The sequence below is a fragment of the Neolamprologus brichardi genome, chromosome 15 (assembly GCF_056152115.1).
Source record: "Neolamprologus brichardi isolate AB-2024 chromosome 15, ASM5615211v1, whole genome shotgun sequence".
NCBI classification, from domain to species: domain Eukaryota; kingdom Metazoa; phylum Chordata; class Actinopteri; order Cichliformes; family Cichlidae; genus Neolamprologus; species Neolamprologus brichardi.
In genome coordinates this window covers 20,923,892-21,056,296 of record NC_142118.1, presented here as the reverse complement: position 1 = coordinate 21,056,296, position 132,405 = coordinate 20,923,892, and the positions used below count along the sequence as shown (strand labels likewise).

At 37.4% G+C, this 132,405-nt stretch overlaps 9 protein-coding genes and 2 long non-coding RNA genes across 22 annotated transcripts; 2 read left to right on the top strand and 9 right to left on the bottom strand.

Annotated features, from left to right (window-relative positions):
• Positions 1 to 421: 421 nt before the first annotated feature.
• Positions 422 to 32,481, bottom strand: LOC102789398 (uncharacterized). 9 transcript variants are annotated; one of them, XM_087852309.1, is made up of 34 exons: positions 31,982 to 32,481; positions 24,341 to 24,553; positions 22,496 to 22,537; positions 21,129 to 21,254; positions 21,014 to 21,040; positions 20,383 to 20,442; positions 20,002 to 20,028; positions 18,395 to 18,691; positions 17,243 to 18,349; positions 16,961 to 17,089; positions 15,954 to 16,157; positions 15,810 to 15,872; positions 13,703 to 13,741; positions 13,355 to 13,414; positions 13,179 to 13,247; positions 13,031 to 13,066; positions 12,854 to 12,901; positions 12,652 to 12,705; positions 12,504 to 12,551; positions 12,125 to 12,406; positions 11,691 to 11,738; positions 11,565 to 11,603; positions 11,351 to 11,383; positions 11,131 to 11,178; positions 10,991 to 11,041; positions 10,843 to 10,890; positions 10,633 to 10,680; positions 10,482 to 10,526; positions 10,228 to 10,338; positions 10,119 to 10,154; positions 8,634 to 8,678; positions 8,513 to 8,539; positions 5,409 to 5,453; positions 422 to 4,952 (listed from the first exon to the last, which is right to left on the bottom strand). In XM_087852309.1, exons 1-34 carry the CDS (start codon positions 31,998 to 32,000, stop codon positions 4,801 to 4,803), a joined length of 3,726 nt encoding a protein of 1,241 aa, XP_087708435.1. In that variant the 5' UTR covers positions 32,001 to 32,481; the 3' UTR covers positions 422 to 4,800. The 9 variants fall into 9 exon arrangements, with proteins under 9 accessions (XP_087708435.1, XP_087708434.1, XP_087708436.1 ...); XM_087852315.1 differs by lacking the exon at positions 422 to 4,952 and adding an exon at positions 7,179 to 7,211; XM_087852308.1 differs by having other exon boundaries at positions 17,243 to 18,691.
• Positions 32,482 to 33,371: 890 nt separating this feature from the next.
• LOC148098475 (uncharacterized) lies at positions 33,372 to 36,569 on the bottom strand. The gene is made up of 6 exons (XM_087852318.1): positions 36,417 to 36,569; positions 36,166 to 36,185; positions 35,216 to 35,407; positions 34,822 to 35,024; positions 34,674 to 34,701; positions 33,372 to 33,870 (listed from the first exon to the last, which is right to left on the bottom strand). The coding sequence occupies exons 2-6, from the start codon at positions 36,179 to 36,181 to the stop codon at positions 33,758 to 33,760; spliced, it is 552 nt and encodes a 183-aa protein (XP_087708444.1). The 5' UTR covers positions 36,182 to 36,185; positions 36,417 to 36,569; the 3' UTR covers positions 33,372 to 33,757.
• Positions 36,570 to 41,198: 4,629 nt separating this feature from the next.
• On the bottom strand, positions 41,199 to 47,179 carry LOC102794145 (uncharacterized). Of its 2 annotated transcripts, XM_035908885.2 has the most exons (8): positions 47,107 to 47,143; positions 46,897 to 46,916; positions 45,846 to 46,037; positions 45,144 to 45,398; positions 43,367 to 43,402; positions 42,941 to 42,970; positions 42,096 to 42,131; positions 41,199 to 41,758 (listed from the first exon to the last, which is right to left on the bottom strand). In XM_035908885.2, exons 2-8 carry the CDS (start codon positions 46,910 to 46,912, stop codon positions 41,652 to 41,654), a joined length of 672 nt encoding a protein of 223 aa, XP_035764778.1. In that variant the 5' UTR covers positions 46,913 to 46,916; positions 47,107 to 47,143; the 3' UTR covers positions 41,199 to 41,651. The 2 variants fall into 2 exon arrangements, with proteins under 2 accessions (XP_035764778.1, XP_087708300.1); XM_087852174.1 differs by lacking the exon at positions 46,897 to 46,916 and having other exon boundaries at positions 47,107 to 47,179.
• A 9,827-nt stretch (positions 47,180 to 57,006) lies between these two features.
• On the bottom strand, positions 57,007 to 59,499 carry LOC148098474 (uncharacterized). Of its 3 annotated transcripts, XM_087852233.1 has the most exons (6): positions 59,372 to 59,499; positions 59,091 to 59,113; positions 58,401 to 58,592; positions 57,787 to 57,989; positions 57,656 to 57,668; positions 57,147 to 57,295 (listed from the first exon to the last, which is right to left on the bottom strand). In XM_087852233.1, the coding sequence occupies exons 1-6, from the start codon at positions 59,401 to 59,403 to the stop codon at positions 57,252 to 57,254; spliced, it is 507 nt and encodes a 168-aa protein (XP_087708359.1). In that variant the 5' UTR covers positions 59,404 to 59,499; the 3' UTR covers positions 57,147 to 57,251. The 3 variants fall into 3 exon arrangements, with proteins under 3 accessions (XP_087708357.1, XP_087708359.1, XP_087708358.1); XM_087852231.1 differs by lacking the exon at positions 57,656 to 57,668 and having other exon boundaries at positions 57,007 to 57,295; XM_087852232.1 differs by lacking the exon at positions 57,147 to 57,295 and having other exon boundaries at positions 57,609 to 57,668.
• Positions 59,500 to 59,531: 32 nt separating this feature from the next.
• LOC148098473 (uncharacterized) lies at positions 59,532 to 63,617 on the bottom strand. The gene is made up of 6 exons (XM_087852040.1): positions 63,544 to 63,617; positions 63,284 to 63,303; positions 62,002 to 62,196; positions 61,523 to 61,728; positions 61,415 to 61,442; positions 59,532 to 61,100 (listed from the first exon to the last, which is right to left on the bottom strand). Exons 1-6 carry the CDS (start codon positions 63,576 to 63,578, stop codon positions 61,024 to 61,026), a joined length of 561 nt encoding a protein of 186 aa, XP_087708166.1. The 5' UTR covers positions 63,579 to 63,617; the 3' UTR covers positions 59,532 to 61,023.
• Positions 63,618 to 65,184: 1,567 nt separating this feature from the next.
• Positions 65,185 to 67,697, bottom strand: LOC118454391 (uncharacterized). The gene is made up of 5 exons (XM_087852067.1): positions 67,674 to 67,697; positions 66,790 to 66,911; positions 66,268 to 66,470; positions 66,146 to 66,170; positions 65,185 to 65,811 (listed from the first exon to the last, which is right to left on the bottom strand). The coding sequence occupies exons 2-5, from the start codon at positions 66,794 to 66,796 to the stop codon at positions 65,711 to 65,713; spliced, it is 336 nt and encodes a 111-aa protein (XP_087708193.1). The 5' UTR covers positions 66,797 to 66,911; positions 67,674 to 67,697; the 3' UTR covers positions 65,185 to 65,710.
• Positions 67,698 to 68,795: 1,098 nt separating this feature from the next.
• On the bottom strand, positions 68,796 to 72,853 carry LOC148098472 (uncharacterized). Its single transcript, XM_087852163.1, has 5 exons — positions 72,784 to 72,853; positions 70,863 to 71,054; positions 70,278 to 70,474; positions 70,107 to 70,137; positions 68,796 to 68,997 (listed from the first exon to the last, which is right to left on the bottom strand). The coding sequence occupies exons 1-5, from the start codon at positions 72,797 to 72,799 to the stop codon at positions 68,918 to 68,920; spliced, it is 516 nt and encodes a 171-aa protein (XP_087708289.1). The 5' UTR covers positions 72,800 to 72,853; the 3' UTR covers positions 68,796 to 68,917.
• Positions 72,854 to 77,569: 4,716 nt separating this feature from the next.
• On the top strand, positions 77,570 to 84,378 carry LOC148098471 (uncharacterized). Its single transcript, XR_015720714.1, has 3 exons — positions 77,570 to 77,823; positions 82,949 to 82,977; positions 83,609 to 84,378. It is a non-coding gene; the product is annotated as an uncharacterized LOC148098471 (long non-coding RNA).
• A 7,890-nt stretch (positions 84,379 to 92,268) lies between these two features.
• On the top strand, positions 92,269 to 110,769 carry znf512 (zinc finger protein 512). Its single transcript, XM_006793535.3, has 16 exons — positions 92,269 to 92,537; positions 95,658 to 95,790; positions 95,884 to 95,942; positions 96,139 to 96,197; positions 99,642 to 100,216; positions 100,431 to 100,520; positions 101,253 to 101,357; positions 101,741 to 101,865; positions 102,274 to 102,360; positions 102,468 to 102,566; positions 102,673 to 102,840; positions 103,035 to 103,232; positions 103,309 to 103,410; positions 104,129 to 104,191; positions 104,587 to 104,685; positions 104,997 to 110,769. The coding sequence occupies exons 2-16, from the start codon at positions 95,691 to 95,693 to the stop codon at positions 105,759 to 105,761; spliced, it is 2,694 nt and encodes an 897-aa protein (XP_006793598.2). The 5' UTR covers positions 92,269 to 92,537; positions 95,658 to 95,690; the 3' UTR covers positions 105,762 to 110,769.
• A 3,731-nt stretch (positions 110,770 to 114,500) lies between these two features.
• Positions 114,501 to 117,747, bottom strand: LOC148098470 (uncharacterized). The gene is made up of 4 exons (XM_087852487.1): positions 117,687 to 117,747; positions 117,114 to 117,449; positions 114,641 to 114,736; positions 114,501 to 114,553 (listed from the first exon to the last, which is right to left on the bottom strand). Exons 1-4 carry the CDS (start codon positions 117,745 to 117,747, stop codon positions 114,501 to 114,503), a joined length of 546 nt encoding a protein of 181 aa, XP_087708613.1.
• A 3,160-nt stretch (positions 117,748 to 120,907) lies between these two features.
• LOC102796071 (uncharacterized) lies at positions 120,908 to 121,630 on the bottom strand. The gene is made up of 4 exons (XR_437004.2): positions 121,608 to 121,630; positions 121,355 to 121,411; positions 121,133 to 121,201; positions 120,908 to 121,027 (listed from the first exon to the last, which is right to left on the bottom strand). It is a non-coding gene; the product is annotated as an uncharacterized LOC102796071 (long non-coding RNA).
• Positions 121,631 to 132,405: the final 10,775 nt, after the last annotated feature.

The following is a 132,405-nucleotide window of genomic DNA, read 5'->3' as shown; positions in this document are numbered from 1 at the left end:
CTACTAATTTTTTAGATCACTTTTCACTGAGCCTTGTTCCACTTTCATTTCTAATTCCCAGTCAGTGTGTATAAATAACCCTTTCTTTTCCAGACTTTATCAGCTTTAAACTAACTTTAAACTCAGAAAATAAAAAGATTTATCATGTACTTAGAACTCACAGAACACATTAACACTGTGCTTCTTAGCAGGAATAATTAATATGTAAGCAGAGGTGGTTTAGTGCTTGTTATTTATTTATTGATAGGATGGAGACTATGAGTTGTTGTAGGGTTGGATACACCCTACAACAACTAAATACATCACAGCCCATCAGTATAACAGTGTTTCTTTCTATACGAATTATTCCATATATAGCAAAGAGAGAGAGAGAGAGAGAGGGAGAGAGACAAAGAGAGAGAGAGAGATGCCCCCTCATGGATATCTTCAAAAGTTTATTCAGGTTTTGACACAAAAACTGCATAGTGGTAAAAGTTTCCTACATAAGCACAGCAGACTTAGTGTTGTCCCTCCAATGATATTATAGCTTGAAATGTCAGTTATGACACTTAACTGGCTTCTGGAAAGTGACCGAGTGAATTAAACACATCTGCTTTATAGGACATGCAGCAGGTAGTTCATACTTTCTCTTAATGAAACATCATTTTCATACATCTTTGATAAAGCACAAAAAAACATCTTTAATTTAAAACAGTTTTTTGACCAAACGTGTTAACTAATTTATTATTATCTTTGAGAACTAATGGAGTGACAAGTTTCATGATGATAAGAAATTAACTATTATCTACAGTATTTGTACAGCACCAGAGTGACTGCTTTTTGTGACACTGCAGTCTTACTTGTGTGTTACAAAAAAGCAGCCTTGAATTTAAATAAATGACATTATCATGCAGAAAATATTACAATTTGTTAACAAAATATATCCTTCCAAAACAAAACAACCTCAAACTGTATGTTGTGGAATTAGACTTTTTTAAAGAGTGTTAAACTGCACTCCAATGCCAGATGAAGCATCTACAAGAAACCCAACTATTTTTTATTCTGCTTGGAGATCGCAGATCAATTACATTAGATTGTCTGTGGTTTCAGATAACTACAAGCCAATAAAAGAATGAAAGACAAATATGACAGCAACACATCATAGTGAAATACAGTGAAGCAAAAGTGTAAGTGTTGCACTACAGCTTTTCAGAAAAAAAAACATGCATAAGATCAAGCAGATCACTTGCTTTTAACAACACCATCCAAACGCATGTACTTAAAACATAATCAGGGATGTAGAGTAGTCAAGTTGAACTCAGCCTTACACATGTAGGCTCACTTGAATATGTATGAAGAACCTGGAGTTACATTAGATAGAGCTCTGATGTTTTTGTGTGTTCCTTCTGGTTTGTTTTCTTGTATGAGATCACGATTTAGCTCACGTTAAATTACAGTTAATAACACTTTAAAACATAATTACAGCACATAGCCACAGTTTATGCTGTAATTACTGTTCATTTTATATGTTTTGACGACCTTCAGAACACTGAGGCACAAGCAGACTACTGCTGAAATGCCCTTCTGGAATATGATTAATCAAAACACCAGTAAAAACCACATTTTAAGGTAATAACTTACTCCAACAAACACTTACAACACCTACAGTCAATTGCAGCAGTACATGATGTCAGATCTCATTAGGCTTCCTTACCACTTCAGGACTGCTGAACTCACCCCTGGAGGGTAATACTGAAACCTCAGGGATACACTTCACTTCGGACTTGTTTATAAAATGAGAGTTTACAAAAAACCTTACATTCAATGTTCTGTTAAACTCAGGAATAAAGAAAAATGAAATGAAATAAACTATATAAAAACAAACGAAAAGTCCAGAAACCAAAATTATGGACTTTCACCTAAAAGGGGCAGGACCTTCCTTAATGTTGCAACACACTAGTTTTAGTCAAAATGGCCACTGTGCAATCTTTGGCAACAAATTATTGGCAAAACAAGTGATGAAAGTTTTCAGTTCATATCAGTAACCATCACTTTATTTAGAACTAACTCTTAAAAAAGAACAAAAAAAAAAAAATTCTAATTATGTTATAAAACTGAAGTATGACTCTTTTTAGTTTGCAAAATTTAAACAGAAGTTTTCAAGTAACTTTTCTAAACTCACCTCTAAATTCAATGTCACCAAATACAGTTTAAGGCTTTTAAAAAAAAGAAAAAGTTACAATACAGTTAGGAATAGTAGGTACAATGGTGAGTCGGCCCTGCGGTTGATATCTCATAGCCAAGAGGTCTGAAAATAATTTGCATTAAATTGTATAATCTGTGCTGCATCATTAAAAGTGCATTTTAATGAAAGGTAACAATTTCACAGTTTAAAAAAGTATGAATATATATTGAGTCCTTTTTTATCCCCAAGGTTTACTTTGGGTTAATAGAGAGTCTGATATCAATATGGTGCATTGAGTCATTTTGGTAGAAACTCTGTAACTACACTCAAGGACAGCAGAAATGTTCTGCTGCATAGTTTGGCATATTAGCTAGATGACTAGCTAGCAAGCTAGCATAGGGAAATATCTGAATCAGTCCACGACAACAAGTAACACGAAGGTCAAAGCATCTTAACTGCTTTAAATGTGGATTATGAGGGGAACGATGGAAAACTTTCACCCCTCTAAGAGGTCCCTGGCCCTCATAAGTTTAAGAACCTCTGGTTGAGCCCCACTTCACTGCCATACCACAAAAAAAACTCTTTTTAATAATTGATGTAGCTCAATCCACAGGGTCATAATATGGTAAAAATGCAACAATATGTCAAAAGCATTTTTAAAACATGGACTAGCTATTAAAAACTAGTAGATTCGTCTGTCTTTAGGAACTCACTCTGTTAAAAGGTGAATGTGACAGCACAATATGGGCGAGGGTGGGTCATATCCCAGGATTAAGCCCAGCGTCAAAACACCTTTTTTGGTTCTTTGCATCAAGTTTTCATTCAGTAAGACGGCAACAGCAATCACTGGTGATGCTCAGCAACAGTTTGGCAGTGTCAACAAGGCAGCCATGTTGCTATAAGGCACAAAACCAGAGCTATGAATGACTGAGGTAAAAAGAAATATGACAAGATCAGACTTAATAAATAAGCTGATGATTAACACAAATGACATTCATTCAGTGTAGCAGACATCACAGTGTCTCATGAGTTGGTCACATCAAAGTTGTCCCTGCCTCTGAACACGATGAGTTAAAGGAGCTGATACTTGTAAGTAATTAGAGGTCATCTGTGATAAAACACATAATTACAAGACATTTACTATCCAGGAATTGCACTTCATTTTTAAGATAAAAACACAGCATTGCAATCTTGGGCTTTAAAAGAAAAACAAATCAAAAAAAGGTTTTCTGAATTTATTACACCTAATGAGGCGCCACAAAAACATTTTGCTGCATACTCATTTCCTTTATGGCCAATAAACCACCACCGGGAAGCCCATAGTCCCACATATAAGCTGCTTCAAGTTACACAGAGAACCTAGACTAATTAATAATTATTGTATATACACAAGAAAATGTTTTTTTTTTAATTATATCCCCTTTTTCTTACTTAGCTATATGTTTCATTTAAATATGTTTCTTAATTGGATCCAAATTTAATTTTGGAGCTTCGATATGTGCAATGAGACTGCATTGCATTATTGAGTTTGTATTCATAGAGATATACAAATCTTTTCAGCACCTCTTGAATGTTAGAAAATATCTATTTTTTCAGATTCTTCTATATTTTATTCATCTACTGTGTCATTTCTGGTTACCCTAGTATCTCCAAAACACCACTTTGATTGGAGTCAGTTAAAGTTAAAATGTGGCATGTAACATATTGAAACGAACCTCTACAAAAACAAACAAAAAAAAAACATTAGCAGTGAAAGGTAAATGGCCAACAGTTTCATGCTAGATGTGTTCTTAATATGTCAAGAAATATGTGTCCATTAATCACAGCATGCGCATACGATTGATGTCCGTGACAGGGATGCTGCTCGGATCAATGTGGGAGCTCCTGGGATTTGACCCTCCAACATTTGGATTCTGTTCTATTGCAGATGCAGCAAAGCAGCAGAAACAAACACGGGGCATGGTTACAGCAACTGAAAATGCAGTTATTTCTATAGAAAAATGGAAGAAATACTGTTCAAATAAATCTTATTTTGTGAAATGTATTTGCATGGGTTTGATACCATTACATATAACAATTCAATGTAATATATTTTCCTGTTGCAAATAATCGTAGACTTTGAAAATAAACCATTCAAAGCTGTTTAAGACAATAAAAGCTTGTCTTAATAGAGTATAAGTGTTTGCTTGGATATAAACGAAACTGCCTTAAATTAAATAAATTACTGTTAAATCTGATAACGGGCATCATAGAAAGAGCAACACAAAAGTCAGCTTTTTATAATACATCCTAAGTTGTGACCCATTTATCCCATTCTAAATTAAAAACATGCATTATGTACATTATAAATACTATTTATAATTAAAAGAATATTCACAAGATGGCATTTTTCTTACTGAACATAGGCATAGTAGAGCAGCATAAGCAGAGGGTAAAATGGGCAATATTAACAGCAACCCCAGGAGCTCAACCACTAAAAGAATATTTCAATAAATTAAAGACAAAGTAAGTCTGTCCACTTTTTTCTCTTTCTGTGATCATCCTCTTAATGTAAAGCTAGGACAGATTCAAACACCTCCCCCTGCTGGATGGAAAGATGCAGTGCTGTCAGATATAAAGAGAGGCTTCAGGTGGTCCTACTGCCCAGACGCCCTGGCTGCTCTCTGCTGCTCCAACATGGCTCTGAGTGCAGGAGACATCATGGTGGGGGACATGGCTGGAGTGAAAGGTCGTAAAGGGTACTGGGCATTTTTGCCAGGGACATAAACGCACTGAAAGAATCTCTGTCCTGTGAAGACAAGATGAGATGGAAAGAGGTTGCTTACAATAAGATCTGTGGATAGATTTGTACTGTGCAATTATACGATTACATGGTGTGTTCAAACCACACATAAAGCAAAGTTTCCAGACCAGAAATAGAGGCCAAGCTGTCATCACTGTTCGTGGGCACTATATGATTTAAGTTCACTCTTATATAGGGACAGAACCAAAAAAAGACTAACTGGTAAACTCCTAAAATCTGTTCTGGCGTTAGCACTAAGGCGTTAACATTTCTGGGTTACAAAATGGTCCAAAAAAACCCACTGATGTGATGCACAAGTTCACTTCACAATGGGTTTGAACACAGCCTTAGCCGTCTTGATTAGAAACACCCACACCCACCTATATCCTTCTCCATATACAAATATTAATATCGGCCACTGTCAATGAAATAAGAACCTGAATAAATTTCACCAAGTCTTACCAGGTCTTTTCTTTTCTGTAATATTTTCTTCTTTCTTGGGATCTTCTGCATGCAATAAAAATAAAACTTAATGAGAATATGAGATTGTGCTTCACACTGAGAGAGAAAGAAAACAGAGGATAAGTTTCTACATGCATGAAAAAAGAGAAAGGATAAAGACAGGCTGGGTTTCACTCTTTAAACACAGTGATGTTCTTTTGCTTGTTTCTGCTGCTTCAGTCTCTTGTTAAAGTCAAACTAAAATTAAAATTTAGTTGGAAAAGCGACCACTTATCGCCACTTGTCATTTGCAAATAAAAATACATTTAAATGTAATTTTTTCTGCAACAACCACATCACCCTGCATAATTGTTTAAACCTAATAAAAGCCACTCAGCAGGTGTTGAAATAACACGCCTCAAGAGTGGTGCTCAACAAAGAGTAGCCTTGTTGCTGCTGAGTGTTGTAAAGGGAAAGCACCTTCTCATTCCCAGGATACCAAACACTGCTGTCCGCAACAAACCACTGGCCTCTCCATAATCTATAGAGAGACTAGTCTGTCACCTGAATAGCCATTGATGGGCAATTGTAAAGCAACCATTGATGTTACATGTAACTAGATATGCAGCATGTGCAGGTTTAATTTTGTGATGAGGCTTTTCATAAACCTAACCAAAAGGAGTTTAGTGACTCAAACAAAGCAAAATAAAAAAGTGACTGAAGAGTAAGTAAATCATCAACTAAAAAACAAATAAAACAAATGTGATGGAAACCAAAGTTTATTGGCTGACGTACATCAGAGTTGTAGCTCTCTAAAAGGGGACCATTAACAGCATTTAACACCCTATAATAAGAATGAATTGCAGCAAGCTACACAGTAAACACATATATCAACATTGTATGTAGTTCATAGTGAACCACAGAACTTACAGACTGAAATCTCTTAGAAATGTGACGTGAAAGTCACCACTCAGAGACAGTGCACAGAAATAAAAACATTTGGCAAAGGCAAGTCTATGAATACCTGGAAGGATATTTAACTCACATTTTGTTTACTCATGTTGTTGCTTTAATTGCTATTTATAAGGTTGTTTTTCTTCTTGCTTTACTGTTAGTTGATGTTTGCATTAGAGTATCATGACTTTGTTAAGTTGTATAGTTATATTTAGCTTAAACGTAACAATGTGTACGTGCATTTCCCTGCTAAATAAAATATAAGTAACTTAAATCAAATGAAATTAAATCCTCCAAAAGAGGTTGATTTCTTTTGGAATTCAGTCATGCATAAAACAAACCATACAACACAAATACCGGCTAGTATTGTCTGTATAAAACGATTCTGGTTTGCTTCTTTTAAGTGAAATAAAGAAACCAAAATCAAAGTAAACCTCTGAACTTCAGTCTGAACCAAAGAAACCAAACTACTTTTCATCACACCTGAAGAAACAGGCACTGCTGTGTCAGATGGTAGCAAAGTGTGAAGTTAAACAGGGCAGTGGGGGAGTGTTTGTAATCCACTGGATGATTCAATAGGAACGGAACACTAATAACCCAATTTAATGGGTTTTGGTTCATGGATTTAATCAATCCAGCTAAGTATAAAATTGTTGCCATATTCATCAAAGGCCATAATCTCTTTTAATAATTCAAGGCGGCTCAAAAGGCTTGTAATCTTGTCCCAATCAGCTCATCTCATTAAATTCTAATCACTTGTGATCCTAATGTCATTAAAGCCATCGTCCTTTCATACTGAATTATCCATTGGAAAGATGGTGAAAATTTACAGAATACCTCAGGCCTTACAGGAAGCTGTTTTCTCATTTTCTATTGACAACAAGCATATAATACACAACATGAATGACAGAAAACAAAACGATTCATAGCACCACTGTGTTTCTTCAAAATGTTTATCCAGTAATTCAAGAAGCTTTATCAGTTCAGCTAACTTCATATACTGTAGCTTACACTGATGCTTAAATTTAAAGGCATTATGAGGAAAACAATTCTGAGAGTTAATTTATACATTTGTCGATTTAGCTGTTGATCAGGATTGTGTGAGTGCATGTGCTGATGTACAGACTCTTTTTGTGAAGGGACAGCTTATTCTAATTTCTATCACCCTCCTGAACATTATCATGGCTGCATTATGCAAAATAGCTCCCAACAATCTTTGCTGCCAACAATAAAATTAGCAATCTAAACTCATTCTGCCAGATATGGCAACATGTTTTAGGTATCATCGTATGAGGGAAAAATATGCATATAGTAAAACAAGGAATTGAGATTGAAATACACTCCTGCTCCTTTTACCCAGAATTTCAAAAGTATACTGAAGAACAAAATGCTTTGATAGTAGAAAGCATTTTTCTAGTCTTTTATTTTTGTCTGCATTATTTTATTGTCACCAACCCCTGACATATAACCATGTCTGCCTCTTCCTTACGAGAAGAGAAAAAGCAAAATCCCTGATGCATTCAGTCAGATTGACAAGCAAGATGACAGAGAGGACGGTGTTTACATTGCAGAAGTATTCATATTATTTTGTGCCTAGATGATGATAACTATCTGCCAGCTTTGAAAGAGCGCAGCTTCACATTTAGAACAAGCACAGCAAGGTCAGTATGGCTGATGAGGAGGACAATGGTGTCGATGCTACAGCTCCAAAACCACAATGTCTAGATTTTACCAAAAACTGTCAGTGTGAGGGAAATAAACAAGCTCGGCCCCTCTGAACAATATGATAAACTAAAACCAAAAACTAATTCTAAAGAACTCAAAAGTCTTAATTCCCACTAATGCTGTAACATAACAGATGACTTTTTTTTTATTTGAAATACAACTGGATTCTAACAAGTTAACTTTAAATGTATCCCAATACTGACTATCAGGAAATGTTACTGATGTCAGATACCTTACTAGCTCAGAGGTCGTATCAGTAACCAAAAGAGAACCAGGAATGTTTAAGTCTTTAATCAGCAGCACTGATAAAGCCTCTTGAATGAAGCACACTCCATTGAAATTAAACTTCTGGAAACACAAATAATTCTAATAAGTGTCAATACTCTCTATGGAGACTAGAGATTATTTACCGTGCATATAGAAAACTTTCATGCTCGAGTACTTACCAGTTTTTGATGCTTGTTTCTCTTTTTCTAAAATTTGCAAGGGGAGAAAGGAGCAGCTGAGCCTTGTGAAATATACACAGCACTCATTAGATTCACTTCTAATTCGGCTCTAAAGCCATACCTTGAGTCTCTTTGACAGATTTCTTTTCAGCCTTCTCTGCTTGGCCTGTGAGAGGAGAGACAGCCCTATTACAGCCTGCCAAATAACTCTCTGTAATTGTGGTGTAAATTCAATATTCTTGCAATATTATTCCCTTCTCGGTGTAATACAGCTTGACATGTCTCTAATTAGAACTTTATCATGCATAAAACAGCCCATTTTATTCACATAATCTGCATCTCAGAAAGGGGCGATTTTCCCTGAAAAATGCCAGTAGAGAACATGAGCATGTTTCAAACACATCTAATTTACTGTAGATGATTTTACAAGAGTACAAACATACTGTATACGCTTGCACCTTCTCTTCCTGTGTTTCACTTGATCAGTTTAGCTTCTGAGAAACATGGATGGACGTGAATACTAACAGTGAATGTGAACATTAGACTCTTTCAGAATGAGGCATGACTTCATTTCCATCCTCTAATTAAAATACATTTTTCAGGGGTGTTTTACTCTCAGCATGAATTCCACCATAGTTAATTTGCCTTCCAATTTATCAAAAGAGTATACATTCAGACTGGCTATAAGACTTTGTGGTTCAAATTTAAAGAACACAACTTTTACAGAGCTGAAAATAAAGGAAAGAAAGACAGCTTGTTAGATTTTCCTGTTTTTAACAAGGTAACAAAGATGGCTTGAAACAGCTGAGAGCTACTTCAAGGATTTTTGTATGTATCTCAGTGGTCTCCAGAGACTAAAAGATGAAGCCTGCTGGCTTTTCAAATCCACTGTTTTTGTGGAACCAACAGTTTTGTGAAACCAAAAGGTCAAAGCCCTACGTTTTCCACTAATTTTGGAAATGCTTCAAGAAAAGCACAAGGTAGACATATTTGTTTCTGAGAGCTGTCTCTTTTAGATCATCAGTTCAACTGAATGTTAATAAGAGCACCAAATACAAGCAACAATCATCTCAAGAAAATTACATTATTTATTTATTCATAAACATAAACTAAAAAATGTTTTGTTTTGTTGTTTTTTTTTATCAGAAGGACAAGTTTGCCCAGTTCTTTATTCTGTGGCTAAATAACTGCAACTCTAATAATGATAAATAATCTAGTCTTAGCTGAATATACACAATGTGTTCTGTCATTCTGGCAGATTATGCACTAGCATTAGGACACTGGTACAGTGCAGTGCTAATATCGTACTCCAAGAAATAACAATCATATTTTAGACAGTTGTGAAGTTTACATCTGGAGATCAGAGTTGGCGGTGTAGTAAATCTGACCTGTAATGTTGAGTATTGAAAATTAATTTAAATTTGGGAGAGAGGGAGAAGGGATAGAAATGTTGTGCAGTCCCACAAGTGGGACACCTGGTCACTACTGGCATGTTAGCATACTAATGGGTTAAAAGGACTATTGTGCAGTCTCAAAGTGCTACCAGCATGCTGTAAATAAGCTAAGCTTTGGGGAAAATTATTGCCACATTAAAATATAAACTTACTTTTCTTTGCTGCCAATAATTTTGATCTTGTCTTGGCTACAAAAACAAAAAAATAGTAAAGTTTTAGGAAAGCTAGATATTTTGGGGCCCTCATGAAAGAAACACAGACCTGGTTCAGATCTGGCAGGTTTCTCCTCGTGGGCCTCAGAGGTTACATTTGCCCTCCTGCCAATGTCAAGTCTCGGTCTCAGTCTGAGTGGCTGTGGACGTGGTTCTGGATCTGTTTGATAGGAATTTGAACCGAACCAAATCATCTTAATAAACAGAAATTATAATGCAGGGCTAAAGTTGATGATTAAAAACAGATCTTCATCCGAGAAGAAAATCTAATTTTCGTGAACTCATGCATGGTCTGACTTTTACCTGTCTTAGCTGTCGATGCCTTCACTTTGCTCCTGATAGGTGCCACTTTTGAGGGGAGCAGAAACAATTAGTTCCCAATCATCTTTCATGTCAGTGACATGAAAGATGATTGGCTTTATGCAGATTAATGAATGTCAGTGAGTGCCGTCACCTGTCTTTTCAGAGGCTGATTTCCTCTTCTGTCGTTCAGCCGCAGGCTCTAACGTAATGAGGAAAAACTCATGATTAGCAGACTGAATAATTTGTTTTCTCAGTCAACTATTAACTTCTACTTCACATGAAAGAGAAATGTGTTGGACTGCATTTGATTTTTTTTAAATATTACAAATTTGACGAGATCCTAACGTCTAATCATGTTTACCTTTCTTAGGAGCTGCAGCAGTTTTTGTTTTATGTTTTGCAGATGGATCTATGCAAACAAATTGGAACAAAATACAACAGAATTAAATATATAATGTTTAATTTTCATCATTTATATGTCTTAATAACAACAATAAAGGATATTTTACCTTTTTTTGCCCCTGCATGAATTCTGATTTTCTCTTTTTTAGCAGCTGCCACTGAAGTAACAAACACATAATAAGAACATTACACTTTTAAAGGCAATCAAAATGCATTAGAAAGTATAGATCCATAGATACCAGATCACCTTTCTTTGCAGTGTCTGCTTTGGTTTTGTCTTTCAAAACAGCAGCATCTAGTATTGAAAACATACATGAATTTATGGTATCCGAATCTTGGAAAAAGGTTTAAGTATATATGAATATTTACAACAAAGCACAGCTATAATTACTGTGTGTATCACTTCTAACAATGTGAAGTGTGTACCAGTGGAAACACCAAATTATCCAGCTGTATACATGAATTACCTTTCTTTGTTTTCCCTTTGGCTGCTCCTGGCTCTGAGGGGATAATTGCAGTGAAATGCCCATGCCAAGTTAATTTTCTTTAATTAATGCATTCATATAGCACACAGTGCCATTGTACATCACTGTTATGTGCTGCAGCTGTCGTTTGTTACAGTGAATATTCTAGTTAGCTGGCAGATTAAGTGTTTAGTGGATGTGGAGAGCGCTACAGTACCTTTGTCTGAATCAGCAGCCTTTGTTGTTGTTTGTTTTGCTGAAAATGACAAGACATTAATTGCTATCACTGATGTAACTGTGATAAACATAACTTTCCACAAGAGCTTAACTTCTTAGTTTGTACCTTTCTTTGTGGAGACAGCAATCACGTCCTCCTCAGCAGCCTCTGGTTCTTAAAGGGGAAACAGTTGTAGGTTTACTTTGTAGCATAATTTGAATTATATTAAAGTTTCACAGAAAAATGTAAGATTTTCAGGATAGTGTGTTTTTTTTCAAGTGAAATGTATTTATGCTTTTATGTATTCATTTTTTTACACACCTTATTCAAAATATTTACTTATCAACAACTCTATCACACTATATTTTTAAGCCTCATTGATTTATTTGATCAGAGTTTTGTGATTTTCCTCCCAAACCTGCGGAAGGTGAGTAGAAAAAAATCTGTATATTTAAATATTTTTAAATGAATACCTGGAAAACAAGTAAGAACAAGAAAACAGGAACAAGAAACAACCATTTCAAAAGAAGAAAGAAAATAAATAGACATATCCTTCTCACCTTGAACCGGAGCATCAGCAGGCTCAGCTTCAACAGCTGGAGTCGGGACCTCAGGTTGGGCAGGAGCTTTTACTTCTTCTGCAGCTTCTGGCTGTACAGGCTGGAGTGGCTGAACTGGATCTGGTGGAGGCGGCATCACAGGCTGAAGTGGTGGCTGATATGGTTGATACTGTGCGTACAGTGGATGCATTGGTGGTGGCGGAGGCTGTTGCTGATAAATGCCCTGTGTCTGTGGGGCTCCAGGATGGACAGGGTGGGCGGTCAGTACAGGAGCAGAGGAAGCTGAAAACAAAAACAAATACGCCTTTAACCTTACAGCAGAAGTCATTGAGCAACGGTGATTTAACAGTGACTGCAAATAGTACCAAAAAGTAAATACCTGACATGGTAGGAGGAGGGTAAGGATTGTCTGTGACTATGTGATGAACTGCAAGATAAAAAGCCAACTTTAAGCTGGTGCACAGTAAAGTCTTTAATTCACCCTATACGACAACATTTCAGTGCACTGTGGAGATCCTTGTGCTTACCATACCATCCAGGTGGGGATGGGCAATAAACTGGTGCAGGTCTACAAGGCCCAACTGCAAAACATCAGTGCACATTTGCATTATTTATATAATCCAAAGCAACAGTTTACTGGAATAATACACAAACAAAGTCATATTCTTATTTTTATATTTTGGTATAAATGTTCTTTTAAATCAGGAGAAAAATATGAATGTTTTATACCTTCTTGTCCAGAGTCTGTGACCTGTTCTTGCTTTTTGGTCTTTGTCTCTGTGAATAAACAAGGTCACATTAAAAAAAAACAAACAGCAGTTTTATAAATACACTAACATAATTTGCTTTACTTTTGTGATACAGTGATCATGAATATGACATATTTGTGGGGAAGTAATTGCTTACTTGTTTTGGAAGCCTTGGGTTTATCTACTTTCTTGGCTTTTTAGAATTGAAAAAGGTACAAATATTTAAATCCGTAACGTATATGTGAAAAAGTAATTCTCTCCTGATTAACATTGAGACTAGTTTATGTAGTATTAAATCTTAGTACCTTTCAGAAAAGGAGGAAATCTTCGGATCTTTGCGATTTTCGGAGGCAGACCGACCATTCTGGGAAGAGCTGATTACGACATGACTGTGTTTATTACAATATCACAATAAAGGGAAACAATAATAAGCACATTATTTTAAAGATCAAATTCATATAAACATAACAATCAGTGCTACCTGTCTTTTTGGGCTTTTCAGCTGTCTTTAGAGTCTTTACAGTCCTCACAGTTTCCCGATCTTAAAATGAACATAAGGGATAAAAAAAAGCAAATTGATAAATTATCTCTGAATCAAAAAGCTTAATTAAAGTTACAACTTCATATCCAAGTGATGCAAATTATTCTAATTTTACAGGGTGAGATAATATTGTTCCCTGAATTATTCCCCTGTAGAGCTTATGGGAGGTTACTGTGAAACATAATAATGACTTAAACTTTGTCTCTTGGGAGTTTTGCAGGTAACGTCAGTGAGTATATCTAAATAAATAAATAAATAAGAACTTTTTATTTGTTTTTTTACCATTACCTTTTCTCCTTCTCACAGCAGAAACTCTCTTGGGAGCATCTGAAAATATAAACAAAGCTAAAGCTACAAACTGGAGGAGGAACACAGAGGCTTGTGAAGAGTTATGTACTTATGACACTGCATACAGCACACAACATGATGCATATCTGCATACATACTAGTACAGGTTTATGTTCCAGCATAATCGACATTTATAAACTACAGTTTAAAAATGTCGATTAAAGTGGAAGAATCAAACAAAAATGAGTATAATGTCTAACCTTTATTAAAATGCTTTTTTTGTATTGTTTAAATGACACAATGCAATAAGATGCGATATTATCATCACACCCTCCATCTAAATAATGTATTATTTATACAGTAGAGTTGTTTTTATGCACCTGACTGTGAGGTAAGAAAAACAAAGAGACTCCAGCTCAAATCTCATATGGGATCACTTTTAAGTTTCACATTGAGTTACTTTTTTTTATTTTCTTTGTCACACAAGGCTTTAAAAGCAAAAACAATCCACTTGGTTGATACACAGAGACTTAAATACATGATCTAAATGTTAAACATGTTTGGGTTCCAAGTTACACCCAGTTTCTTATGAGCACCATCACATATTCTACATTCTCTCTGTTGCACCATCTTTACATTAAAATTTAACTAGAGCTTGCACAAGGAACATATTTAGTTTTTATTGTGTGGCGAACAGTGATGGTGCATTATAATGCAATATGCTCTATAAATCCTCAACAGAAAAAAAACAAGCGTTTCACGTGTGTTGAATATGAACACTGAAATGATACATGGGATTCTTTCTGCTTTTAAGACTAAAAAATACAAAAAAACCCTCATAGTTTTGATTCTGTATGCATCTGAAACAGTTAGAAAACTCAATTTGTTTTTTTGGTGTCAAATTACTGAATGAAGTCTAGATACAATCCTGGTTTACCTCTACTTTTCTAAAGCTCAATGAGGATAAAACTGAGATCCTCCTTAATGGCACCAAATCCAACCTTTTGAAGGCAAACCATTTCTCACTCACCATCGATAACTGCACAGTTTTCCCTTCTCCTCAGGTTAAGAGCCTTGGTGTCATCCTAGACAGTTCACTTTCCTATAAATCTCACATCAATAATCTCACCCGTTCTGCCTACTTCCATCTACGTAACATTAACAGATTGCTTCCTTCTCTTTCCACCCAGTCTACGTCCATTCTTGTCCACAGTCTTGTTACCTCCCGTATTGACTACTGCAATTCTCTTCTGCATGGTCTCCCCCAAAAATCCCTCCGTAAGCTTCAACTGGTTCAGAACTCTGCTGCTCGCATAATCACCAGAACCCCCTCCTACCAGCACATCACCCCTGTTCTTCAGGAACTTCACTGGCTCCCTGTGAAATTCTGGATAATATTCAAACTTCTTCTGCTCACCTTCAAGGCCATTCATAACCTCGCTCCTCCTTACCTTTCTGACCTGTTAACCACTACCTGTTCTGCCCGTTCACTTCGTTCTTCTTCTTCTATCAGCTTGCTGTACCTTCCTTCTGCCTCACCACCATGGGAAGCAGAGCTTTCAGCTGCTCTGCTCCCAGAAATAAGAAACACTGGTTCTCTCCCACAGTTTAAATCCCAACTCAAAACTCATCTGTTCAAATCTGCATATTCACTGTGAATCCACTGTTTGTTAATTTTATCTTGTGCTTTTTTTATTGTTCTTATTCTGCCATTGTTTTACTAAGTGTTTTATCCTATTGTAAAGTGTCCTTGGGTGACTTGAAAGGTGCTCATAAATAAAATTGATTATTATTATTATTATTATTATTATTATTAATAATAATAATAATAATAATAATAATAATGTAATGGCATAAGATAAAACATGTGCTAAATGTTTTCCCACCAGGTTTTTTTTTAATCTATTGCCATATACTGTTATTAGATAATACAGTTTCCACCTCATTAAAATAGCTTATTTTATATGAAATACACTTCATCATTGATTTCACTTAAAAACCTTAGGTACTTTAAAAAAAACAGTACTTTAAATTTAACCACACAGTCTTTTACTGACACTGTGTTATAAGAAAAATGTACAGCAGACATTATGAAACCATCACAGACCTTTTGCCTTAGCAGTCTTAGTGGGAGACTCTTTGGCCTTTGCAGAGTGCATACAGGGACATACTGGAATCACAAAGCATAAAATTAATGTTACCCTGACAAACAAATATGACAAAGCATTTATAATTCTCCTCAGGTTCTGACCTGTGGGTTCTGTCTTTGGCGCTGCCTCCTCTGGTCCAGGAACAGGTTTGAACACATCCACTGATGCTTTCTCATCCTCATCTTCGTCTTCATCATACTCCTCTTTCTTGTCTTCTTGTTCATCTACAGATTTCTCAGGTTTAGAAACTGGCTCTTCATCTTTGCCCTCATCCTTCTCCTCCGGAGCTGCAGGCCGGGTGGTGCCTGTAAAAGCAGAAAGTGGCTCTATCATAGAATCATGTCACACAACAAGGAAAAAACAAAAGGATTTGAGGTTTTCTACTCTGTTAAGGGCAACAAAGCAATTAAAGAAATTTGAGCAGGATAGACTCTTGACTTTCAGGAACAATATGTGTGATGAAATAAAATAAGCTACAACTTACCACCTTCTACAGAGATTCCAATGACATTTCAGTGTTTTTGGTAAGCTGTAAATTGGCCTCTCAATCTTTCCACTCTTGCATATTTTTTAAGGAAGACAAGCACTGATAGTGTTGCCTGATTAGGGCAGAAATAAATGTACAACGGTAAAACATTTAAATAAAATAGATGCTTTTTACTGCCTACAAAAGGTATACTATTAACAATATTTTTTAGAGGTAATTGCAAAAGAATTTGAAAAATTAATGAACAAAACTTCTTATAAATTTACTAGCCATATAACCTCAGTATGCCACACATAGCTTTAATGCTTTTGAATCCAGTTTATCTGATGTTTCTCTAAGTTTGACTGACCTGTAGGTGGCAGTGCGAAGTCACAGATTTCACAGTCACACATGACATACTGCCCACTCTTTAATAAATATGTTGTTGTTGCTTATTATTTGTCTTATTTGCATATCCTATAATAAGATGCTACCTCTTTAAATTATTATTATTAGTGTTGCCTTCTATTCCTACTATCAGGAATACATATATTTCGGTTTCATTGCACATTAACAGGTTTTAGAAACAATACTGAATACATTTATGAATCCTTTGCACCACAACAGCTGTTTGATACAAACCTGTTTCTTTTGTTTCTGCGTCTTCAGTCTTCCCTTTATCTTCAGCCTCTTCGAGCTCATTCCCGTCTTCATGGTCTTCATCAGTCTTTGCTGCCTCCTCCTGGACGGTTAATGTTCCTGCAGCAGCAGCTGTAAAAACACAGAACACAATATACTATGACAACTGTGTATTTAAAGCATGAAATATGAAAAATCACCTTTCTTGTGCTGCTTCTAGCTCATTTTTGTCCATCCTTCTTGTGTTTATAAGAACTAAATGTAAAAAATAAAGTTGTACAATACCTGCCATCAAGATTTCACTAACACCATCATCTTCTTCATCTTCATCCTCGTCTTCTTCATCCTCCTCATCTAAAGAGCTTGTATCAACATCCTGATCATCAGTTGTGTCATAAGAGTCACTCAGGATTGTTTCTCCAGTGGAGTCCTCATCCGTTTCAAAGGAAATGTCATCCTCATCATCTTCATCACCTAAGACTCCGCTGTCTGTGCTCGTAAAGGGAGGAATGCCAGCTTCCTCCTCCTCTTCCTCTTTGTCATCATCAGGGATGCCCTCTTCAGTGACATCAGGTATGTCTTGAGCATCTTTGTGTTTAAGGTCTTCAAGGATATCTTTGTCAAAGTCCAGGTCAAGGTCATCATCTTTAAGGTCTTCTTCATCATCTTCATCATCTTCATCATCTGCAAAGTGTTCGGAGGATGCAACAGAGATGTCCTCGTCTGATTGGTCCAGCTCCTCCTCATCTTCCTCCTTGTCTGTGTCTTCTACAGCTTTTATGTCTTCTTCCAAGTCTTCATCTTCAGCAGGAAGAGGAGAAAGATCTTCTTCATCTTCATCTTCTTCCTCTGCCAGTTTGTGATCAATATCTTCCTCATCCTCACTACCAGCTACAATAGGAGGAAGATCCAGGTCATCGCTAGTGTCTTCTGCAATGACATCATCACTATCAGTAACACCCTCAGCTAGTCTATCATCTTCATCATCTTCTTCATCATCCTCCAGCTCGTCCTCCCCCTCTTCCTCTTCACTGGAAAGAAGTTGATCGTCACTGGTTTCATCTTCATCCTGTTCTTCTTTGTCTTTTTCATCATCTTCATCGGGTAAAGTTACCTCTTCGTCACTGTCTGTCACCCCAACAGGAACATCGGACTCAGAATCAGGAGATACAGCCGACTCTTCATCCTCAGAAGTGGAAATGGGTTCAGGAGAAACTTCATCATCCTCCTCCTCCTCTTCCTCATCCTCCAGTTCTTCGCCTTCCTGCTCTTCATCTCCTTTGGCCTCTTCCTCCTCCCCCTCCTCCTCTTCTTCATGCTCCAGTTCTTCGCCTTCCTCCTCTTCCTCATCCTCCAGTTCTTCGCCTTCCTGCTCTTCGTCTCCTTTGGCCTCTTCCTCCTCCCCCTCCTCCTCTTCTTCATGCTCCAGTTCTTCGCCTTCCTCCTCCCCCTCCTCCCCCAATTCCTCCTCCTCCTCATCTACTTCTTCTTCCTCCTCATATTCCTCCTCTTCATCATATTCATCTCCATACTCCTCATCATACTCCTCCTCTTCCTCATATTCATCTCCATACTCCTCCTCCTCTTCCTCATATTCCTCTTCTTCCTCCTCCTCTTCGTCCTCCCCAGCCTCCTCTCCTTCATCTCCTTCTTCTTCCTCTGCCTCTCCCTCCCCCGCTTCATCCTCCAGAACTTCAGTCATTGGTGGTTGCTTTTGTGTTTGCATTCCTATGACTATAAAAAATAAAACGGGTTATTCAAATTAAGAGAGCAGTAAAAAGTAAAAATCCTGCAGTTTCTCTTTGAATAATATTGTATTAACACAAAAATGGTAAAATTCAAGTGTCACACTTATCAGTGTGAGCCATTGGGATGCTAGATTTTCAATACACATTACTATGGATTCATGATAACTATGACGTTGCTATACTGACAAAAAGTGATGATGGTTAAAATTAGTCTATTAAAATAGCAATAATAAAAGTAGAAATAATTAAAATGAGTCAATAATAATAATAATAATAATAATTTTGTAAAAGTCAGTGATATATTAATTTTGTACACAAACTATCTTAAAGCCTAAGCAACTATTGTTATTGTTTTGTATATTTTCATTAGTTTTTATTTTTTCATTTACGTTTTGTTAGAGTTTGCTTGTTTCAGTGTTATTATTTGAAATTGTTTAGGTTTAGCTGATTTTTTATTTGTTTATTTACAATCTGATTGTTTATGATCATTACAAAATGGGGGTTCTTGGTCAGGTGCAAAATTGAAATTCAGAATAGCTATTACAACACTTTCTCTCTATTTTTTTCACAGCACATTTGACTTGTGTTTTTTTTCGAAGGCATTTTTAAAAATTCAGTTTTTTTAAATATATTTTCACACTAAGTTTTAGTTTTCAGTCTGGATTTAGTTAAGCAACTTCAGTGACTTCAATCAGGCTAGCCTGTAAGTCAAGGCACAGGTAAATTAGCGCACCCATGAGCGCACCTCAGCGAAGTGGCTACATTGTGTTAGCTCAAATGCTCAAAGGCCAAAAAAAGCTGGAGGAGCAGCACTAAAGGCAGGCTATAAATCGTGTCTCCACTGCCTCACTTAACAAGGTAACACTGGCCAAACTGCTGCTGCATGAATGAATCAGACTAATTTAGCCAGTTTGTTGTGGTTAGTGACTCACTCCACATGTGAGAGAATTTATTTCAGCAACAGAAAATTGAATAGGCAGTGACCTTACACAGTCATAGAGTTTAAATAAGCTAAGGCTGCAGTTGTTGCTGAAAGAGAAGAATAAGTCTGTAAGAAAACGTCCGTAACCGTAAATGTAGTGCAGATGGTTCACTGCCTCATATGCATGGTTTGGCACAGTTCTTGTTTTTTTAATCATGTTTATTGCTATAGTAAAGGCATGGAGTAAAATTACACTGAAAACGGGGATTAAGGAGAACCTAATATCGGTGATAGGCGTGATAAGTATTCCATTAATATAAATGAAGTATTTAGCAGTATAATTGGCAACAAAGTAAAACATGAGAGTTACAGACCTTTAGTTCGTGATGGTAGAAATTCTCCTGCAGCACAGAAAAAAATGATATATGTAATTAAAGAATTTAAAAACCAAATGTTTCACTCTTAGTACAATTAGTATACCAATTCACAGACACATTTAGTGGAAATTAAGAAGCTCAGTTGTGGCAATTAGCATCAGTTGGTTGCAAGTTAGATGCAAACAATCCTACAATCAGCAGAGCTGCTTGAATCAGTGCAACTAAAAAAAAGAGAGAAGTCAGATTCTGCTTTTAGTTGACTATTATGATTTTCTTTTGTTTCCATCATTAGTCTGTTATTAGGTGTGAGAACTGAACTTATCATTATTTCATTAAGTTTCATAAGAACATTCTCAGAAATGTATTAATATTGAATACCTTCTGTTTTCTTACTTTTCACCTCCACTTCATCATCCACATCATCCAACCAACTTGAATCTTTGAGATGGTTCATAGATATAGTCAACTTGGATATAACACCATTTCAGCAAACAAGATTCTGTCCCTGCTGGCATCTTTATTCAGGCATGTCTACGAATACCTTCCAACAAACTTTCTATAAACTTAAATAATTCAGTAAACTATGTCTGTAAAGTATGAAGCTTACGCAATGACATCTGTTGTATCTTCTATTAATACAACAAATCAAAACTTCTAGAAAAAAAATCTATTTTTTTTTTTCAGAGACACATTAAAAAAAACTTGCAGTACATGTGTTGTTCATTGTAATGAAACACATTAGTCAAAGCAGTAGCATGCCCCCAGAAACTGCCATTTCAAAGTTTTGATTTTTCATGCGTAATGACAGTTGAAATTACTTTTCCTGGAGGGGGTTTATGTTGGTAGAAGTCCACTTAAACCCCCAGAGAATATATAATGCAGAGAACAACACATGTAAAGCAGCACAGTGAAAAAGAAGTCCAAAAAGCAGCAAGCAAGGCTGTTCAAATTCTGCAGCTGGATGATTATTTAAATGGGATATGCACTCAAAAGCAGAATTAGTACAAACCTTTTTTTCTGACTGCATATAGAGTTCCTGGAGAAGAAGAGAGAAAAGTGAAAACTAGCATATCATCAGATAAATTGCAGTGACAGAATTTGAATACGTTCATAAAGTCATGAACCTTCATCGTCGTCTGGAGCAATTAAGTTGGCAGCAAAATTCACTATTCCTGTGATTATGTTTGATGATTCGTCCACGGCATCGTTTACCGCCTTCATGGGGTCTGAGCTGATCTTGCTGAGGCCTCCTGATGGAGCATGAACAAACAAAAAGATGTTTTAGTTACTCGTGAAGTTTGACTGAAGCTGTTCACCTGCTTGTTTTTGTACCAAGCCCAACAATTAAGAGTTCCTCAACTCTTATTGTCACATTTCCTCAATGCAGACAAAGCTATCATTCCTCTAGAGGAAATGAGAAAGCATGACGTTCAAACTGGGATGGAGCAACAGGAGCTTAACTTGAAAGGCAGAAATCTGCATTTCAGGAGTTTTTCAATCTTCAATTATAAAGAACAGTAACCGACATTCCAGTTTAAACATCACAAAGGGCTGCAAATATAGAGCATATTGCTGTGCAAAAAGCATTTAAAATTCATATTGACTGTCTTTCATCAAGTTGGTGTTCATAGTTTTAAAAATCAGGATAACAAGTTTGTTTTTCTTTTCATATTTAAATATTTTTGTTTATCTTTGTTTGAACATCTTTATTTGAATCTGACATTGAATCTGCACATTAGAACTTGTGCAATAAATTCCTTCAAACTGAATTCAATTAAACTCAAAAGACTAGTATTTTCTGACTTGTTTGCAAGACAATTTGATGAAAGAGGGACCTGCATTCCAAGTGGAAATACAACCAAAACATTGTTCATGTTGGAATTACCTAGATGAGCCTTAACAGATTTTGTTTACCTTGAAATAAAACAGAATTTATACCAAGTAAAGCTAAAATATGCACTGGGAAAAAGGAAAAACAGAAATGCAGTGGAACACAGTTTGGTTTAAAATCTGAAGATTTCAGGAGAACTTGAGTTTCTTACTCTGTAGACAGAGAACACTGATGCTTGCAGTAAATAAATCAAGCATACCTGAATTTCAAATATTCAAAAGAATTTTTTGAAACAGAAAATGAGTTACTTTTACAAATATTCAAAAAAAAAATTTGAATAATAACAAAACAAATACCACCTAAGAAACCAAGCAGGAATTAGTCCACTTCATTTATAGAACCTCTTCTAACTATAAACTACTCTTAACATGACTGAACACCTAGAAAACAGACAGAATCAAGCATGAATGCAGTAATAGACAAAAGGCAGCCTTTAGCCTAATTTAGCATCCCTCTACAGGTCCAACATGGCTGTAAAGGACTTTCTAACATTGACGGCTAACATTACCAGTCAATGTTAGGGAGTTAGTAGCTGTTTTTATTAGTGCCCTTAGAAGAAGTATCTGTTCTGACGATTTGGTAGCAGATATGGTGCCTTGCCTCTACGCCCTGAATCCTTAAAAACCCTCCTGGGTGGGTGACCTGGTTGGATGAAAAACACAGTGGCAATAAGTAAAGAATTTAAGTACAGTGATGAAGCAAAGGAAAACGAAGATAAAAGTAAATGGAGAAAAGAAAGTGAAAGGAAAGGAAGGGTCGTGAAAGCTGAAATATTTGTGTTGCCATTAAGGTTATTTTAAACTATACTAAAACAAAAAACTGAAAACTGAATGAATTAAATAAAATTCAAGTAAAGGCATTGGAGTAGAAATAAAAATAAATAAAAAAACTATACAGAATTTTTTTTATATCACTTTTCACTGTAAAATTGTCAGTGCCACAATTTTAAGTTGAATTGAGAATTAAAAACATAATTGATTAACAATACTGTGAAGTGGGGAAATTGGTTTGGTACTACTACTGCTATCCCAGATTCTTTTGTGTATGAGCGTTGGGTTAGAACGCAGCTTAAATTAATAGATTTCCAAGCATTGCTTTTTAATATAGTGATGACAAAATGACCCAGTGCTTGTTATTTGGTGGTGTTACTGTTACATATGAACATATGAAGAAATTAAACTAGCAAGCTTCATACCAGTTGTTCATAGTTGCAGACATCTGACAGTGTGTGGTAAGTAAATGCATTCAAATAAAATCAGAGTTAAAAAAATGCTTCAAACAACAGAAGTATCGGAAAACTGGGAAACGACTTTATCAGCATAATCTTTTGTCCTTCCCATGGAAGCTCATTCACTCATAGCTGTATGAAGGTTCATGAGATTTTACAAATGATAAACACTGAAGGCATGTCCAACCAGATTAACAACATATTCACACACCTTGAGGTACATGTTGTTGCTATTATTATACTAGCCTCATCTTTGGTTTAAGATGCCAAAGATTGTTTGTGTAAATATGAAATGAGCTTCATCTCACGATAAACCTTATGACCTGTTGAAGAAAAAAGTTGAATAATAAACAATAAATGCAAATATAAATTGCAATAAAAACTTTGACCTAGTGCAGATAAGGCACCCAGGTACTGTTGGGTTCTTTTTTTTAATGAGGCAAGACGAATAAACTCAAAGTATAAGTTTTCAAAATTTACAAAGCAGTTAAAACCACATGCCAACCAGACAAAGGGCATCACACCAAAACAGTAAACACTTTTATTATGAGACACATGAACAGAACATTAACATGATTAGTTAAAAAGTTGGGGAGTAGCTGTAGTTTAGACTTGGCTTTTCCCTTATTTGGGACTTGGTCTGGCTCTCGGCTCATCTTACATCTCCTGGATTGGAGAGCTCCCTGTAATGAGAAGAACTACAACGCTGCCCTACCTGCACACACAGACACCAGAATTTATGACCTCCAGTACTTTTCTAGACCAAGCTTGTGTTGTGTGGGTATGCCATCATCTTTCAACACTCAACTCTATATTGGCAACAAAACATAATGTATAATAACAGATGAAACATAAATGTATGAAAAAAATGAGGTAATTGTGAAATACAAAATAATGAGGTATATTTGCATTAAAGTTAAAAAGTAAATTATTCACAGTATACTGGTTCTCAGGGTGTTGCTTAATTATTTGTTATTAGTTATTTGGCACAGCATACTATAGGTTTTCCTATTATTTCCTATTATTTCCTTAATTTGCTCATATACTGCTTAGAAATTTCCCTCTTTATCACTCCAAAGTGAATACAGTTATTGCAGCTGCTTTGGTCAAACCAGTCCCATTTGGTTGTTCATTGATTGACTTCCTGCATTAGCAAGTTTACCCTCAAAATATCATTTTCAACTCCACAGGAAACTGAAAGGCTGCTGATACTGTACCTGAAATGGTCTTGTAGTCCATTAGATCAAACATAATGACGAACACACAAGACCAAGTAATGATAAGAGCCAGAACCAAGATCCAGGCCAGCGGGGAGCTGAAAGTAGAGTAAAAGTCATCTGTAAAGGATTTCTTCAACACCCGCATAGGTGGTGCCCCAGCGTCTCCGTTCTTGTGATCGAGGACCATGGTTGTAGTGGTCGATGTTCGTGCTAATGAACAAAATATCAGAAACTTTGGTTAGTAAAATATGCACAGCACCTTTTTCATTTTTTATCCCTAATATTCTAAGAAAATTAGTAAAATCAGAAGCTATGAAATCAAAACCCATTGCTTTATTTAAATACACATTACAAAAACTCTTCACTAGGAGCTACTGTTGGTGCAGTTACAGCCTGGTTTGCCACTTATAGCAGAGGTGAGCAGTAAAAAAGTACAAATACTTTGTTACTGTACTTCAGGTTTAAACTATTTGAGGGAAATTTATTTTTCTTAGCATGTACATCTTCAAAGATCAAAGCAATGTAAGCCTATATAAAGGAAACAATGATGCACAAAACAGTCTGACTGGCTGAAATGGCATGGGAGCCTGGTTTCTCCAGCTTCCTCCCACAGTCCCAAGCTTTTTGTTTGCAAGTTTAACAAGCAATTCTAATTTGGCCAAAGGTCTGAATGTGAGATTGAATGGTTGCCTCTGTGTGTTGGCCAGCCATAGAGCAAAGTGTTCATGGTTTACCTTGGCTGTCCCCTAGGAAGGTTTGGATTTGCTCCGGTCCTGTACAATTCAGATATGAGTGGGAAAAAAGTCATCCTGGATGTTGATACTGATGTGGAGTGGGTAATGTGTTAGAAATAAAAGAATGCCATCTTGTTTGATCTAAATTGTCAAACTACAGAATGCTGACTTTAAAAAACCTCCTGAAAAACCAAAGTTTTAAAAAAATGATATGGCAGGCTAGTCCATTTTGACGAAATTTCGGTGCAGCAACACAAATCAGTACTGAGTAGACGTATGCCTAACACATGCTTCTATATGTTTCTGACAATGTCAGAGCATGCACCTAATAAGATGATGTATGGTGTCCTGGAGGATCTCTCAGATCTGAACCAGGGTATTACTGAGCTCCTAGACAGGCTGAGGTGCAACATGGTGGCATCAGATGGACTAAAACATAATGTCCCACAGGTGTTCTCTTGGATTTAGGTCAGGCAAGCATGGGGGCCAGTGCCTATGCTAGGCACTTTCTGCATAGTCTTGCCACATTAGGCCGGGCGTTACTGTGCATCAGGAGAACCCGTTGCATGAGCATTGAATGTTACAGTGGTGATACCTAATGGCAATCAGGGTGCTGTTGCCTGTGAAGGTCTGTTTGTCCCTTGATATCCTGACGATAGCTCACTAGAGGACATTGGGCCTTCAGGCCACCCTCATAAAGTCTGTTTCACACCAGTGATCTGCTGGGTGTCATTTTGTAGCACTGGCAGTGCTCATCCTATTTCTCTTTGTACAAAAGAGCAGATACCAGTCCTGCTGCTGGGTTAAGGACCTTCAACGACCCCATTTAGCTCTCCTAGAGTAACTGCCTGTCTCCTGGAATCTCCTCCATGTACTTGAGACAGAGCTGGAAGACAAACCAAACTTTCTGGCAATGGCATGTATTGACATGTCATCCTGGAGGAGCTATGCAACCTCTGTAGGGTCTAGGTATCAGCTCATGTGACCAGTGGGGACACTGACCCTTGCAAAACTAGTAAAAAATTATTCCTGTTTTGGGGTTGTCTCATTGTTGCCCCTTATGCACACCTGTAGGCATTTTTATTGACACCTAATCAGCTTAAACTGATCAACTGACCACATCAATATGCCAAGAAATTGGACTGACTTGGTTCTATACTCTGATTAAAGAGTGTTCATTTAAATGTTTTGAGCACTGTATAAAATAAACTAACTAGCCTTAGTTTCTTATTATTCAACCACAGTTTGTGTTAGTTAGTGTTAATGTTTAAATTCAGATTGGTCTTTCTTCCTATGACAGCTGAGATAGGCTACAGCTCCCATGTCATCCTCAAGTGGAAAGTGGAAAGAAAGTGGATGAATGATTGATGGATAGTTTTAGTCTATCCTGTAAACGAGCAGTTACCATTCATGCCCATATGGTTTATTTAGACTCACTAACCAAGTGTTGTTAGTGTAGATTTCTTAATCTGGATTTTTGTGTGTTTTCATTTATGTTTTTTCTAATGTATTGTTTTGCTTGGGCTCTGCTTCATACAACAGTTCAGCATAAAGAGTTTGCTTTGTCTCATAACACCAGTCACCATCCAGTTGTTCATATTTCTGTGGGTGTATTAAGCTTAGACCACCTGTTGACTCTCTTCAGCTCAGTGTTGGCAGCTACTGTGGGATACTCTGTTACTGCTGACTCAAACAGCTTAGCAGGACTCTAAACACACATAGAGCAATTAGGTTAGAGGGAGGTGTGTGTGTGTGTGTGTGTGTGTGTTTGATTTTTACTGGTCTTTTCAAAACATGAATAACAAGTTGTGGAGCCTGTTGTGAGATGACTGTAATGACACCATTGAGTTGTTGTAGTTTAAACTGTGAGTAAATGTTCTCTAAAATGTCAATGGACGTATTTTATAGCAGTCATTTGATATGAAATAGTAGATAAACACAGGTGTTAATACTTGCATCACTTAATTTTCTCTATCCAGGATTTTTCAACTTTCTCTCTGCTCACAAAGTTTTCAGTCAGCACTAAAGAGCAGCCATCAACATTATAATAGAGTTCTATTTTTAATCTATTCCATAATTGCCCATTTATATGTTTAAGTCTAACCAACATTTTTCTTTATCAAGAAATCGCAAAATAGCTTACACGCGCGCACACACGCACACACACACACACACACACACACACAAGTGCCTGTTCAAAGCCAGGAAAACCCCTGCCACCTGTAATATTAATAACCAGTGATACAGAACCTTCAGAAATACTGCCTGTGCTATGAAACATGTCTACATCTTTGTTTTTCAAATAATATTTCTTTATGTTTTTTTAACAGCTTTTACTTTGTCCTGGGTATGTCAGTCTATCCACACGCCTAGTTGAAAGAATATGGACAATTAGTGACCACACTACAATCAAACTGGGCACTCAGAAATGGGATAGATATCTTAATAGCGCTAGATATATTTGATCACAAATTATGTAGTTTAGAGGTTGATGTAGTGTCTTGTAGCAATATTTCAAAGTTCACAGACTAATAATAGAAATTACTCTGTTACAGAACTTTAACCTGCTTTATACTTTTTTCTGTAGCAAAGGAAACAACTAACTGAATATGGCCTACATTAGGCCATGATAATTTCAGAAATCTTTACAAAGTTAGAATTTTTGGTGTAAATCTGCACTTATAGCTGCCCAAAGTCTTCAACTGATACACAGGCTTCTGACTGGCTATACTGTAGGTGTATTGACAGTAGTAATTCTTTGAGAGCCTTCCTTCTTTTTTCAGGCTTTTATGGATAGATTTGACCATGCACTGCAGTTCACTGATGATGTCTAGTTCAGCACTGTGGTCCAAATCCAACTTATAAACAATTAATCATGAATTTGACAAGAGATCCCAGTGTACTTGTACTTCTATTTTGTCTATCTTTTATTTTCTATCTATCTTTTTAAACAGTTTCATGTATTCATTTTACCAGTCTGTGAGCTCCTATTTTAACAAAACCCTCAATGCAGACATTGTAACACATGCGAGACAATAAATACCATTTTTGGAATTTAGTACTGGAAATAAAAACATTAATAGCATGTGAATATGTCCTTCCCCTTTGGACTTGATATTTTCCTTGACCACTGTTTTCAAAACTCAACTCTAAATGGTGTGACCATCCATCCATGTATGATTCCTCCTTTTATGGCTGACCTGCCTCCATGCTGTGGATGACATTTCTGCCATTGCTCTCACAGGGTATCCATGACAGCTAAGCTCAGAGCAGTCATTAGGAGCTAGTGGAGCCAGAATGCAGGGAAGTGTTGTCATAACATTTCAGTAATGAGTGCACAGAACTGAACTAAACGCAGCAGAGACCTTTTAACATCCGGATGGTTGAGCCAGATAAGTGTTATAAATCAGGTTAGAAATTTGATTCCAACATAACCTACAACAATAGGTGTCAAATTCTCAATATTACAACAGAGAAAGCAAACAGGTTGTTTGCATGGTTTACAGACTCTATTATTTGTAATCTTTATGTGGAAAATAACAGTATACTAGTATACAAGTATACTAAACAACTGGAATTCTTTCCACCCAGTGGTTTCTAATTTTACTGAAAGTGACAGAGAGACTACTTCTCCGCTTTGCCTCACAGCCATCACATTAATTCCCCAACTATGAAGCATCTCCACAGCAAGTTCTTTGTAAACTCTTCTGACTGAAACTGAAAGAAGCATTGTTGCACCTGAGTATGTTATATTTCAATACAAATATTTTCTTTTTTCATTTCTAAATGCTTAGCTGTTCCAGTCTTTCACACATACAGGTCTTCTTAGTCTTGTAAGAAGCACCATCCGGTCGTTAAGTGATGACGTGACGAATCCTACTTCCGGGCCTAAAGTGTCTGCGTTTAATATGGCTTATGTGTTGTTAACATGTTTAATGTTATGTATTTTCTTCTATTTAATCTCAAAAAGCTCCTAAAACAGTCAGTGATCACTGTTGACCTCCCTCGGCTTTTATTACCGCTAATCATTTATTTAAGCTCAGTTTTTAAAACCTTAGGATGTAACTACAGTCCAGCCCATGCAGCAGTATATGAATGACTAACCTCGTATTGTGGATGGATTATCTCAGTTGTTCTCCTGGCTGAAGTTTGGTCCTTTTACAGCATCCTGCCATGGGATTACATTTGTTCCTGACCACCGAGAACACTCACGTTAACTTTTATCGAGTGGAAAAAAAAGTTAGCTTGTTTATATTATGCTAACATAGCTGTGTCGCTAGCAGTCACGTAGCACATCATTATATACCAGCTAGCCAAACTTCAGTAACCCTACAAACGTCACTGCTGTTTAGTTTTCTGTCTTCATTTATGTTGGAAGTGATAACAGAGCTGTACATTTTAATTTGTTTCCAAAACCCCGCAGTCAGGACATGCTATATTGTATTTAGATAGAAGCTAGCGAGCTAACTTCCTGCTAACTTCTAACTCCGTTAAATGTCATAAATTCCATTTTTATGGATGCCTGGATGTTAAACTCAATTGTTACACCTGGTAGAGCAGAACGCTGATCATTTTATTAAAGATGAAAGACTTTAGACATTTTTTCAACTCTCAGTAACGCCATAGTGATTGTTTGATATATGGACCTGCAGCAGAGTTTAGGCCCAGACACAGCTAGTGACATCAGACTTAACGACCGGATTCCAAAGGGGAATGTAACTAAGCCTTTTTCCATAATTAATTTTCTTCTGAAAAAGAAAAATAATTATAAGATAACTGGCTGTCTTGACAGAGGCATTTAAATTAGGAAATAATCTTATTATTCCTAATATCATTGGTAATAATTACATCATGATGGCTTAGATATTAGGAATAATCTAGCCATCAATTTTCTTCTCCTTAACTTGCAGTGGGGAAAGAGACTGAACTATCATAGGTCAAGAGGCAAGGTACACCCTTGACAGGATGACACTCTTTCACTTGGATAACACATCGACACAGACCCATTCACGCTCACATGGCCAGTTAAGAATCACCTATTAACTTAAAGTGCATGTCTTTGGACGGTGAGAGAAAGCCAGAGTACACAGAGGGAACCCACAGGGGCAACATGCAAATTCCTATAATCAGGAATAAGAACATTAAAAAAAAAAGTGTGGACACTAAGAAACTGAATTTTAATGCATGAATGTTTGTTCATTATTATTGGAAGTATTAGTTTGACAAATAAATACTAATGTTTCCTGAAGCTTTTAGCATATGTAAAAGGCTTTCATTGGCACTTGTCATGTTCATCTACATCCACTAATTAACATCATAAAATGTGACTGACTATTGGAGAAAAGCATAAGTGGACCATAAAATTATAGTTTTGTTTTTTCCAACATAATTCTTAACGTGAAGATAATCAGCTCTTTATACTGTCATTTCAACTGTCATTTCAATAACAATAATCATCTCATTAGCATAAGTAAAGGGTCTGTACACCCACACAGCAGCTTTTAGCTGATTAGCTGCTTTTCTTTGTGGTTTAAGGCTGAGAGCAAAACAAAAAAAAAAGGCTGAGAGCAAACATACATATGTATGGTTGTCCTACTGTACTCTGTCAAAATCTCCTCTTTGAAAAAGGCCTTTCATAGAGCTGCAAAGGTTAGCCCTGCCAAAAAAATTGCATATTATTTGTCTAACATTTGATGTTTTTTGTCTTCCTATCTGTGGGTGGTCTTTTGTAATTGCCGAATACCCAGAGGAATCATCTACCGTACAATGACATTTTTTTTGTTTTTTCCCACAACATCACGATCCCAGAGCACTCAGCAACATCGGATGCTATATTTGTAAATGTGCTTCCTTACATAGGATATATTAGAAAATCATATTTTATCCTATCAAGACTGAGAGTCCACTTACTCATACAAATCACTTTCTTGCATACAGACAAATGTCTGTGGCAGTGATTGGCTTACTGTGCCCACAGTTTTCACTGGGACAGTGTATTATTTTTTCCCAAGAATTTCACAATGTAAGTTCAGTCAACATAGAATACTGAATGGACTTCAAAGTATGGATTTGGATAGTCGTTTCATAAGCATAAAGTATTACTGTTGGCCTGATTTACTATTAAGTTGAAACATTTAACATCAATTTATCTTTGATGACTCAAATGACTTAGTTTATTTACTTAAAATCTTCAGTGGGGAAATGAACTGCTGCTAATAGCTGCTATTTAGCTGCTAATGATGGACAAGAGCTAAATAATATGGTTTTTACTTCATTTTCAATTCTGTGTCTGTTTTGAATTGAGTAGCTGTGGTACCATCTTTTGTCAACTAAAACAATGAAGCATTTTAAATTGCCCAAACAAACTGCACCAGATTAGAGCCCATGACTGACTCCTTTTCCATCACAGTGTTGCTGAGGCTCATTGGAACTGTAGTATTTAGACCCAGCTGTCACGCTACAGTGACAAGGAATGGTTTTGAAGTAATTAAAACTAGTGGGCATCTTATGAACTTGACGGTGCACAAATGCCAAATGTCTGTTCAAAGATCCTCTTGTCATCTCATTTTCTTTATCCCAGGCAAAAACATGTAAAATGGTGTCACAACATCAGCTGATATGCAACAGCAGGAACAGTGTTGATGCTGACTGATCCTATACTGCACAGTCGGTGTCATGGGAATCTGAAGCTGCATTACAAATAGCAGATACATGATAGCAGAATATTTTTAGATACTTCTAATCATAAAATTCTCCTACACACCACTCAGCACAACATCACAATGTCTGTGTGCAAAACACACGTACAGTGCCCCGCAGAATTTCATATAAAATGATAAGAGGCATATTTTAGGCAAGAAGTTGTTGAAATGAAATTCAAAGAGTAACCAAGGTGATACTTTACCTTCAGCTGCTTCGGTCATGGTTTCAAAATAAATATTCTGTTACAAAACTTAAATCCTTTATGGAGATTTTGTTGCCATGAAAACAAATACTTGTGGTAAATCCTTGGATCGTCTGCACAATTTAATCCCAGTGTTTAATTCCAGTCCAGCAACATCATCCAAAAGGTTTGTGATATATGAGAATATGAAAAAATTAAACCAGTGACCACCACCAGAAACCCTACACCCCTTTGTCTATTCTCAGGATTTAATCCTGCACTATATTTCCAGGCATCAGAAAGTTTTAATGGGTCTTCGTTTGGAAGAAAGTCTTGAAAGCTGACTTCTGTCCCAGTGGATCAGGCTGGGGAGACAGGCAGAGACCAAGTTAACGTGGCCCGTGTCTTTGCCCTTTGCCTGCTTAGGGCTGGGATTGTAGATAGAGCAGCTTGTCCCCCCACCCACACCTCCACTGGCTCAGACAGAATTAGACCGAGCACAGGGACTGACGGATGATGGAAGGGAAAGAGAGAAAAGAGACTAGGAGCGAGAGCTTCAATGTAACTTTATCCCACCAGCCTATGTTGCCGTTGGAGTCACATGGTCATAGTATGGATAGTGCTTTCACATGTGTTAAAACAATATGTAATTGTATCATAAACTCCCAAATCTGCGTATTTGTATTTTCAAAGTATTCAGTTGCAAACTTTCAAAGTCTGAATTCAAATTTTTACTATTGCGTTCATAGTGTGTTTTCAATTTCTAAGCCTAAGGCCCTGAGTTATTCTTAGATCGGCTCACGTCAACTGGTATTCTGCTTTGCCTTTTTAGGCCAGAGGCGTGACCTTAACACCCCATCCCCTTTCCTTCCTTCCAGCCCCCGCCCTCATGATACCAAATCCTGCTCATTCAGACCTCCACTGCTCAGAGCAGAGCTGTCATGAAGTGGAAAGAAAGAAAACAAAGATCAGAAGAGCTGAATTGCTGGTAATATTTTACACCAGGTTACATGCAAGTTGCCAGTTGTCAGAGGACTCGAGTACAAGTCAGCTTAAGATTCCTCAATAAAGTAGTAGAAGTTGGTGATCAAAGTCACAATACTCACTCTCTCCAAGAATTGTATGCCTTTTCCTTGTGTCTACATGAGTAATTGTACTACCTTTGAAAAACCTCGGTGGTTTTTATTGTTGGATTGTATAGCTACTCAGAAACTTTTAAAAGCTAGAATTAAATAAAATTAATAGTAATGAGAAGAAAGTTTATTAGTACTTACTAAAAAAAACAATGAAAATGCATGTTAAAATACACATGGTAATAGTAAGTTAATAGTTAGAACTTTGGTTGTAAACTTTGGTACAGAAAAATGTGAAAATTATTTTCTTTCAATATTTTCCACAAAGACATCTTCTTAAAACCTAGACACAATATGCAATACACAGCATTTGGACATCATTTTTAAAAGTAATCTGGCTATTAGAAGATTTTAAAATAAGATAAATCCAACCTTACATGACACTATACAATATATTACATAGTGTCATTATTTATTTAACAAAGTAAGCCAAAATTCAAAATAGAAACAAATCGTTCCTATGGTAAGAAAGTTATTTACAATTGGAAAATATCAAAGACAGTTGGTCTTTCCAAACAATTCTTTAAAAAACAACACCCGTTGCTGATTACATAGCTCATATCTCTTATCCTTCCAAGAAAAAAATATATTGGTAAATTGATACTGATATTAGATTTTTTTGTTGGGGTTTTTTGGTTTTGTTGGGGCACATTAATGGCACACCTCAAGGTCCTTTCTTCTTTTGCATTTCCACACTGACTGCCACGATAACCACAATGATCACCACTGCTATAGAAAAACCAATAATGAGCCATATTGTGGTAGGTTTCCTCCAATCTGAAAAACAAAAAAGAAAAACGAGGGTAAGAAGTTATATTTGATCATTTGCAATTCAAAGCGTGTTGTCACATATCAGTGCATATGTTTCCAGCCGGGGGGCTGGAGGCTATGAATGCACACATGGGGAGAGCATCAAACGCCACACAGAAATGCCCCAGTGACCAGTGGATTCAAATCCAGGAGCCTGTTGCTGTGAGGCAACAATGCTAACCACTGGGCCAATGTGTTGCCGTATAGTAAACTGGCATCAAAGTAATTTTTTTATACAGGAATAAATCAGTTTCACAATACACTGGAACCCTGACTTACGAATACCCCATTTCACGAAAAATTCAAGTTACGAAGGCACTGAACGGCAATATTTTTGCCTGTGTTACGGCAAAATGCCCGAGTAACGAAATCTGCTGGCTCTGATTGGCTGAGCCTACAATGTCCACAATGCCTTCCGAATCATGTGACAACCTCTTGGCTTCCGTACTTGCGCTTCGCTGTTCCACTTGAACGACGTATTGTTGTTCTAGTTAGCATTTAGCCTATAGCCTATCGCTCAGCATCGCCTCACTCAAAACCTGCGATGGGTGCTTCGACTTACGAAAATTTTCGACTTACGAAAGACCCTCGGGAACAAATTAATTTCTTAAGTCGGGGTTCCACTGTACTAAATTACATGAAAAATTATGTGATTTTTGTTTTCAGATAGCACAAAGATGCACTTTAGCTCTAAAACAAACTAATCAAACTTTTCTTTTGAAAATACGGACTTATTAGGGAAGCTGAATGAACGTAAGAGTCTCACGTACAATTTTGGAAGCCTTGCAATGATGAGGTCTGGAAGAAAGAAAGAAAAAAAAAACAAATAAGGAGCAATACCTTTATTGAAAATACCAAACCACATACATCAGTTATTGCATGTATGCCCATTAATAAATCAGTAAGTGAAATCCTTACCTGGTGATTTGGAGATCTAAGAGTTCTCCGGATGTCATTCCACATGGTATTATTGAGGTCACAGTCAAGCAGTTGGTCCTCATAAAACAGACAATCCACAGTCAAATGCACATTTGAGTTGTTCACCTGACTCCGGCTTTTAGCTACAACATGTTGTGGATTGTAGGTGTGATGCATCACCACCAGAATTGCACGTTTACCCACTATAAACAAAGACACAACATGATCAGATGATTCAGGAAAAGAGATTAAATAAATGGGCTGGGTTACTAGATCTTGAACTCATGCTGTAGTACATAAACACCACATGTGGTTCTTGGCCTGTATCCTACATGTGGCCCTGTATATAAATCACTTAAATTATTTATAAAAAGTCACTTTTATTTTTCCTTACATGGTATTTTGTCGAGGGCCTCAGCGATGTCTGTCCCAACTCGTGAAACCACAGGACAGAAAATCACACAGTAGTCACTTTCTTGTGTAGACGTTTCCTCAGTTTGGCCAATGTCCCTAAGCTTCTGAACAATTGAACGATGAGCGCCATTTGTTCTTCCGGCCAAAATGACACGGAAAACTTTCCACAACCCTAAAGATAGATTTAACAATATATATTTTAGTTATTTCTGAAACTGAAGACAAAACACCAAAGCTTTTCTTTTTTGTTTCTTTTGAAGTCACCATACTTAATTAATATACAACTGATTTCATATATACAGCAAATGCAGCTTGATCATGACACTGAGTGAATCAGTGTTATTTTCATTTGAGGCTAAACTAATAGATATAAATTACGGATGCCTTGTGAGCCATTCAAAATTATCAAGTAGCTTTCTGTGTAGAAATGACTACAGCCAATGGAAGCCAAGGAAATAATCATAACTTACTATCTCTGAAGAGAAAAGACTGAACATTTGACCTAGATGTTTCATTTAACCTGTTGGGTAAGTGCACAAGAATCTGAACTATCAATGGGAAAGTTAGCATTACAACAGAAAGTAAAACTAAGTTAAAAAAGTCTGGGTTTTCTTTCTTGTCTCACCCTATGCATTAAATAAATATCTGACCTATTGCAACATTTCCTTCATCACTAATGGAAGCTTTATTTGATTATAATTAGTTTTTTACTCTATAAGCTGATTGTAAACCAGCTATCCCAGGCAAATTTTGTATTGATCTTATACTAGCCTTGCTTTAACAAGTAAGAAAGAAGTCAGTGTTACTTATCTGACAAGATATATCTTAGGATGACTGATATGGGTGACTTGAAATTATTACTCATTCAATAAGTAAATGCAGCTTATTCACCTTAATATTGACATATTTAATGGAAAATTATTCTCTCACCATTTCCCTGGTCCATGTCTCTGAGGAAGGATAAAGAATTAGAAAACAAACTTTAGTTGAAATTAACTAAATCCAATATAGCCAAATAGCAGGAGGTGCAGATCCATTAACTGAATGCATTATACATTTTCTTTACTAAAAGCTGTGCAACTTTTACTGGCCTAGAAGACAAACTTTAAAAATAGATTACGGGTGTAACTTGTATTACTCTGATGCAAGACATTTACATTTTGCAGACTAAAGTTACTTACATGCAGATTACAATTTCTTGACTTGTTTTGAAACAGAAATTCCTTCCCAACAGAAAAAAAGAACTCTAGTGTCTCCCCGTGCAATGAAGTGCTGTCAGTTGTTCTTTGAGAATTAACTTGTTCACCAGTTGAAAACAAAACTGGACAGGCAGGTAAAAGAATGTTAACGTCAGTGTGACTCAATAGACTAAAAGGATATGCAACTACAGGTGGTGATGAGACGGCCTCAATGTGGCCAATCCCTTTTACGGTGTACATTTTAGGACATCGTCAGGTCTCAGGAAAAAAGTTGTCAGGTCTCAGTCTCACATGAAAAAATGTCAGGTCTCAGACTCACATGAAAAAATGTCAGGTATCAGACTCACATGAAAAAATGTCAGGTATCAGACTCACATGAAAAAATGTCAGGTCTCAGTCTCACATGAAAAAATGTCAGGTCTCAGACTCACATGAAAAAATGTCAGGTATCAGACTCACATGAAAAAATGTCAGGTCTCAGTCTCAGATGGAGGCTGCCATCTTGCAAATTTGGAGTAGTGACTTGAGGTGGAGCGACTGTGTAACGCTCCCGCCCACACACCCGCTGGACATGACCGCAAACACGCCCCCCTGCTCAAGTTTTTTTTGCTGGTTTACCGCGACTGACGACTCGTTTAATTAAGGTAAATACAGCCATGTCACTGTTATAAAAAAAGACACACAGTTTATCATCTTATAGTTCTAAAATCACTCTGTTGTTAATTCGTTTGCTAGATTAGCCGCTAGCATACGCACTGTGTTGGAGGCTTGTTGCTAGCTAGTTAGCGATGCTACACACCTGCTACTCTAATAGTCTGTGTTATCGAAGCATTCAGCACTACTTAGGTTTTGTTATACATTTTTAGACAACGATGAGATCATCTGCACACTCTACAGAAGCCCAGAGTTACTGTTAATATCAAAAATATAATACTGTCCTTTGAGATTTTAACATAAGACTGTGAGTGTAATTGATCTAAAACTGTTTAAATCTCTACATCCTGGTAACATGGAGACTTTAAAAACATCAGCAGAAGGTTTCAGTAGTGTAGTCTAATTTGTTCTTTTCATTTAATAATAGAGTCCATATTATATCAACAGCTACATTCACCCTGGAGAGAAACTAGTGAGGGAGACCATCAGGACCAAGCTGGGTTTCCTGGGTCCAGAGGTTTGGAGAAACTTCTTCCCTTTCTTTCATCACAGCTGTCCTGTGCCAGAAGTTCTGTTGACCCACTCAAAAAGGCATCATTTAAGAAACAACAGGAAGACTGAAGCTCATCGCATTGATCAAGCAGGACTCATGATCTTCAACAGCAGCTCCCTCACAGGGAAATCTTCAGCACTCCTCCATAGGCCCACCCCAGGAGATGGATAAACCCAGCATTTCATGAACACTGTGATGAGACCTTTGCTTTGTGTAATGTTATAAATACTCGGATACTCCCCAAAGGCTCCAGACTTTTATATAAATATATTATATTCAGTCCTGTAGAAAGTTATATATTTAAAAATATATGATCCTCTCTGGTTACTCTGGTATGAATAACTCTGAATCACTTTATGGTAAATAACACACTATCTGCAAAAAACAGTGAATGAATTCCAGATGACAAGTTTGTAGTTCAACATACAAGTGATAACCTTTGACCTTCATCAGGTTTTATTTAATTGTGTTAGACAAAATCTCATATGCTCTTCATGCAGCTGAGTACATCAAGTGTTTAAAACGGAAGCTGTGCAGGTCTGAGATACAAACTGAGGTCCTGTTAATGCTGATATATAGTGACACAGTTACATGGGTGATTAATCCTTTTGTTTTTTTGTCTTTAACTTTATCAATAAAGCTGCAGCCTTCACTACAGCACATGTGGTACTCTAACCTTTGTACTGTTTTCATCAGTTCATTTTACAGTTAACATGTGAACATGTTGGATGATCTGTCTGCTGTCACTCGATGGGGCTGAGGTCTGAATCTGAGGGCAGCTCCTGTAATCACAAAGACAACAGAACCATCAAACTCAGATATCAATTTTATCCCTCAAAATTGAAATAAAGCTGATTCTTCTGTCCTCACACACTCAGGTTCTGAAGTTCTTCTCTTACATTTTTTTCAGTATTACAGTACACTATAGTACTTTAATCCATAGTTCCTGATTAACGAGGAGTTACTGAAGTACAAGCTTTTAAAAAAAATTGTTACTGTCTTTACAGATGTGGCAAGAGACTGAAAACATGCCGTTGTTTGCACATATTTAATATTCAGCTCTGCACAGGAGCTGAAGCAGGGTGCAGCCTGTTGCTTTTACAGTATAATACTTGTAATAAAAGTACAGTAACAGTAATTAGTGACTGAGCAGCCCGGGGCGTTTCTCTTGATTTCTTTAGTAAATTCATTCACCTGCACAGATTAGCTAAACGAACCCTGACATCTTAGCTAGCTTGATCTCAGGACCTAGCTAAGGACGGTAGTTACGGAGTAGCTTACAAACACATTTAATTTACCGAAACAGTGCAGCGGGGCCTCGGGTCCTTCTGTCGGGTAGTCCAGTTTACTGAAGAACACCTCAGGCTGTCAGGTTAAAACACTCCGTCGTGTTTTCAAAGTGTGAACGCTGGCCCTCCTCTCAGAGCCTACGCTCTAGCTGCTATTCCCGAACAGAGATACGCAAGTTTCTCCGTGACTGCAGCTGTCACTACACACATTGGTGGGACGTGACAACAGCGCCACCTGCAGGAAGATTTTCTCTCTGTCTGATAGCTCGTGTTCTGAGACCTGACATTTTTTCGTGTGAGTCTGAGACCTGACATTTTTTCGTGTGAGACTGATACCTGACATTTTTTCATGTGAGTCTGAGACCTCACATTTTTTCATGTGAGTCTGAGACCTGACATTTTTTTCATGTGAAACTGAGACCTGACATTTTTTCATGTGAAACTGAGACCTGACATTTTTTCGTGTGAGACTGAGACCTGACAACTTTTTTCCTGAGACCTGACGACGTCCTAAAATGTACACCGTACATGTGACACTACTCAGCCAATCAGGTCATTTCTGCACATGATAACGAGAAGCTGACAGAAGAAGTTAGAGAGAGAACAGACTGGTTAAAGCTTTATTTCATTTGCCTTCCTATGTAGGCCTATGCTACATTAGTTTAATGCTGGTCACAATGGTGGAATTTCAAGGGCCAAATATTTTCTGAGGTGGTGCTCATTGTGAAACATTTCAGAACCACTTGTGTGAAACGATTTCCCTAACTCTTCCTAAGCCATTGTTAAAATAAACGGATTAAATAAATAAAATAAAATCTTGTCAAAAAAGTAATGAGTAATATCTGGTATTTGAAAGATCATCTCTGTGTAAATGAATATGAACATTATGCTATAAATGTTGTAGACTTTTGGATTGTTTGTTAAAAGTTTACTACAGCCTGTGAAAACTGTGAAGCAGTGATTGTGCTATAGATAACATTTGGAAGCTCCACCAGTCTGTGCACTGGTCCATGACTGGAAATTTGTTGTTGAGTTAAATCAAGGTGCGCCTTTTTGCCTTACTGTATAGGTATAATTTATTATTATTATTATTATTATTATTATTATTATTATTATTATTATTATTATTATAAAAATAACTACAACCATTAGAATTACTAGTTATTGTTAGATTTGATTAATTATTTACTCTTTAACCTGTGAAACAACTATATAAACCATTTTTATATAAGGCAGCTATGAATGACTATGAGGCTATTTTTGAACATTTAACACACTAAAATGAATGTAGCAGGTATGGTCGGCAGTTATTATCTCCTCTGTCTATTAGTGAATTATCTATTACCTTTCCTGTCTACTTTAAGCTGACATGTGAGCAGCACACGGTATTTGTTTGCATTTCTGGTGAATTGCACTCAAAATACAATATTCACATGTCTTTTAGATTTATCCTGAGTCTCCACAGACTCGTCATATAACTGTGAAATTTTAACTTAATCAAATGCTAGTTGCTACCTCTGTCTGTCTACTGTATGATTCTGTCAGGTATGAATAGTGATTACAAATTGTTATTGTAACCTCTTTTCTTACCTTTTGACTCCTCAATGTCACTGAACAATGATAAAGAATGAGGCGTTAACCTTTACTCCAAATTATCATGTGGGTCATTATCAGCAGGGATTTCGAGGAACATCTTTGGTTTTAGACTTGAAGAAGCTTCTCGAATGAGAGGTGAAACATCATCAAGAAACTTAAAGAAGTTGCTTTTCTTTCCAAGCTCCTTAGATTACCATGGCCTGTATGACTGAGAACATTGAGAAATGTTCAAATAATTATAAAAAGTTAATGGTGAACTGGACTTTACGCAGAAGCAGAGCATAAAGTGTTTTACGAGCCAGGTGTTCCATGCAGGTGATATGGCCAATGATCAGACAAAACAAAACTGAATGAAAAAGATTAAAGATTAAAAGAGCTCTTAATATGGCTCTTGTTTTCTTTCTTTTCAGAAAGTTAAATTGCATAAAGTTGAACCACACACTGATATGCTCCTTTAAGTTCACTTCTCAATATTTATTAAAAAAAAAAAAAAAAAAACGGTCGGGGGCGGGGCAACTCCTTTAATGACAGTTTCTGGTTTTATTGTGTTCCACACAATGAGTGTGTAAATATTAATTCAAGATTTGAAGCGAAAATAGAATTCTAGAGAAAGAATTAATGAACTGAAAAGAAGCACAAAAACCTGTAAACTTGAACTATATCTACTTGTTGAAATGTGTTACAGCTGTAACGTCTAACCCTAAATCAGAAACAGTTTTTAATGTCACTTAATAAAGAATGTCTTTGAATTCAGTATGAACAAAAGCAACAAATGACACCAAGATATCCTCTCAATAAATTTGTTATTTTAAGTTATATAAGCATTACTGCAATAACTGGGAAAGAAATGGTTCTGTTTTCTTATAGCTCACTTTTCAGTCTTGACTTGACATCTGGACATGTGAGTAAAGCAACATTTCATCTTTAGCATGCTACAGTACCAATGATCAAAAGATTCATCCCTAAAACATCTATACCAGCTTTCATAACTATAATACATAGCTAACACATCTTTAATGATTACAAAGGCATGATATATTACATATATTTTGTTTTATATACAGTATCAAGAAAACATACTGTGAAATTGTTAAATTATTGCTTTTGGATTTTGTTTTGCAGTCCTCATTTCCCACTTTTATTTCTCTTCCATATTTTGGAGCTGAATGACGTCACAACTGTCATCAGCAAAGGAACAATCAATCCAGCAATCTGTACCAGAGGATTCAAGCCTAAAATTAAGAAAAATAAAGACAAAAAGAGTAATAAGCCACAGTGGACCATACTTATGGTAGAGAGAGTTTCTGAGACACATTCTGTGTGAGACACATAAATCATCCATATGTCTGCAGTAGCTGGTTTCCGAAAACTGAAAGTACTAAGTACTTTTTCAAGTTCAACTGACTCAAGTGACCTGTAAGACTAGTTCTGAGTAGAGTGACATTTGTGTTTGCTCATCACTACATTCTGATTACATTGTAAACAGGCTGAGTGATTTCTCCAGAACATGTTATTATATGTTTTAGGATACACCACCAACAAAGCTAAAACTTATACAGTGATACTTACAAGGTCTGATTTTTTTCCAGATGGGGCTACCTAAACCTAAAAGTAAAATGAAAAAAGAAGAGTAACTCGTCTATTATTTTTACCACTCACACACAAATGACAGAATGTAGGTAAATAAAGGTTTAGACATAGTCATGTATGCTTTCCTTTATCTCTTTTTTATCAATTCATGAACAAAATAGATATAAACACTAGTACAATATTAAATAACCTCATTATTTAGAGGGAGAAACCAAAGTGATAAAAAAATATTCTTTTTATTTTGGTGAAATACCATGGACAACCAACATCTAGATGTTATTCTACCCCAGAAGGTTGATTCTGTTCATCTGGACATTTCTGGGCAATGTTTTTCAGTGGGAAAAACATTTCATCACCCATCCAAGTGACTTCTTCAGTCTCCGCTCACTGCTGGTTTCCCCAACTTTATAAACAGTACATTCACACGATGACTGCAAATGTGCTGTTTATAGGGTTGGGGAATCAACCTTTTGGGATTTACTTACCAGGATGGTTGAGCATACATCAAGAAATTCTATTCTACCATGCTAGCTTATGTGTGAATTAGACTTGCACAGAAATTTACATTGTAACTGGAAAGTCATTTTAATTCAGTTCCGTCACCTTCCACACAACCTGATGTGCACATCCGCAAAAATGTTACTACACTTCAGGTTGATGCAGTTGGCAATGTCTTAAATGGTGTGGAAAGTTGCAGCATACAGGCTTTCCGGTTATGCTGTGACTTAGGACACATTGGGATATTTGTTCTAAAAACTGTACCTTTATGAAGATAAAAGATGAAGACATGAATAAGGATAAAAATTATTAATAATTATACTTACACACGAATATATTCCAGATACTGGAGCAACCTAAAACACAAAAAAATGATGTTAAGGTAATGCTAACACAGTTAATACTTACAAAGTTCAAATATGTTTCAGGCAGGGCTACCTAAACAAATAGAAACAGAGCAATAAGTTGTCTGGTATATTTTGCTACTGAAACACAAGTCGTAAGATAATTATACCATTGTCATATGTGTTTTTTTTTTCTTTTTGCTCGTTTGTTTTGTTTTTATTTTATTTCAACCCAGTGGATGCAACAGAAATATTGAGCATTATCTATATTACAATCTTATAGAACATAACAAGAGATATTTGCTCTTAACACTGTATATTAGAACATAGAATTACTTATTTATATTTTTTATGTTTTAGTATGAAATATGTTAAAAATAAGATTAAAAAAAATACAGTCATACTTACAAAGTCCAAATATTTTCCAGATGAAGAAACCTAAAACTGAATTAAACAAAATTGTGCTCATTAAATAAATCTTTGATCAAAGTCATATACGCCTTTCTTTTACTTTTTTTCATCATTGAATAAACATATTATTTAGAGGGAGAAACCAAAGTGATAACAACCAAAAAATCATGGAAGAACAACATCTAGACCTTATACTACCATGCTAACTTATGTATGATCTAGACTTCTGCAGGAAATTTACATTGTAACTAGCGATGTTACCAGAATGGCCTTTTAACCCTTTGCCGTCACCTTCCACATAACCTGATGTGCATATTCCAAGAAATGTTACTGTACGTCAGCTCGATGCAGTCGGCAACAACTTGAATGGGATGGAAGCATGGGCTTAAAAGGGCTTTCTGGTTATGTTGTGAGTTAGGACACATTGGGATATATCTAAAAGCTGTACCTTTATAATATATTAACCTAAAACACCAACAAATGATGTTTTAGGAAACAACTAAAAAATTAACAAAAACTAGTACAGTCATACTTGCAAAGTCCAAATATTTTTCAGATGAAGCTACCTAAACCTCAAATAGGGGAAAAAGAGAGCATTAATTTGTACAGTATCTTTTACTACTCAAACACAACTGATATGCCTTACGCATAGGTACTTTTAATTACACCATGGCTAGACATTACTTAGATTTTCATTAAAGTAGCTCATTTATGATACAAACCATTGGAAATGACCAGAACCATCTTTCAATATGAAGACACACAAAGGAGTTTTGACTAGTTAGGCTATGTTTTTCAGTTTGGTGTTTATTTTGCACAGAGCACTGCAAGAGACATTGAAAAAGAAATGAAAAAAAGATATACTATTGGGAGATGGCGAGAAAACTTTTTTCTCCAGGTCAGAGTATGCCTTGCGGTGAGTGTGTCACCTCTTCAGATGTCTCTCACTTATATAAAAACTGTGTTTACTGCAAAGCACTGATTTAATGTCTTCATATTAGGTCAATCTCAAAATAAAAATGTATGAATCTCTCCCACGGGTGTGTCCCTTTCATCACTGTGGTTGTTTTCAAGGTCTCAGTACTGACGTGGAAGAGCAAGGACTAAAATGAAAAATTGTTTAGTTGTAAGTAAGCTATTAAGACTCGACTGTGTTTGTTTTCCTCCGAAACAATAAGTTCCGTTGGAGCAGCCTTTCAATGCATCTCTCTGTCTCTCGCTAGCAAAGTTGACCCCGACACGAACCCGACGTATTAGCCAGAGATACCTTTACTACGGTTTGGAGCCATGGACTTGTTTTATATACGAGATCGCTGCAAAAAGTGCAGCCTTACCTAATGTCCACCCTACTGTTACTCATTTTACATTAAGATTTAAAAGTCTAGTTGGTATTGGTATGGCAAGTAAGCTTCAGTAATAGTAATAAATCACACAGCAATAGTACATTCATGTAGTTGTAAAAAACATGATAATATATTAAGTAATCCAAAGCATTCAGAATACGTTACTCTCATTGAGCAACGTAACAGAATACGTTACAAAATACGTTTTGGGGCATGTATTCTGTAATCTGTTGTGGAATACATTTTAAAAGTAACCTTCCCAACACTGTGTGCCAGAAAATATTGGAGTTTTTTCTTTTGTTTGTTTGTTTTTTTAAATAATGTGACCATACCATGAGAAATAAGGAACTTTAAATTTGGTGGTCATCAAGAAAACACAAAGATGAATATTCAGATATATCAGATAGATAAAGGTATTATATCATACTTACAGAAACTTGGGATGTGTTGCCACAAAGAGATCAAGTTGTGAATTAAGCCTGGAACTGGGAATTCAGAACCAAAAAATCTTTTGATGTCACCCGACATGGTATCATTGAGGTTGCAACTGAGGAGGTGGCCTTCAAAAAACAGACAGTCCACTGTTAGGTGGACATTTGGGTTGTTCACCTGCCTCCGGCTTTCAGCTACAACATGGTGAGGATCAAAGGTGTGATGCATCACCACCAGTATTACTGGTTTGCCAGCTGTAAGTGAAGAGACAACAGGATCAAATGATTCAGAAACAAGAGTTTGGTCTTTTTGCCTGCACGTTAAATGTAGCCTTTCTGTTTACTTCCAATTTTGTATTTTATATTTATTTCCCACTTTACAGGCCAAATATTCTAAGTGAACGTAGCATGAGGCCATAATCACTAAAATCACTAAAAGGAGTAATGATAACCAAAACAACATATCAAAAGTAGGACAAATTAGGGGGTGCAATTAATGTGCTAAACAAAACAACACTTGGCAAATTGCAATTGTTGTTAGTTATTAAACTTGCATTCTGTAAATTACCATGATATTCACATCTACAATGAGTGTATACAAATTTCACTTTCATCTTCACCCTACAGCAATAACTTCAATCAAAACTCAATGTGTCATGCATGCATGTATTATTTAGCATTTAGTTATTTAACATTTCTTACGAGTTATGTTGTGCAGGGCCTCGCCAATGTCTGTTCCAACTCGTGAAACAACAGGACAGAAGACTAGAAGGTAGTCACATTCTGCTGCAGAGGTCACGTCTGTTTGTCCAATACTTTTGAGCATTTGAACAACTGGAAAATGGGCCCCATTTGTTTTTCCTGCTTCCCACACAAAGAATTTTTTCCATGACTCTAAAATGAAACAAAAAGAAAAATTGGATCCTTGTTTAGATGTAACATAATTTTTAATGAGTTAATGTGTATCAACCATATAAACAGTGCTTAACAGTGCTAATCTAAATCCAGATATTTTAAAGAAGAACCAGATTGAATTCATGTGGCTATATTCCTGTCTTCCCTATCAAAGAGCAGGGCAAAGGGCAGGGCACACCCTGGACACGTCCCCAGTGTGTACACGTAGAGACAGGCAACCATCTGCACTCACACCTATAGGCAATTTAGAGTTAACGATTAACGTATCCCGACTAACTGCATGCCTTTGGACTGTGGGAGGAAGCTGGAGTACCGAGAGAGAACCCACGCAAACACGGGGAGAAAGACCCCAGCCAGGAGTCAAACTCAGGACCTTCTTGCTGTGAGGCAACAGTTCCAGAGTGTGCCACAGTGCTGGACATAGTGAAAATCAAAATTTAAAATTAAAGTGGGATAATTCTATTTTTTTTTATACCATCATTAGAATTTACTGTGAGTATCGTTGGTTTCCATTAATTTCTTGTTTAGCTGCAAACTGAAGCCTCCCCCAGACCACCTGTGGCTAAAAAATGCTTGCAACTTTATATCATTTCAAGTGTAATTATTAAATAAAGCTTATTGTCTTTAATAGTGAAATATCTGACAACTTTAATTTTGAAAAGTAAAACTTAAAAAGTCTTGATGCATGCTCAATCATCCAGGTAAGTAAATCTCCAAAAGTTATTTCTGTTCATCAGGACGTAGCATTTTCAGTGGGGGAAAAACGCTACGTCCAGATGAACAGAATCAACTTTTGGAGATAAAACTTAAAAATTCAAAAGCACCATATTTTCCTCACCATGTCTTTGTACCATGTCTCTGAGGGGGGAGAAGAGAAAGGAGCGTTTAGTCAAAACAACAATGAATAATCATGGTCAGCAGTTTCACTTTCTGTTCACTTTTTAAAAAGCTAGGCTAATATTGGCCTAGAGAATATGTATATGTCTGGGCCTGCTAGAGCTGTGAAGTTCACAGCTTCACATGGAAAGATTTTGAGAAATTCACTTACACAATAGCTTGAGTATACAGTCTCTGGTATATCCTTCGAACACTGAAAAGGGAGTGAAGTCCTTCCCTGTCAGTGAAGCACTTTCATTTTCGATTTTAAAGTAACTGCCCAAACAGGAACGTTAACTCTTTCAGTGTTTGAAAAAAATAAGATCAGAACACAGCAGTAGTGGAAGTGGGTTAACAGAGTGTAAAACTGTAGAATAAATAAATGGGTCAGGTGAGAATTTAAAGGAAAAGCAATATAAACTGTAAAAAGGTTATGCTGGACTGTAGACAAGTTTTATTGTCCCTTGCCATTATTTTCCAAGTGTTTAGAAAGAGGAAACTCATGCTTCAAAAATATGCTATCAAAAATAGATCCCCTCCTTTGGTGTTTTGATTGCTGTGGCAGGGAAAACTGTAAAACATACTGGTCCAGTTGTGTTTAAGTCTGATAACTGTGCATCATAAGATATGATAATATAAATAAGATAACCTTTATTAGTCCAACACGTGGGAAATTTGATTTGTTACAGCAGAAAGTGGACAGTGTAAAGTTACATAGCAAAAATTTGAAAAAAACACTGGAATAAGATAAGATGATAAGAATAAGAATAAGATACTGTACACAATAAAATAAAAATAAAATACTATATACAACTGATTTGTATTCATCACAGATAATTTAAATATAATTAATAAAATTGCACAAAACAGCATCCTTACTTTCTGAGCTGTTATTTAAAACTTACTAACCTGTTCAACTAAACCTAAATCTTAACCAGAACATTATATCATACAGCAATACACAGAGGAAATGCTTTGCTTAAGAAGAAGCAAAAAGAGGAAATATAGCCACATGTTGAACTTTAAAAAACGTTAATCTCATAGCACCTATGGCTGAAACATTGGATACAAAATTTACACAACCATCTCTTCAGAGAGGATTTTTTTGACACAAGTATTGGACAAGAGCAGCAAGTTATTCTTTTGGAACATTTTAGCATCTCAGATCTCACTGTCAAACTCACAACACATTTTTTCAATGAACATGTAGCCCTGTGCATAAAGTTGCAGATCTCTTATCATTATATCATTTTCCTTTTTTTATGATCCAGATATAATGGTATTGAGAAAAACATTCAGCTCAGTAACATCTAAATCATCCTTCGCACCACTTCCATAGTCACAGCTGCCACCATCATAATACACATTATAAAACCTACACCCAGTATCAGAGGGTCAATGCAACCTACGGGGAGAAAAGAGCTTGTTATTTATAAGTTAAACATTTATACGTTTGAAATTAGTCACTGAATATTAATGCCAATGTCCGTACAACTTTACTATGTGGAAAGCGACAAAAGCAATCTTTGATCAAATATACAAAATTACATAACATTACAGTTATACTTACAACTGCATTTTCGCCACTTGGAAGTCTGAATGAGCTAAAGAATAAAACAAAGAGTTATAATCATGTTTGGGTTTTCATTGAGGGTGGGGTTGTCTGTTTGCTTGTTATTAATAGTACCATGCAGAAGCATGACTGTATGTATAGAAATTACCTGGTGAATGGAAACTCTGAAAAACTTCCCAATGTCACGCCACATGATATCATTGAAGCTGCAATCAAGCAGTTTTCCCTCATAAACCAGACAATCCACAGTGAGGTGGACATTCTCGTTCTTCACCTGTCTCCAGCTTTCAGCTACAACATGCTCAAGATTGGAGGTGTGATGCATCGCCACCAGAATTACAGGTTTACCACCTGTAAGCAGAGAGACAACAGGATCAAATGATTCAGAAACAAGATCTTTTGGTCTTGGTCTGCACGTTAAATGAAGAAGAAAGAAGAAATACATGAATGTTCATCACAGGTTTTTTCAGATATACCATTGACTGAATGAACCACAGTACTCCCTGTTCTGATGGCAGTTGAAAAACTAGTGAATAAGGACTTCTTACGGGGAATCTTGTCCAGGGCCTCGGCAATGTCTGCTCCAACTTGTGAATTAACAGGACAGAAAATCAGAAGGTAGTCAGATTTTTCCGTGGAGGTCACTTCCATTTGACCGATACCTTTAAGCCTTTTAATAAAAGAATGATGAGCTTCATTTGTTTTTCCAGCCGAGATGACAAAGAATCTTTTCCACAACACTAACGATAAATTAAAAAGGAGAAGAAGACAAGTGTGAAGCCACACATCTTACACACAATGAGCAATAATATACATTATGTATTTTGTGTTTAGCTTATTAGATGCGTTAATTACATTAGACTTTTGGCCTAGAGACCAGTCAGTGTCACCCACCCCCCAGTACCCTCTAGTTGCCAGTGGGGTCACTGACTGGTCACTAGAGCACCCTGAATGGGGCTTGAGCAATGGATTTCACAGAGACTGTCAGCAATCTCTATACTACAGGTGATCACATATCCAGTTCACCAGAAGCCAGGGTTTGGCCTCTATAGTTACTTCCTTTTTATCCGGTAACACCAAGTGTACCATATTATAAATGTGAGTTTTTAAAAGTTCTACATCATCAGTGTGACCCCACCCTGTGTAGCTCAAAGTTATTGAAATAAGGGGGAAACTCCAATCACAATTATCTGCACACTCAGTTAATCATAAGATTAAAAAAAAGCAGTTAGAAATGTTCTCTATCGTAATTGCCAAGTGTAGCTTGTTCTCCTTAATAATATTAACCTTTTTTCTTACCTTTTTGCTTTTCCATGTCCCTGAGAAAGGATAAACAGAAAGGAACCTTTAATCAGCATAATATAACAAAATTCAATTGCAATAACAAAAAGCAATATGTGTTGATATGCATCGCAGATTCCTCATAGCCACAGCTGCTTTGTATAAGCTTTTTCTGGCCAAGAATACTAAAAAATATCTTAGAGATGTATTACCTGCATTAGTCTGATGTAGCAAAGCAAATCAGCAGACAATTACTGAGATTTGGAAACATTATTTCTTGATATGATTGCCACAAAAGAAGCACTTAAAAAAAATACTATTATTAACAACCAATCACATTACAACAAGTCAGTGCATTTAGTCAGGTCGACATGGTGAAGATGACCTAAGCTAATCAGGATGGTGGAGAAAGGCGACTGAAGTGACCTTGAATGTGGCATGGTTGTTGGTGCCCGATAGGCTGGTCTGGGTTTTCTTTACACAGTCATCTCTGTGGTTTACAGAGAATTTCACTTCCTATAAGCATGAAACTATGTTAAATGTAACACACACACACACACGTACACCAGCACACACAAACACACACAGACCTTTCCTTCCTTGCTTTCTCTCCCTCACTGTCTGTTTGTGCCTGATGCTTTCTTCCTCCTTTTCCTCCTCTCAGCGCCTCTTTGCTGCACCACTTCTATCCCAGTAGCTGTTGCTCTTGTTCAGAGTTCCGCTTTAGATGAATAAAGAGGAAATACAGCTAGAGTGTGAGGCGGCGTTAGGGACATTATTGCGGAAGTGCTTGCACTTCTGAAACTATCTGACAAACATTGCTGAAACTTTCACAAACACACCACTGAAACTCAAACAAACATTACTGAAACTTTCTAATACACACTACTGAAATTTCCACACATACAGACTGCTGAAACGCCCAAACACACCGTTGGAAACCAAGAAGATTTCAGCTGAACAGGAAGTTAGCTTAGAAAATAGCGGCTAACAACATTTTGATGTCTACTTCACAGCCTTTAGCAACCTAACTGAAACAGCAGCATTATTTAACTATGCAGTCATTTGTCTGTGAAGGTTCTCAGTCATCCAGGTCATCGTAGTCAAAGGAGCTTGCAAAGAAAAGCGTCTGGACTTCTTTAAGTTACTTGAAGACGTTTCACCTCTCATCCGAGAGGCTTCTTCAGTTCTAAGGTCAAATGGTGGAGAGTCCCAGATATAAACCTGGTGGGAGTGTCCCCCCACAGAGGGACAAAAGGACCCCCTGATGATCCTCTAATCGCCTGAGCCAAGGTGTGGAACTGGGTGTGGGTCCCAATCAGCCAGAGTTTCAGGTGAGTTCATTGTGAAACCTGGCCCCACCTTATCATGCGAATTCCTGAGGTCAGATGGCCCAGGGTGTGAGTGGGCGTTAAGCCGTCTGGGAAGGGATCTCAAAACTGGATTATAGATGGCAGAGAGTTGGTGTCGTAAACCACCGCCTCTGTTCAAAGATGGTCGCTCACAGTGGACATAGATGGCTTCTTTCATTCCTCTTTCAAACCATCTGTCCTCTCTGTCCAAAATGTGAACATTGGCATCCTCGAAAGAGTGTCCTTTATCCTTAAGATGCAGATGGACAGCTGAGTCTTGTCCTGTGGAGGTGGCTCTTCTGTGTTGTGCCATGCGCTTGTGAAGTGTCTGTTTGGTCTCTCCAATGTATGGTCTGGGCATTCCTCGCTGCACTGTACGGCATACACCACATTGTTAAGTCTGTGTTTTGGCGTTTTGTCTTTCGGGTGAACCAGTTTTTGTCTGAGTGTGTTGCTGGGTCTGAAGTACACCGGGATGTCATGCTTGGAGAAAACCCTCCTGAGTTTCTCTGATACACCGGCATCTGTCAGACGCAACAACATTGTCATCCCCTATGTAGCATCTTAAGGATAAAGGACACTCTTTCGAGGATGCCAATGTTCACATTTTGGACAGAGAGGACAGATGGTTTGAAAGAGGAGTGAAAGAAGCCATCTATGTCCACTGTGAGCGACCATCTTTGAACAGAGGCGGTGGTTTACGACACCAACTCTCTGCCATCTATAATCCAGTTTTGAGATCCCTTCCCAGACGCCTTAACGCCCACTCACACCCTGGGCCATCTGACCTCAGGATTTCGCATGATAAGGTGGGGCCAGGTTTCACAATGAACTCACCCGAAACTCTGGCTGATTGGGACCCACACCCAGTTTCACACCTTGGCTCAAGCGATTAGAGGATCATCAGGGGGTCCTTTTGTCCCTCTGTGGGGGGACACTCCCACCAGGTTTATATCTGGGACTCTCCACCATTTGACCTTAGAACTGAAGAAGCCTCTCGGATGAGAGGTGAAACGTCTTCAAGTAACTTAAAGAAGTCCAGACGCTTTTCTTTGCAAGCTCCTTTGACTATGCAGTCATTTGAAAAAGGACGTTTTCATAGTACTCCAGTAAGTCCTGTGCCCTTTTAACCCTTTAACGCCTAGTGTATAGCATTTGATACATACAGTTTTTTGCCAGTTTTTGGGACTTCATCATCATCAGTGTGAATTTTCCCCCTGAAAAACCTAAATAAACCTAAATAACCAAATTAAAAAAAAACAAGCAAATAGGCAGATATGATACAAATTAAATGTCATATATGGAAATTGGAATGTGATTTATTTTTTAAATAATTACAAAAAAAATTAAACAAAAGAAGGTTAAATAAAGACTTTTTTTTTTTTAAAAAAGAAGGTTTTTCTGGCGATTATTTCATGATTTAGCCTTCAAAGTGTTAATTCCTATGGAAGCAGTAATGGTGTACTTAAGTTAACACTATCAAATGCAAAAACCACCAGCCAGCATATTGGACTGTCTCTCCAACTACTACAGTAAGGAGAGAATGGATAATAGCTAATAGGCTGATATTTAGAATGGTACATAATGAATTGTTGAGTGATAGAAACAGCATCATTACCCTCCAGTGTTATCCATATTAGGAATTTTATTTGAAATGATAGAATCTGATTACTGTAAGTCTTCTGACATCAACATTTAACCACAGTCAGCTGCCACTCAACATGTTTTTGTTCTTTTCAGATCATTCTCCATAAACCCGACAACTTTTCAGTGGTAACTCTGGAAAGCAGTAAAATCAATATATTATCCAATAGATCTAAATAAGTAAAAGCGTTGAAGCATGTTATATAGAGAGGCAAATAAATTCTGCTATTTGTTTTACACTAAATAGTTAATTAAATATTAGCAAAGACCACCCATGTCTTATGCTACTGCACTTTGTCTTAAAAACTGATTTTGGAAATTATTTGGTAACTTTGTAAGATAAAGATTGTGCAGTCATCCTTACAAGCTTGGAATATCAAAGATAGATAAGTCTAAATAAAGACAATAGAGGACTAAATGATCTGCCATATTTTACAACTCAGTCACAGATCATGAAATGAGTTAATCATTTTCAGTATACGTAAAGTTTTGAACTTATTCACATAAATCACGTGGATACAGCAACATTAATAGAATAACATGTTTCATTTAATTGTCCCCCTACACACGCACGCACGCACACACACACACACACACACACACACACACACACACACACACACACATACACAAACACCCTTAAACATACCTGCTATCTCTTGTCTCTCTTCCTCCGTGTGCCCAACAATCTCCTCTTCCTCCTTTCAGCACCTCTTGCCTGCACCACTTTGGTCACATGTCTCACTTCTTGACAGTACCTCCCATATAAGTGTCAATCATGACTGATGAAAGCACACACATTTGAGGTCATTACACCAATCGGCTTGTGACCCATGTTGTAACTAACCTCAAGATTAACTTGCATATTATCATAAACTGCAGTGATTTTATCCTGACATAGTTAAAAATAAAGGGAGTTGGAAATTTTCTTAAAAGCTGCAACTCTTTATTCCCTTTATTCCATATCCTAAATCCGTGTTTTCCATTTTGGAACTAGGATAATCTCACTATCAAGCTGAGTTTGGGAGAGACTTTTAGCCTCAGCAGTGTAGGAGAAAATATGGCAAGTAAATAGGAATTACTCTGTGTTATGCTCCAGCTACATTACATTTTGTTATAATGAGGGGGGGGTGGGGGGGGGGGGGGGTTGAGTAATGTTTTTATATTGCTTTAATTTAGACAATAATTCTAGATTTATTTATTTATTTATTTATTTTACTTTTTTTGTCTTTTACTTCTTTCATTTGATTTTCATTTTCCTGTGCGTGGGCCTCTGGGTCTCTGCCCAGAACACCCATTGAGTAATTTGGGCCCATCCTGTTACATTATAAGTTTGATCAAATTTGAACCAGGAAATTGCCCTTTGAAACATGGATATTATTCTGTTTTACTCATGAAAATCAAGATGCAACAAAGAACTACAAATCTCATAAACCTCATATTAAATGATATTGGTAGCTCTTTGGATTCTTAGTGTCTGGGTTCTTCTCCAGCTTTCATCTATTACATAATGAGATTGAAGGCATTATGTATCACCACTAGAATTACTGGTTTATCACCTGTGAGTGTGGAGACAACTGGATAAAATCGATCAGAAACAATATGAGGAAAATAGTTAGCTAAGGCCTCTCCCTTAGAGATAGGGTGAGAAGTTCGGCCATCCGGGAGGGGCTCAGAGTAGAGCTGCTGCTGCTCCACATCGAAAGGAGCCAGCTGAGGTGGTTCGGGCATCTGACAAGGATGCCTCCTGGGTGAGGTGTTCCGGGCATGTCCCACCAGGAGGAGGCCCAGGACACGCTGGAGAGATTATCTCTCTCGGCTGGCCTGGGAACGCCTTGGTGTTCCCCCGGATAAGCAGGAGGAGGTGGCTGGGGAGGGGGAGGTCTGGGCCTCTCTGCTTAGGCTGCTGCCCCCGCGACCTGGCCCCGGATAAAGCGGATGAAGATGGATGGATGGATGGATGGATAGTTAGCTTACTTAATCTACATGGCTCTATATGGAAACTCACAAAGAAATCCTTGACAAACATTACACTGTGCAAGATAGAACGTGCTTATTAAAAGTTATTGTTAACTTCATCACCTCAAAAGTAAATGTAAGTTAATTAACTTACATTTATTTATTTATTTTATGCAGAGAAATTGTTTGTTTTTCATACTGTGTGTTAATTATATGCATTAAAATGTGGCTTGGCAAAACCAAACTGATCAGAATGAATCCATTTCAGAGAGAATGAGTGTCTTTTGGGACGTGAGCTTCTTTTTTTGATGAATGGAATTGCAAGTGTCAGTCAGTCAGACATAAAAAGTGTCTTTATTCCACAGTCAGAAGATACAAACTGTTTCTGCTCAGTAAAGGAAAAGGAACCGTTTGAAAACATATTAAATATCAATAAAATAAAATCAAGCTTGACATCTATAATTTTCTGGACTGTGTAATGTGTGAGGAATGAAAAGATCCCACATTATTTAATGGGAATAAAAATGATCACACAGCTGATTTCAAAAACATCCCAAAGATCAAAGAGAAAGAAAATTACGTGGCTAATTAGACAATTTAACATTTTGCATTCCAGCACCTCAAAATGGTAATCAGCAGTTTGTATGATCCTCACCAGTTTGTATGCATGCCAGGCAACATCAGGGCATGCTCCTAGTGAGATAACATATGGCACTAATGGATCTTCATTGTTTCATCCCGGATATTTGTTCTGATACTTACCTTAGCTGGTGCTGGGCTTGATGTGACACCCTCCATGAACGATAAGGAGGTTTCTTGTCTTGATGTTAGTATCTTCTATCTCCTCCTCTTGTCTCAGCATTGTATCTGGCAACCACGTATCAATTGCTTGGAGCTTGTTCTTCCCAGTCATGCCACTGTCCTGGGTCGTTTCGAGCCAGCATTTTGAGTTTCTCATGTCTTGGCTTTTGTAGTTTTGGTTATTTTCTTGATTTCTTGTCAGGCTATGATGATGATGTTTAATAAGTATATTCCAGCTTATTCTGGTTTAGGTTTAGTTCTACCTGTGTAGTCCGTGTTTTCTTAGTCTCTTTGTGTACTGTTTCCTGTTTTATTTTGAAGGGTTACGTCTTATGTCAGTGGAGCTTGCAAAGAAAAGCGTCTGGACTTTTCTTTGCAAGCTCCTTTGACTACGATGACCTGGATGACTGAGAACCTTCACAGACGTCTTATGTCAGTATGTCCAACTTCGCTCCCCCTGTCTCGTTAGCCCTAATCTCTCCCAGCTGTGTCTCCCTCCTGTTTTCAATTTCCTGATTACTCCCCTGTGTATATAAACCCTGTGTTTGCCTTCGCTCAGTGTCGCGTTGTACCCTCACATCCTGGCTGTGTGTTTCTGTTTTAAGCGTTCATTGTTCTGTTTATGTTTTTTTTCCTTACCAGCAATAAAGCTGCGATGAGAAGCTTTTTTGAGTGGAAATCCTGTCTCCATGAGTCCTGCATTTGGATCCTCACCTCCGCCTGCCCGCACACAGAGCCCTGACAATTCAGCTGAAATCTCAGAACATGTGTTTGCTCTCTCTCTGTATATATATATATATATATATATATATATATATATATATATATATATATATATATATTACACTTTTATGAGCACACTGGTAGGTTGCTCACATATAAACACTGCTCTTTTGTAAGAAGGTGGGAAAAACTGCATATTTTTACTATAATATTACTGATTGTTCAACAGATCTCTCTTAAAACATCATAAATGTATACCGTACTTTTATTACCGATTATGAGGCGCAATGTCATTGAACGGATCTGTTTTCATTAGTGCTGTCAGCATATCTGTGAAGGTTCTCAGTCATCCAGGTCATCGTAGTCTAAGGAGCTTGGAAAGAAAAGTGTCTGGACTTCTTTAAGTTGCTTGAAGACGTTTCACCTCTCATCCGAGAAGCTTCTTCAGTTCATTCAGAACTGAAGAAGCTTCACGCACGTGCAGATTGCCCCGTGCATGGGGCTGCCTGGCCGCAACGCGTTAGTTTAGCTCGTTAACGTGCGCCATGCAGCCCGGTGAAGATACATGTTTATAAGACACAACATTTCCTTTGCCATCACTATAGCTAGGTATAGTTAGCAACCAAAACATCTTTTTAATGAACTTTGGAGCCTTTTAGCATGTCTGCAGTATTACGGCGTAATAAGGAGTAAATAATTAAGAACTCACTTCTTATCTTTAAGCTTTTTTTATTCATGCTTTTTCTTATACATATATATAAATTTATCTTCACGCAGTGTGGAAAGATTATCTGCAGATCTGGTATGTTTGCAACATTACACCTCTATTGTGATCCAGATATAAAACAGTGATAGATATATAACAAACAGTATAGATCAGTAAATTCTACCCCAAAACTTCATAACTATAAAGTATTAACGGTAATAACAGCACAATCCAGAAAGGTTACGTTTAATTTAGTTGCACAGTGACTTCCTGATGGATCATTTTGTTGTAATACAACACCATGTCCAAAGGCTCCTCGGATCTAAAATAAAGGCAGGAAACGGACAATAAGTCAGCTAAATATAAAACAATCTATAGTACTTATGAGGATATTTAATAGTTTAATTCAAAATGTTTTTATAAAATTTATAAAAATGTTTATAAATGGTTTTATTTTTGATGGACATTACAACACTAGGTGCAATTTTTTTTGACTCTGAAAATCAGAAAAAAAACAAACAAACTAAGATCAAATAGATAGTAGAGAAATATATTATTGTTTAGAAGGAAAGAGTTCAAAATGTCCACTGAAATAACATTATATGGTTGGTGAAAATTGTACCACAAAGTTGTCATCAGTTTAGAAAATGGCGTAACACAACATCAAGACTGTAATACTTACACCACAAAATCCTCTGAAGAATAAAAAGAAAGGCAGAAAGAAGTCATTATCACTGGTTTTAAAAATATCACAGCACACAACTCTGTCATTGTATATAAGTGTAATACTAAATCAGTATGAGAAATCATTACCTGACAAACTGAAAGTTTAAAAAGCTTGAAGAGTGTATCTTCTAAGTTATTATTGAGTTTGCAGTTCAGGAGTTTGTCCTCATAAAATAGACAGTCCACAGTGAGATGAACGTTTCGGTTGTTCACCTGTCTCTGACTTTCAGATACAACATGATGAGGATTGATAGTATGATGCATCACCACCAGAATCACTGGTTTACTACCTGTAAGCACAGACGCAACCAGATCAACTGAGTCAGAAACAAAGTGAAACACATAAATTAAGTTTCTACCTTTGTAGCTCATACTGCAGACCATGAAGGCTGTTAAGCATGACCCTTTTGTCACAAATATGTTTTAGTTATTTCTATTTTTAATCCATTAGTTATCCATATTTATTTCTTATTACTTACAAATTTGTTATGAGAAATAAATATGTTAAATATACAGACGTGGATAACTTATATAAGACCAGGCAGATGCAGATAAACTTTCATTTTTAGGCTGTGGTCTCAAAATACATTTCCACAATTATTTAATTAATTATCCTGCTATTATACCATTCACATACACTTACATTTCTCAGATTACCTTCCTACATTCAATACTAAGTAATCTCATATAGTATTTCTTACTAGGCAGGTTGCTCAGGGCATCTGTGATGTCTGTTCCAACTCGTGAAACAACAGGACAGAAAACCAGAAGATAGTCACATTCTTCTGGAGACTTCACCTGAGTTTGACCAATTCTTTTGAGCATTTCAATAATGGGATAGTGAGCCTCATTTGTTCTTCCCGCCAACCAGACATGGAATGTTTTCCATGAAACTAAAGATGAAGGAAAAGAAGATTTGGGTAATTTTCCAAAGTAACTCTTTAAAACTGTTACAAATCCACACAATGCTGTGCAATTATAACTGTAGTCATAATAAAAAGAAAATACACCTTTTTGCAGTATTTGTAGTTTTATTTAATCAAATTATGTGTGAGCACAGCACCCAAATTCCTCCACAATGTGGTGAAGAGACTGATACAGTCAAACAGAGTCATACTTATTGCTGCTAAAGATGGTTCTAGAAGCTACTGAATTATTGGTGTTCTTAGATTTTCACACACACACCTACATGCACGCATGCAAACTCAGCAACATTAGCATTTATGTTCAGGCCACTTCTCTCATTCACCTTTATTTCCCTTCTGGTGTTTAAATTCTTTTATGCTACAGCTGCAGCTCTATTCCTCAGCAACTACATAGTTTGTGTTGTGTTATGGAGGCAACATTAAGTGTTTCATAAAATAAGAAAATAGGTTGTATTTTTTTCCCACCTTGCTCTACTTCTTCCTGGTCTCTGTATCGGGATTATGAAAGAGAAAGCAGCTTTTAGTCTGACTTTAACAATCCAATAAATACAGCTAGTTGGTTAATATGTAACAAGGTTAGTAAAAGGTGCTCAGTGTAAACCCTTACTAGAACCGGAAGACTAAGCTAAAAATAGAAAACAACCTTAGATGGATAGAAATCTATTACTCTAATGCATGGCAGAGAGGCAGCTTTTCACAGCCTAAGAGAGCTGTTTTTGTTTTTTAAAATTCAGATGTTTACTTACAATATCCTTTGGTAATCTCTTGTGTCTGACATTTTCTTCACCACACTGAAAAAAACAATGAATGCTTGTCTATTCCAGTACTTTCACTTTTGGTTTGCAAAGGGTCAGTCAGTAAACAGGTCCTTTCAGTGTCACATGATGCTGCTATCTGAAGACAAGGTTCAAGGTTCAAGGTTCTTTATTTGTCACATGCATAGTTATACAAGTATAACACACAGTGAAATGTAGCCTGACATACATTGGGTGAATGTGCAGTAGTAGCAGCAAGCAGGTGAATTCTATACATTAATATGAATAGACATCTGACATTTGAATAGACAGGCATTATTCCTGTTCCCCTTTCACGTGGCATCTTTTTACAGCATCTCCACCTAGTGGACGCACTATTTCATGAGAGGAACAAACCACAAAAGTGTTTGATACAGGATAAAACAATGTTAATTGTGCATTTGAAATATACAGTATGTTCACAAAAATGGATTGGTGCCTCTGTACTTTCTAAAGATTACTGTGTTTAATAGAAAATAAAGAGCTGAAAGTTGCATGTAGCCACACTGATGCCACACCCAGTTCCAACCTGGTGCTTTGAAAAGTCACATGAGAAGCAAGGGCTGAATCTGACTGTAAAACACATTGTATTCTCATATGGCGTTGACTTGTCAATCATAGCACAGGCCATCATAAAGCATACTCTGCTTTATCATCCTAAGGCAGGGACGGTTGTAAAAGACCTGGGAGTTTATGTACATCTTTTAACACTTCTCATTGCTTTCTATGCCCTTATGTTGAGCACATTCAAGCAGTAGCACAACTTTGACATCAAAGATGAAGTGACACAGAAACACAGTGAAGACAGTTTTCCCATCCAATGCAACTGATGTGGTCATCTCCAAAGCTAATTGAGCAATGCCTAAATTGTGTCTGGGTGTTATAACTCTGGTCTTTTATTGGTCATTTTCATAATCTAATGTTGTTCAAGTGGTTTGTAGTATTCATTTTTTTATTTTCTCTAATCGCCTCAGAATTTGATATTGCTATTGCAACTATAAACCATTCATGGAAGAGACCTTAATGATCATGTAGTAAAGCTTTGATGTGAGAAGAAAAAAAAAATTCTGCCAAGATATGATTGTAATTGTTTCTTCTTAAAATATCAGAACTTTGAAAGATACAACAGGTGTGTGGAACATGAGAACATAAATGTAGAATAAAAAAACGATAAATGCTAAAAATTATATATTTTTCTGGTTAATTTCCAGTGTTTTATACTGATCAAAACACTGTAAATAACCAAGTATTTCCAGCAAAAAGAAAGGTTTCATGTAATTTTTTTACGTTTCATTTTTTGGAAAGTAATTCTTTCACACACACACACACACACACACACACACACACACACACACACACACACACACACACACACACACATTCACACACACACACACACACACACACACACACACACACACTCAAACTACAAACTTGAAATATAATGACATAATTTCATATTATCATCAAGTCAAGTGAATTTGTTCACATATCTATCAGTATAATCAGTTTTTACATCATTTCACTTCTATTCTACTTTTGCTAACTGATCAAGAGACTCATCTCTACAAACACCCACATCAGCTTTCACTTTCAGCGACTTTTTAACGTTTTAAAAATATGACTAAAATTACTAGCAGAGCCAAAATTAATATTACCACTACCAAAGGCATTATCCAACCTAAAAAAAAAAGAAAGAAAGAAGAAAGGAGCAATAAGTCTGGTATCATTTACAATTACCATTGTTATATTCTGATTAATCTGATTGACAGCGCTGCATATGGTTTTGATTACTCTCAAAAGCAGCAAACAATCAACATTTATAACAAATCAAAGCAATGTATTAGGCTGAGAAACAAATGTGATCAAGTTCAAAAGCTAAATTACATCACATTAGACAGTTGATGAAATTTAAACCAAAGAGGAATTTTACACTAAAACACTTTAGAAAAAACTGATTAAATTAAAAAGAAGAAATATTACAGTCACACTTACAGTTCTTGAAGTTCTGACAGGGAGACAGCTGAAAGAAAGAATGAAAGAAATCAGCCACAGTGATCATCCTTTACTGATAATAAGCCTTGTGTTAGATCAGTCACTTACCTGAGTAGGAGGAGAAACCCGCAAGAATTTCTTCACCTCATGCCACATGATCTCATTCTGGTTGGAATTCAGGAGTTTGTCTTCATAAAACAGACAGTCCACAGTGAGGCGGACATGTGGGTTATCCACCTGTCTCCGGCTTTCACCCGCAACATAATCAATATTGAAGGTATGATGCATTACTACCAGAATTGCTGGTTTATCACCTGAAAACACAAAGAAGAGAGGGTGAAATGATTGAAAACAAGAAATTCAAAACACGTTTTCCATCTGTAGCTTATGCTGTAAGAACATAAAAGCTGCATGTGGCTCTTTGCCTGAAGAGCCACATGTTGCTGAACCAGTTTGCTATGTAAATACTGCATAGGTGGATACCTAATGTAAGACCAGTCACATACAGTTGCATTTTTTAGAATACCTTCCCACAATCATTTATAAGGTTCAGTCAGTGCTAAATAATATAATGTAGCTTTTCTTACTAGGGAGTTTGCTCAGGGCATCTGTGATGTCGGTTCCAACTCGTGAAACAACAGGACAGAAAACCAGAATGTAGTCACATTCGTCTGGAGACGTCTTCACCTCTCTTTGGCCAAAGCTGATCATCTTTCTAACAATGAAATGATGAGCCCCATTTGTCTTTCCTGCCACGAAGACGTAGAACTTTTTCCCCAAAGCTAAAGATTTGGGAAAAAAAATTAGATAATTGTTCTTAACTTTGTGTAGCTGCACAGCTTCAAGCAAAAGAAGATAATTCATTCTGCAAGTTTCAAAATAATCTAAAATTATGTAAACTTTCCACCTCAATGTTAATTACAGAATGTATAACATATGAATGTAAATTTTATTAATGTAGAAAATTTCATTAGACACAATGTGCTTAAATTAAAAGATAGGAAGATAAAAACTATGTAGTAATAAAATACAAGACAGAAATACACACACACACACACACACAAAGAATTAACTGTAAGAATAAAAAGGTTTTAAGTCCATGTTTGAAGGTCAGCAGGCAGCTTCTTTGAAATAACAGGAAGTACCCTTAGCACACTTAGATCTATTTAGACCTGAAGAGATCTAATGGAAGTCCATCTAAGCAAAATAGATTTTTTTAGCTGCTCCCAAAATCTGTTTAAACTTTAAACCACAGAAGTAATCATAGACCTGCAGCTCTGCCCTTCAGTTTAGATTAGCATGGACTAGCATGCTAATACAATTTCCAGTTAAAAGAGAAAGTGAAACTAAGTTAAAACAGTATAGAAAAAAACAGAGCAAACTAGATGTAGACATGAAAAATGAGAGTAATCATGAGCAACAGGAGCAATTATTTACATTTCTAGACAGTGAATATACTGCAAGTCCAGTATGCACTCTCTTTTAACCAAAAGCAATTCCAATTTTAGTTGCAAATTCTGCAATTCGCCAAGCATGAAGTTCCTTTTTACTAGTCTGCTGCATGGTGCTGTGGTTCAGGGGGTTGGGAAGCGTATCTGTAACCGGAAGGTCGCCGGTTCGATCCCCGGGCTCTCTGTCCTGGTCGTTCGGTCCTTGGGCAAGACACTTCACCTACCTGAGGGGCCGATGGCGCGATATGGCAGCCTCGCTTCTGTCAGTCTGCCCCAGGGCAACCACCAGTGTGTGAATGTGAGGGTGAATGAATTGTGGCATTGTAAAGCGCTTTGGGTGCCTTGAAAAGCGCTATATAAATTAAACATTAAAGTGTTTGAAATTAAGTTAAAAAAAAAAACAAATGTAATTGCTCACCATTTTCTTCATTTGTGCTTCTAAGTAGGGACATGGAAAGAGAGAAAGGTGCCTTTACTTCACTTACTTTAACAAAGCTGAATAACTTCAGGTGAATATGCGTACATCCTGGTAACAGCTGTTCTGCGCAAACTTATAATAGAACACAGCATAATAAACAAATGAAAAAAACCCAAACCTTAGCAGTGTATAATCTGGGATTTAGCTTTTAACAGTCTGAGAAAAAGGATCTAAAACCAATATTTAAGAAGCTTACTTACGGAGTACTTTGATAAGATGTTGGTGTCTCTGCCATATCTTACCCCACGCTCAAGACCAATGAACACCCCCCTCCCCCACGTCCAGTCTTCTTTCCACTGTTTGTTGAAGGCAACGTGTCAGTCACGGAACAGGAACTGCAGACATAACTGTGTGCTGAAGGAAATAAGATAAGAGCACAGCAGCAGCGGAGGAAATTTAGTTACTATAGTGTGCAATACAAAGACACTAGCAGTTACAATGTTGGGTTCTCCAAACTACATGTTCAAAATTTGGGGTTAATTGCACCACATAGCGTAGGTGTACACCGTTAATATTTACCCAAGCTTTCACAACTTCTACTGTTTGTTCTTCTCAAGAAATATGACAAATATATCCACTGGGTGGCAGTGTTGTAAAAAGACAATCAGATAGTGGCTCTGATTGGACTGAAGTCAGTCTTCAAACACCAACTTCATGTGTCACTGAAAAATAATTTATTACATTTATTCTAACTAAGAGACAAGTAATGTCAAATTGTATTTCTTTTACTCTGTTCTCATACCAGCATGGTGTCAGGTATCTACCGATAACGAGTATGCAGTACCGAGGTTAACTGAGCTGTTAATTAAGCTTTGTGTTTTTTAATGTTTCAGGCAACGTCAGTCTCAACACAAATATTACTTCAATAATTTGTTTTGAATGTAAATGTACCTCATAATTATTTATTAGTGACAACAGGACAAAAATATTGAAATTAAAAATGAACAAAAGCTATTTGCTTTATTATTTATAGTCACACTAGTTTCTTCTTTCCTTTTATTGCTCATACCATCATACACACATGCACACAAACACATGCAACTGCTGACATTTAATAAAACTCATAGACTTGGGGACAACATGTTAAGTGCAGTAAAAGCATTTGTTGTTACACTACATGCACTGACAGCGAGAGTGAGCGAGAGAGAGAGAAATAGTAGTGTCAGCTCACTTGACCACAGTTGCTCTTAAATTAAAAACATTTGGCAACATACAAGGAAATACTGTTGGTTAGCCAGAGTGAAATGCCTCCAAGCTAATTTCACTTAGCCTTCATTTTCCTCTGTGTTGTCTTAGCTCTCTTGGTTACTGATGCTGCTTCTGCATGGTCTAGTAAACAATATGATAGTAATTTGAATAGATTGGCCATATCATCTTGTTTTCACTGGTATCAGATTCACGTTTTGAGTCCAGATCTGACAAATATCACATGCAAATATGTTTATATTTACATTACCTATGAAAAAAATACTACATATAGGAGATTCGTGTATCCACACTGATTGATTAGCAACACAGTGCATGTTCATATGGTATCAACTTGTCATTGGTTGTCCCGCCTCGTATCACAACCTGCACTACTGTTGTTTTTGACTCAAAGGAAGGGCTTCCACTCAGCTGCTCAGCAGACCATCATTTCATTTTTTTTATGTTTAGGACAGTTAATGCTAAAACATTTAAACTCTTTTGCTGTTTTATTTACATTTATTTACAGTGGCTTGTGCAATTCAATTCAACTGTAAATAAATATTTCCAGGATGTAGGAGCTGCACGTCATTATTTACTGATGTGAAAGTAATACAACAAAAAATACAATTCAATAACAGCAGAAGATATAAACAAAATGTAACAAGTCTGTATAAATTACAGGCAAAATGCAGTGAAGGTATTGGTGGTTAAAGGATGTTATGTTACGTAAGAGTTTACTCAAAATTAGATCCAAAATAAATTAATAAGCATAGACAAGCAACAGAAATATGAAACATTTGAATTTATTATTCACAAATCAGCAGAATTACATCATAGAGATGATTTGCTTTTATTTATAGCTTCACCAAGTTGTAATATAACCAACAAGCTACCCTGGATGTGTGAAGTGATTTTAGTAAACCAACAGTGTATATCAGTACAGCAGTGCACAGTGTTGTTTTACAGGACAATTTGTTTTCATGAAAATGTGCATCTAGTTTGCTGTCTGCATTAATGACTTTCTCCTTATTATTGTTATTGTTGTTCTTGTTGTTGCTGAATCGATTACCTAAAATATGTGATTATGTACTTATTTCCAACTTAGCCTTGAAATTAGCCATATGACTCCTTGACCTTAAAAAATAGATTCCTTTTGGTTTTGCTATCCAGGGACTGCTCTCACAGCCCTATTTTCTTTTTTATTTCAGGACTGTTGAAATACACATAGATCACTACAGCAGTTAGAGCTGCAATCCCAAGTACTTGAGGATTCTTCAAATCTAAAATGAAGAATAAAAGAGCAATGAGTTACCTCAGATCATTCTTATAGGCCAAACAATCCAAAGTCATTATTAGAATATTAAATTCTATTATTCAAAGTTTTGAACACCAAAAGACTATTTACAGTATACTTTAATATGTTTAAACTATATATTCCTCTTTGTTGTATACAGCAATGGTTTGGAGACTTAGTCTCAATCCATGAGCAAGTAGGCTTTATTCTAACATGCTGACTTATCAAGACAAAACAAAGAGGGATAATTACTTTAAAATGTGTCCCTTAGGGAAACACTCCTTTATAGAATAGTATGAAACTGGAACAATCATACTTACATTTGATCGTTCCAAACAACAAAACCTGAATAATAAAATGAAACAAAGAAAGAAAGTATTTAAGTATATGCCAAAATAATTATGTGTAAACCTGATAACAGATCAATACATTTTGTCATTACCTGGAGAGTGGAAACTTCCAAAAATATCTTTATTTCATTCCACATCTTATTGTTAAGTTTAGAGTTGAGGAGCTTGCCATCACGAAACAGACAGTCCACAGTGAGGCGGACATTTGGGTTGGTCACTTGTCTCCGGCTTTCAGCTACAACATAATCTGGATTGAAGGTGTGATGCATCACCACCAGTATTACTGGTTTACCACCTGTAACCACAGAGACAACAGGATGAAATGATTCAGAACCATAACATAAACACTAATTTGGATTACTCCATCTTTAGATTATACTGCAGGACATAGAAGCTGAACATTCTTCTACAGTAAACAAGATCCTTCACCTCCGATTTCTTAATCCTTGTTTTTATTTTCCATTTTTCATTAGTCCAAAAAAGATATGAGAATAGCCCTTATCTAAGAAACAATATTGACACTGGATTTGTCAGTATATCTCCCCGGTTACTTAGAAGCACCAACTCCTTCACAATATTAGTGACAATAGAAAAACTAATTGAATTTTTCTCACGGGGCATGTTGTCCAGAGCCTCTCCGATGTCCGTTCCAACTCGTGAAACAACAGGACAGAAAACCAGAAGATAGTCGCATTCATTTAGAGCGTTCACCTCTGCTTGGCCAACATCTTTCAACCTTTCAACAATTTGACAATGAGCCCCATTTGTATTTCCAGCTTCAAAGATAAATAATTTTTTTCCCCGAAGCTAAAGATGGATGAAAAAGAATATTTTAGGCATATGCTTATAATTTTTATGCAGTTTATGTTGTGTGTGTGCCAATTAATGATCTAAATAAGCAAAACTAAAGAAAGTGGGTGAATTTCTGTCAGTGTGAATGTAGCTTTTTCCATGTGAGCTTTTCTTAATGAATGGAAATGCACATGTCAGCTAATCCAGGTAACACTGGATTAGCTGACATGTGACTGGATTGGACACTAGATCAAGTGCTCCCCAAATCTAGTGAAACCACCATAAGTCAAAGATTCACTCCTCCTTTACTTCTCTTTATATCTTTAACAGTTCCCTATTATGCTGCAAAATGCTGCATTCACGAACTGTCAGCTGTATGGCGCCATCAAGTGTTTAACAAACGTAATAAAGTAAATGTATTTTCTCACCATTTTCTTCTTTCTTTCCTTTGCGTTGGGAAACAAGCGGAAAAAGAAATTAGCATTTAGTTGGAATTTAAAAAGTTGAACAAATTCAGCCAGCAGGTAAATATGTGTCAGTGTTGGTAACACTGAAAGCTCTGCACGAGCTTTTACTGGATCCAGACAAAGTCAAAAACGAAAAAAGAAAGACAACCTTAGAAGAGTGTGATCTGCATGCACGTTAGAGATGAGGGAGCACTTCAAAGCCTTATATGGTTAGTTAATCATTTTAAAAGTCGACTTACGGAAGAGCTTGATACGTGACTCGTGTCACGGGCACACTGGAGACGCTATAAGATCCTCCCCGACCGCCTCTCAGTGCAGCACTTTCACTTTTGATTTGAGAAACAAAGACAAATGCAGAGAGGAGAATGTGTTTTGAGAGAGAAAAGATAAGAAAGGCAGGAGGTGTGAATTATTGAAAATCATTGTAAATGTGTGTGATACAATTTAAAGATGAACCTTGATTAAAAAAAAAAGAAAAAGAAAAAGAAAAAACAGTTGTTTGTTCATCTCATTAGAATCTGCAATACTGATCACGACCACTGGGAGGCAGTGTTGTAGAAAAATGAAGTCAGTCCAAAACACAAGCTTCACCTGACAAGTTGAAGTAGAAAATATCAGTATCCCCCACCCAACAACTCAACTAACTACATTTATGCTGAAGAGAGACCAGTGGCATAAAATGTATTTCCAAAATTACAAATGTTTTTGTACACACAGGCATTTTAACATATTTTAATAACATCAACACTGATTAGTAAATCAATATATTAATCAATCAATATTTTAAATCTGAGTCACCTTACACGCTATGTGTGTCATTTACTGTTTACCTCGTGACGAAGGTGCGGTGCATCCACAACTATGTACTCTGAAGCACAATGATCCGACTGAGATGCTATGGTATGACTTTAAACAGGCGCTTCATACTTGAAAACCCTCCAATGTGGCTGAATTACATCAATTCTGCAAAGATGAGTCGGACAAAGTTCCCCCACGGTGCTCTAAAAGACTCTCAAATGCTTGATTGCAGTTGTTGCTACTAAGGGTGGCCCAACCAGTTAGTAGGCTTAGGCTCCCTTTTTTGCACAAGGCCATGTAGGATTAGATTTTTTCCCTCTTTAATAATAAACACCTACATTGAAAACATTTTTCTTACTTGTGTTATCTTTGTGTAATATTTAAACTTGATTGATTATCTCATTTCAGTTTGACAAAAAATAGGAAATCAGGAATGAGGCAAAACACTTTTTCACATCACCATATTTATTATTATTTATTAGTAAATCATGTTTTTAGTAATAAGTAAAAGGTCAATAAGATAAGATCAATAAGATAAAGTACAGAAAAGCAACAAAGGCAGGAAAGATTTGTATTTATTCTTTATGAGCATAATTATGATAATACATTCAGCAGAATTATTTCACACATTTGTACTTGACGACTTGTTAGTGCCTTCAGCATGAGCATGCTCGACCTTGTCTACTTATGAAAGTGTCACTAGTAGAATGATGACAAAAATGAATGCAATGATGAGTGCTACAATCAGTGGATGGTTCTTTATCCCTAAAATGAAGAAAAACAAAGATTATTAAAGATGGTATTTTTTAATATTATATATAAAATACAAAACACAATGCAAATGGCAGAAACTGCAATTAAAACAATAATAATAATGATATCAAAGTTTCTATTTTCATGGGCCCATCTAAATTATTGAATTCAGGTGCTCCAATCACGTTCTTAACCTCAGATTTATCGAGTCAAGCACCCAGCCATGCAGACTGCTTCTACAAACATTTATGAAAGACCGAAAGACCAGGTCGCTCTCAGGAGCTCAGTAAATTTCAGTGTGGTACCATGATAGATGCCACTGGTGCAACAAATTCAGTTGTGAAATTTTCTCATTATGAATGAATTAACAAAGTGGAAGTGATTGGGAACGACAGCAATTTAGCAGCAAAGATAAAGGCCACGTAAAGTCAGAGATTGCTGTCAACATCAGTGTCTGACTTCACAAATGTGCTTCTGGATTAATGGTCAAAAAATCCCATAAACACAATTATAAACCTTGTACAATGTCTAGTTAAAGCTATTGAAGCTATGAAGCAATTATATTTGAAAAGGTTGGGTCAATATCATATTTAATGCTATGGATTAAGAATGGGATGGGACTCGAGCTCATATGTGGGTCTTTGGCCCAGTGTTTTGAATTTATGAGGTTACGGTTCCTTGTGTTTTGAGAACCTCTGGTTTTTAGGTCTGGCTTCTTTGTAACTTTAGCTGGTTGCTATTTTCCTTGGTAATCTATTGTATTCTCTGTTCTTTTGATTCTTTAATATTCTACTTCATGTTCCTAGGTTATGATTAAGTTTAATCTGTGTGCTTTCGTAATGCAATAGCTATCATGTTTTATGATCCCTTTCTGTCTCCACACTCATGTCTGGTCTGTTCAGTTGTGTTCCAAAGGTGTGTCCATTCTGCCCTAAAGTCCTCCTGTGTACCTAAACCCTCAGTTCGCATCTGTTCTGTGTAACTTTTGAGGTACTTTTCAGCTAATTTCGCAGAAATTTCACAGGTGGGAGAACTACATACATTGTCATTTTAATCTGAATGTAAAACTGGGGCAAAAAAAAAAGCTGTAATTGGAAATTCATGGTTGTAGTCACACTTACAATTGACTATCCTGGTCAGCAAGTCAGAGCCCTAAAAGGAAGAAGAAAAATTAGAATACAAATAACAAATTAACTGGAGCATTTGTAACAAACTGCAATGTTTGAATCATACCTACCTACCCACTACCTTATTCAAAAGATCAATATTAGATAAGTATTTCTAGTCAGTACCTGAGTAACTCCAAAATGATTCTGGATGTCAGCCCACATGTTGTCATTGAGACTGCAGTTAAGGAGGGTGCCATCATAAAATAGACAATCCACAGTGAGGCAGACATCTGGGTCGTCGACCTGTCTACTGCTTTTGCCTACAGCACGATGAATTTCATGAGTGTGGTGCATCACCACCAGAATCACTGGTTTATGCACTATAGGGACAGAGACAGTGGGATCAGATGGTTCAGGAAAAGTGAAAAAACATTTAAGTTAGTTAAGTTACTAGATATTGAGCTGAGGCTGTAAGACATTAAAACTGTATGAGGCTCTGTATTAAATACAACTGTTTTCTTCATAACCCTTTACATAATTTCATCCATTCATTATTTTTCATCTACTTATTCAACTGAATATCACACAGGAGCTTCCCATCTGACACACAAGAGAAAAAGACAACTAATGTAAGTAGGTCACATACAGGTAAATTACAATTTCTTACCATGACATTTCTCGTGATACCAATTTAACATTCAGGGATTTAAATTACTTCCCTTTACTTGTGATGACAAAAGAAAACTAGTGTGATTTTACATTTCTTACGAGGTTTGTTGTTGAGAGCCTCTGTGATGTCTGTTCCAACTCGTGAAGCAACAGGACAAAAACCTAGAAGGTAGTCACAATCTTCAGGAGAGTCCACCTCAGTGTGGCCGATATCTTTGAGTTTTTGAACAATTTTAGAATGAGCTCCATTTGTTCTTCCCGCCTTCCAGACATAGAATTTTTTCCACAAAACTAAAGATGAAAGAAAAAGAAATTTAAGTACATTATTCACCTGTAACATCATTTTGTACTACTTGAGCCAGATGAAGGTGAAAGAAATAACAAAATTATATCATCTATCAGTGGCTGTTTACATGGGCTATTAAGGGTGCTGATTAGGATCTCCCCAAATGTGCTGAAACTACTGGAGTAATCACAAATCAGCGACTCTGCTGCAGTGCTTTCATTTTAAGGGGCCTCATCTTTCCTCAGCCCTCAGCCTCAACACCGGCTTTCCACAAGGCTGTGTACTGAGTCCCCTACTGTACACTCTGTACACACATGACTGTGTTAGTTCCCACCCAGACAACACAGTCATCAAGTTTGCAGATGATACCACCGTGGTGGGGCTCATCTCTGGGGGAGATGAGACGGCGTACAGAGCTGAAGTTCAGAGGCTGTCAGATTGGTGTGTAGATAACAACCTGGACCTTAATACCACCAAGACAAAAGAACTGGTAGTTGACTTCAGAAGGAGGAAGTCCGAGCTGCAGCCTGTCAGCATCAACGGGGAGTGCGTGGAAAGGGTCTCCAGTTTCAAGTTTCTGGGAGTGCACATAGACACAGACCTCCAATGGAGCTCTAACACCTCTGCGGTCTTAAAGAAGGCCCAACAGCGTCTCCACTTTCTGAGAATCCTCAGAAAAATGGACCTGAAGAAGGAGCTGCTGACCGTCTTCTACCGCTGCTCCATTGAAAGTGTGCTGACGTATTGCATCGGTGTGTGGTTCTCCAGCTGCACCACAGCACACAGAAAGGCACTCCAGAGGGTCATCAATATGGCCCAAAAAATCATTGGACATCCTCTTCCCTCCCTGAAGGACCTCTACAGCACTCGCTGTCTCAAGAGGGCCCGCAGCATCCTACGGGACGGTACACATCCAGGACACCGGGTGTTTAAGCTGCTGCCGTCCGGCAGGAGGTTCAGGCTGCTGAGGTCCCGGACAAATAGACTCAAGGACAGCTTTTACAACAGGGCAATAGCCCTGATCAATGCAAATAGCTGACCTGATTGGCTACCTCCCTGTACTTTTTTAGGGGGGAGGTAACAATGTTTAAAACAATAATAATATTTATATTTATAACAAGGTGCAATAATAATTAATGTGCAATAATAACAGTGTGCATTACAAATACACTTCTTCTTCTTTTTTTTATTACTAAGTTATTATACTGTGTTGTGTTTGTGTTGCGTTGTGATGTGTCATATCGTGTCGTGTTGTGTTATATGTAGTGCCGACGTAGGACAGTTTTCCAATTTCATTGTACTATTGTACTATGTATGACTGTGCAATGACAATAAAGAGTTATCTTATCTTATCTTTAATAGGGTAGTGTAAATGACCACGGCAGACCCGGTGACATGAACATGCTCTGCATCCTTTGTTGACACACACAGAGCTGCAGCTCTCCCGCTGCCAACTCAACATAACCAACAACAACACCATCACAGTGCTATGCTTAAGTCGGTGGGACATGATTGCGGATGCCGTGCAGGTGCATCCACCTTCCCTGCACGGTACCGCAGGCCACGCCCCGCCACAGGTGGTTTCAGTTATAACAGAAAATGAAAGTGGATTAAAACAAGGTGTGTCTTCATAATTATCATGGTAGAAGTATCAATAAATGATTTTTATAATCACCAAATGCCGTTTAATGAACTTAACAAATGCAGTCTTGAAAAATCAACTTGTTTTCTCACCTTGTTCCTGTTCCATGTCTCTAAGAAGGATCAAGAAACAGAAAGGAACATTTTCAGCACATCATCCACAGACAGAAGGTGAATGTGCATCACAAGCTCTCTTTAGTAGCAGCTGCCCTACAAAAACTTTCACTCGATGTCTGAAAAAATACCCAAGAGATACTAATCTGTATTATTATTCAGTTCAGTTCAGTGAGAAGATGAGAAAAACTAAATGCGCCACTGAATGACGCAGGAAATCAATCCTGCCTGCACAACTCCTCCTTCTAAAGCACAAGTACGCACTGCAAAAGTTCCACAGCCTTACTATCTGCACAGCAGACACAGAGAAAACAACAAAGTCCAGTATGTCTGTGAAGGTTCTCAGTCATCCAGGTCATCGTAGTCAAAAGGAGCTTGCAAAGAATTTTCTTTGCAAGCTCCTTTTGACAAAGTCCAGTATGATAACAGGGGCACCTCAATGTCAACCGTATATATGTAATTTAATATTTAATACTAAATCAACTATGACCGCATAATTTCCTCAATAAAGTACTCTGATTGTAATTTATCTGTAATCTGTATTATTACATTGCATGGCAGAGAATAAGTAGTTCACAGCATCATGGGGTGAAAAAAGAAAGTAAAGGGTTACTTACAAAAGAGCTTGATAATTTCTTTCAGTCTCTGGCATATCTTTCTGCAGGCTGCAGTAGAATGAAATGCAGTGTGAAAGTCATGGTCACTGCAAAACTTTCACTTTCACATGTGTAGACAGCCACCCACTCATCCATCCACTTATCTGTTTTTTTCCCTTACGCAGAAATATTTTCAGAACACTAAAAATGAAAAAGCATTTAAAAAAGGTCAATTGGAGTATAATATTGCATCATATCACAGTAGTGAGTGAGTAGTGAGCTACAAAGTGTGTTGGATACTAGGACCCAAAATTAGCTAATATCACAGTAATAATGATGAAGGACTGTGATGGAGTGATTTTGATAAAAGTTGTCATTGTTGTTTTTAAAACTGTAAACCTTTTCTTAAACTGCATGTTCAGATATTTTTCTGTCCCTCCCCGACATCTAGGATGGTGGGGGATGGTATTAGCTATAGTGTTTAACTGCAGGCACACTGCATGTAAAGGTTCTGGTTTCCTTATTCAGAAGGAATGTTTACTACCTGCCATTTATGAGCTCACCTGTGCTTGTATATGGTGGACCATTAAAGGGATTAAGCGATGTATGGGGGGTGGGGGAAGGTGACCCTTTTATGACTATAGATGTTGTAAAACGGCTGTAACCACATTTGAATAGCAGGAAGTCACGTATACAGAGTCACGTACACACACATGCACACACATGCTCATACATGCATACAGTCACACACACAGTGCCTTAACTCTTAGGAGAAACCTTATGGGTTTTACAATGGGGTGTTTCTGTAACTGATATCTCTGAATAAAAGGCTGCGAGGGGACACTATTTTTTTTAACGTTGGCTGAGATCAGGTGGGGAGTTTGTAGCTCCAAGATCCTGACCAGACCGGCTTCTCTTGCAAGTTAAAATGGACTGAGCTCTGAGTGTCTTGCTTTGTTCACGGGGATAAGTCTCTGAGTCACCGAGGCCAGCGAGTGCAGACCTAACAGACTGACTCTGCTGAAGTACTTTCACTTTATATGTTAAGTTTCACTTATTAAAGAAAATTAAATTGAGGCAAAACAGAGTGTGTCTTTTCCCCTTCTTACTCTGCATATATTTTAATCCCCACTTTTAACAGTAGAATATTACAGTGTCTCTCCTATTTCTACATCATCAGCATTACTGATGAGACACAAGCTCCAGTTATACAAACTTATGAATGATTCATTATTTACTCTATAAGGTACCAAGCTTTAACCAACATTTAAAATAAATAACAGACTGAAATTCTATTTGTCATTTTATTCTCAAATAATAGAGTGATAAAAGTATCTGATTTGGTTAGTAAAAACTAAAACCATATAGAGAGACTGTATTGATCTGACCATAATGGAAAAACTCATACTGGGTGTCAATCTATCTAACCAACATAAGATAGAAAAACCTTTATAGAGTGAATACATGTATCTGTGAATCTGGTCTGCAAGTTAAAGTTTACTTATACTTTATTTTCATTAGATGATTAGAACAACTGTTACGGATACACAAATCTGAAGGATTTATATTTATCCTTCACAATATATGTAATCACAATCATATGTAACACAATCAGCACAAAGCAGTATCATTTACATGAAATTTTGTTTCTGTTTAAAATTTCACGAGTCTTATTCTGTCAGTGTCCATGAGCGGTTGTGGACTCGTTTTATATTATGCATGTTTGCTGCACTCTGCTTCTGTTCTTGTGTTCTCCATGCTTCTGTATATACAGGCAAGTGGGTGTGTGTATGGGTGTGGATGAGCACTGGGGATCAGGCAGGCCTGGTGGGTGTGTCCCGTCTGGAAGCTGGCCACACCTGAAGCGGATGAGTACACACACCTGCAGCTAATGAAGCCTTGTCAGGGGAGCTACTTGAGAGTGTGGCTGAGCCCTCCTCAGCGCAGGATAATTGCGTGAGACTCCACGTTAGTCTTAAAACTTAGTAATGTTAGTATGTGTATGCACGCAGCTGTATTGTGTCTTAACGGCTGCTTCTGTTTCCCCAGGAGACGTGTGGAACACCAGACAGCAGCCAGCACGGGGAGTGCTGAGACACCTGAGCGGAGAGCACAAAGACACAGACTTTTCGGGGAAGACACGACACGGGAGTAAAGGGAAAGCACGGGGTTTTATTATCATTTATGCACTGTAAATAAACGCACCGTTTGCAGTGCCTTTTGAGTCCCGTTTTCCTCCACATCCCCACGGCTTGCCCTGGCAAACCGTGACATATTCACGCTCATATCTCCTCACTTAGACTCACATTTGTACATGGACCTTGATGAAAAAAACAAAACAAAAAACAGTTGTTTGTTCGTCTCATTAGACTCTGCAATACAGATTATGACCACTGGGAGGCAGTGTTGTTAAAACTGCAGTCAGTCAAAAATGAAGTCAGTCCAAAGCACAGGCTTCACATGACACTAAGCGTTGAAGTGGGGAAAAAATGCAAGATTCCCCACCCACCAACTCAACTAACTATATTTATACTGAAGAGAGACTAGTGACATAAAATGTATTTCCAAAATTAGCTGCTCAGTTAAAGATGAGCTGCCATGATGTAACTGACTGGTTAACAATGTGTTATGTTAAAGTCTAAATGTGTGCAGTTTCAAACAACCACCATCAAACAACGTCCATCATGTCTCACTGTTTGGAAGTGAGAGTAGATGGACAAGAGCTGGCTCTGAATGAGAAACACATGCTCCTATGATATCGAGTAGTTAATCATACAATAGGCCAGTCGTAAAGCATGCTTTGCTTTGTGTCTCTAAATAAATGATTAAGCTCAGCTGACACCATAAACAAGTGCTATTTTACTAATTTTAAGTCGGTCTAAAGTTTGTTAGGTCGACTTAAAAGTTTTGGGTCTCCACTGAGAGTCAAAAAAATTTAACAGGCTGTTAACAGAGATCCTCACCATCAGACTAACCCAAATATGCTCTTCCACTTTGTGATTGTGTATACAAATGTTTTTGTACATTCAGGCATTTTAAAATATTTTAATAACATCAACACTAATTAGTAAATCAAAAATATACAACTTGACAAATAAACATTTTTGCAATATTTTAAATCTGAGTCACCTCACACGCTATGTGTCATTTACTGTTTACCTCATGATGAAGGTGTGGAGCATCCACATCTATGTACTCTGGCAGGAGTCCAAAACAAGTCAATGAAGCTCATTTCTATACGACAACAGCCATATTGAAGGGACTTGTTGAGGATAGAGTTATTAATGACTCAGGCACTTTAGAATTCAGTCAAACTGTTTATCAGAGGGAAAGTGTGATTTTTAGGACACTTGAACCTAAGATTAGCTGGCATATTATTAGTTTATCACCACCTGTTGTTGTTTAGTTGCACAAATCACCCTTGTCAGCTCTCTGGAGACTTTTAATTGTGACAATAATGGGAATAAATAAGCATCTTGGAGCATGCTTTGGTGTGTTCGAGCCCTAACTTTAGTTCAGGAGATTAAGTTCGAGGTGAGAAATAAAAAGGGGAAAGAGAGCATCAGCGGTGGAGTAGATGAAGAAAAGGAGGAGAAAATGGTGGGAAAGAGATAATAAGTAAAGACCATTAGAAATAGATGATGGAAACTACAAGTGTGTAAATTCTAAATGCTCATATATAGTTTAAAAAATCTGATTTTCAATTAAAACTAAGTTTTAATGCACACTTAACAGCAGCTTTTTAGCTTCATATTTCAAAGACCTTTTGCAGCCAGAGGCTGTCCCCTCTCTGCTGGTCATTAGGAAAAGTGAAGGTTTAACTAATCTTTCAGACCCTCTATGCATTTTATTAACTTGTATGGACACAACATATAATATGGATACAATTTTCTCATGCAGTATATTTTTGTACATTTTTATTATCTCTAGTCATTAAATGAAATGATAATGTTACGATCTGAGTGAGTGTGTGGTTTTTCCACACTGTTTTGACTCCACAGTGTCCGCCCCTACAGAGTCGAGCTCAGTCCACACCTGCCTCCCTCACCTGTTCATCGCTGGCAATCAGCAGGAGGGATATTTAAGATCAGCGTCTCCCCCAGTTCTTTCCCAGTTCATCAGCTACCCTATGGTGGTAACAGGCCTCTTAGAAATTCCTTGTTTCATTATTTGTACTTACCTTGTTATCTTCTCACTCCACACAGCCACAATATGATTCCACGCTACCTTCTGCTACTTACCTCTTTCAGACGCTGGTCACCTTATGAAGATCTTCTCAGATTTTGGGATCACATTTTCTCTGGACTCACTAACACTCACCGTGCTCGCCTGCCTGTCCTCCTGCCTGCCGGCTCATCCACAACACTGGAACTCAGGTCACAGGAGAACCTGCTCCTCTTGAGCTTTTTGCCTCCACTCACAAGTAAGCCGCAGCACTACAGTATTATTCCTTTCCTTTCCTAGCCCACTCAGACCATTAACTGACTTCGCCCTCAGTTTCAGTACCTTCCCCTCCTGAGACTCGTAATCACGCACTCCCCCTTTTCACGGCCAATCCCTGTGTTCACTCACGTTTCGCCATTGAAATTCTGTGTTCCTGAAATAAACCAGTGAAAACGTATTTTTGCTCCACATTGTGTTTTGCATTTGGGTCCAAACTTTGTACTGGCCACCTGGCCGTAACAGATAACTCATGTAAATTATGGAGCTTTTAAGAAAAAATACCACAACCAAGTTGTGAATGAAACATGTCAGCTGATTGCTCATATGACTCCTTGGGTCATGTAATATAGTTGTATCCATCATTTAACAGTTTATTAGATTAGATTACCCCTTATCTCCATATTGCCACCAAAACCAAACTACAGTGGTGTGAAAAGGTGTCTGCCCCCTTCCCGATTTCCTATACTTTGTATGTTTATAAATTAACTGCGGTGTGTCACATCTTTCGAAAGCTGAGTTCAATTTCTCTAGCCACACCCTAGCCTTATTACTGCCACACTTGTTCTCAATCAAGACATCACTTAAATAGGACAAAGTGCCTGACAAAGTGGAGTAGACCAAAAGATCCCTGAAAGCCAGACATCATGATGCAATCCAAGGAAATTTAGGAACAAATGAGAAACAAAGTACTTGAGATCTATCAGCTTGGAATAGGTTATGAAGCCAATTCTAAAGCTGTGGGACTCCAGCAAACCACAGTGAGAGCCATTATCCACAATAGTGAAAACATAAAACAGTGGTGAACCTTCCCAGGAGTGATCGGCCAACCAAATTACCCCAAAAGAGCAGGAACAACTCATCCAAGTGGTCAGAAAAGATCCCAGAACAACATCCAAAGAACTGCAGGCCTCAGTTAAGGTCAGTGTTCATGACTCCATAAGAAAGAGACACTGGGCACAAATGACCTGCATGGCAGCGTTCCAAGACAAAAACCACTGCTGAGCAAAAGCAACATTAAGGCTCTTGATAATCTTGGTGGTGCAACGGATCAAAAATCTCAAGGTTCGGATCGGATCACGGTTTTAAGTCATGGATCGGATCAATTTTCGAATCAGCAAAAAAGAAAAAAATGTAACATTTACTTATTAACTTCTTAAAGTATTTTTTTTTGCCTATTAAAATCATTCAACTCAAGACTTATTCCACGCAATTATATAAAAACAAATTAAGGTGCAATATAGGGCAGTACAGTATCTACCACTCCGCTGTGATATAATGAGCTGTCACGGTCACGTAGCTTTTTGTTGACCTGGAGGTCCACCCGTTTGTAGTTGGGCAACAGAAGATGCCTGGGACAGTTAAGCCATAACTTTAAACTTTTCCTGCTCATACGTGCCTGGGTACGATCTTGTCACTGAAGTGGACGCGCAACGGGATATCATAGCGTAGCTCAAGCACGTTCATCATAGTTTAAATCCATTGTTTTGCACAACGGAATACGGCCTCCCGTCTGTAGCTAATAGTGATGGGATTTCCGGCTCTTTATAGAGATCCGGCTCTTTCGGCTCGGCTCACTAAAAAGAGCCGGCTCTTTCGGCTCCGAACAGGCTCTTCAGGTTGTTTTGTTGCTTTAATTATTTAATCATTAACAATTATATAAAATTATGCAGAAAAGGAATTACTAATGTTAAAAAAAAAGTGGTTTTATTTATATATGTTTATATATGGCCCCTACAGACAAAGCACGTACAAACTCCAAAACACATTTCTAGCTTTAACTGAACTTCCAAAATAGAGCTACCTAGATCACTTAAATTACACAATTGAAAGCATGTGTGTATTGTTTGTGTATTTATAGACAAGCACTCATATTTATTCAAATAATTAAAAAAAAATTAATTTACCTGTTACTACCACACACCAAATCCGGTTGTTGATACTTCCTGGCTTGTGTAGCCACTAGGTAACAAAAGCTCAACACTGCGCCCGAGCATCCTGGAGCACTTCTGTTGTCTTTTCTACGTGCTTCTGAGATTTTACGTGTTTTGGAGTTTGTACGTGCTTCTGAGTTTTTACGTGTTTTGGAGTTTGTACGTGCTTTGTCTCTAAGGGCCACCATAAATATACTTTATTTATTCACTCCACATAAAATGTAATAAATAAATCATATAATACAAAAAACAACTAGTTAAAAGTTTAAAATGTAAATATTTAAATTTTCAGCTTTTTCCTTTTAAACAAATTTAACGTGAAACAACACAAAACACTGCAAACCACAACACAATTAAATATAAATTAAAATATTAAAACAAAAAGAAGATGCACATTCTCTGTCATATGGGCCTGCATGATTTCTGAATCCTTTATCATCTGCAACTGAAAATAGTGGATGATTACTATACCTTTCTAATGTGCCGTTGTTGTCCCTCGCTCTCTTTCTCTCTGGCTCTGTTCCTGTGCTACTGCAAGTGTAACTAACGCCCCTCCCCCCTCTGCCCAGCGCAAAGTACAGGCCGCGCATGCGGAGTTTAAAAGGGTGAGAGAGAGGGTGAGAGAAAGAAGGAAAAAAAAAACAAAAAAACAAAAACAAAAAAACCTCACGGCTCCCAATAAGGAGCCGGCTCGCGTCGTTCACTTCAAACATCCGGATCTAAGAGCCATTTCGTTCGCGAACGACCCATCACTAGTAGCTAAACACCCCAATAGCTTTTGTAATAGCTTTAGCCCGGTCGGACTGGGGAGCAAAGGGCTGCTTAAATGCCGTAAACTCCTCTGCTTCTCCACTTGGACCGCTAGCGCTGGCCATATCGCTTGACAGACCCACCATGCGCACCATACACATACTTTTTTTCCCTTCTTTTTCGAATCTTCGGATCACGTGCGTGCCGAACCGTGGAGTGGGATCGGTTCGGATTACGGGTCAACCGTGATCCGTTACACCACTACTTGCTGTTACAGTCAACATGTGGATAAAATGTAACGGTGAGAACATTTACAGATGAAACTTTTGCACATAAAAAACAGAGGTTCTCAAAACAAGGAACCATAACCTTATAAATTCAAAACACTGGCCAAAGACCCACATATGAGCTCGAGTCCCATTCCATTCTTAATCCATAGGATTAACCTATATTTGCAAAGGTTATTGACCCAAACTTTGCAAATATAATTGATTCATAGCTTCAACAATGTACAATGTCCTTGTACTGGACATTGTACATGGTTTAGGAGTGTGTTTATGGGAACTTTTGACCTTTAACCCAGAAGCGCATTTATGTGGTCAAACACTGCTGTTTGATGAGAACGCCTGACTCCCAGTCTGCACTCTAAAGGTGTTCTATTAGGTTGAGGTCAAGACTGTGTAGGTCAGTCAATTTCTTCCACACCAAATTTGCTCATCCATGCCTTTATGGTCCCTGTTTGGTGCACTGGTGCAGATTTATGTTGGAAGAGATTGAAGCCATCACTAAACTGTGAGCATGAAATTGCCCAAAGATTCTATCAAACAACCCCACACCATAACCCCCTCCACCAAACTTAATATGTGGGACACCATAATTGTTCACCACTAAACCACTAAACCCGCACTCATTGCTATTAGTCAGGGCCGTGCAGAGAGGTTTAAAGGGGCAGGTGCTCAAAGTTAAAAAAGGGGCACATTGAACCAGGCTGAATAACAACAACACACATTCATCAAGAATCTAATATGGGAAGGGCAGGGCTGTGTTGATCTGAGACTGTAGACATTAAAAAGTCCATAGGAGAGATGGTAGCTGATTAAACAAGTGTCATGAAATAATAACAAAATGCAAAGATTGGGCATCACTGTGCTGATCCAGAATCCTTACATTATTATTTATTACTAGAGCTACAATAATAAAGCAATGAGGAGGGAGAAGTAATAAATATGAAATTATGTATTTATGATGATTCCATTTGTTTCACTATCCACTCTGTGCAGGGGCAAAGCGTATTACATTTTTAAACTGTAGAGATACAATAATTTTACTGCTGTAAAATCCAAATTTTGTCTTATTTAAAATATAAATCTAATATAATCTGCTTCTTAATTTATGTTCTTTAAAATACAGCGTGTGTTTTTTTTATATATTATAATTATAATAATGCATAATTATGTGGACATGCATATTAGACCGTTTTTTAGTGAAATATAATCCCCCCAGAAAGGCAGGAAAAGCCCGGAAACTTACTTTAAAACTAAATATGTTCTAAATACTTTAAAACTAAATATGTTCCCTAAAACGGAGACAGAGCTACAGACCCATGACAGCCTTACACAGGTAGCCAGCAGCTATGACCAGCACTACCTGTGAGGTTAATAAAAGGACAGGTAATGTTTGTCGCGCTGTTGCACACACAGCACGCTCGTTTGTTTCAGTTCGTCAGTTGCAACAAGACAGCTTACCAACGTGTCCATAATAAGCTAATACTCCTGTGTGCTATACACTACAGTGTACGCTGTACACCTACTTACTGGTTTTGTCGCATCAGTCTGTGTCTCTGAGTTAATTTGTGTTTCTCCTGCAGCTCCAGACCGCTAAAAATGCGCGTGCTCTTTGTGAGCTCGTCCCCGACTCGTAACCAGCGCGTTCTGCCGTCAAGGGCGATCATTGGTTAAATCTGATCATGTGACTGATGCAAGCCAGATCCTTTTATTTAGCAAAACTGTGATTAATAGTTAAATATTATTGTTGAGGGGCACAGACAGGACTCCGCACGCACACACACATAAAAAAAAAATAATAATAATTTTTTTTAAAAAAAAGTTGCCTCAACAAAAGGGCACTTTGGGCACCCATCAGGAAAGGGGCGGGTGCTCAAGCCCCTCTAGCTCCCCCCTCTGCACGTGCCTGCTATTAGTAGTAATAAAAGTAGTTTAAAGTAGTAATTCTGCTGAATTTATCATCATAATAATGCTCATGAAGAATAAGTAAAAATCTGCCTTGTCTTTGTTGCTTTCCTGTATAATTTCTTATTGATAAATGACCTTTTACTTATTATTAAAAAATGATTTACTAATAAATAATAATATATATGGTGGAGTTTTACGGTTTGTCTATAATTTTTTTGTTTTGTCTTTTCAGGAAACAAAACAAAGCTTGAAGAGAACACTGTGAGTCTGAACACTCAATATTCCTCTATAACCTTTATTTGTTACTGTTACCGGCACCAGAATTAGAGGAAATCTGGATCAACAGCAAGTGACACACAGGCCTGGGAGCACTGCATAATTAGTTATATAAAAACTGTGAATTACTAAAGAGGACACCAAGGCTAGCATCTTGCTCAGGCCAGAGCTCATTTATTTCTGAGCTACAGTTCACTCATTCTCTCATGTAAACAGTACAAATCAAATTAATCCCAATTACTCTGCAAATAAAATACATTTCATTAAAAAAACAAGAAAGTTATATAAATCATTCTTTCAAAGCCAAAATAAATGTAAATGAATTCAGATAATTTAACCTATATTCACATTTATTTCTGAGATGATACACTTGAAGAGTAACATCTACTGACATAATGGCATATAGAACAATAATAATAATTTAAATAATAAAAATAGAATAGGGTAATCTCTCTTTTCCCAAATGTAAATATGTACCAATTTTTTTTTTAACCTACTACATTATCTTTAGAGATCTCAAAATGTAACAAATATATTAATAATAAATGGAAAACATCAGAGCATCACAATGTACGAACATCAGAGAAGATCTTAGTTATGTTGTTGTTTTCCACAGGTGTATAACGATGGAGACGAAGTGAACTATGAAAACAATGGAGACTCCAACTGATCAACATCTTCAACATCAACTGACCACAGAAATGAATCCACTGATGTTTAAAATATTTTAAAATATTTAAAATATTTTGATTTTATCACATATTAAGAATCCAAAATCTTTTTCATGTGCAGTTAGTTAGATAATTAAAAATAACGTAAACTCTGTGAAACAGTTTGTCCAGTTGCATAAAGAAAAGACTCTCAGACTGTGAATGTTGCATTCAGGAGGTTGACTGAGACGTCGAGTTATGACAAGTAAACAGCTTCAGACATGAAGGGGGAGGCCAGCATAATCAGAATAACAGCTTCTTCTTTGGCCTTTAAATTTATTTTAATGTATTTGATTGTTTTACTCTTTGTTTGTTTGTGACACAGTAACCAACGTTGTTTTCAATTTTATAACTGTTATCTGTACCTATTTGTCTTTTTTTTTTTTTTTGGCTGTATAAGACGGATTTTTTTAAAGATTGATTTTATTGTTTGTTTTCTTGCTCTGTTTCTCTCTGACTCCTCACACACCTGAACCATAATAGACTGCAAACTAGTCTCTATTATTCTCTCCAGTTTGACTTCCTGTTCTTTCATCTTAAACCTTAAACTAGTTTGAGCAGATCTGTTTGTACTGAACTCTTTGCTCTCTTTTTGCTGAATTTAAAAAGATAGAAGCAGATGTTACGTGAGTTCTGCTTTTCAGTTTCAACCCATAGTCACTGTTCTGGTGTGTGCTGGGAGGAGGAGCTTCATGGCTGATTCCTGGTTGTAATTTTCATGTAATCTGCATCCTGCAGAATGCTTGAACTGAACAACTAATAATTTGGTTAAGAGTGAACTTCTTTAAACCAGTCCAACGAGAGTGATAACAAGAAAAAGCAAATAAAAGCTGATTGAAGGTGAAAAGCAGAGAGAGAAAAAATGCAATTGTAAACTGATTTTAACAGAAACCAATAAAAAAAAAGACTTTTATTCAGTCACTGGTTCCTTACGCCAGTTTCAGTTTTTTCAGTACATAATCAGGTGTCACCTTTCTTTATGCATAGACAAAAACTAAAGGTGAGCAGATGGATATTTCATACAAATGAATTTTTTTTATGTACAACTACAGGTAACACACTGAGCTACTGTCATGGCGTCTCTCTGTCATGTCCTAACAAATAAATTCATAAACCTTTGTTTTTCAGCGCAACACTGTCACCTACTGGTGCAGAGGCTACAGAAATGTTGGACAGATGAGAAAGGAGAGAGTGCAGCAGTATGCTTATGATGCGTGGTGAAAGAACAATTTTTTACCCCTCAATAGCAAAATGCTGATGGGGTATTGTTGTCAGCCTGCTGGATGTTAAAGCCTCTGTCACATGAGGAGGATACAGAGCCATTTTCCAACTGCTATTAGGCTGATGATTAAACTGTGACCTGATTATTTATCATTATATCGACAAACGTGTTCATTTTGGTGTTTTGCACATATATAAATTGTGTTTCTTTTATTGTGATCAGCTACTTTGGAGTTTTGCAAAACAAATGTTTTTCACCTATTTTTAACTATTGCAAATCCATCAATAAAGCTGAATGTGAATGAGTGGATTCCCATTCATTTCCTATGGTGGTCACTTTTGACCACCAGGAACACCACAGATGTAACACGGATGATTAAAACTCTCATAATTCAATGAAAGAGGTGATCATCACTTTTATATGTTCAAGTGCATAGTGTGGAGGATGTCATAAGGCCTTGAGGAAATCAGATGTAAAACACAATATTTATGAGTATTTTAAGTTGTAAATCAGTCGAATTTGACCCGAACACGAAAGGAAGGATTTAATGACAAATAATGTTTTCTTGATCAGTACTATATAGTACAGCTACTGATCATCAGAAATGATCAGTAGCTGACTTGCCACTCCAAACACCCATTTGGTGATGATGATGGTGGCGACACTGTGACTTACATCACTGTGAAAGCTTCCTCCTCTACCTCTGAAGTTTCCACTGATCCCAGTGACCACAGATGTAACATTATCTACACCTACTTTGAGTACCATTGATATTCATTTAGTCTTCTTCTCCAATCGATCTTTCTGAGTTAACTTCAGTAATTACTTCCTCCAAACCATCAACGTGTCTTTTAGACCCCATTCCTACAAGACTGCTCAAAGAAGTCCTGCCATTAATTATTGCTTCAATCTTAAATATGATCAAACTATCTCTAATAATCGGCTATATACCACAGGCCTTCAAGCTGGCAGTAGTTAAACCATTGCTTAACAAGCCATCTTTAGACCCAACGGTCTAAGCTAATTATAGGCCAATCTCTAACCTTCCTTACATATCAAAAATTCTTGAAAGAGTAGTTGTCAAACAGCTAACAAATGATCTGAGGAATGGCTTATGTAAAGAGTTTCAGTCAGGTTTCAGAGCTCATCACAGCACAGAAACAGCTTTAATGAAGGTTACAAACGATCTTCTTATGGCCTCTGACAGTGGACTCATCTCTGTGCTTGTCCTGCTAGACCTCAGTGCAGCTTTCAATACTGTTGACCATAATATTCTATTAAAATGATTAAAGCATTACAGGTACTGCCTTGCAGTGGTTTATATCACATTTATCTAATAGACTCAAATTTGCTCATGTAAAAGCAGAGTCCTCTTCACACAGTTCAACAGGGTTCAGTGCTAGGACCAATTCTGTTTACATTGGTGGTTCTGGTGGTTCGATCCCAGGCTGCCTCCTGGCTGCATGCCAAATACCCTTGGGCAAGATACTAACCCCATGTTTGCCTACTGGTGGTGGTCAGAGGGCCCGGTGGCGCCAGTATCCGGCAGCCTCGCCTCTGTCAGTGCGCCCCAGGGCAGCTGTGGCTACAATGTAGCTTGCCATTGCCAGTGTGTGAATGTGTGTGTGAATGTGTGTGTGAATGAGTGAATGACTGAATGTAGTGTAAAGTGCTTTGGGGTCCTTAGGGACTGAGTAAAGCGCTATACAAATGCAGGCCATTATACATGCTTCCCTTAGGCAGTATTGTAACATCGTAGACTAATGTGCCTGTATTAATTCATCTCCATATTATTGTGTGACGTTGCACTGAGTTTGAAGAGGTTGTATATGTGTCATTACACATACCAGCCATTGGCTGTAATGGGGGTTGGACTAATTAGAGGCAGGTGCAACTGTTGTATTGTATACCTCAGCCTAAAGGCAGCTGAGTTGCAGAGGCTGGAGTGACCACTGGCTATCTACTTACAGGGCGGTGGGTCTCAGAGGACAACCGATAACCCTGTTGAAGTCAATGTGTGGAGTGCAACTGGCTTTGGGGCATAACTGGCTCTGGCCTTGGACTGTGTTTTTACTTGATCCGCAAATGGGACACTTGACTTTTCAATCTTTTACCTTTTTGATTATTGTGTTAATAAATAACCTTTTAGAATTTTATGGACTGTCATCTTTTTGCCCACGGCTGAGATGGTTGGTCAGACCTAGAATCTTTTCTGTGTGTGTTACATATACATCGGGAAAATGCTTTATTGTTTTATTTTTCTTTCTTACCCCTCTAAATCTTTTTGCAACTAGTTGCTCCCTCCTCCTTCCTTCCTGTCTTCTTTCAGCTGCACCTTCAGGTGTCAGCCCAGTACATAATCTGCCTCTTTGTCTCCAAACTGCAAAACCTCAGCTGTCCCTCAGATATACTCATTTACAATCCTGTCCAAACTGGCCACACTCACTGAAAATCTTATTTCTGCCAGCTCCAGATTGGCTTCCTGCCTTTTTGTCAGTGCTACTGTCCAAACCATATATCATGTTATTAACATTTTTTTTAAAATTGCTATTCCTTGTTGTCCATTCCTGCCACTCACCTCCACCCTGCCTCCATTTTCTTCTTCACCTCTCTTGTGCTTTGAGTGGTTAACCCTGGATATTTAAACTCATACTACCTCTGCTCCATGCATATTCATCCTTCAAAATATAGTTAACGCAGCTTAAGTAAAACTATTATGCAGAATCATATCATTGTGTTCCCGGATCACAATTATAGATTCATTAACATGTAAACCACTTTGTTGCTGCACCTGCAGTTAACTTTAATTGCATATGTGCATCTACAACCCCATTTCAAAAAAAAAAAAAAGATTTGATACACTGTGTAAAATGTAAATAAATGTAAATAAATAATGCAATGATTTGTACATTTCATAACATTTTATTTTACTAACATTTCTTGCCAACAATAACAAGAAACATTTTTCATTAAAAAGACTTTAAAGCAGAGGTAAATGGGAGTAGACATAGCTGTACCCTATAAAGTGGTCAGTGAGTATATAAAAGCTTCCTATAGACATCTCCTACTCAACATCTCCTTACAAATAAGAGTGCTGTGAGAGGGACCCGCCCCCAAGTCCCAGGCTTTTTCACTGCTGATGCCTTCATGGTCTGCTTGAAAACTTTGTCATTTGTGAACACTGAAACATATGCGAATGATACATTCACAAAGAATAATGAATCTGTACGATTGTAGCTTCTCTGGTAAAAAAAATAAATAAATAAATAAATAAGCAATGAAAAGTTGCACTTGTGATTTACCTGTAACCCACTGTTGGATGTGTTGTTAAGAAAATGGACAGATCTGTGTCACAAGTTCCACTTTCTGTGTCCTTAAAGACAACTTCATAGAAGCTCCACAAGGCATCAGTGGTGTAGGTTTCAGAATTGATCAGTAGCTGACTTGCCACTCCAAACAAACACCCCACCAGCTGATTTCTATTTTTCTCTTTTCCCCTCCTCTGTAGTTGAGCATTATTGTTCAGTGAGCTCATGCTGTGCTCGGTTGGAATTAAATGTTGTTCATCATGATTTAGAACTGATAAACACTGACAGAGAAAACTGATGCTTAGCATTCTGTAATTACTATATTTATACATGGTGTCATTTGTATGAGCTAAATTCTTCTCTGCTTATCTCTACTGAATAGTGGCTTGCAAAAGTATTCATCCCCCTTGAACTTCTCCACATTTTGTCACATTACAGCCACAAACATGAATCAATTTTATTGGAATTCCACGTGAAAGACCAATACAAAGTGGTGCACACGTGAGAAGTGGAACGATGATCATACATGATTCCAAACATTTTTTACAAATAAATAACTGAAACGTGGGGTGTGCGTAATTATTCAGCCCCCTGAGTCAATACTTTGTAGAACCACCTTTTGCAGCAATTACAGCTGCCAGTCTTTTAGGGTATGTCTCTACCAGCTTTGCACATCCAGAGACTGAAATTCATGCCCATTCTTCTTTGCAAAACAACTCCAGCTCAGTCAGATTAGATGGACGGCGTTTGTGAACAGCAGTTTTCAGATCTTGCCACAGATTCTCGATTGGATTTAGATCTGGACTTTGACTGGGCCATTCTAACACATGGATATGTTTTGTTTTGAACCATTTCATTGTTGCCCTGGCTTTATGTTTAGGGTCGTTGTCCTGCTGGAAGGTGAACCTCCTCCCCAGTCTCAAGTCTTTTGTAGACTCCAAGAGGTTTTCTTCCAAGATTGCCCTGTATTTGGCTCCATCCATCTTCCCATCAACTCTGACCAGCTTCCCTGTCCCTGCTGAAGAGAAGCACCCCCAGAGCACGATGCTGCCACCACCATATTTGACAGTGGGGATGGTGTGTTCAGAGTGATGTGCAGTGTTAGTTTTCCGCCACACATGGCGTTTTGCATTTTGGCCAAAATGTTCCATTTTGGTCTCATCTGACCAGAGCACCTTCTTCCATGTTTGCTGTGTCCCCCACATGGCTTGTGGCAAACTGCAAACGGGACTTCTTATGGTTTTCTGCTAACAATGGCTTTCTTCTTGCCACTCTTCCATAAAGGCCAACTTTGTGCAGTGCACGACTAATAGTTGTCCTATGGACAGATTCCCCCACCTGAGCTGTAGATCTCTGCAGCTCGTCCAGAGTCACCATGGGCCTCTTAGATGCATTTCTGATCAGCGCTCTCCTTGTTCGGCTTGTGAGTTTAGGTGGACGGCCTTGTCTTGGTAGGTTTACAGTTGTGCCATACTGCTTCCATTTCTGAATGATTGATTGAACAGTGCTCCGTGGGATGTTCAAGGCTTGGGAAATCTTTTTGCAGCCTAAGCCTGCTTTAAATTTCTCAATAACTTTATCTCTGACCTGTCTGGTGTGTTCTTTGGACTTCATGGTCTTGTTGCTCCCAATATTCTCTTAGACAAACCTCTGAGGCCATCACAGAGCAGCTGTATTTGTACTGACATTAGATTACACACAGGTGCACTCTATTTAGTCATTAGCACTCATCAGGCAATGTCTATGGGCAACTGACTGCACTCAGACCAAAGGGGGCTGAATAATTACACACACCCCACTTTGCAGTTATTTATTTGTAAAAAATGTTTGGAATCATGTATGATTTTCGTTCCACTTCTCAAGTGTACACCACTTTGTATTGGTCTTTAACGTGGAACTCCAATAAAATTGATTCATGTTTGTGGCTGTAATGTGACAAAATGTGAGAAAGTTCTAGGGGGCCGAATACTTTTGCAAGCCACTGTAATTTTATCAAATAAAAATAAGACTTGAAAGTAGTTTTAACTTTAATGATCAAATTTTTGAAACTGAAGGTAAATTCTTCAGCCATCATAAAAATAAATAAATAAAACAAACAAAAAACAAACAAAAAGAATTGTACTAGTGACACATTAATAGAAAAAACAATAAAGTGTCTCAGTAATGTGTCTGGGTCCCATCTGGTGAACATTGTCATGATTCCCCAAGTCTTTCAAATTGTAATGGAGGATTCCAGCCCCACTCATTTAGAAGATTATCCTTTATTTGGTGCTTTGATGGCAGTGGAGAGCACTTTCCATAACATCAGTCCAAAATTAATATAATTTTTAACTCCTATGTCCAGGCATTGTCATCTTGGAAGGATTTAATTGAAGCTAAACCGTGACAGTAGAATATTAAAAACCAGATCTCATCTCTGAGGGGATTACGTGTTACAAATTCCTTCAAATTGTTACCTTTAAGTAGGTACTGAAGCAGTTTGAATGAAAAGCTATTTTATTAACACTGAGTTGTAATGCCAAAATGAGAATATTTAGTCTGTAGTGTGACACTAAAATTCTGCATCAATAACAGATGATGGAGTTTAATCTTTAAAACTGGATCAAATTGTGGTTTAAGAGTAAGGCTGTATTGGCAATGAGGTGATTTCAGTTACTGTAAAAAGGGACCTCTGTTAAATGATTGTTGTGTACTTACTGAAAGTTTTTCTGATTGTGTATGCAATAGATCAGAATGATAACATGCCATTTGGTTTATTTCATATAGCTTTAGATCATCATCAATTAAAAGTTGTTCCTTGCTTCAGTCTATATCAATTAATGTGGCTATTAATATCCCCTGACTACTAAAGTCTGCATGTTTAACAGTGACACATTTATTTCATATTATAATGCTGTCCACAGTCTAACTCTAATGTGGCAGTGATAAAATGTTGGTTCTCCTCATACTTACCTTACATTTCTTAACTGGCTTATAAGCTGATTAATACATGTATTTATTTATTAATGGTTCAGTGGTAAATAACTTTATTTGTAAGTGTATGCAAGTATGGAAAAAAAAAGCCAAACAGAAATTTTCTCAGTCTGGCAATGTGTGCAACATATAAGCTTCCTTTTAGGAGAGTCATTACTTTTTAATTCCTCATATAGGAATTATTGGTTTATTTTGCAGCATAAAGCAATAAATTAAGTATAAAATACTAATAATGAGCAGAATGAAGTATAAGTTGAAGAAAAGCTAAAATGTAATGTGCCTACATGAAGACACAGGGTCTGAAGAGGTAAAATGAAAAAACAACAACAACAACAACAACAACAACCAAAAACTATGTAACAATAACAGAAAAAAACCTTGACTGAAGTTACTAGTAGGGCTAAACAAATAGTGACAATTTAATTTCAATTACAGTTTCCTAGTCCAACAATTTTTTAGAAACAATAATCAAAACCTTGGATATGAGCGAAATGGCTTATTTTCCACCATGATTTACGTTGCCAGAAAATAACAAGTAAAAATTTAAAGTTTTTAAGTAAGCTACCTGAATTTAACCTATTATTATTATTGTTATTTTAATTGAAATCGAATCATCTTGTGAGTAATAAATAGTAATAGTAATCAAAAATTCTCAATTTAATAAACTCAAATAAGAGGAAAATGTCACAGAATTTCAAAGTGTTTAATTTAGTAGAATCAATTTGAATTTAAATTTGCCGTGTATTTGTAGCCAATTCAATCTTTCAAAAGTGCCACATTATACAAGTAAAAAGTAATCATGCGGAGGAGGGGAGTATTACGAATTAGGAAGAGAAAAAAGTATCAGTGGTCCTCTTCTCTCCATTTTTCAATCTGGAACATTACTCCCAATTCTTCATGCAACATGCAACATGCTTTTCCACTTGATAACAGGTTCATAATTAGAGACTATGTGGTGACGGCTTTGTATTATTCCGAGGTGTACTATTGATTCGGATTCCACAGCTGAAGCGCTGAAATTGCGGTGTTTCCCACGGCCCGTGAAGGCAGCGGCAGATGCGGGTCTTATTTGTTCTCTCCAGCAGGAGGGCGTTCCGCTGAAGAACATACGAACACACTGTGGTGAATTATGCCGGCGTACGTGCGCACTGATTCATATTTAGATGCTGCCACAGCTTAGCTGTTATCCCAGGGTCTGTGTTTTTGAACCCCGGGCCTTCCTTGATGTTAGCCTTCCTGGTGGTAACACTGCCGGGGGAAAGGCGACAGAGGAGGCCAGGCCCGAAGACATGGAGGCTAGCCGTCCTTGCAGAGGGAGTGAGCTGTAGGACGGTAGGCGCTCTCTCTCTCTCTCTCTCTTGCATTTCTTCCTCCGTTAAGAAACAATGAAAGGCAGACAGGACAGGTTATAGTACCCCTGCTTAGAGGGAGGGGAGGCTTGAAACCTTTCTACCACCAGTTCTCCTTCAGTTTCAGCTTTCGGATGTTTTTTTTCTGCCCGTCGTCGTGAAAAAGCCAATTTTTGAGTTTTTTCCTTATCCACACAGACAATGATGGTGGTGGCTGCAAGTCTTTTTGGCTCAGTCCGGGAATGGCTGGTCTCAGAGGTTTACTGGACCGAGAAAAACATCACACACTTGACGTTTTAACAGTTTTCTGGCTTTATTTCATATCACAGCGCAGTTTCTGGCATCCAGTGTCCTCAAACGTGACACATAAATATTTAAGCACTATACAAATAACATTCAGGATGAACACACGCACTGTAAACACAACGGGTGCTGAAGCCAGATTCATCAGGTTCTTTAAAAAAAAGTCTCCTCTGCATAATTATAATTAATGTAATCACTTCAGTGAGCATTTAAAATAATAATTCAATGCTAAGTGTGAGTTTTAGTGTTAAAAATATAAACAGTGCATGATTGAAAGGGGCTAGGAGAGTAAATATTTGGCTAAACGAACCCTAATGGGAGTAAATAGGCTGATATGCATGGCTGCTTATGCAAGACTCATTAAGGTCATGTCAGCAAATATTTGTTTTGTTTTCTAGACAATCTTTTAAGAAAAAGGAGACTTAGTTTTGAATGAATGTCTTAAACATAACGTATGCTCTCTTTGATTCAGTTAATTATAATAATTTTAATCAGCTTTTTTAATTAAATTAAATTTTATTTATTTTGGGCCAAATCACAACAACACTCGTCTCAAGTCAATCTGCATTTGTTTAAAAAATTTACTACACTTTACTGTCCATCAGTAATTATTATAAACTAGGCACAAAAATGTTTTAGTTAATCTAAAAAAAAAGATTAAAATTAGAATTTGGGAGGAAAAAAGAACATAAAGCTAAAGTAAAGTAAAAAATGTGCAGGACATGCTGAATCTGAGTGAGCTACCTGCAGAAGGTATTTTTATTGTGATATTTGATCTTCACTTCCTAAAAGCCAAATTGCAAAAACATTAAATGGAGCACTGAAACTAACAAAGTAAATTAAAACTAAACATTTTTAACAATAATCTTAGCAAACCCCCTTTGGAAACTAAAGAAAACTTACTTAAATGAGAAAATTAAATAAAAATAAGGCAGCACAGTGGTTCAGTGGTTAGTTCTGTTGCATCACAGCAGAAAGGTTTGAATCCATTGTCTGGTATTTGTGTGGAGTTTGCCTCTCTGGGTGCTCTGCCTTTCTATCACACTTATAATGCATGTTAGGTCAACTGGTGATTCTAAACTGGCCTCAGGTGTGAGTGATTGTTTGTTTTTTTGTGTTAGCCATGAAACACTGGCAACCTATCCAGGGTGTATCCCGCCTCTTGCCGCTGAATAAGTGATAAGCTCCTGCCTCCGCTACCTTGAATTGGTTAAATAGCAGAAGATGGATGGAAAGATAAATTAAATGATTCTAACCCCGTACCCGTTTGTTTTCATTTTTGTTAAATTCTAGATTACACTGCTGAGGATAGTTAAGGACATACTCGATCATAACAATATAATAGAGTCACTGAAGCTTCAGGATATCAGTGTGTCCAGTTAGACCAGTGTGAATCCTTTTACACTCTAACAAAAGCGGAACTAGAGAAAAATCAGTCAGCAGGGATAAAAAGAGAGCATTGGTCTTACCTTTTTGGGGAATTGTCTCGTTGCCTCTCCGCTGCACCTGTTGACACTTTCATTTGCACCAAGCCAGGTGAAATGATTTATGCTTCTTAACTGGACACATTAATATCCCTGAAGTTTGGATTAAACTGTGATGATCCAGAATTCCCTTAATTCTTTGAGCAGTGTCATTTATCACAGCTTGGTAATAAACCCAGGATGACCTCGTGCCAGCATAGTAATGTTCTTATAAGTTATTGATCCACAATATGTCTGCAATAGCTCACAGATGTTATTGGTATTGGAGCCATTGTTAATATAATTCCAGATGTTTGCAAATACAACACTACAAATTCAAGCACATCACCAAATTTGTTTATATTTGAGCAGCTCAGGCCAAATTTAAAACATATGAGTTTCTGAGAATTTCTAAAAGGGGGTTGGAGGGCTTAGGGTGAGCGGCAGGGTACACCCTGGACAGGTCACAGTCTGTCACAGGGCTAACACATAGCCACAGACAACCATTTGAATTCACATACACACCTGTGGGCAATGTAGAGTTTCCACTTAACCTATTCCCACTAACTGCATGTCTTTGGACTGAGGGAGGAAGCCGTATGGTACCTGGAGAGAACCAAGCAAACACAGGGATAACATGCGAACTCCACTTTTAAATATATATTCTTAAATTAGTTGTTGAAATACACATTTTATTTGGTGCTTTTCTGCAAATTGTCTAATAACCCTAGCAAAATAATTTAATTAGCTGCCTGTCTGATGAGTTTGTGGTCTCACAGATGGACTCGGATTCCACAGTCTGCATGTTGCGACGGCACATGGGGCAGTTTTTCATCTCCTTAGATAGATCATCCAGATCACAGCAGATCTCCAAAACAGAGCAAAAACTACTGTTGTCAGCTGTGGTAGCCAGTAGAGAGTCTACAGCTAAATGATACTGAAGACATCACAACAGAAAGCTGCCCATAACTGTAGGGGATCACAAAATGGAAAGGGTGTGGTGTAGCTGGTTAATGGTGAAATGGTTAAATGAGCCAACAGATGTACTTGGTTGACCAACCCAACCTACTTTATATGTAACAAGCTGAGGTCATTTAATAAGTAGGGCTCTGTAAATATTTGATCGTGTAATTAATAAGGTCAGTGATCCATTACAGTTCTCCAATCAGTTTAAGGCTGTGTAATTACTTTTGATGTAATTAGAAAGCCAGCATGTAATCCCATCCTCAAACAAATACAATATATCCAAATTAAGGTATTTCAATAACATGTAGTATTTTGGTAGAGGTATTTATTTTCTGTTTTATTAGATGTTCTGTTTTTTTCTATGCTGTCAGTGGTGATTTCTGAGCAGGGTTGGCCCTCCTAGTATGGACCCCGGCCACCTCGGAGGGGATATGTCACCTTTGTATATGCCAAGAAAGAGGAAGCCTGTTCACTCACTTTCAAAAAGTGGAGTGCAATGTCCAGGTAAAAAAAACACATCACACAACAGCGTGCATCCATCATTGTGGCCATTATCTTTTTTATTGTGTCTTTTTTAATACAATTTCACTTTTAAAGCTGCTGTCCAGCGAATGCCAGAAAGAGCCTGTGAAGTAAATACAGTTGGGTACTCAGAGGTAAGAATACACATCTATAATGTAAAAACCTACATCTTTTATTGTTTCTGAGATATAGTGTATGTAAGGAGCAGGCAGTCCTGCTAGCATGAACGCTGTGACTGTGTTTCCATTTTCAAGTGTGGTAATAAAAATCAGTTAACTTTATGCGCACAGCTGGATCTCTGCTTCACAGTTTTTTCATCAATTGTTTTAGGAGGATGAGCCCCAAACTGAAGACGGAGTAAAGATGAAGAGAACTTACAGTAGGAAAAGGTAAGAGGCTGGTTAACCTGGTGATTATACATTGTACTCTTATATGACAAAGTCATTCACAGTAAACAGATATCATATCTAAACAAGTACACAGGTTTCAGTAAAATACATCATTGTTGATAAGTGCAATGTAGTACCCTTTTAAAAATCTGCATACACAAATCTTTTGTTGAGATTTCCTACATGATAAAAGGTACAGTTAGGATAGATTTCCTAATGAGATGAGGAAATTCAGCGTTTGCACTTGCTACTTATCCACATGTATTCATGCTGATATTAACCAAATGGCTGGTAATGGTTCAGGTAGAATAAGCTATGGATCATTCAGTTTTGAACATGGCGTTAATTTAAGGCTTCAAAAGCAAAGCACAGGGCAAGGAAGTTCAAGCACAAAAAAGGAAGTCTTTGCTTTGCAAAAAAGATTTGTTACACAGAATAAACAGAGTGAGAAACATCTTACAGCAAGAAGTGAAAGGACAGAGTCTGGTACATAGAGAGTGGCAGACACAGTAAAGGAAGGACGCAAGACCAAGGTGGCAGATTAAAGAGCAAGAAATCACTCTGGCAGGAGGAAATACACAAGCTCAGGAAGCGAAGGGTGTGAGAGGATATGTGAGTATAAAATGGGAAATGATAAAAGAGAAAAAAAAGAGACAAAAAATGACCTGGGTCTTTATTTTTTCTTTGCACTGAAAAACTAAACAAATGGGAACACCCATCATTAATGAGTGATTCATGAAAATAAAATAAGATTAGATCAAAAATAATCATAAAACCCGGCTCCACTGTTGCGCTCCTTCTTGGTTTTGGCTGTTTAAACTTTATGTGCAAAGTGCTTTTTTAAGTGCTGGTCAAAAGCATATAGATTTGTATTATATTAATAAACAAATAGTTCATCATTTATTTAGCTGCATTCTGTTCATATTGTGCAGTATAGCAACTGTATATAAAAGATGAACCTAAATATTGACGCAAAAGGTGAATTTGCTTGCACCTGTATTCTTTATAATGGCCTGAAGGGGGATCAGATTGGATGTAGCCTCTAGGGCTGTGCGATATGACAAAATCGGGACATTAACACGTATATTGTTTCATGTTGTACTCTTCATTTATTTTGTGTTGTTGCAAAAACATAGGGCTGGGCGATATATCGAGTTTTTTAAAAATATCGATATATTGTCATACGAGATATAAGATGTGACAATATTGTTTATATCGATATAGTCTATGTTACGTTATAATTATACTTGTGGAGCCGCAAGTTTGCCTCTCTTTTGTTCACTTTTGTCTCTACGCAACGTTACTCGGCCTCGCCTCTCCTTCACTGAACACAACTCCCCCTCCTCCCCCATAGCGTCACCTGCAGGCAATGACAAGATGAACACGGCAAATCTCCGTTAACGAGTTACCGCGGATCGCCCCGTGCGTGGGGCTGGACGGCGTCAATGTGTTAGCGAGCTAACCGCGCTAATGAGCTAACCGCGCTAACGACCTAAAATCCTTTCATTTTCTCAAAAATTGGCAGTGCGCCTTATGTATGACTTCTGGTTGTGCTTACTGACCGCGAACCGATTTAATGTGGTACACGGCGCTCAGCAATCTGTCAAAAAATGTTTTAGTACGACTTTGGTAAGCTATGGAGCTGTAGCGCTTGATGGATTGTCGGAGCATCACGGCTACCGAGGAGCCTCGCGGAGTGCTACGTACTGTGCTTCAACGTAATATTACCGTATTGTGTGTGTATAAGGACCATAAATGGCACCTGTTCAGAGACATGGTTACAAAGAGGATTTCAAACTCCAGGCTGTCAGTCACCCAGTAGAAGTTGGGAACAGAGCAGCTGTGAAATCTGTCTGTCTTTGTTATTATGCTCAGAGTCTTTTAGTTTACATTTTGACTGCACAATTGTGAGCTTTTTGTTATGCACAAAACCAACATTGTTTTCTTTTATTTATGGAGCATTATTATTTAATAAATGCTCATAATTTATTTTTGAGTAATTTCTTCATGTACATCTACGCTGTATGTTAATAAAAGTGCCTGTGTGACATCTGGGACACAGCTTTGACTAAGAACTCTCTTTTTGTTCTTACCTTATAGCTTAAAAAAAATATCGAGATATATATCGTATATCGCCATCCAGCTAAAAAATATCGAGACATGAATTTCATATCGCCCAGCCCTACAAAAACACACTGTTTACTGCAATTTTTCATTGCTTCAGCTGACAGTTTGTAGTATTCCCTGAGGCACCACAGAAGGACCAGCCAAAACTAAACAAAGAACTTATTCCATCATAACAAGAAAATCATTGCAAATGAGCTGTGTCAGACACATGAATGATATCTAAGTTATTCTTATTTGTTTTCTTAAATAAGGGGCTACCTCTGTGTCATGGACATGATTCGGTTATGAAAAGCCTGACACGGTGTAGAAAACTGTAATGTGCCAGTTATGAAGCAAACTGGTCGAAAGATTTTACAAATAAGAAGAAAAAAACAAGCTGTCAGGTGCTCAAAATAGACCTCAGACTCAAATGTTACAACAGGTTTTTCCACATGGCACGCTATATAATAAAGACTCACAATATCTATTAATATATAGTAAAGTTATGGTTTTTGTTGGTCAAAACACTTGACTCTAGGTACGCAACTCTCAGCCGAAAACAAGTGTATTTGCCTCATTTATCATGAGTCCAAAGTATTGCAGGAAATCTAGAACGTAGCATACAACACTGCAACAACAGATATGTGGACGAGCCGAACCATGCATGTCTGTATTCGTTTAACGGTACACTTTATGAGACTGGACACTCGATGTTTACAGACAGGGTAGTTTCTAATGACCATTAGTACTTTTGATGTAGTGATTACAGAAAATCCACTATATTGTTATATAGCTTTATCGGGATAAAAAAATGACATATCAGTATTGAGATATAAGATTTTGGTCATATCATACAGCCCTAGAAATCACCATGGCATCACACATGAGTTTTGAAATCTGTATTTTGGTGTGACTCTGTTGTGTTTTTTGATTAAAAAAGGCCATAAGTGAGTGATGGGCTCATACAAATGTTGGCAAAAACACTTCATTTCTAAGCTACTGCTTGACATAAATCTTATTTCTTTTTCATTTACTCATATAACTGTGTCTCACTTGAGTTATGACCTCAGTTAACATTTTCATTTCTAACTCTTACTTGATGTAATTTCATGTTTATTTTTTAAACTATACACATAATTAGTCAAACAGACAACATAACAGTGTTTGTTTTAGGGCTATCATATGGGCATGCTGTGTTCTTCTTCTTTTCAGTCTCATCTTTTATTTACACCCTCTGACCCACACTACAGTTAAATAATCTGTTCAGACCAAATGAGGTTCCTGTCTGCATCAGCATTTTAGAAACTTTTAATTTAAAGGTTTTTTTTCTTTTATTAGGTATGAGGACCTCCAGAGTGTTTCCCTGGGAACAGTAGATTACTCGACAACCAGCTGTTCTGTGATGTCATCAGATGGCCTGGCCAATGGGTCAGACCCAGTGTCCATCGGTCTGCCCACTGCAAGGCTCCCTCCAAGACTGGTCGCGAAGGATGTTTGGCCTCAAGGCCCAGAAGCTAGCGGGGAGCAGTCCCAGCCTCATGATCAGAGCTGGAACTCCAGCAGGGAGCGAGGACCTGACGCCTGGGCTCCAGGCAGAGACCGACCCCAGGACCAGGTGTGGAACTCTGGCAGAGACAGAGGGGGACACTCCAGTCAGGACCAGATATGGATTCCAGGCAGGGACAGAACTCAGTGTGGGCCGGATCAGTCCTGGATGACAGGCCAGGAGCGGGGTCCTGATCAGGGCTGGGCAGCTAGCAGAGATCAAGGACAGGATCAGGCCTGGAATGGAGGCAGAGATCCAGGAAGGGACCGGGACTCGTCAGTGCCGGAGCAAGGGTGGGGTACTGGCCGAGGGCCAGATCAAGCCTGGAACAACACAAACAGGGATAGAGGGAACGTGTGGAGACCTGGTAAAAATGACCATATGGACTGATTTTGTTTTGAACACTGTGAAATGTCGTAAAATAATATGAGCTTCTTTCATGATATCTGCAAGCTACTAGCGAAAACCAGAACCTATAACACATGTGCGAGTGACAGCTTATAAGAGAAGTGCAGGTGATATATGTGCAGAGTAGATGTCATCATTTAGGTTATGATTTGTGATTTTGTCTAATTTTTAAGACTTGAACATGAAAAAGGTCCAGAGGCCAGAGATGGAGCCAAGCCCCGCACCCAATAACTTCACACAGCCACCAGAGGGCAGAGAATCCTGTAAGTTTTCAAGGAGTCTGCATTTAATGCAAAACTGAAAACTCTATATGTTACATTTCTATCTCACATATCTGTTTCATGCTGCTTTTTTGTCTTAAACTGAATATTATTGCCATATTAATAATACTTAGGACTGAAGTAACTTTATAAATCAGAAATATAGTTAGACATAAATCAGGAATTTGAAAAGTTGTTTCACAGTTTGTCCCTAACCATTATGGGAAAACAATATGAGGCCGTTTTCTCAAGTACACCACCTTCCCTTCAGTCTTGGCAGCAGTGCTATCAGCCACTAATTTGTTTTGGCAGAGTGTCTGGCACACCATACCCACTGACTGTTTCACTGTTTGAACAGAGAATCATTACAGAGAAGCATTTTCCTCTCATTGTAACTTATCGTGAACCTTTATTATTTGGGGAGGTTTCTCTAAGAGCCAGGCTTTCTGTAGCAGGAATGCTGTAATCATAATTCAACAACCAACAAGCATTCATCCATTGAAAAGAAGACATTGTATATACTTGTATATATCTGTGTATCTTTTATCTTTTATTTCTAAAGTAATTTAATATAAAATTCTACATGCTGCTAATGGAGAGATGACAAACTTTGGCAGCAGTCTCTGCATCTACTCAATAAGGAAATTTGACCTTATTAAATAAAAATTATGATAAAATAGTTTAAAAAGAAAAATAAGCTTGATTGCATCCAGTCATTCAGTGTGAATCTTGCAGGTTCAGATGCTGCCAGTGCTGGTCAGGCCTCAACAGCTCAGCCGAACGAAGACCAGAAACCTCCAATCCTGCCGGCTAAGAAGGAACCTCCTACTTATCCTCCAGGTCAGGGCAGCAGCTGTTTACCACAGATTTATGTGATTTAATAGAAAGTAATCTTATTACACTATGTTTTATGTGCACTCCTTTGACTGAAACTGTCAATAGGCTTTATCTGACTGACCTTACACAAGTATGAGTTTTAAAGGGGATTTGGGGGGGGGGTATTTTATCTTGATTTAAACTGATTGCAAGAAATTGAAAAAGATGTTTCTAAAAGCTTAATTAAATTTGAATGATTAAAAGTGGGTGCTGAAGATAATCTGTAATTTAATCAAAATATTGTATATTAAAATAGGTAAGGAGTAAGCTGCTTCTTTTTCTGATGCTCTGTGCGTCGTGTAAAGTTAAAAAAAAGGAAAAGTTGCCTATTTGTTGACATCAACTAGGAAGCCAAGAGGAACGTTGGCAGCTCCAGATTGTTGCCAAAGGAAGAGTCACCTGTCCAAAGTGTAAAAGTGTGAGCAGGAAGACTGTGGAGGGGCTGAAGAAACACATGGAGAACTGCCGACTGGTGAGCCCTTCATGAATAATAGTGATATTAGAGTTTTGGACCATCTAGCAGGAACCTTCTGCTTTACTGTTTCTCCTGAAGGACTCTAATAATTAGTTATTACTAGTAATGACATTATTTGGAATAATTGGAGTAAATAAATTGTGTTTTGTGTGGGTTTTTTTTATTTTTTCCAGGATGTCAATTTTCTATGAAACACATTCTGCACTGAAACCAGTTCACACACTCTTCATATTAAGCATCAAGTTTTTAAAAAGTGAATGGGTCTGTAGTGTGGTTTGTGCTTTACATTTGCACTGGGAAAACCTAGTCTGACTAATATTTCCATAACACAAATCTGGTTGTGTTCTTTGCTGGTTTAAATGTTTACCAAATGAAAAAGTCACTGTGTCACTCTGTTATCTGTAGCAACCTTTTACCTGCCAACACTGTGGGAAACAGCTCAAGTCTTCAACAGGGATGAAGTATCACATCATGGCTGACCACAGCCACTTGGTAAGACTACTCAGAAATAAAATTTTTTAGTCTTAGTTTAGTTTAGTTTAGTTTATTATTGTTTTACTGAGTTTGTTGCTATCTTTTCCTGCTTTCTTCTTTTGTAGCCTTCAGCTGATGATGCCAAGGACCTGGATGATCGTGCTATAAAAGACAAGCTACGTAAAATCCTGAAGAGACTGGGAAAATTAAAATGTTCCAAAGAGGTAAAATTTGCACGTATTGTGCTGTTTTAAGAAAGGAGATTTGATAAAAGTAAGATAAAAGATTAAACTGGCGGTGTGAAAAAATGTGTTTTTCTTTTCTTTATAGGGTTGTAACGCTGCATTTACCAGCATCATGGGCTACGTGTATCACATGAAGAAGTGTGGAAAGGAGGAGTCTGAGCTGGAGAAAATGCTGCTGAACTGCTCTCACTGTGGGAAGACGTATAAATCCAAGGCTGGTCTGGAGTATCACCTGAAATCAGAGCATGCTCCTGTGAGTCACATATGTCATCGAAGCCACTAAATACTATAAAAATTGTAATTCGTTAATACTCTTCAATCAAATTTAAATTAATGGACAATTAGACAAGATGCCAGCCTTGTTTTGTCACCTGTCCTTTTAATTCAAGTGTCTGTGAAACTCTTTGTGCCTCATCTCCATTAAGTTTATTCTCTTGGTTCATCCAGACACCACAGAAGACTGAGGAAGATGAGGCACTGAAGGCTCAGAGGGAGGCTAATCCAGAGAGGACGCCCAGTGGCAGGGTGCAGAGAGCCTCGGCCCAGGTGGCCAACTTCCACCTGGCTGAGATTGCCAACAATGAACTGCCCAAAGACTGGCCCAAGAGGAAGTTTCAGTCCGACCTGGTACCAGATGACAAGAAGGTAAGAGAAGATTCACTAAAATTGAGTATGTACTGAACATAAATGCGTTTCTTCTTTCTCCTGACGCTCTTTTCAGTTGAAATATGCCCGACCCGGCCTCCCTGCCTTCAGCCAGGAGGTGCTGAGGAAGTGGAAGAATGAGGTGAAGCTGCAGAGGAAAGTCCAGTGCCCCAACCAGGTAGAAAACAACACTAGTCTTATTTTTACCTGTTTAATTGAAATCAGCAGACTTATTTATTTTCTTATCTGAGTAATTGGATCAAGATGTCAAGAACAAGTATAATCAGCATAACTTTAATTCATTTAAAATAAAAGTATAGCCATGAAGATTATGAGTCTTTCTGTATAAAAACCGGAAGGTTGCCAGTTCGATCCCCAGCTCTGTCTGTCCTGGTTGTTGTGTCCTTGGCAAGACACTTCACCCAACCACCTACTGGTGTTGGCCAGAGGGGCCGATGGCGCGATATAGCAGCCTCGCTTCTGTCAGTCTGCCCCAGGGCAGTTGTGGCTACAAATGTAGTTTGCATCCACCAGTGTGTGAATGTGAGAGTGAATGAATAGTGGAATTGTAAAGTGCTTTGGATGCCTAGAAAAATGCTATATAAATGCAATTCATTATTATTATTATTTTTTCAATAACCTGAAATGTTTCTCTTTGTAAATGTACGTTTTTAAAGCAAAATATGGAGATATTTTATATTTTATTTTATGTCATATATACACTGTTGCATTGGTGAACATTCATAGTAAACATGGCCGAAGTTTCAAATAGAGAGGTCAGTGTATGTACAAGTAATCCTTGTGGATGTGTATGATGTCAAGGAGAGCAGATGTCCATAACATGGTTAACACAGCATTCAAAGCCCATAATATAACATAATTTGTGTCGTCCTCAGGGTTGTGGTTGCACCTACACGAGTGTGTCTGGACTCAAAGCTCATCTGGGACTCTGCACGAGGGTTTGTCTCTTTTTTTCTTTGTTTAGGAAATAACAAACTTACAAACTTTCTAATTACAATACATACAATGACACCAGGTATAATTAAGTTGAAACTCATCAATGTATTAGCATGAAACCCTTCTAATGCTTCATCTGGACCGGCATTTACATATGCTTTTAGTCAGCTCCTCAATCATTTGGGATGATTCCTGTAAATTAAAGAATGAAGTATTAAATTTGTAAAAGCTGCTTTGAACAGAATTTTGAAAATGTGTGTATTTGTAAAATTATTCAGTCAATTACTCAGACCATCAAGTGAAATATAAAAGTCAGTGCACTATGCGCAGTTAATACTTTATATGCATTAAATTCTTATAATCTTTTCAAGGCTGTTTTTTGCTGATCTGATTTCAGGGCGACTTTGAGGCCGGTAAATACAGATGTCTGATCTGCAATAAAGAGTTTAACTCTGAAAGTGGAGTGAAATACCACATCAACTCTGTCCATTCACAGGTAATGAAAAGTTTCTGGCTTGAGCCTTCTTTGTGCAACTGTATGTAGATGACATTGCCATGAATGCATATACTCTATATCAGGGGTTGGATATGAGCAGCTCCATAGTGTAGTTGTTTAAACTCATCAGGAAAGTTTTTACTAAAGTCATGAATAAAGTGATGTCTCAGACTTGCAACAGCAGAATCAGACTTCTTTTTGCAAACAGACGAGCTGCCCCATTCTGGCTTATAATGCAATAAATAATAAATAATGCAAGTTTAATGTATGTCATATAATAGCACCTCTTCATGCTGCGTGTATCTCAACAGGATTGGTTTGTGACGAACAAAAAAGCCTCCAAGAAGTTTGAGAAGTTCCTTAAAAACCAGCCCAAAGAGGTCGTCCGTAATGTGGATAAGCAGACTGTTGATCAGTACCACCATCATCACCTGCAGCATCATCCTCATCATCATCATCAGCAGCACCATCAACAACACTCACATCACCACCATCAGCAGCAGCAGCAGCACCAGCTCCAGCACCAGCCTCTGCAGCACCCACTTCAGCCGCTGCATCACCTCCAACACCAAACTCAGTACCTCCATCCAGAGAGGCAGAACCTTCCTCCACAAGTGGACCCCCAGCCCCAACAGCCGATGCTCCAGTACACCAGTTTGGAGCCTCCTCCGGGGCCAGTGTGGGTCGATATGGACCACAGAGGAGCCGTGCTGGGGCCGGAGCAGGCCCCGATCGAAATGGAAATGGCTGACAAACCTGAGGAGGACAGCGGTGGGATGATGAAGGATACAAGGAGAGGGAAGGAGGAAAGAGGAGTAGATGTAGGGGAGAGGGGGAAGGCTGATAAGAAGCAGAAGGATTGCTTCACTTTCGGCGGTAGCAGCAGAGGCGGAGGTTGTGGGCGCAGCAGCAGCAGTAGCAGTAGCAGCAGCAATACCGGCAGCTCATCGAGCGAATCGGAGGTCGAGCAGCAAGAGCGGCAGAGACAGATTGACCAGTGGAGCTTGAAACGACCGGGCATCATGGGCCTCTCGCTGAGGCTGGAAAGCGACAGAGAAACATTTAAAAAGACCTAAAAATCACACTTTCCTTCACATTTCAAATGTCTGCAGCTGATTTGAATGGAAGTAGAGAAAAAAAGGTGAAGCGAGAAAAACGTCTGCATAAGTTTTCCACAAGACAAACCTGTGAGATGGCAGCTGAGACAATTAAATTCACTAACCTTTCGGAAGTGATGGTGGATGCCTTGAAGACAAGCTCTCAAGCTGTGAGCGTGGAAAGCTCAGACTGCTCGTTTCCAGAGGCTGTTTCTGTCTTGAAATGGTTGTCGTTGTATAACCTTGAGAAATGTAGTTTATCGTGTGTTTATCTGTAACAGATTGTTTCCACCAACTTTAATTGTCTTATTGTTTTAAAAGGTTTCATAAAACTCTTCTTGTCTTTCATGTTTTGATTTAAATGGTAAATGGCCTGTATTTGTATAGCGCTTTACTAGTCCCTAAGGACCCCAAAGCGCTTTACACTACATTCAGTCATTCACCCATTCACACACACATTCACACACTGGTGATGGCAAGCTACATTGTAGCCACAGCTGCCCTGGGACGCACTGACAGAGGTTGACCTGAACAGAGACTGCCAGGTGGAGTGTTTACTTGTACTTGTCTAGTCACGCTCTCTGAAGACATTTTGTGCCTCTCGAGTATGATTAGTATAACTTCATACTACTCATCACTTTTAATTATGACTGATCACCATCCTTGGTGAAGTAATGTTGGATCAGGATCACTGTTCACTGGCTTGGATTCTTCTGTCTGTCTGATATTGTTTTCATTTCAGATTTTTTTTTATATAATTTTGTATTTAGTTGCCATTCTTAAGTGAAACCTGCTGCCAGTTTACAGACTTTTGGGCATGTACATGTGACATATAAGTAGCAATGAAGCAAATCTAATGTAAAAGGAAAGAAATGAAAATAACATTGTATCAACTAAAACTTTATTTCCTAAAGTGTACTGGAAACATCAGTACTATTCTTATTAAGTGCAAAACAGCTTAAGCAATTAATCGTGTCCATTGTATGACTGCAACTCATCTCCATCAGTTACAGAATATAATGAGCAGTCTGAAACCACGTATCACCAACACATCTGAAAATTCCCTCCTAAACTGAATCTCTTGATCCTGATAATGTTCTGATAATTTCTTGAGAACTTGAAGGCCATATTACACATTTATTTTCTTATTTTGCTTTTAATATTAATGAATATATGGCACAAAATGTCCAGTTTTTCGCTATAATCACTTCTAAACTGGGCCCGGCCCTACCTCTGGTAAAGATTTCATGCGCATAAAATCAGTAACATTTTCCTTAATCCTGTGAACAAACTGACAAATTAACCAAGCACACAGCCTCCTTAGTGGAGGTAGCTACAGGATGTACCCCCTGTCAATTAAAGCTCTGTTCTTGTAGGATTATTTGATGTAACCTGTGAAGTGGGAAACCTTAGAAAATTTGTTATGTACCAAGAAACAGAAACAAACATAGTTTAATTTGTTTGCGTAGAAATTAACCAGTGAGTGACATGACGTGATTTTTTGTTCTTTTATTTTTGTTGAAATGTAGAAATCCTTTATTTGCCAAAACCTGGTTCAACGTCAGCAGTTAAAAATAATCTTAACTCAAGTTATGCATGTGTTTCTTTATTGGATTTATTAGATAGGTGCAGTGACGAGTGACAGGAAAGTGGAGGGAGAGAAAGACAGGTCGGATTCAAACCTGGGCTGGCCGCTCCCAGCAACACAGTGTATGATCACCTATACCAAAAAAACAAAAGAAAAACATCAGTAAATGTTAAAAACAAATATTTTGTCTCTTCTTTATTTTACATTTTTTATGTCACATTTGATTATGTTGTGCAGACCTTCAGTCAGAGTGCATGCATCCTCCCAGCTCTCCTCCACTGACATAAATGCAGCTGACTGGGATGTGATGAATGGAAGCTATCATGTAACATGAAGGATATTCACTCTTATTTAACCGACAGCATGTAGCCTAATGTTTATGTACTCTGTGTTTTGTATCTCCTACAGTGGGAAATTGTCACGTCAGTCAGTTCTGTGATGTTTTCCTATAAATGTGCATATTTTTTTTACAAATTTATTTTGAATGTATAAATGTGTTTAGTTCTTGTTTCTCCCATTTCTTCTGCACTCCCATAGAGCTGGATAAATGAACCGTTTAACACAAATTGTCTCTTAATCAGTGAAATTATGTAAAATGAAAAACACCCATGACTGTATTTACTGTGTTTGATTTTTTTTTACCCTCCATCAGATGACTTTAGGATGAATAGTTGGTGTTGTTTAAGTCTCAAATTAGAAAACGCATTATTTTTTATTTTTATTATTGTTATTCTCTGTTAATTTTAAGTGTTGGCGAACATTTGGTTCTGAGTTGTGTCGGGACCTCTGCATACTCACTTGCAAGTCTTTTTTTTCTTCATTTTTAGACTGTTAAGACTGAAAAATCTTGAAAACATTAATTTAACTTTAGTTTTATATCTGTCTTTGTCACTAACCACTACAGATTTCTTTTGATGGTGTTTGTACGTAAGAGGGAAATAATTATAAGACTTAAGTCGGTAGTTTCTAATCTTTGTGGGTTGTGATCTCATGAAGTGAAGCCAGTATCTACCTTCATGAGAGATTGTGTTTTCTTTGTGGTCACTTTATTAGGTACACCTGTCCAATCTTAATTCGATTCAGTTCAACTCTCCAAATGTAAAGCCTACTTTCTGTCTAAAATAGTGAGGGTTTGCTTAATATATGAATTCTTTTGTAACATAATATGATGGACGAAAACATTTTTGTCATGATGAGCTCTATAATAAATACAATAGCACATTTCTGATATTCTTCAACATAATCTACACATAAAAGTAGATTTTTTTTAGAGCTCAACTAATTTACAAGATAACTGATACTGATAGCTGCTGGAGCCAAAACAGTAAAACACCTGTGACAAAATAGCTTGAATGAATTAAAATAGCTCAACAAAATAGCCCAATTAAAGAGAAAACAAATGAGCTCAATTAAGCTCAACAGGTAAAATTATTAATATTTCTCCTTCTTTTGGGTGTTCACTTTTGGGGGTTACCACAGCACATCATCCTCCACATTCTTAGCCTCTAGGGTAGGGAGAAAGCCTGTTTCTTGCAGGTTTTAGATCTCACCCTGGGTCACCACACCTGAATGTGAAAATGATTAGTTCATTACCAGGCCTCTGGAGAACTTCAAGACATGTTGAGGAGCTCAATTAGCCATTTAATCAGCAGTGTTGGATCAAGGACACATTTAAATCCTGCAGGACACCGGCTCTTGAGGCCTGGAGTTCCCTACCCCTGCTCTAAGGTCACACCAACTATCTCCCTCTCCATCCATAAAACTTTTCTGGGTTCTTCTTTTTCCACTTACCTTTCAGCTCCATCATCATCATCCTTTCTCCACGGTCCCTGCTCTGCACGTCCAAACCCTCTCAGCATTACCTTTCTAACTTTGTCTCCAAACCTCTCAACCTTTGATGTACTCATTTCTAGTTCTGTCAATCCCCTAAATACAATAAAAGAACAACAATACAGTAGAAAGCTGAAAAGAATTCAGTTAAATAGCTCACATTCAGTAACTCAAAATAAAATAAAAGTGACTTCCTAAATGTAGCAAAAAGTGTATACGTACAGCTCGTTTATGATGCTGAAAAGGGTAATTTGGGGGGATTTCATTCAAAACTTTCCAGTAATGCCTTACAAAAGCTTATTACTCCTAAGACACTTCTGAGTCACCATGACCTACTGTACTGTAATGCTACTCTGCTACAGGTGCTGCAAACAGTGCTGATAGTGGAGAGGAAACAACTCCTAAACTTACTAAACTCTAAATGACTCTGAACACCTTTATCTGCTTTATGTTCAATAAAAATAAAGTTCTGATATGAAATCATATCAGTCAGCAAACTGTATACGTCAATATATGTGTTACAGGTTAATACAGGGCAGTAACGTCATTGAACTGGTACATTCATCAGGGTTTACAGAGCTGTTGTTTTGAATTGCTAAAGATTGCACAAAGTTACCTTATCAGTTGAGGTGAGGCGTTGATGTTGTGGTTTAAAAATATAAAATCAATTTCAAACCAGTCTTCAGACAAAATATTAAGCAAAGATTAGAAGGACTGTGTAAAAAATTAGACAATTTATGTTTTATTATTTCTCCCCCGTTTTTATGGCAGTCATATTTGTAATAAACTTTGTTATCACCCTGCATGCACTTTGGCATGTTTCACAGCACAAATGAAAGCAGCCTTTTCTATTTGACTAAACATTTGACCTATTTAATAACAGAAGCTCTGCATTTCATGGGATAACACCGAAATATGTTTTCACTATAACAAAACTATTAAGGTCAGTGTGGTTCAAACTTTGCTTTTTCCTGCTGTCTTCCTGTCCTTATATTGTAGACCAGCATCTGTTAATGCTGGAGCACAACTCTGACATCTAGTGTGAGTTTTTATTCTGTTCCATTCAACTGGAAAGAAGTAGTGAGAGGCACTCGAGATTTCCATTTGATATTAGTAATGTAAACATGATTTGATCTTAACCTCCTCCCGTTAAGTGATTGATTTCTAAGAGGTTTCAGTTCAATGGTCATACTAGAAGTAATGCTGGGAGCTGAAGTAGTTTATTGTTGTTGAAGTGTTTTTAATGAACTGACAAGTGATAATGATGAAAACTGATATCTTGTGACTAAACTTTTAACCCTCTTCAAAAAAAACAAAAAAAAAAACAGTTCAATATCCTGTATTGTCCAGGCCAGATTTAAATAAAGGTTCAGTCAGTTAGTAGCCATGTAACATCTGTAAACAGACCAAGTGATTGATTTTTTTAATTTTATGAGACATGATTTTTATTCAAGTGACAACATTCATTCAACAATTAACACCACATTGTTTTTATTAGAAGTTATGTGCTGCTGTTTCATAGTACTGGCAGTGTTATAACAACAGATAATAAAGATTTATTCATGCTCATTCTGTGTCTTAATAATACTGAGTGGAGGCTGGCATAAAGAGTGATAGGTAAAGGATTAACCCCACTGCATCCCCCAGTAGAAATGCCTGTCTTAATTCATATCTTTTAAATCGTGGCTCTTCTTTCTTGACTGCAGCAGTGGTATTCACATCTCAAATCATCTCAGATTATTGCTCCATCGTTGAAACTTTAACCCGACAAATTTGGGGTTGGCTCTTCCTTGACATCTTATTTGAACTGTGGCTGTGCATCAGGCAGGTTTGAGGAGTCCCAGTCCCAGGCTGCTGGACACTGGCGCCACCGGCACCAGTGCTCCAGCATTAACAGATATACAGGTCCATTTTCTTTACTAAATGTACCTGTATATTGTTTACATGTTTGAAATAAATTAAAAAACAAACAAAGTTAATGTCATTAACCAATTAGGACCAGAATAAAACACAGTGGACCTCTAGACATCATTGTCTCCAAGGCCAACACAACAAAAACAAAAAAAACAACTGAGGCCACACTGTTCATACAAAAAACAAAGACTACAATGGCTGAGCTCCCCGTCTCCCCTCTCATCTGCCCATTCTGATTTTGACCCTTCACCAGTATGTGGCAGTATTGAATGGAAATTCGGTTAATTTGGTTAATGAATAACTGTGCACAGAATATAATAAAATAAAAACAACTTGTGAATTTTACTCTCAGAGCTGAATGAGAAAAACAAAGGTGTATACCTTATAAAATATTTGAAGTTAATTGTCTTGTTAGATAACGCTAACCGCACAGAAAATAAGGTTTTGGTTTGTAAATATGAGAAAAAATCAAAAGTTAAATGTTTTAAGCATCAATGGAGTCATTTCTGTGCTGGGTCGATGTTGAAAGTGTTGATCCGTAGAGTCTGACCCTACACACTGCTTCCCACTTGGTGAATGAGTTAAATGCAGAGAGACAAATTTTCCCACGGGGATCAATAAAGTATACATTATTATATGTTGCGTACTGAGGTTATACCTCATTATGTCAGTAGATGGAGCTGTTCAAGCCCATACACAGCTCAGACATAAATGTGAATATAGGTTCAGCAATATGAGGTGCCGTGAGGGACATTATTACGGAAACGCTCTCACACAGACTACTGAAATGCACTCACGCACTCCACTGAAACCTGAGGCATTTCAGCTAAACAGGAAGTTGTTTCCTGACAAGTAAACTGATGGAAAAAGTGGTACATTTCAAACCACTACGAGGATGTCTACTCAGCAACCTGCTAGTACAGCGGTCCTCAACCTTTTTTTGCACCACGGACCATTCATTTATGGCCGACAATATTTTCACGGACCGGCCTTTAAGGTGTCGCGGATAAATACAATAAAATAAAACCAGTACCGGTACCAAAAAAAAAAGAAAGAAGATTTATTCATAACACATGGGAAAAGACCCACGGAAACAGTTAATAATATAAGTGATATAAAAATAACGATAAAAAATGATAAAAACCTTGAAAACCACGAATGTCAAACCAGACATTCAAGGCATGGGTTTAACCACTATCTGTGCCCCATTGCATAAAGTCAGGCTGTCATGCAGTTTTGTGGATGATGATATCTGCCTTGGTGTTCGTCCTGCTTTGCCACTTGAGGGCGTACATGTGATTTTGGGGAATGATTTGGCTGGAAATCGAGTCTGGGCTGACAATTCTTTACCTGTTAAATCTAGAGTTCTGAATGAGTCCCATGAGTGTGAACAGGGTTTTTCTGACCTTGCAGCTTGTGCTGTTACAAGGGCTGCAGCTAAAAGGGATGCAGAGCCTGTAACTCAAGCAGAAGAGTGTCAGGTTGAACCAGATTTGATTATTCCTGAACATTTGTCAGTTTCCCAGCAAGAGTTCATTCAAGCACAGCGTGCTGATGCTTCACTGACTGAGCTGTTTCACAAAGTGCAACCTAGTGATGACACTAGAAGTGCGGCCTCTGGTTATTTTCTGCAGCCCACTGGCCGTCACACTCAACTCTTGTGGCCCGGTACCAAGTGACTCACAGAATGGTACTGGTTCAGGGCCCGGGGTTGGGGACGGCTGTGCTAGTAGCCTAAGTGAAGAAGCTGCATTACTTAACAATATATTAGCTTCCTTGAATCCAGGAATGGATTGCGGAATTCGGCAAGGATGTCCTATTTCCCCTAAGCTTTTTATATTGGCAACCAAACTGTTAAAACTATTAATCAAGAATTCAAGGAATATCAATTTTTAATAAAGACTTCAAAATTAGTCAATTTGCAGATGATACATCTATTTTTTTGAAAGATAAATCAATGGTAGAGAAAACTAAATCTCTTAATATCAAAAAAATGTGAACTACTCCCGATTCATACAAGCTCTGACTCCACAATGGCTTCGGTTAGAGTTGAATCTAAAGTTAAATATTTAGGGCTGATGATATCTAAAAACCTAATTAGCAGAGAAGACACTAATATTTCTAACTGTATCATGGAGATGAAGAAATCACTTAGCCACTGGTTAAGCAGAGACCTCACTATTTTCAGCAGAAACATCCTATCTAAAGCTGAAGACATCTCCATATTGATTTATCCTTGTCGCTCTCTATACATCTCCTCTAAAAACATTAATAAGGCTAACACAGTTATTTTCCAATTTTTGTGGAGGAATAAAAGCCATGGTTCGCACCCTTAAAATAAAATGATTAAAATCCTGTCTGTGACAGCCAGACTCTATGTGGTTCCACATCCCACGATCCTTGTTTAATAAAATAGGAGGATTAGACTTTATTTCATAATGTGATTTTGAGGTAGATATCAAGATATCGAACTTTCCCAAACAGACTTTGCAATGATATTGCACGAGTAAAATCAGTGCTTTCTAATTTATTGCTAGGACAATGTCAGCTGTTTGATAAAAATGCAATAATAAATGTATTAGTAGTTTCTGCAAAGATAAAATATTTCATACTTATGACAGAACGGTTACATGGCATGGATCTAATTTAGTTATTTCAGATACACTGGATTAAGCATACTCGAAATTTATGAAATGGCCTATTCTACCTAAAGTTAAAGAAACACACTTTAAAGTCATAAACAAAATTAATCTAATGGCAGAATTTCTAAAAAATAGATTTGGCTTTGAGGTGGGTCAGTGATCTTTTTGTACTGATGAAAATGAAACCATAGATCATCTTTTTTTTTTCTATGTCCTATCACACAAAGCTTTTGGTGTGATTTTAAAAATAGGTTTTCCCTAAAAATTAATGATGTGCAACCATTTGAATTACATCATATAATTTTTTTTATATGGATCATCTAGAGTTGGGTGTCTCAGACATTATTAACATCATCATACTTTTGAGTAAATATCATATCCATTGTGCTAAATGGAGGAACGCTAAGCCTTCTCTCCCTGGTTTTATTAATGATTTTAAGATATTTTTTTCTTTGCCAAAAAAGACAAAAAGCAAATATGCCAAAAAAACTAACCAGGATATTGCCCATCTCCTGCTATTCTAAATTGGACTTATGCTGAAGCTAATATATTGTTAAGTAATGCAGCTGCTTTACTTAGGCTTCTAGCAGGTTGCTGAGTAGACATCTGTGTAGTGGTTTTATTTGAGATCTACCCCTTTTCCCTTTAGTTTCCTTGTCAGGAAACAACTTCCTGTTCAACTGAAATGCCTTGGTTTTCAGTGGAGTGTGTGTGCGTTTCAGTAATAATGTTCCTTACGGCACCTCATACTATTGAGTGTTTAGACTCAGTGTTTTCTTCAGTCTGTGTTTTATTTCCTGAAAAGACAAAACAAAAAAATTATAGAGCAAACAGTAAAACTCAAAGCTTTTTATGTATAAAGTTTCATCTGTGAATGTTCTCACCTTTAGATTTTGTCCACATGTTGACTGCAACAACAGATATTAAGAGTGCTGCTAAACCCACAGACACGATGATGCATCTCAGCAAATACAGACAATCTGAAAATGAGCAAAAATATTTTGGCTTCAACTTTTTGTTCAGTGCAAAACTCAAAATATTTCAAATGTGTTAAAAACAATCAATTTTCTAAAATGTAGTGATGAGGTTTGAGTGTGCTTTTGCAATGTGGAGTTTCTAGCTACAGTATTTATTCTAAATTATAAATAAACACCAACAATGGAAATGATAAAAATCAAGTAAATGTGTTTAAAAATATATTATTAATAATATTTATTTTTTTGTCTGTCATGGAAACAAAACAGATGTCTGTCAAGACAGATTGCACACAAAGAGAGAGATTCAGCCACTACCATCATGTTCATGATTATTTGATGTTGTTGTCAGTTTCCCCTCTGATGTCTTTACTTCTTCTTTTGTTGCCCATATGTTTATTTTTAATGTTGGTTCAATTGTTATTGTATATCTGAATCTAAAGAAAATTCCACACAGATTTCACAGTTAATGTTTTGACTTTAGATGTCAGCAAACCACAACTGAACTGGAAAGATTTAAAACATGTAAAACAAAACACTAAATCTCTCCACACACAGTTAAGAGTCAGTCTGAAATATAAACATTAAACTTTAAAATAAGAGAAATTTGTGGATTTTCTTGTTGATGGTTTTTTTTTTTTGTGCTGGACTTTACTGTTATTGATTTGGTTGTTGTTACATCTTCATCTAAAGAAATACAATAACAACATTAAAAACACTGACAGTAAGGAAAGACTTGAAAGTAACAACAACAGAGAGGAAACAGTGGTGAGATGTTTAACAGTCTAACAAGTCTCATTTTTGATGATGTCTCATGTCTGAGGATATGTTCTCTTTATCTTCATACAGACACTCAACTGTGAGTCTACAGTGTTCATATGTCAACACAGAGCTGTTCAAGATGCTTTATCATTGTTCTCATGTACACACACTGGTGAAGATGGAGATATTGTAAGAGAAAAGCATGCTTTGTTTACTGACAAGAGAAAAAAAATAGTTGAACTTCCACATTAGAAATCAAAGAATTCAACATTTTATTTCCTTCATTCTGCTTATGATGTTAAATGTTCATCTGTCAGTGTTTTCACCTTTAGTTTTCTTCCATCTGATGATCACAACAACAATTATTAAGAGTGCTGCTAAACCCACAGGAATGACGATAAACCCTGACCGAACTGGAGAGATTATTAAAACGTGTTAAACAATGAATTTCTTCCACACCAACATGTTCTCACTCCCAAAGCCTAACATTTTATGCTAGGTGACAAATCGTCAGTATATCACACTTCCGGGCACCCAACAACACGTCCCCATATTACGAGATCGGAAAAATGAGGAAACCTGAGAACCGTTTGAAATTAATCCACACATGTACGTTCATTTTACTTAAATCACTTTGGAAAACACTATCTAATGTCATTAAAGTGCTGGTTAAGGTTGGGGATAAGGTTATGGTTAGGGTTGAGACATGACACATCGTACGTATATTATGCCAGGGGAGTGAGAACGGTCTGTCCACACACAGACAAGTCTGACATTAAAATTTCAAAAGAAGACAGATTAAGTCTCTACCCTGTGGTTGATTATTTGTTGTCAGTGTCCCTTCTGATGTCTTTACTTCTTCTTTTGTTGTCCATATGTTTGTTGGTTCTGTTGTTGATTTTCTTGTGGTGAACTTCACTGTTGATGATGTTGCTATTTCCGAGTCTTTACCTGAATCTAAAAGAAACACAGAGCGTACGGTTAATGTTTTGACTTTAGATGTCAGTAAACCACAACTGAACTGGAAAGATTTAAAACATGTAAAACAAAACACTGAATCTCTCCACACACAATTAAGAGCCAGTCTGAAATATAATACATAAATAATTATAAATATATAAATATTAGACTTTAATAAAAAAGAGATTCAGTCTCAACCTGCTGATTGATTATTTGATGCTGTTGTCAGTGTCAGTGATGTTGCTGATTTAGTTGTTGTTACATCTTCATCTAAAGAAATGCAATAACAACATTAAAGACACTGACAGTAAGAAAAGACTTGAAAGTAAGTGAACAACAACAGAGAGGAAACAGTGGTGAGATGTTTAACAGTGTAACAAGTCTCATTTTTGATGATGTCTCCTGTCTGAGGATATGTTCTCTTTATCTTCATACAGACACTCAACTGTGAGTCTACAGTGTTCATATGTCAACACAGAGCTGTTCAAGATGCTTTATCATTGTTCTCATGTACACACACTGGTGAAGATGAAGATATTGTAAGAGAAAAGCAACAATAGAAAAATGAACTTCATCACTGTGATCATAATTATTGTGGTGTTTCAGTTTGTTGTTCTAACAGGACAGTTTGAGCTGAAAACATTAAGATGTAAATACTCACTGTTAATAACAGACAGATGAATAATAAAGTCCGAACCTTCTTGTGATCCTGTTGCTGTTTTGAAATGTCTGCAGGTGTAACGACCAACATCCTGATCTGTGACCTTCTTTATAACCAGAGAACAGTCTGCAGAAAGACTCAGTCTGTCTGATTTACGTTTGACTTCTTTATTCTGCCCAAGTTCAAAGAGTGATACTGTGGTGCTTGAATCACTGAAGATCCAGGTAGTACTGCTACAGTTATGCTGACCTTGTAACGAGGTGTTACAAGGCAGAGTAACATCGTGTCCACGTTCAGCTGTGACAGTTTCACCAGTTTGATGTTGCTCGGTTGTTCCTGTTGAGAAAAAGAGAGAGAAATGTGAAACATCAAATATGTTATGAATATGAGTGTTTTGTTTATAATGTGAAGTTTATTTTAAATACAACACAAGTTTAAGATTCAACTTTAGTTTCTAATAGTCAGCTAAAGTCAAAAGGTTTATCATGGCTTTCTCAGTTAAAGGAAGAATAAAGAAGTAACGTGTGATAATAATTCAGTTTATTAACTGAATGTATTTCTATGTACACTTACCTTTAAACTGAAGCATCAGTGTCAGTAATGAAGACATTTGAATCCATGTGAATGCAGCCATCGTGCTTCTCTGTCTCTCTCAGTCTCTGTTCTTGCTCTCACGTTCACAAATGAGATAGTCTCAGAGACTCCTCCTGCTCACTTCCTCATAGTGACCACTGTTAGCAGCTATATAAAACACAGATGAAATGTGTTAGTGGTCTGAGACCTGTTGGTGTCTTATTGCACCTATGAAGTCATTTTTTTCTCTCAGAAGTGAAAGGGAAATGCGTTGGTGATGTGGGTACAAGAGCTACAGAGCGCTGGAGGTTTCATGATGACCAGATGAGCCACTGACAGATAAATGGTTACCACATCCTTGAGTGTGTGACTGAACTGTCTTTAGGTTTCCCACCATTTGTTACCACATAGCAGGTACTTTTAAAAAATTGCTGTCTGATTATAATTTGGAATCACACTGGGTAAAGAAATGCATTTATCCCTCTATAGCCCATAATGGCTGCAGGCATTCTGTGTGTTTTAACTACTGTATCAAAACGGTTTTGTACACAATATAATTTAACATATTGTAACAATATCAATACTTATTAACAATTTAGGAGAAACAAATCGATATGTGTCAACTAAAATTAATTACTACGTTTTTACTCCAGGGTCACCTTAGTGCCATACAGTTTGACATGATTAAAGACTTCGGCTAAAAGAAAACAAAAGTCTCAGCTAGTAAAAATGCATATATGTATCAATACTATCTTCACACAACATAAACAATAAAATAATTGTAATATAAAAAATTAATTGTCTTCCACTTCAGTTCGTAACTCTGTGTTTCTCACAAACTACCATTCAGCTCGCTGGATTCTGGAGTTTGCCTTCATACATTCTGTTCACATCCTGTTCACTAACCCCTGCCGCTGATTTAGGAAACACGCCCACATTAACTGGTGATAGTCACAGTTAACTTGGGCAGCTGCCTGCTCAATATATCATAACATCATTGCAATAATCTGCATGAAACAAAGAAGTGTACCTTCTTTCCTCAGTGCAGAGCAGCTGGACGTTGTGTTTGCCCCAGAGTGACCTTTCTAATTAAACACTGATAAATGGGATTTAAAAGGAGGTAATAATACTGAAAAAAACCTGAACATCTCAAACCATCAAACATCTTAGTTACTGTAGCTCAGGGATTTTAGCCAACAACAACTGGTCTGCAAAGATTATGAAAATATGTGAAACTGCCAGACAGATGCATTAACAACATTTTCCATGAGAGGAGTTCTTATTGTAGTGAGTGTCTATATGTGAATCTAAGAGCTCTTCTGGCCTTCTTCTGACTCAGACTTCAGTAAACCACAGCTGACATACTGAATTTCTCCACACACACACGATCAAGTGTCAGTGTGATATTCACCTTTTTGTTGTCAAAAGAAGAGTGAGCGTCAAAGCTTATATTTCATGGCTTTTAAGCATCTGAGCCTCCTTTTGTCTATTGTAGATATTAGCTGAGTGAAAAACTTCTAATATTTTAACTTTTATATCCAATGCATTTTGCAGGCTCTCTTTGTCATCTATTGACATGATTGTCTAGATGTTGTCTTGACTACCAACAGATTAGAGAAAGTTAAGTGTGTGAAGACTGTTAGATGAGTTAAGTGTTTGGATTAACAGTGTCCATGGTGATGTTTGTCTGCACACATGAAAAGAGGTCAAGATTTAAACTTATTACACATCAGAATTTTAGTCTTGAAGTTTGCAATGAAACATGATGACACTGCAGCAGTGACCACTGTTAGCTGTGAGGTGAGAACATAGATTAAATGTGTTAGTGGTCTAAGACCTTTTGGTTTCCAATTCCACCTCTGAAGTCATTCTTTCTGAGAAGTTAAGAGGAAGTGTTTCGGTAAAAATACAGCAGCTCTTGAGGTTTAACCCTCTAATGTTGACCACACACATATAATGCACTGCTTCATCTTTCTGCATACTTCTAAGGAAAACAAACAAAGGTTGACTTAATGAAAAGCAATCCTTTACTTCAACTGATGAAAAGTCCCATGAGAGAATAAAAAAGGAGTCTAAAATCAACTGCGAACTGACAGGGAGAATAATAAGCACTAAGGCAAAGTCTGAAGGAAAGACAATGCTAAATGTAGATGAGGGTAATTATTGGACATTGATACAGCTGGATAACCAGACAAGAAAAAAATAAATTACACATATATATATATATATATATATATATATATATATATATATATATATATATATATATATATATAATTTATTTTATATATATATATATATATATATATATATAAAAAACAGGAGACGATCAAAACTAAATGGGGAAATGTAAACACATGAATGAACTTAACATAGGGAGCTGATACAAGAGGAAAATACAGGAAACACTGATGGAGCAAATGAAACTCTAACACTGAGACTAAATTATAACAATGACTAAAGACTCCAAAATATTCATTATTTATTTTTAGAATAATCACTGAAAGCAGCTTAAAAGATGGATTTTAAGCTACTTTAACCTATATCATCCAACAACACAGATCATATTTGCAATGGACATGGAATTATATTCATAACAGAAAGTTTAGCACAAATTACAAAAGTTCAAACTCTACTTACCAAGAAACTGGAAAGCAAGTCTGCACAGCGCAGTAAGAAAGTTAGCCTGTTAGCATTAAAGCTGACAAACAGTATGCAGGACTTTAGGATTTTGGTTCACACTAATCTTTAAAACTAGGCGTGCACAATCATATATCACATATTCTTTTTTCTTTTGTTTTGAAAGGGACTGAAAAGTGAAATTTAGTTGAATATTAAGTGTTTTTGCTGTCATGTTTTTGGATGTCACAAACAGGAAGTTTAATATCGTCATGGATACAGTGAGATACACCTCTCAAGCCTAGTTTTATGGCCCTTTTTGTATTGTTAAAAATGGCACACAGCAAATGAATAAACGTTTAATAACAATATTCTGTGTGGCTATCTAATTTGATATAAAGGTAACTATCACTAGACTACATTAACAATGGAGATCTTAAATTGAGTAATTCTGTAGCATAACCATTGTTACCCCAGCACAAATACACCCAGTATTATACCATATATGTTACTATAAAAAGAACAAACAGGAAGATACTCTATGATCCAAGCATTCATGCAGCATCCAGAAAAACAACTAGAAACATTTCACGAGTAACACCCTATTTCTTTGGTTTGTTGCTGGTGGAATAGAGGTCGCTGGGATCAGTGGAAAGTCCAGCAGGTGAGGAGGGAACTTTCATAGTGCTATAAGTCACAGTGTCATCATCATCCCCACAAGCCTATAAGAAAACATTATAAGATGTTATTACTTAAATAAACTGACAGGAGCTTTAAAAATCACAAACCTACTGCTAACATCATCAATGTAAATACCAAAATCTTACCCGGGCTTTATTCTTGGTCTTCTTGGTGAAACTGATGGAAGCATAGGAAACACCATCATCAGCATCAGCCTGCACAGTGAACACAATATAAAGACTGCTGAGTATGTGAGTTCATGATGGAACTGTTTCACATCTATTGAAGTAAATTCATTTTCAGCTTCTCTGTTGAACTAAACATAACACTGAGTGTAACTTTGCACTGGGAGTACTGAGAGATCTCACCGTCTCCTGATTGGTTCCTGGACCAGACTCAGTGTCTGCAGGGTTTAAGCTCAGTCGCTGCAAAAATACAGTTTGTGACCAAAATAATACTGAATTAACAAAACTGTTTCAAGGAGGACCTGATTCAAAGTATTTTCCAGCTGACTTATAAGTTATTTAGAGTCTCTGTCTGGTGTGGAACTATAGAGTCTAAAGATGATGATGAAAAGAACATTGCTGAAAGAGAACCTGTTATCTGGAGATTTGAACTCACCATGTTGTCGCTCTGTTGTGCTTTGTTTAGTGACAAGAGAAAAAAAATAGTTGAACTTCCACATTAGAAATCAAAGAATTCAACATTTTATTTCCTTCATTCTGCTTATGATGTTAAATGTTCATCTGTCAGTGTTTTCACCTTTAGTTTTCTTCCATCTGATGATCACAACAACAATTATTAAGAGTGCTGCTAAGCCCACAGGAATGACGATAAACCCTGACTGAACTGGAGAGATTATTAAAACGTGTTAAACAATGAATTTCTTCCACACCAACATGTTCTCACTCCCAAAGCCTAACATTTTATGCTAGGTGACAAATCGTCAGTATATCACACTTCCGGGCACCCAACAACACGTCCCTATATTACGAGAACGGAAAAATGAGGAAACCTGAGAACCGTTTGAAATTAATCCACACATGTACGTTCATTTTACTTAAATCACTTTGGAAAACACTATCTAATGTCATTAAAGTGCTGGTTAAGGTTGGGGATAAGGTTATGGTTAGGGTTGAGACATGACACATCGTAAGTATATTATGCCAGGGGAGTGAGAACGGTCTGTCCACACACAGACAAGACTCAGTCTGACATTAAAATTTCAAAAGAAGACAGATTAAGTCTCTACCCTGTGGTTGATTATTTGTTGTCAGTGTCCCTTCTGATGTCTTTACTTCTTCTTTTGTTGTCCATATGTTTGTTGGTTCTGTTGTTGATTTTCTTGTGGTGAACTTCACTGTTGATGATGTTGCTATTTCTGAGTCTTTACCTGAATCTAAAAGAAACACAGAGCGTACGGTTAATGTTTTGACTTTAGATGTCAGTAAACCACAACTGAACTGGAAAGATTTAAAACATGTAAAACAAAACACTGAATCTCTCCACACACAATTAAGAGCCAGTCTGAAATATAATACATAAATAATTATAAATATATAAATATTAGACTTTAATAAAAAAAAGATTAAGTCTCGACCTGCTGATTGATTATTTGATGCTGTTGTCAGTGTCAGTGATGTTGTTGATTTGGTTGTTGTCACATTTCCACCTAAAGAAATGCAATAACAACATTAAAGACACCAACAGTAAGGAAAGACTTGAAAGTAACAACAACAGAGAGGAAACAGTGGTGAGATGTTTAACAGTCTAACAAGTCTCATTTTTGATGATGTCTCCTGTCTGAGGATATGTTCTCTTTATCTTCATACAGACACTCAACTGTGAATCTACAGTGTTTATATGTCAACACAGAGCTGTTCAAGATGCTTTATCATTGTTCTCATGTACACACACTGGTGAAGATGGAGATATTGTAAGAGAAAAGCAACAATAGAAAAATGAACTTCATCACTGTGATCATAATTATTGTGGTGTTTCAGTTTGTTGTTCTAACAGGACAGTTTGAGCTGAAAACATTAAGATGTAAATACTCACTGTTAATAACAGACAGATCAAATGTAAAGTCTGGACCTTCTTGTGATCCTGTTGCTGTTTTGAACTGTCTGCAGGTGTAACGACCAACATCCTGATCTGTGACCTTCTTTATAACCAGAGAACAGTCTGCAGAAAGACTCAGTCTGTCTGATTCAGGTTTGGCTTCTATATTCTGCCCAAACTCAAAGAGTTCTACTGCACTGCTTGGATCACTGAAGATCCAGGTAGTACTGTTACAGTTCTGCTGACCTTGTAACGAGGTGTTACAAGGCAGAGTAACATCGTGTCCACGTTCAGCTGTGACAGTTTGTTGTTGCTCGGTTGTTCCTGTTGAGAAAAAGAGAGAGAGAAATGTGAAACATCAAATATGTTATGAATATGAGTGTTATGTTTATAATGTGAAGTTTATTTTAAATACAACACAAGTTTAAAATTCAACTTTAGTTTTAAAGAGTCAGCTAAAGTCAAAAAGTTCATCATGACTGTCTCAGTTAAAGGAAGAAAAAGAAGTAACACTTGTGATAATAATGCAGTTTATTAATTGAATGTGTTTCTATGCACACTTACCTTTAAACTGAAGCATCAGTATCAGTAATGAAGACATTTGAATCCATGTGAATGCAGCCATCGTGCTTCTCTGTCTCTGTTCTTGCTCTCAGAGATGAATACAGCATCAACTTCCTGCTCACTTCCTCACAGTGACATCACTCCTTTTCCTCTGTTTCTAGATTCAAGATTCATCAGTTATTAGCTTTTGTGTTTAATTACCTACCTCCTTTCTCTTAAAGTTTTTCACTAATTTAATATCTACATTATTTTAACTTTTATATTCAGTGTAATTTGCAGACTCTCGTGTCACCTTTTCCGAGGATTCTACATCAGTAGAAAATAATCAATAACAGAATAGAGGAAGTTAAAGGTGTGAAGACCGTTAGATGAGGTAAGTGTTGACATTAATGCAGCTCTTCTGTACATTTGGTTTATTATTAGAAAACAGTTTTCCATGGTGATGGCTGTCTGCATACATGAATCAGGTGAAGGTTCAACTTCTTTACACACCATGATTTTACTTTTAATGCTTACAGTGAAACATGAAGATACTGGTGCAGTCACCACTGTTAGCAGCTCTAACAGTGGTGACTGCACCAGTCACAAGGACACAGATGAGAGGTGTTAGTGGTCAGATACTTGTTATTTCTAATTTTTCTCAGTAGTTAAGAGGAAGTGTTTCAGTAAGAATGTGGGTTCAACAGCAACAGTGCTCGGAAAGTTTCATGATGACCTGATGAACTTCTGACACATCTACAAGTGTGTGACTGAACTGTCTTTAAGTTTCACACCTTTTTTTTTTTACCACATAGCTCATCCTTTAATCTGAATTTTTAATGCAATATGGGTATAATTTGCAATTATATATAAATATATTACAGGAGATATATTTATATGTTATTTAGAAAAGACTGTTTACAGTTCAGTTCAAACAGAGCTGTTTAAACTAGCAGGGTAAAGATTTAATACTGAAGATTAAAGAACATGAAGTCAGACTGGAGACAATAATAGTTTTTTGTACTGCGGTCTGAGCTTCATGGATCAGATATGTGTGAAATGCCAAAGAGAGAAAGAGCCACAAAAGATACAATAAAAATCAGTCTCAAATACTTTTTACTTTTTTGATTTATTTTCATACCCCCAAATCAAAGAAAAATAGTTACAGATAACATTAAAGTTATAATATAGGCCATGTTAAGGCCCTGAGCCTCGAAGGGAGACTGCCCTTTTTTATTCAAGCAAATCCAAACGTGCTAGGACTCGTGGATGATTGGTTACTTACTTGGAGACCTGTGCCGGCCCTCTTCTATGCAAACTGAAGTGTGACAGTGCACGCAGGTGATTGCCATGATACTCCAAGAGCCAATGAGTGGCTGATTGTGTCCATCTGCGGTTATAAAAGGCTGAAGAGCCTTCACGCTACAGGGCTGCTGCTGTGCCATGTCCTCCTCACCCGCCTCTCTTTTTGAACTTTGTTTGTTAAACCCGGTATATGGTTGAACTTAGTTTGATTTGAGTTTTGTGATGCTAGCTTGCCTTAGTTAACCCTTAACTTTTACTTTTTTTCTGTGTTAATGCTTTACGTGTTAATTGGTTGCCCAGTGGTCTTTTGAACAGCCCTGTCGGTCCTTTGTTTGAAGTTTGCAATAAAACCTTTTATTTTACTCAGTTTTCGTGTGAGGGTTCGTGTATGTTACTCCCCTCCTGTCCCTTAGCAGAGGGGGTGCTAACAACCTGCTAATAACATCAGTTACTGCAGCTCAACAAGAAAGACCAGAGATAAAAATGAGGAATAAAGACTAGCAATCAACTACAAAAGAAGAAATGTAAACAGCAGTGATGAACATGTTTTTCTGATCTTAGTCTTCTACCTTTTGCTGTACACTAAACATCATCAGCCTTAGCTTAATAACCAGCAAGGAAAGTAGAAAACCAAAAATCTCAAAAATACAGTGTCTCTTTATGTCTGTCTCCACGTTGGGTGAGTGTTGAGTAATTGCATATGAGAGCATGAGGGTGGGAATGGATGTCTGTATCTGTGTGTGCCTGTATATCTGTGTCTGTATGTCAGGTCGGATATCAGACGCCACCTCTCTAGGGACATCTCAGGCCCTCCAAGGTATGGAGGCCTATCTCCCCCCACCACTTCCCCTGCCGGTCACTCAGGCACAGCTGGCTGCCGGCGGAGCTCACGGGCACGTCACTGCAACCCCCCCTGGCTTCTGCTCCGCGGCTGCTGAGTGACCCCTCATCTGGGACTCTCCTCAGCTCTTTCTGGGATAGTGGCGCAGTTGCCCCTCTGTTGGTCTTCCTTGGTCTCTTGTGTTCTGGGGGCCTCTGGATGTCTGGAGTCTTGATCTCCTCCATACCTGCTTCATGCCCTGGAGGACGGGGCAGTGGCCCCCCACACCCTCTAGCAGATCATTACATGAAGGAACCTTTTAAAAACAAACGCGTTCATGCTCACAGGTGTACACACGGGTGATCACACACACAAACTACACCCTTTTTGGCTCCTACCTCAAAGCACACTGTGCACTGTCGATATTACGTGCTGCACAATAATGTTTAATATTTAGTATTTACTGTTATATTCACATATATCATCGTGATGTTGTTGTTTATTATGTTGCTCTTTTTTTTCCTTCTGCTTGTTTTCTTTTTTCTTTCTCAACAAGTGATCCAGGTGATTGATATATGTATTTTTTGTCTGCTTATTTTGTTGTTTTTTGCCCTTTATCCCCGTCCCTCTTCCCCGCTGTTTTTCTTTCCCTTTCTTTCTCCCATTTCTTTTCCCCAGTCAAGTCTGTCCCGTATTTAACAAGTGAAAATAAAGTCAAATAGACCATTACGGCAAGGCTGGGTAGGTCCATTTGGTAAAGTAAATCCGTTGGGCATCTTTCTTCGCCTTTAGACAATAATTCTCATGGCAAAAGAGCCAAATGGGACAGAAAAAAAAGAAGAAGAAAAAAGAAAAAAAAAGAAAACCAAAAATCTTACAAATCCTACTCTCAGAGCTAAATGACAAAATAACCATGTGTAGAGCTTGTGATATTTATCATAAATAAATATGGGATAATTTATTATCTGAAGAAAATGCATGTGATGTTTTGTCTTCCAAATATGAAAATAAATCAAAACTTTTAAACATCACTGGATTATTTTCTGTGATCAGTCGATGCTGAAGTTGTTGATCAGTCTGACAGAAGCAGAAGAGTCTCCACTGTTTCATAGTTCACTTTACCGTCATCTTTATCATTATGAACCTGTGGAAAACAGCATAGCACACTTGTCTGTTTACAAATACCAGATGAAGCTTATACATAAGTTCAATGAGGAACATCTGTAATCATTCATCTGCCTGCTTTCCTGTGTGTTTAGCTGCTTGTCTCTAATTCACATCATGACCACTTTTCCATTCTGTCATTCTCAATACTGATGTAATTATTTTCGGCAGATTGTCGCCTCGCCCACCTTCTTCAAACCAGTCAGCCTCCACTCTGTTTAAATCTGTGCTCTCTGCCATTCTGCCTTTCAGACTCTCATTCATGCAACCCACCTCTTCCCCATCCCCACCTCACAGATGTCTGAGTCAGAGCTTCATCCAAGCCTCAGTCTTCATTTTCACCACCACCAGGATCCAGACTCCAGTGGCTGCTGTCCTAAATCCTATCAACACTGGGATTCAGTTCTGCCATGATGGGTTATCAGAGTCTAATCGCCAAATACATTAATTTATCTATCTAAATAAATCATGTTCAGTTATTTCAAGTGATCTCTCCTTATTGAAATGCCCAAAACTCTCTTTGCTCTTTAAATACAAAACTTATTTAGGCTTAACTTGAGTTTCCAAGAGTCAGCTAAAATCAGGAGGTACATCAAGACTGTCTCAGTTAAAGGAAGAATAAGGAAGCAACACTTGTGATAATAATGAACTTTATCAACTGAATGTGTTTCTATGCACACTTACCTTCAAACTGAAGCATCAGCATCAGTAATGAAGACATTACTCATGTCTTTTCCCTTTCAGGAGAGACAGAAAGCAGAGATAAGGAATGGAAAAAAGTGTGAAAATTAACAAACAAACTAGCTTCTAAATATGAGATAAAACTCTGTTGTTTTTTTTTACCTGACAAATTTCGCAACCAGAAACATGATCTGAATGAAGTTTTGTGCCGAACACATCTGCTTTGCCAAGAAGAGCTCAGTAAACTCGTCTTAGTCCTTCTTTTTATTTAATTTACTTTATTTATTTATTTTATTTTTTATGCTAGTACAGGGTGGGCCATTTATATGGATACACCGTAATAACATGGGAATGGTTGGTTATATTAAAGTCCTGTTTGTGGCACATTAGTATATGTGAGGGGGCAAACTCCTCAAGATGGGTGGTGACCATGGTGGCCATTTAGAAGTCGGCCATCTTGGATACAGCTTTTGTTTTTTCAATAGGAAGAGGGCCATGTGACACATCAAACTTATTGGTAATGTCACAAGAAAAACAATGGTGTGCTTGGTTTCAACGTAACTTTATTCTTCATTTGTGGCCATAGTTTGAAACCCCACATGCATCTATGTGTGTTTATTGGATAAATGTCTGTCAGTATGGCTGATTATGTGTGTGTTTATGTTTCTGTATGTTTTAACATGTACACTGATCTTCAATGTGCAGCTGTTATTTGAACTGTGAAGCATTAACTCTTTGTTTTGAAAAGTGCCATTTAAATAAAGTTATTACTGTTATAATAAATTAAACTGCACATGAAAACAAGTTTAGGCTTCTAAATATGAGAGTAAATCAAAACGTAAATGTTTTAAACAGCAGTGGATTCATGTCTGTGCTGAGCTGATGATGTCTTTGATCAGTGGAGTCTGACAGAAGCAGAAGAGTCTCAGAAGAGAACTTGAAAATTATATACTGTGCAAAACAACATACGAAGTCAAAATTGAAGAGACGGGCATTATCACTTATTTTGAAACCAAAGAAAAACATTTTTGTGCCATTATCAATATTTCAAAACTCATCCCCATTATTGAATTTGTTTTTAATTAAAGTTGACTATTACTTAAACTCTCTTAAATTAACTTCAAATAAAAAAGGTTTATCACTGATCGAAATTCACTCAGAAATCTTCAAGAAATAAGCTGTCACAGATACAATTTTCAAGTACAAAGCTATTATGAAGTCTGTCAACTCCCAACTCTGTCATTTTTTTTAAAATCTTTATTTATTAACCCTTTGTATTTTCATTGTATTGCTTATTGTTACTCTTATTTGTCCTGTACGTCTACTGTACAAAGTGAACTGGAATGACTGACTGTTCACTTTACAATTTTCAATAAAGTTCTGGAAGAAAAAAAAGCAGAAGAGTCTCAGATGTTTTTATAATTCATAAGGTCTGGACCTTCTTGTGGTACTGTTGCTGTTTTGTACTGTCTGCAGGTGTAACGACCAACATCCTGATCTGTGACCTTCTTTATAACCAGAGAACAGTCTCCAGAAAGACTCAGTCTGCCTGATTCAGGTTTGGCTTCTTTATTCTGTCCAAAGTCAAAGAGTGATACTGAAAGCCACGAATGACTGAAGATCCAGGTGGTAGTTGAGTTCCTGTTGAGAAAAAGAGAGAGAAATGTGAAACATCAAATATGTTATGAATATGAGGGTTATGTTTATAACGTGAAGTTTATTTTAAACACAACACAAGTTTAAGTTTCAATTTTAGTTTCCAAGAGTCAGTCAAGTCAAAAAGTTCATCATGACTGTCTCAGTTAAAGGAAGAAAAAGAAGTAACACTTGTGATAATAATGCAGTTTAATAATTGAATGTGTTTCTTTCACTTACGTTTAAACTGAAGCATCAGTATTAGTAATGAAGACATTTGAATCCATGTGAATGCAGCCATCGTGCTTCTCTGTCTCTCTCTGTCTCAGTTCATAGCATTTAAGCATCCATATATGTAACTCCCTCTCTCTCTTAATGTAGATATCAAATGACTAGAAACTTTTAAAATATTTAATAACTTTTATACTTAATATTTAATTATATTTAATTTATTTATATTTAAAAGTTACTACTGTTAGCAGCTAGATAAGAACACAGATGAGATGTGTTAGTGGTCAGAGACCTGCTGCTTCCTTGTTGCACCTCTGAAGTCATTTATTTCTGAGAAGTGAAGGGGAAGTGTGTGGTGAGAATGTGGGTACAACAGCAGCAGAGCTCTTGAGGTCAGTTTCAGCATTATTTGTCACATGCAATTTAGGACACATGAACAACTTTGCAACATTGCAATGAAATGTCTCTTAGCAATATTAAACAGTATAACAGACTGTTATATATGTGTGTGTGTGTGTGTGTGTGTGTGTGTGTGTGTGTGTGTGTGTGTGTGTGTGTGTGTGTGTGTGTGTGTGTGTGTGTGTGTGTGTGTGTGTTTTATGATGACCATGTAAAACACTCTGGTTAACACATTGATGAGGATTAGACTGAAGTGTCTTTAGGTTTCCCATCATTTTCAACACATAGCAGACACATAGCATCATTTTATCTTATTCTTTGATATTCTTACTCTTTGTAATTTGAATAATTATTCTGCTGCAAAACAAACAATAATATTAATTACATATATTTTCTGTTTATCTTTGGTTCGGTCCTATTATCATTCAGCGTATACAAAGAGAAACAGTTACAGATAAAATTAAAGTTGTAATATGGAGAAAACATCAGTTACTGTCACTCCCCTCATCTTAACAAGTGACAGAGAACAGATATTATTATTTATCATCGATGGGCAGCACAGCTCACCACTGCCATATCAGAGTCCTGAAGCTTTAATCCTTTACTGGTGACCTCATACACATCGTGCATTGCTTTTTTCTGTGTAATTCTCATGAAGGCAGATGGTAGCAAATGTTTATTTGCCCTTGTTGTCCATCCCAGCAAAAACTAGGAAAAAAGAACAATAACAGTTTGTTATAGCTCAGTCTCCCAATGCGCCTGGAAAAGAAAACAGTTTAGTTATACTACACTTTACTACACAAGGTGTTCAGTACTGGGGTCAGCCTAGTCAAAGATCTAAAAAATACATCTCCACAAAATATCTCCACAATTAAACCATCCTTGTGGGGAGATCACTACTGTCATGGTTTTGAATGAGTCTCTATTAATCCTAAGGTAGTTTTTCTACTGATAAAATGCCCAAAATACAAAGTTCACAAAACGAATAAACAGAGTTCAAAACCAACTGGGAAATCCCAGGCAGGATAAGAGACACTGAGGCAAAGACTGAAGGAAAGACAATGCTTATAAATGAGGGTACCATGATTACAGGAAGTGGATGCAGTTGGATGATAAAATGTAGGTGAAAATAATCAAAGACAATTTGAACAGACACATGAATGAACTTCACATAAGAAAATTGGCACAAGAAGATATGACAGGAAACTCTAAGGGAAAAAATTTAACACTAAAACTGAGACTAAACTATAACAACTACTAAAGTCCAAAATACTCAACATTTTGTTCATAATAATGAATATGGGCATCAAACAAGACACATAATAAACTACTGTAAACTATCATTCAAGATCATATTTACAGTGCACATACAGGTATATTGTCACAAAAAGGCCCAGAGGCCGAGTACCAAAACCAAACCCACGTGCAGAGAACCAGCACAAGGATGATATTTACAATGGCACTTGGCTTAAGGCTTGACAAATGGGGTGTGGGGGTCTTGGCTAGGAGAGAGGAATAAAACAAGGTGGCAGGTCCAAGAAAGCAATGGGAGCTGGGCTGGTGATTAGGTACGGTATGGAAGAGAGGAGAGCAGTGTTAAAATCGTAGCCAATGAGGAGTTCTGGAGAGGGTGGAAGCTATGAAAATCTTCGTCTTACTGTGCAGGTGGCTGATGTAAGTGTTGAAGGAGAGGAGGTGCGGTCCGGGTGGGTTTGGTGGTGTGTGTTGGCTGTCCTGAGGGGTGAAGGTTCCTTGGTAGTGTAAGGGCAGGAGGGCAGGCAGGTGAGGCAAGGAGATAATTCCAAAAGCAGGCAGGTGAACCAGATTTCCAGGATGAGTTGTTCAGCGTTGTGGAATACTCGGGAGCAACTAGATCACAAGATCACAAGTAAGCAAAGCACTTGAGACTTACTGGCATGAAATGTGAGGCCTGGTTACCAACATAGGATAGTTGACGAACTGGTGAGGAAGCAGTGTCAGCGAGCAGCTTAAATCTCCAACCTAGTTGCCTGAATCAGCTCCAGGTGAGGGAGGCTGTAGGCCCTGCCCATGGGTGGATACCATGCTGGGACAGCAGAGTCTTTTCTGTTTTTAATAATCATAATCTACAGAAATAAAAAAAAACTGTATTCAACCATATATTCATATTAATTAACATTTAAAGTTCCTTGTTTCTATTTATGATCCACTTTAATCTGTGAATACAACCAACATCCTGATCTGTGACCTTCCCTATAACCAGAGAACAGTCTGCAGAAAGACTCAGTCTGTCGGATTCAGGTTTAACTTCTTTAATCTGCCCACGTTCAAAGAGTTCTACTGAGCTGACTGAATCACTGAAGATCCAAGAACAGTTGGATGTTCCTCAGTTGAAAAAAAAAGAGAAATGTGAAACATCAAATGTTATGAATATAGTGTTATGTTTATAATGTATAAAGTTTATTTTGAATACAACACGTTTACATTTCAACTTTAGTTTCCAAGAATCACCTAAAGTCAAAAAGTTTTTTGTTTTTTGTTTTTTTCTTTTTGCCTGTCCCGTTTGGCTCTTTTGCCATCAGAATTATTGTCTAAAGGCGA

What these genes read in the sequence shown, in the direction of transcription:
- LOC148098473 (XM_087852040.1), bottom strand. Translation starts at nt 63,578, where the DNA reads ATGGCAGAGACACCAACATCTTATCAAAGTACTCC. An exon ending in ACATCTTATCAAAGTACTCC is followed by an intron (nt 63,304 to 63,543) that starts GTAAGTAAGCTT and finishes GTCCCTACTTAG; the next exon opens with AAGCACAAATGAAGAAAATG. An exon ending in AAGCACAAATGAAGAAAATG is followed by an intron (nt 62,197 to 63,283) that starts GTGAGCAATTAC and finishes CCAAATCTTTAG; the next exon opens with CTTTGGGGAAAAAGTTCTAC.
- znf512 (XM_006793535.3), top strand. Translation starts at nt 95,691, where the DNA reads ATGGACCCCGGCCACCTCGGAGGGGATATGTCACCTTTGTATATGCCA. An exon ending in TGGTACCAGATGACAAGAAG is followed by an intron (nt 103,233 to 103,308) that starts GTAAGAGAAGAT and finishes CGCTCTTTTCAG; the next exon opens with TTGAAATATGCCCGACCCGG. An exon ending in AAGTCCAGTGCCCCAACCAG is followed by an intron (nt 103,411 to 104,128) that starts GTAGAAAACAAC and finishes TGTCGTCCTCAG; the next exon opens with GGTTGTGGTTGCACCTACAC.
- LOC148098470 (XM_087852487.1), bottom strand. Translation starts at nt 117,747, where the DNA reads ATGGCTGCATTCACATGGATTCAAATGTCTTCATTACTGACACTGATG. An exon ending in ACTGATGCTTCAGTTTAAAG is followed by an intron (nt 117,450 to 117,686) that starts GTAAGTGTACAT and finishes TTTTCTCAACAG; the next exon opens with GAACAACCGAGCAACATCAA. An exon ending in TCATCTGTCTGTTATTAACA is followed by an intron (nt 114,737 to 117,113) that starts GTGAGTATTTAC and finishes GCTCATTTTCAG; the next exon opens with ATTGTCTGTATTTGCTGAGA.
- LOC102794145 (XM_035908885.2), bottom strand. An exon ending in GCAACACATCCCAAGTTTCT is followed by an intron (nt 43,403 to 45,143) that starts GTAAGTATGATA and finishes TGTTTAATTCAG; the next exon opens with TTTTAGGTTTCTTCATCTGG. An exon ending in TATCTGGAATATATTCGTGT is followed by an intron (nt 42,132 to 42,940) that starts GTAAGTATAATT and finishes TTTTACTTTTAG; the next exon opens with GTTTAGGTAGCCCCATCTGG.
- LOC118454391 (XM_087852067.1), bottom strand. An exon ending in TGGAAGTTTCCACTCTCCAG is followed by an intron (nt 66,171 to 66,267) that starts GTAATGACAAAA and finishes TTTATTATTCAG; the next exon opens with GTTTTGTTGTTTGGAACGAT. An exon ending in GTTGTTTGGAACGATCAAAT is followed by an intron (nt 65,812 to 66,145) that starts GTAAGTATGATT and finishes TCTTCATTTTAG; the next exon opens with ATTTGAAGAATCCTCAAGTA.
- LOC148098475 (XM_087852318.1), bottom strand. An exon ending in GGCCCTCGACAAAATACCAT is followed by an intron (nt 35,025 to 35,215) that starts GTAAGGAAAAAT and finishes CTTTGTTTATAG; the next exon opens with TGGGTAAACGTGCAATTCTG. An exon ending in ATTGCAAGGCTTCCAAAATT is followed by an intron (nt 33,871 to 34,673) that starts GTACGTGAGACT and finishes TTTGTTTTTCAG; the next exon opens with ATTGGAGGAAACCTACCACA.
- LOC148098474 (XM_087852231.1), bottom strand. Translation starts at nt 59,403, where the DNA reads ATGTCAGACACAAGAGATTACCAAAGGATATT. An exon ending in TGCCCTGAGCAACCTGCCTA is followed by an intron (nt 57,990 to 58,400) that starts GTAAGAAATACT and finishes CTGTGCTTACAG; the next exon opens with GTAGTAAACCAGTGATTCTG. An exon ending in TTAAACTTTCAGTTTGTCAG is followed by an intron (nt 57,296 to 57,786) that starts GTAATGATTTCT and finishes CCTTTATTTTAG; the next exon opens with ATCCGAGGAGCCTTTGGACA.
- LOC102789398 (XM_087852308.1), bottom strand. An exon ending in ATTTCCTCCTTTTCTGAAAG is followed by an intron (nt 13,067 to 13,178) that starts GTACTAAGATTT and finishes AATTCTAAAAAG; the next exon opens with CCAAGAAAGTAGATAAACCC. An exon ending in GAAACAAGCATCAAAAACTG is followed by an intron (nt 5,454 to 8,512) that starts GTAAGTACTCGA and finishes TATTGCATGCAG; the next exon opens with AAGATCCCAAGAAAGAAGAA.
- LOC148098472 (XM_087852163.1), bottom strand. An exon ending in ATCATTTTGGAGTTACTCAG is followed by an intron (nt 70,138 to 70,277) that starts GTACTGACTAGA and finishes TCTTCCTTTTAG; the next exon opens with GGCTCTGACTTGCTGACCAG. An exon ending in GCTGACCAGGATAGTCAATT is followed by an intron (nt 68,998 to 70,106) that starts GTAAGTGTGACT and finishes TCTTCATTTTAG; the next exon opens with GGATAAAGAACCATCCACTG.